The sequence below is a fragment of the Mustela lutreola genome, chromosome 9, assembly GCF_030435805.1.
Source record: "Mustela lutreola isolate mMusLut2 chromosome 9, mMusLut2.pri, whole genome shotgun sequence".
In the NCBI taxonomy this organism is placed as follows: domain Eukaryota; kingdom Metazoa; phylum Chordata; class Mammalia; order Carnivora; family Mustelidae; genus Mustela; species Mustela lutreola.
In genome coordinates, this window is record NC_081298.1 from 969956 (window position 1) to 1074741 (window position 104786).

At 60.5% G+C, this 104786-nt stretch overlaps 3 protein-coding genes across 19 annotated transcripts; 1 reads left to right on the forward strand and 2 right to left on the reverse strand.

The window, feature by feature from the left end:
- Positions 1-24856: 24856 nt before the first annotated feature.
- On the reverse strand, positions 24857-38542 carry SLC17A9 (solute carrier family 17 member 9). Of its 9 annotated transcripts, XM_059133235.1 has the most exons (14): positions 38334-38482; positions 38079-38227; positions 33408-33605; positions 32914-33053; positions 31496-31595; positions 30179-30322; positions 29664-29760; positions 29359-29455; positions 28681-28768; positions 27792-27911; positions 27350-27465; positions 26647-26702; positions 26475-26504; positions 24857-25930 (listed from the first exon to the last, which is right to left on the reverse strand). In XM_059133235.1, exons 3-14 carry the CDS (start codon positions 33561-33563, stop codon positions 25767-25769), a joined length of 1308 nt encoding a protein of 435 aa, XP_058989218.1. In that variant the 5' UTR covers positions 33564-33605; positions 38079-38227; positions 38334-38482; the 3' UTR covers positions 24857-25766. The 9 variants fall into 9 exon arrangements, 8 of the variants coding, with proteins under 8 accessions (XP_058989218.1, XP_058989215.1, XP_058989217.1 ...); XM_059133232.1 differs by lacking the exon at positions 38079-38227 and having other exon boundaries at positions 27792-27826; positions 30192-30322; positions 38334-38532; XM_059133234.1 differs by lacking the exon at positions 38079-38227 and having other exon boundaries at positions 38334-38491.
- Positions 38543-43950: 5408 nt separating this feature from the next.
- GID8 (GID complex subunit 8 homolog) lies at positions 43951-49961 on the reverse strand. 3 transcript variants are annotated; one of them, XM_059134189.1, is made up of 6 exons: positions 49761-49961; positions 49381-49519; positions 47166-47295; positions 45941-46137; positions 45291-45488; positions 43951-44789 (listed from the first exon to the last, which is right to left on the reverse strand). In XM_059134189.1, the coding sequence occupies exons 3-6, from the start codon at positions 47281-47283 to the stop codon at positions 44616-44618; spliced, it is 687 nt and encodes a 228-aa protein (XP_058990172.1). In that variant the 5' UTR covers positions 47284-47295; positions 49381-49519; positions 49761-49961; the 3' UTR covers positions 43951-44615. The 3 variants fall into 3 exon arrangements, with proteins under 3 accessions (XP_058990172.1, XP_058990174.1, XP_058990173.1); XM_059134191.1 differs by lacking the exon at positions 49381-49519 and adding an exon at positions 48239-48324 and having other exon boundaries at positions 49761-49779; XM_059134190.1 differs by lacking the exon at positions 49761-49961 and adding an exon at positions 48239-48324 and having other exon boundaries at positions 49381-49620.
- Positions 49962-50089: 128 nt separating this feature from the next.
- Positions 50090-98143, forward strand: DIDO1 (death inducer-obliterator 1). 7 transcript variants are annotated; one of them, XM_059134184.1, is made up of 17 exons: positions 50090-50216; positions 65862-66028; positions 66543-66653; positions 67409-68237; positions 68891-69212; positions 71069-71281; positions 72208-72418; positions 81025-81481; positions 81603-81762; positions 82601-82717; positions 82848-82952; positions 83166-83301; positions 83688-84213; positions 84636-84789; positions 85446-85535; positions 86345-86540; positions 93672-98143. In XM_059134184.1, exons 4-17 carry the CDS (start codon positions 67411-67413, stop codon positions 96710-96712), a joined length of 6555 nt encoding a protein of 2184 aa, XP_058990167.1. In that variant the 5' UTR covers positions 50090-50216; positions 65862-66028; positions 66543-66653; positions 67409-67410; the 3' UTR covers positions 96713-98143. The 7 variants fall into 7 exon arrangements, with proteins under 7 accessions (XP_058990167.1, XP_058990169.1, XP_058990164.1 ...); XM_059134186.1 differs by having other exon boundaries at positions 65862-65980; XM_059134181.1 differs by having other exon boundaries at positions 50107-50238.
- The last annotated feature ends 6643 nt before the right edge of the window (positions 98144-104786 follow it).

The window sequence follows — 104786 nt, forward strand, 5'->3', positions numbered from 1 at the left end:
GCAGTAAACCCGGGCCGGCCACACAGAGACCCGGCCACACATGAAATGGTAGCTTTTCTACTGGCTACGTAAGAGTAAATACATGAAATTAATTGTAATGACTTTTATTTATTCCCGTGCATGCAAAAGAGTGTTTCAAAACACAGTCAGTATCTTTTCATTATCAGGGGATATGGCACGTTCCTTTTTTTTCGTACTGAGTCTTCAAAACCTGGTTTGTCTTGCGCTTAGAGCTGCTCTCCGTTCAGACCAGCCCCGTTTTGAGGATCAGCGGCCGCACAGGTTTGTGATGCCCACAGTGGACCCTGTGGCCTGAGGCAAAGCTCTGAGGGACCTTTGTTTTCTTCACGCTCATAATAAGCAGGAAATGCCCGCTGATTCAAGGAATAAATTCTAGAGCGAGACACATAGGAAATGCTTCATCGTTGCTACTCTTCCAAGCCTGGGTCACCAAGGCCAGCTGAGGCCCGGGCAGGGGCGGGAATAGCTGTGGTCCGTTTTCTCCCACGAAGTGGCGGCCGTTTGTCTACAGTCACCCTTTCCAGCTGCCTTCCAGCAGCACGCTGGCCACCCACGCCCGGGCCCGGGGAGCCAGCAGCACGACGGCATTCCAGCCGAGGGGGTGTCAGGCAGCCAACAGTGCCTTCTTCCTCCATTAACCACGCCGTTGGGGGCCGCTGGCCGCTGCCGGAGCCCCTCGAAGATCGAGGTTCATTCAAAATCAGGCTGTGAGCCCGTGGAGCCCGGCTCATGGGGGCTTGGGGCAGGCTTCCCTGACCCAGTGGCCTCCCCAGGGGGCCCTTGCTGGGGTGAGGAGAGGCTGGCTGGTGGGCGGAGGTCCTGTACCCCTGCCTGCATTCCCTGACTGGCGCCTCCCCGGCCCGTGCGGGTGTGGACACGCCAGCTTCCCCGGCAGAGAGAGAAGCACAGGGGTTGGAAGACGGAAGTGGGGGTCCTTAGGGTCAGGCCAGTGACTGGGCGTTTCACGACAGACGCCCCTTCCTCTTTCTTTCTTTAAAATGCCGACAGCAAAGTTCTCCACCTCCTTTGGGTATTTTGGTGGGAACATTTTTAACTACTTGGTGAGATGCCACGGGCCCAGCACTTTCTGTTCCTGTGGGCTCAGGACATCTGACGCCCAAAGATCTTTGTTTCCCTCCAGGTAGGAAACTCGCTCACCGAAAACAGCATCCCTGGTTCTCAGTACTGGGTAACGGCATCCACGCTCGGGGAGCGGAACTCCGTCCTCACCTAGCTCTGCCCCAAGGGACCCGGAGCTCAGACAGGCAAGGGCCACCGGCCCCCGCGCGTCCGCTCACAGACCCTCGTGTGCCAGTGTGTTGGCTTCTTGGTTGATTTCATCCCAAACCCAGGGCTTGTCTTCATTCGTGCTGATGTTAGTCAGATATGCGGGGAGCTCTGTTCATCCTTATGAGGAAGCTCCCAAGTGTTCCGGGGCAGACACCTGCTTTGTCAAATATGCATGTCTGTTTCCCTTGCAGGTTGGGACATTACAGGAAGAGGCACCTCCTCCCAGAGGACAAATGTTGTTTCCCTAAAAGGATGCGTGAGATGCATAGAGTGTCGTTCCGAGCGGCACGGCCTGTCTTGCCTCGCCCTTGGCCGAGAGAAGTCTGATGAGAGCGACCAGGCGGGACCCCAGAGCCCCGGTTAATCCCGCAGACTGTGGTTACGGCAATTGTATCCTAGGAATTTGCCTGTGATACGTCCCGAGTCTTTAATCGCTCTCGGCATCCCGTTTTAAGGGATGGGAACAGAGGGATTTACAATGTATTAAATCATTTCCCCAACAATTAATTACCTCTTTGGATCATAACCCTGGATGTTGTGTTCTATACCCAAACAAAAGTCAGTTTCATACCATTAGAAAATTAATACACATTGGGACGCCTGGGTGGCTCAGTTGGTTAAGCGGCTGCCTTCGGCTCAGGTCATGATCCCAGCGTCCTGGGATCGAGTCCCACATCGGGCTCCTTGCTTGGCAGGGAGCCTGCTTCTCCTTCTCCCTCTGCCTCTGCCTGCCACTCTGTCTGCCTGTGCTTGCTCTCGCTTCTCTCTCTATGACAAATAAATAAATAAAATCTTAAAAAAAAAAAAAAAAAGAAAATTAATACACATAAATTCATACACATAAAAGCCAAAAGGCTCTCTCTGATCGTTAGCAAAATCTCCTTTGAGGCCAGTGTCTTCCCATGTTCTAGAATGAGTCTGAAGTGCCCCGGGCCTTTGTACGGAGAAGAGGGAGGAGAAGCTGTGATCTTGAGGCTCTCTGAGTAGGAGGCGAGCTGCATTATTTTGAAAGTGAGCGTAGGGCAGGAGCCTGTGAAATGCGGGGCTAGAAGGGGGTCTCGGAATAAGGCTGTGTCTGTGCTTCTGCGGCTGGCTGTGCGGGCTCCCCGGGCTGGTGCCGGTCAGGAGGCCGAGGGCCAAGGGCCGTCGCTCTGTGGCTCCCGTGGCCGCTGCGGTCTGCGTTCCCAGAGACACGGCTGTCAGAACGCAGAGCGGAACCGGATGCGGGCCTGGCCAGTGGCCTCTGTCCCCCATGACGCTCAGGCCACATGGGGGTGCCCAGCTGACGGGGGCCTGTGGGGCACCTGGGACAAGGTCCTAGCTCAAGGGTTTCTTAGCAACAGTGTGCCTGCATGCTGGACGGGAGAGCCTTCCCAACGTGCCCGGTTTCACCTCCAAGCCTGTTTTGTCTGAAATGGTGAGGCCACCATCAGTTGCTGTCCTGGGGCCCCTGATTCAGCCTGACAGGAGCCCAATCTCCCAGCCCCATGTGGACGGGGCTTGGGTGCTCCTGAGGCCACAGCCAGTCCAGGAAGTGGCCACAAAGCCCAGACACCAGTGGGCCCTGTAACGCTCTCCAATGGCCAGGAGGCATCTGACGGGACGCATTTCATTCCACAGCCTGGCTTGGCTGGCTCTCGGCCTGCAGCCCTGTGTCACGGAGGCACCGAGGTTACAAATCCCTGGGAACGGCCTCTAAGTCTCAAATGCCCGGGGCAGGGTCCAAGATCCGTCCCAGCCCCCCGCAGCTGCCCAGGCGGCTCCAGAGCCTGTCGGAGAGGGGGCTCGTGGGACCCCGCCCGCCAGCTCGAGGTGGTGCTGGTGGAAGTCAGGTGTGCTCTGCCAAGGAGCCCCCCACCTCCCGGGCTCTGTCCATGGAATGCAAGCTGAGGAGGGAGCAGCTCATCACTCGGGAGCAGGGACACCCATGATTTTTGGTAACAGATTCAGAAACTCTACATCTGGGAGTCGGTTGATGCCAACGGGCAGCCGGATGGCTGATGGGAAAGGGCCTCTGAACGGGAGGGTTGAGGTGTAAAGATCCCTTCTTCCGAGCGTAGCCCTTCCCAACCCGTTAGGCTGGACCAGCCCGACGGCCAGTGCCCTTCCTCGGGCTCCCACGGAGAGACTGTGTGGGCAGCACCTGCATGTCAACATCACAGACAACAGGGAAGACATTTATTTTATATTTGGGAATCTGGGATTCTAGAATAAATTGAAAGGCTTCTGGGGCGCCTGGGTGGCTCAGTGGGTTAAAGCCTCTGCCTTCGGCTCAGGTCATGATCCCAGGGTCCTGGGATCGAGCCCCACATCGGGCTCTCTGCTCAGCAGGGAGCCTGCTTCCTCCTCTCTCTCTCTCTGCCTGCCTCTCTGCCTACTTGTGATCTCTGTCTGTCAAATAAATAAATAAAATCTTTAAAAAAAAAAAAAAAAAAAAAAAAAGAAAGGCTTCTTGCTGCAAAACGCCGCTCTCTGTGTGCACTGGAGTCTCCCCTGGGGCTGTGGCGTAGGCAGAGGTGCCCAGAATGAGGGTGCCCGATGGGGTGAGAGCTTCGCCCCAGCGTCCCCACGAGCTGCTTCCAGAAATGCCTGTGTTCAGGGAACAGAGTGTGTCCCCAGGCCCCTTTCCCGGCACACATACCCTTGCTCATTTTGTCTGTCTGTCTGTCTCTGGCTCATTCTCTCCTGAAGCTGCTTTTGGGGGTGGGGGGGATGAAGAGCCTATAACTCTTTCCTTCTCTCTGGGCAGCACTGCTCCCCTAATGAGCACATGTGGTCCTTAAAATATTCCACATGTATTCCGGTGTCTCCAGACCCTGGTCACTACTCTCGGGCAGACCCGACTGCTTCGGGATTCGGGAAAGCCCAGCCGGTCGGCAAGGGAAAGGCAGATGCAAAAGAGCAGCTGGCCGGTGGCTACCAGCCCCGCCCGCGGCCTGGGGGGTGCAGGGTAAGAATGGGCTGCGGCCTCTGTCATCCTCTGCCCGGGAGTGTGTCCTGAATCTGCGCACGTGTGTGTGTGTGCACATGTGCTCCTACATGTGTCCTGCTCTGCACGGTTTCACCTCCCACACAGTCCCTGGGTCCTTGGCTGCCGCCAGGGTACCGAACAGTGGCACCGTCGCCAGCCCCCACCCTGCCCTAAGAGGTCTCAGCAACTCCCCACCTTTTCGTAGATGGTCTGGCCTTGAGTGTGCTTGACTGAGGTTAGCAGGTCGACCCTCTTGCCCACTTGTTGGGACCGGGTTTCCCCAGACACAGATGTTCCATTTTAAGCCCCGGAAAATCCTAGGCCAAAGGCCGAGTTGATCACCAGGGGTTAGGTCCTCAAACGCTTTCTGAAAACCGGAGAGAGGGTGAGCCCCATAAGTAAAACACAGGCACAGTGTCCTGCTCTCTGCTCTCACACCCCCGTGGACATCCTGTCTCCCCACGGACGCCCTTCCCTGCAGCCTAGGCCAAACCACGAATGTGAGCCTGGCCGGGAGCAAATGGGTCAGCGCAGGTGGGAGCTCACTGCCGCGCCCGTGGCCGTTCCACAAGTGAGGTGAGGCTGCTTGACGCAGACCACAGGCAGCGCCCGAGAGAGAAGTGGTTCGCTGAGGGGACCTCCTCCCAGCAGGGGCTAGAGGGGCCACGGCGCTGGGTGCCGCTGTGGTCGGGGCCACGGCAGAGAGGAGCCAAGGGCTGGACTAGGGAGGGGCCGTTCCCCGAGCCGTGGCCCCTGCCCGGAACCTGCTTCTCCCCCAAAGATGCCTCCATCCAGCCCGGCCAGCCCTGGACACCAAACCGCCCCCACCGAGGTTTTAGGAGAGACCGTTGGGCGGGGCTGAAGGCCCGGGAGCCGGCCAGGAAGGAAGGACAGACAGCGGCCACCGCCACGGAGGGAAACTGTCGGAGCAAGGGGAGCCCACGGGGATCAGCGTCTCCTAATGAGCACGTTGTCGGGCGATTTCACTCTAATTTTTGCTTAATAAGGCTGGTTTGAGACGTAATTTTGAGGATCCACGCCTCCGCTAGACCCGCTCGTCATGGTGACGGGCCTCTCTCCGGCACTGTGGGGGTGTGTCGCTTCATTAATACCGCTCTGGAAGGTGGCTGTGCTGACAGATGAGGGACGCCGATGGCCTTTCAAGGATACCGACTTCATTAAGCAGCCTCATTACGGCGGCCGAGGGCTAAATATGTCATTTTAAAGGGAATGCTCGGCTTTCAGTGGCTTCCCCTCCCCCTCCCCCCACCTAAGTGAACGAATACTGTTTCCAAAATAATCACAAATGAACGACAAGGTCAGAGGCTCCTCCGCGGGCTCCAGCCAGCGTTTACCCAGCGCCCGGGGCCGGACGGCGGAGCAGAGCGCCGCGGGCAGCAGGATGGCGGCGGGGGCGGCGCGGGGGGGGCGACCCCCTCTCCTCCTAGTGCCGACGGACCCATGGACATTGAGGGACCCACACCAGGGGCTTCGCTCTCCCCAGTCCCACGTCAGCTTTGTGGTCGGCTGCCTGGTCCCCACGGTCTGCCGGAGGCACGCTCTGCGCCAGGAGGGGGGGGCATTTCGCGAGCGGTCCCCGTCCCCGCCGCAGGGCCAGCCGCTGAAGGGGTGGCCCGCCGTCTCCCAGTGTGACTGTCTCCTGTCGGTGTTGTGGTAAGACAGACCTAACTGGCTGACGTTTCAGCGAGGTGAGGACGCCGTCCAGTGACGGTGAAGGGTGTTCTCAGCGCCGTGCGGCCGTCGCCACTGCTCCTTCCGGAAGGCCCGTCTTCCATCTGTAATTTGACTGGTTTCAAGCCGGGCTCGTTAGGGTACAACGTGCATCCAGTAAAACACGTGCTTGGACGCACCGCTCAGGAACGTGGGAACCTCGCGCAGCTGGGGAACCGCCGCCGCGGCCAAGATAGAGAAGGCTGCCATCACCCCAGGAGGCCTTCCTGCGCACGCCACCCCCGCCCGGCCGGCGGGCTTTCTGGGCCTAGAGTCTTGCTTTGTTCCAGAACATCTCCTAGGGAGGGATTGTTCACAGGTGGCCTCGGCATAGCGCATGTGAGGCTGTCCGGGGTCCCCTCTCTGTGCCTCAGTCTTACCATCTGCAAAGTGCGGTGGTAATCTCAGTAGCATATGGGGTTTTGAGGGAGCTGTACGAGGTGTTTTCATAAATCTTAGCACCATACCTGCCCTACCTCAATTTTTGCAGAAGCCTCGCATGGGCCACTATGACGTGAAGAGACTTCTTGGGTAAAGTGAGTAGGCCAACCCTAGTCTTTACAGAAAGACCTGCTTGGGGTGTATCGACATTTCCCAAGACAGTTCTAGCTGTGGCTCCTGCGGGACAGGGTCCCAGCACCATCCATGCTGACCTCTCTCGGAGGCAGCCTGCGTGTCCCCCACGCTTCCTCCCCTTCTCAGAGACAAGTCTTTTGGGTTAAGACTCACATGGCACTGGGGCACCTGGGTGGCTCAGAGGGTTGGGTGCTGCCTTCGGCTCAGATCATGATCCCTGGGTTCTAGGATTGGGCCCCGAGTCAGGCTCCCTGTTTGGCAGGGAGCCTGCTTCCCCGTCTCCACCTGCTAATGCTCTCCGTCACTATCTCTGTCTCTCTCTCTCTCTCAAATAAGTTAATTAATTAAATTTTTTTTAAAAACACACGGCACGCCTGGCTGCCAGTGGTGGTCTCTGTGACAGGTGAGAGGGGCCAAGAGGTGGCAAGGAGCCACTGAGGTGGCCCGTACTCAGGAAGGGGAGACGAAGCCAGGTACCCCTCCCCGCCCCTTGCTTGTGAAGGGCCTGGGACGGGGGTCCTGCACGGATTGAATAGGACGTGACAGTTGTGGTCGGGGAGGGGGCCCTGAGGAGTGCCCGGCCGGGATGGCCTCGTGATATCACTTTCCCTCTACTGCGTCAGCCGGCATTAGCCCAAAGCCACCCCAGACTCTCCTGGGGCGCTCAGGAAGCCGTCTGCACAACCTCGTCATGAGACAGGAAACGCCTGCGGCACATGCACAGTGACAGGAAACGTCCAGACAGCGGACACGGCCGGGCACGGTGGGAGGGACACGGCCGGGCACGGTGGGAGGGCCTTCATCCTCCTCAGACCAGGTGCCAACCGCCTCCTCCGGTCATACCAACAATGTGAGGGTCATCAGGGTGAGTCGCCAACGTCACGCGGGGCCTGGCTGCAAGTGACCCGAGCGTCCGTGGCCGCGCCTTTGCGTGAGGGCCCCAGACGTCAGTGGGGAGCTATCTTCATAAACAGGAGGCATTCATAATCCCCTGTGTGGCAGCTCAGTGATCTGCCCGGCGACGAGGGAACGTTCCAGATGAGGCTATGATGACGTTTCCGCACGGAGCGACCCGAGGTAAATCTTTGCAATTTCCATTTTGTGGAGATTTAATATAGACTGCTGCCCTGTTGCTGGCTCCCATTTAATCCGAGGTCACTCATTAAATGGAGACGGGCAGACGTCGGTGGGCCGGGCCTGTGGGCTGAGCTGCGGGTTGGCCTCCCCGGCACCCGTCCCAGATGGACGGCTGCTGCCCTCGATCTGCGACGGGCGCTAATCTGAAACCTTGACCTGCTTCTCTGCACATTCCACATATTACATGCGACCTGGACACCCATGATGGAAGGCTGTGCGGCCGCCACCAGGAACCAGAGACAGTCACGCTCACGGACCCGGAGTTTCCAAGATTTACCAAGTAAAAGCGTGACCAGAAGCACTGTCTATAACAGGCTGATTGCCGTCCTACAGGAAGAAAACTGGCGCAGCTATAGATCTTTCTGGAGGGAGCAGGGACATGGCCTGCCGCAGGGCTTCTGCAGAGGAGGCTCCGGGCCCGCAGGCCAGAAGAGAGGGAGCCCGGCCCCCAGCAGCACCTCTATACTGAGTCGTCTCCCCACACTGTGAATATCTTTTCTTAACACCAGGAAGCAGGGGCACCTGGCGGACTCTGGATTCTGGCTCAGGTCCTGACCCAAGTGTTGTGGGCTCGAGCCCTGGATCTGCTCCCGCCAGGGGAGGGTCTGCTTAAGGTTCTCTCCCTCCGCTCCTCCCCCGCTCACACACTCTCTCTCTCTAAAATAAATAAATAAATCTTAATTACAAAACAAAACAAACAAGCAAAAAAAACCCCCAAACCGGAAAGCAGCAGTTGTGGGCCAAGCGGAGGCTCTGGTCCTAACCCTGGGCCTTGCGGTATTATGCAGACGGGAAACTGTGCCATCAAGTTAAGGGCCTGGAGAAGAGGCACCTGACCTGGACGCCCCAGCTGGCTCCCAAGTGAGCGACGGTGGAGGGAGTCCGGGGAGCTGGTGTGGGGGGCAGGGGGTGGCCATGAGCCTGGGTGGACAGCCAGCCGCAGGGCAGGAGGAGGCCAGGGCGATCCTGTCCCAGAGCCTGCGGAGGTGGCCCAGCAGCACTGACCCGCTCTCTGGGGATCACAGACTTCGGCCCCACAGCAGCAGGAGAACCCTGACCCTGACTCCTGCAGGGGAGGTGGAAAGGTCTACACTCGGTGGGCACAGGCCCACCTGCGCCTCCAACGGCAGAGTCCCATTCCCCCACATGACCTGTGTCCTCCAGAGGAGGACACGTGGCCGTGGCTGCTCCAGGACCCTCGCCACAAGCGTGTCCATGAGATCCCCCCGGGATGCGTGTACGTGCGATCCCCCGCGTCGTGGCGGCTCCACGGCACAGCCCGGCCGTCCCGCTGCGTCTGCCTGGCGCCCTTGTCGGGGCTGCTGGAGGGTTGGGGCTTCGCGGTACTGACCAAGCGGAGCTTGGTGGGTGCCCTCCGTGGCGCGCGCAGCGGACATCACCTGGCAGGTGGTGTGAGGGACGGAGAGGCGGCCACGTCACTCACCGGGGCTGGAGGAGCCAGAGCGCAGTCTCCGCTTCAGCAAGCCAGGCAGGGTCCTGGGACACAGGTGATGTCCCACGGTGGGGACTTGGCAGGGGTCCTGAGCCCTCCAACGGGCAGCTGAGGTCTGCTGAGCCTCTGACCGATGGGGGTCACAGGAGTCCTCACTCCAGCCAGTGGGGAAGACGCGTCACAACAAAGGAGTCAGCTGGGGACCCCAGGCGAGAGGCCCAGAGCCCACCCCACCATTTTATTCCGGCCTGGATACCTGGCTGGGCCCCTCGCGGGCGCATCGAAGGTCTGTTGCTGCATAACAAAGCAGTCCCAGACGCCGCAGCCTAAAACAATCATGTCACGGTTCGCAAGGGTCCGCATTCAGGAGTGGCCCGCTGGGCAGTTCCGGGCAGGGACTCCCCTGAGGTTGCTGGCGGAGGCTCTGGTCACCTGAAGGGTCTGGGAATCCCCTTCCAAGGAGGCCCCCTCATGGGGCCCGTGGCCGCCTCAGGTTCTCGCCGCGTGGCCTCTCCCCGGGGCACCCGGCTGGCCCCCCGCGAGCTTTGGCTCACACCCTCATCTGGTGACTCACAGCTTCCTCTCCCCACGCGGTGCTCAGAGGACGCCTCGGTCCAGCTCACATTCAGCAAGAGGGAATTAAAGCCTCCTTCTGAGGGGACAGTTTTCCCAGAAAGCTGCGCCTTGTTAAGAGCACACACTGGGTCAGTTCACTCAGGGATTTGAAGAAAAGACCCCCTTCCTGTACATAAAATTGTCCCCCCGCGAACGAGCATAGGGCCTGGATTTCACCTTCAGACGTTTGTTTGTTTGAGTTAAGCTTGAGTTAAGCTCCGGCGTGGGGCCGGGCGTCCCCAGGGACCCCTGCTGAGGAAGCTCCTTTCTGGGTCCTTCCCCAGAGCACGTTGCTGTCCTCGGTCTAGGGGTCTTTGTTGACCATCCTTGCAGACAGTGACCTGTGTCCCCTGGGCCACCCGTGTCCCCATGGCCCCAGGTTCAGCGCCTGCGTGGTGCTCGGGTGTGAGGCACTGCATAAGTGACGAGGTTGCTTCCTGGCCTTCAGCGGGACCCCCTCCTCAGACCACACTGGGTCTCCCAGATGTCTCCCGGGGTCCCTCTGTCCCCCGGCGCGCTGCCCCAGGGGTGGCAGGCTGGGGGAAGACACGCAGATCCACTGGTTCTGTCAGTCCCCTGGTACTGCCTTTTATTGGCAGTAATAAATGCCTGTGCTAATTAATGGAATGGGTTTAACAGCCATGATGACTGTCACAGGAGTGGCCCTTCTGGGTCTTACATAAAACCCTCAAAGATAAAATTTCCTCTGCGGCGTTTTCATTAAGTTTCCATTGTTCTGAAATGAAGCAGAGCTATGCTAGAACATTCTCAAGGGGCTGCGGGAGTCCCACATCTATGCTTGGCTTGGGAATAGGGTGTGGGGCAGGGTGTGGCCCTCAGATCCCGGGATCTGGAACGTGTCCTCAGCACCCGTCCCTTCCCGGCGGTGGAGACCAGACTACAAACGGGACACTGACACCCCCAACAGAGCCAGAGGTCTAGACAAGCCTCTGGCCGCCTGCACCTCAGTGTCCCGGTCTGTGGGGGGGACATGAAGACCCTCCAGGCTGGGGAGGTGCATGCCTGTCCCCCTTGGGCTCAACAGACGGCCCCGCAGCACCCAGGCAGGCAGCCCTTGTACAAATGACCTGCTCAGGGTCCCTGGGCAGCATGTAGGGAATGGGGTCCCTGGAAACCGACTCGTGCAGCTGGTGCATTTTCTCTCCCAAGTGGATCAGCTCCCGGACTTATCCGGGACCTTTGCTTGGTCACCAGCGCCCATGCCAACTGCCCACTGACCCCTTGCAGCCGGTAGAGAGGACACAGGCAGCCACGCTTCCCAGATGTAGGGACAGGAGCCTCCAAGGTTAGGGTGCGGAAGCCCTAAAGCAGAGCCCATCCCAAGTGCAGCCTGGGCCCTCCCTCTGCAGAGGGAGGTGCTCCTGACCTGGAGGTCGACAGGGTTGGAAGCTGACCAGGGGGCCATGGACCAGGATACTAGTTTCCACCATCGCTCATCCACACACTAACAAGTTAGTGGCACAAACCAGAGTAGGACTGAGGGTACCTCGTCAGCAAACCAACTGTCTCAACTGCTGTCTCCACCTCAGTATCTCAGACCCACGCACGACCACCAGAAGGGGCTTGTTGAAAATCACGCACCTGGATTTTCGAAAACTGAGCTCAGACTTCTGCTAATTCTTCTTTTTTTATTAAGATTTTTATTTATTTATTAGAGAGAGAGGGACACCGAGAGACCGAACATATAGGCAGGGGGAGTGGGAGGATCATGACCTGAGCCGAAGGCAGACACGTAATGACTGAGCCCCCCAGGGACCCCAACTTCCTGCTAATTCTGAGAGTTGTTCTGCCTGGCTGCTCTCAGCTTGCATTTCTCTCCCCGGCCTCCCAACCCCCACCCAGGGCCACTCTCTTCCTGTCAGCGTGGGGAGAAGTCCACGTCACGTGAGGTCTGGCCCAACCTTTCCCTCCACCCAGGAGGGGACTGTGACCTCTGGGTGTCCCCACCCGTCCCTCGGATACCTCCACAGACTTGGGAGGCAGCTCGCCAGCAAGCGGTTACTCTTCGTCAACTGAAGCCAAGAGCGGAGGCTGCAGATCAGCGCCCAAGCCGCTGCTGGCCTTTCTGTAAACCGCCAGGCCAGCCCCAGCAAGGCGCTCCCCGGCCACCAGCAGGCCCAGCCACGAATCATGAATATTGATGGCACGGCCTTTGTGAGGAGCGTCCCGCTCCGGCCTCCGCAGAGCGGTGGGCTCCGAGATCTCCCCGGCTTTGTTGAGTGTCAGGACGCACGGCGGCGACAGATGGACATTCGCCTCCAAACCTCCGTGCACCCAAGCACAGCACAAAGGGGCCCGGGATGTTTTCAATATCACACACTTGCCTCGGGGCCTGTCTTCAATCCCATTTACCGAGGGCTGGGGCTTTTTTTCATCAGTCAAATGCCTTAAGCACTTTGTCAACTTGGACATCTGGCCGCACGGCAAAAATTATTTTATTTGCTAAAATATTTAATAGTGTGGCAGGGTTTTGCTGGAGACCTGGGCCTTCATGGCACCTGCGGCGCCGGCCAAGAACCACGGGCCCTCGAGGTGGACCTGGCTCTTCCCGCTGGAGGAGGGAGAATGTGCTCCCCTCAGCGCCTGGCGATGGCTTTGTGGTCCACCCTCCCTCGGCACAGTGAGGATCTGGGAAGTCCGAACACAGTTGAAAATGGGCTCCAATAAGCCCTAGACACACGCGTCCACAGCGGCACTGTCACCACACTGCTTGGTGCTGCTTGGGACCAAGATGTAGCCGAGGATGAAATCAGCCCAAACGCCCATCCGCCAGCGAACGCATAAACGGAATGTGCTCTGTCTCGACAGTGGTTCATTCTTCACCATAATGAGGATGGAGTTATGGCCCACTCTGGTGTGGATGGGCACTGAGAGCATGGCACTAAGCAGGAAGCCAGGCACGAAAGGCCACAGAGCATGTGATCCGACTTCACCAAGTGTCCACAAGAGGCAAACGGAGAGGACGGAAGGTAGAGGCACGGCTTCCAGGAGCTAGGGGAACGGGGCAGGGCCAGCGGCAGGCATGGGCTGGCATTCAGGGGAGGCAAGAAGGTTCTGGAACTAGACAGTGAGGATTGCACAACATTAAAGAGCACCCGGGCAGCTCAGTTGGTGAAGCCTCTGCCTTCGGCTCAGGTCATGATCTCAGGGTCCTGGGATGGAGCCCCGCATCGGGCTCTCTGCTCAGCGGGGAACCTGCTTCTCCCTCTCCTTCTGCCCCTCCCCCTGCCCGTGCTCTGTGTCAAATGAATAAATAAAATCTTTAAAAATAAATAAATAAAATATAAAAATGCTTAAAATCATAAATTTGTCAGAAACAGTCACAAAGTTGACACGGTGCTGGTATTGATTGTAATGGCCTTGAACCTGATCATCAGAGGTCATTCATAATCAAGGAAGTGCGCTGAGTGTCCAGCATAGCTCTCTCCCGAGGCCACAGTAATGAACAAAACAGTTGGCTTTGGTCCTGCAGAACGCACTGCTGAGAGCAGGCATGGACAGAAATCAGATAAGTCAGCCTGAGTAGAAGGAAGTCTTCCTGGAGGAGGTGGTGTTAGGCTGAGCTCAGGACGATGGTGGGGGGGGGGGCAGTCCAGGCAGGGGGACAGCAGGTGTGGGGAGGCCCTGAGAAAGCAGTGTGGCTCTTGGGGACAAGAGAAGGATGACTGGGGTGGAGAATAAAGGTACCCTGATCCTGCCCCGGGAGAAGTGGGTCACCCATGTAGAAAGAAGGTGGACCCCAGGGCAGTTTGCATGCCCCCTTGTGCCCTTCCCTGAGCCTGAGCGCCTCCCGTGTCCCAGACCTGGTGAAGCTCTTCCGTCACGGCCCCCACCCTTCCCTGCAGAGGACACTGCGGTGTAGGGAGGCTGGGTCACGGGGAACACCATGCACCTTCCAGGTGAGGCGTCAAGCCTGCCTCAGGGCTACAGGGAGTCCCTTCCAGTGCCTGCTCCAGAAAACACCCCCAGGCATAAGACTCCTGACAAGTCCCAAGAAACTGGCCAAAGTCTGTGGTGTGACAGTCAGCTCCCAGGAAGCGGAGGTCCCCGGTGTCATGCAGAGTTCTCAGCCCTGGTGAGGACCTGTCTCCATCCCACACCCTTTCCTGGGCCACCTGAAGAGGCCATCACCAGGCACACAGTGCGTCATGGCCTTGCAGGAGCAACCAAGCAACCTATGTGTGCTTCTGCCTCAGACTGGCCTCCTCTTGCCGGCCAGCAGAGAAGGGCTCCGGCCCCAGAGCCACACAGTCTGAGGACCCCATCCGCCAATGCCTGAGCCTGGGGGATGGCTCAGAGCAGTAGATGCTGCCATCTGCATCTGCCCAGAGCACCAGAAGTCCTCACCCAGGGCCAGGCTGACAGGAGACACAACAAAGGACACAGAGGAGGGCCAGATCCCGGACACCAAGGGGAAACGGAGCCCTCTCCAGTCTGGAGGGACTGCCAGGCCTCAGAGGCTGGCGTATGGGGCACAGTAGGCGGCGCCTTCTGGGGTGGTGGTCTGGGTCGCTCACGATCCTGTCCCCAGAGAGGCCAACAGCCAGTGAGCAGGGTCGCTGCACCCAGCCGGCCTCAGATGGGCCCACCCCACCCTCTTCAGGCCCATTGCCTCCCTCCAGGCCTGTCCCTGCCCCTATGCTCGCTGCCCCTCTCCCCCACCTCCTGCCTGCCCGCATGTCTGCAGGCGCTGGGTGGGAGGTCAGAGACGGACCCACTTGACTCCATGGGAGGTTGGCCAAGGCACCTCTGTCCCCCTGGATCCATCCCTAACCCTAGCGCAGGACTTTCTGGGGAGTTGGAGGAGCAAAGAAGATTCCCGAGGCTTCCACATACCCAAGAAGCACTCCTAGACCATTTCCCCCGATACCGCCCAGAGGGGCCTTGGCCTGCAGCCCCCCACACAGTCCTGGCTTCTGCACCCTGTTATCAGAGCCCAAACCTCCTACCATCTCTTCCCCATCACCGTCGGGGGGGCCTACTCCGGCTTCCCCGCCCAGGCCAGTCCGTGTCTCCATCCCACGGGGTGCTGGGCAGGGCCCCATCCTAGACGCCTGGCTTCAGCTCCTCGGACAGGCCCAAAGGCCTGGGGTGCCCAGCGAGGACTGTGGAAGGGGTTCAGGCTGGTCCACCCCACCTCCCAAAGGGCACAGCCGCCAGACAAGACTTCTCTGCAGAGGAGGATAGCGGCAGGGGCAGCGCCTGCTCCACTGGCCCCAAGGGGAGGAGGCATCGCAGCCCACACGCCCACGCCACTGCCCACTCTGGACGCTGTGTCCTCCACCAGCTTCTTCAAACAGGGACATTTGTTCTCCTCTCAAGGAGACCGGCTCCTGGGGATGAACCTTCATGTCCCCATGAAGGCACCAGCAGACGTGAACTGGGCTGCCAAGGCCACCCTCAACGTGGCTGAGTGTCTCAGGCTGACGCCGGGTCCCTTGAGTACCCCCCAGCTCTGTGGCCGCGTCCTCGTGGGTCTGGGCCCCGCAGCCCCCTCCGCCAGCAGCGCCAGGACCCCAGCCGGCTGGTTTGGGCTCTGCTGTCCTCTTACCTTTAGATGTTCAGCAGCATGAATATTCTGATTTTTTATTGAAAACTAATTTGGAGTTCTCACTCTCTAAGGGGCTTCTAATCACCAAAAACCGCCTACGGCAAGAGTTGATTGACAGGCCAACGTGGCCACTTCTGAAGAACAAATTGGCCATTGGCAGTGCCACAGACAAAGGGAAATGCCAAGGGCTTGTTATTTATGAGCTATTAGGGAGAATGCAATCAGCATCTGCTTCCCACATGGGCAAAAACACCTGTCAGACATCAGGAGACCATAAAACAACACACATTTAATAGTTACTTTGTTTAAAAAGTCATTAAAATTGAATGTCAGCTAAAACTTAGGAAAACATTTATTCTTCAAACCCCTTTGAATCTTGCCAGTGAGCACAAGACAGGGCCAATTCTGCCTGGTACAGGCACACAAGTGTGTCAACGGGGAGGGGGCTCCCCGGGGCAGCATCAGGGACAGAGCAAGGCTAGAGGAGGACCCTGTCCAGCAGGGCCTGGGATGAATCCCACCCCCGGCCTGTCGGGGCAGGGTTGTCTGTCTCCGCTGCCTCAGGCGCAGCTGGCTGGACAGGACGCACCCCTGTCGGGGCCCCCACTAGGTCTGGAGAGCAGCCCATCCCCATGGCTGGCCACCCTGGCTGTCCCCACCTGCTGTCCTCCCCCTGCAGAGTCCTCGTGCCGTGCTGACAGCTGAGGAGGTGGGCTCTCTGCCCACAGGGAGTCAGGGGCAGGGCCCTCGCTTTTACCTCCACGAGAGCTGCTGAGAAGCCACCAGTTAGGGCCAATTCTGGAGAAGGCTGCTGACGGGAACTCAAGGCCCCAAGCCCAGGACTGGGTCAGAGTGGTGGATCGGTCTGGAGTGGCAGCTAACCCGGCAGCCAGAGCAGGGTCAGGCCAGCTCTGGGGAGTCTCCGCACCAGAAGCTTGGGACAACCTGCTTCCCGAGTCCCACTGCTCGCAAACAACAGATGGTTCCTGGCACAGAAATTGGCCTAAGGGCCTTGCTGTCCAGTCCACTCCACCACGTGGGTCAAACATTGAAGGTTAGTGAGAGGTTTGCACTTGGGAAAGCAGGGGCAGAAAGCCCTGCTCCTGGCGAAGCCCACTGTCATCTCAACCCCACTGGACAGCAGGGAAGGGAGACCAGGTTGGCCAGCGGCACGTCCATGATCGTCCCCAGACGGGGCGGAAGAATGGCGCCAGGGTATCAAAGTCAGGTCAGGCCCAGGCGGCTGCACCAAGTAACCAGCCAGCACTGTGGACTTTCGTCCAGCTGCTGTGGCCCTAAGAAAGTAGCCGTCACTCCGTTCTTGGCCCTTCTTTGCCCGGGGCCTGTACGGTGCTGCTGGGCTCAGCTCAGGGCTTCAGACCTTCCCAGGACAATAGGACAGGTGGACATGGAGACCCTAAGAGAGAAGTTCTAGTTAGCCAGCTTTGACCATGTGGCCAGTGTGGCAATGGACCAAGGAGCAAAGGCTTGTACATTCTTCACCAACAGGAATCAATCCTGGTGAAAGTCACGTCCACACAGGGGACGTGGAAATGTGTGTAGCCACGGAGACTAATGACCATGGACTTCAGCTGGCTCCCTGAGGAAACCCGGAGAGCCCGTCACAGGATGGAAACATTCTGGGGTCAAGGGGTTTGGGGTCTGGGCTCTGGTGTCCTCTCACGTGGCGCCTTTAGATCTGTCTATGCTAAGATCACCCACTGGGGGAAAGTAGGGGGGACAGGACAGGAGTCTGGACAGCAGAGCAGCTCTCCTGCCTGCAAAGCCATCATCCTGGGAGAAAACAGCAGGATGGCGGCAGAGGTCAGTGGGAAAAACACCGGAACCCTGAAGCCCCACCCTGCCGAGCAGACCAGGGCCACCCAGGGGCTCGTCCCCAGGCCCCTCACCCAGCCCGGCCGTGGGGACTCGGGGACTCAGGGATCCCAAGGAACGAGGAACATGGGTTTGGGAACACAATGGGTGGTGAGCATTGGGGGGGCTGGTCTTCTTGTCTCTGTCTCTGTGCTGGAAGGGCTGGGTGAGGGGACTCCCCAGCCCCAAACTCCCAGATGACTTTCAGAAAAGCTTTTGGACATTTTACTGTTGAACAACATTCTAATCCCTGTAGGACAGGGCCGCTGACCTGCGGGGACACTGAAAGGAGCTCTGGAGTTGGACGCCAGGGCGCGGCCAGCTGGAGCCGATGGTCGATGGATACCCAGGGACCAGGGTTGGAGACGCCGGAGAGGGACGCCGCCCAACACAGTCATGGCCCCGGACGGTTGACCACATGGCCCCAGCGGGGACGAAGTGTCCTCACAGAGGGACCCAGCTGGACCGAGGCAGGCGCACACAGTGGCTTGAAGCATCGTCTGCACGTGCTGCCTGTCTTCCCCTGAGGTCTGTATCCCCACGCGCTTGGCTTCCACTTTCCCAGCCAAGGTCCATCAAGGAAACATCCTCCATCCATGAAGGAGAAAAGTATGGCTCCGGGGGGGCCGATGGTGCCCACCGCCCAGAGCCAAGTGCTGAGAGCTACGGGCACTGACGTCTCCCTCGAAGGGGCTGGGCCTGTCTCCCTACATTCCAAGGAGGTTTGGTTGTTCTCAGACACCAGGCAGGCCTCGGGACTGTCCATGGCCTCTGTCTCTCCAGACCTGAGGGGGGCTGCTTGCTTGGGGCACCTGTCTGGCCACGTGCCTGGGTGCAGGGGGTGGAGGGTGGGCACCTCACCCCTTAATCCTCCTGTGCCCCCGAAATTGCAGCTGAGGGGACATTCACAGGACGCTGAATTAACCAGTGAACGACCTGGGGCAGGGAGCCCACCTGCTGTGCCGACCAGCCACCACCCCTCACGTTCCAGAATGTGCCCCCACCCAAAAAGGAGGCCCCGTGACGCGTGACAGTCACTCCCTGCCACCCCAGTCTCTGGCACCACGGACATGTCTTCTGTGTCTGTGGACTTTCCTGAAACGGGCTCATATGCTCTGGGACCTTGTGTCTGGCGTCTCTCATGCCGTGTCGGGTTCCCGAGGCTCCTCCGACGCCCCTGCGTCTCCCCTTCCTGAGCCCGAGTGACAGCGGCTGGGCGCACGGGCCTCCGTCGGGGCGCCCTGCTTCCACAATGGGCGTTGTGGTGTTCCCAGCTTCTGGCTGCCATGCACATTCGTGGCAAGTGTCTGATCACGCTTCCGTTTGCTGTGGGCACAGACGTGGCCGTGGCGTGGCTGGGTCGTCATGGTAATGTCACATGTGCCTCTCCCAGAGGCAGCATGTGGGACGCCCCTGTGGCGCGTCAGGGCTCCCACTTCTCCACATGCCCGCTCACACCTTCCCTGGCCTGTCTGCCGCTTCCAGCCGCCGGGCAGGCGAGCAAGGAGCCCCGCGCTGGCGGGCTTGTAGCAGGAGAATGATGACGTCATGCGTCTCCCGGCAGCGGTCATGTGCGCCAGGCTTCATGGTCCCACGGCGGCTCCGCGGGGAGCAGGACCGAGCTGTCGTCTTTGCTGGACGCGGGTTGCCAGGTGTCGTCCATCGTCTCCCCCGGGGTCTCCTGCTCCGGCACTTCTGCTCATGGAGTCTCACACACGGCGGACGTGGGTCTCTCCCGACCAGGAGTGGCTGCCCTAGAGACCCCTCAGGTGGGGCCCCCGCAGACAAGGCCCGCGTGGATGCTGCAGGGGGTCACAGGCGTCTCACCACTACCCTGTGGGGAGGGACAGAGCCAGGGGGAATTTGGGGCGCCTCGTGGCCACAGAGAGTCTCCCTAACACTACAGGAAACTCTGGGACTGCGCTGGGGCTCAGATGGTCCAGCTGAGGCGGGGAGGGAGCTCTACCCCTCATGCTGCCTGGGCTGGGAGAGCACGCTGACCGTGGGGGGTCGATCCTGGGAAAGGGGCTGGGCCAACAGCTGCCAGCAGCCCCCACCCCCATTCTGAGTGGGGTCTAGATGGCCCAGGGCACCTCCTACGGCCTGCAGGGCGGCCTCACCTGGCCTCTACAGTCCTGGGTTCCGGGCAGGTGCAAACAGGGAAGCCACGCTGCTGCGGGCCGATCTGTGTGCACCGTCCACATGTGGAAGCTCTAACCCCTAGCATCTGGGAAACAGGGTCTTCACGGAGGTGTTTCAGTCGAAACAAGGAATTAGGGCACGCCCTTCTCCAGTCTGTGCGCGGAAGAAGAGATCAGGACCCAGACACAGAGGGAGGACGGAGCCTCGGGAGGAGCCCAGCGCTGACACCTTGTCCTCGGAACTCCAGCCTCCAGAGCCGTGGGAGAAGCCCCGGTCTGCTGCACTTTGTCCCCCACCATCAGATCGTCCGGCGGCCCTGGGCTGGTCCCTGTGGAGGTGCCTGGTCCTGGGAAGGGAGAGCTTGCATGCAGGCAGGAGGTGTTGGCGGGTGGAGGGGAGGGGCAAGGCCACGCAGGCAGCATCGGTTTCCACCGGCTCGAATGTGGGGGGGCCTGTCCCCCAGGCCTCCTTTCCACGGGGCGCAGGAGGACATAGCGTGAGTGCCGGCTGAAGGCCCTCCGAGCCAAAGGAAGAGGGAGATGCAAACCACTCACGGGGGTGCGGGACGGCAGTGAATGCTAATGCGTTCAGTCATTCCATCGGGCAGGCCGTATTCCATGCCGCGTGTCGCTGGCATTTTTGCTGGTGTCTCCGCTGGTCATGCCGTGCGTCGCTGGCATTTTTGCTGGTGTCTCCGTTGGTCTGTCCTTGGCACAGACGCTTTCTCAGCCCTTTCCGAAAGAGGTTCCTGGGTCTTCTGCCCACCTGCGCAAAGGCAGGCGTGGCTTCTGCGAGGGGCGGGGAGTGGGCATCGGTCAGATTCTCTCTGAGAAGACATCTTGAGTGAAGAGTGGCTGGGACCCTCCGAACGTGGCCGCTGACCAGAGTGGGGTGCCCCGCTGAGAGGCTCTCCTGCAGTCCCCCCGAGAGAACGAGCCCCCTTCTCACTCATGCCCGTCCCAGGCCCAGCTCAAACGCATCTGGACGCTCCAGTGCCCACCGGGACAGGCTCACTCTCTCCTCCCTCCCAAGGGAACCCTAAGGAACCGCCCCAAACCCAAGCTCCTTTCGTCCACTCTTGTATTCTCCTGGTGGCCTCCATGGTCAGGCACGTGCGGGGGCTCTGCTGGTCGTTTTGCGGCAGTTCCTCGGGCAGTTAGCCAGAAGGCCTCCCCTGTGTTGCCCTGGAGGCCTGACTGAACTTCTCACAGCGTGGCGGGGGCTCCAGTGACCCAGTGTCCCTGGGGAGCCTTTCCTGCCCCGATCCGGAAATCACCTTCCGGTCTTAGAGAGCACCTAGATTCAAGGTGCTCAAGGGAAGGAATTTGGGGTCTGCTCTTGAAATAGCAGACGGGCTTCTCGGGGCAGATGGGTGTCCCTGCCCTGTGCCCACTTCCCCCTGAGGTGGGCGCAAAGCTGCTGATGGTGGGAAGGCGGGCAGCCCCAGGATTTCCGCCCCAGGTGACTCAGTTCCTCTTGATGCTGAGTATTTCCGCCTGGCCAGAGAGATGGGAGGGCAGAGCGCTCTGCTCCTGGGCCAGGCCCGTGTCCCGCTTCCATGGAGCCCTCCACCAAGGAACCCCCGGGACAGACCCCAGGCAGGGAAACGAAGAAGCATCGTTCATGGGTTCTGCCCTCCGAGCCCTTGTCCAGTGGGAACCTCCACCAGTGCTGGGTGTGTGTGTCTGCGTGTACAGGTGTGCACGTGTACGTGTGTGTGTGCGAGCCCCTGTCCGCTGGATGGGGGGGTGGGGGTGATCTAGGCAGAGACAGAGGCCGGGCCAAGATCTCAAGGTGAACAACATAGGCAGGGCAAAGGGCAGGTACATCCGAGCAACCCCAGGCGCCCGGTCTGAAGGCTGGGAGGGCGTGCAGGGCCTGCAGTCTACCCTCTGCCCCACCCCCCAGGCTCAGACCCAGCTGTGTCTGTCACCTCGGCAAATGTCACTCAGGAGGTGGTCAGGGGACAGGACACTCTGGGGGACAGAGGCAGAGACAGAGAGAGCAGGACAGGGGTGTGGGTCCCAAGCTGCCCAGTTACATCTTTGTTGTCAGGAGGGGACCCGAGGTCTCTGCAGGCGACTGCTTGCTGGCAGCTCACGATCTGCCTGCTGGGCCCCGGCCAGTGTGAGGAAACACCCCACCTGGATCCAGGATGTTAGGGGCAGGCTGAGCGTCCCCCACCCTGGCCCACCCCCACCGGTTCTAGGCACAGCTGTGGGTAAGTTCTGGTCACTCAGAACAGGCAGAGATGTGGAGCCGGGGGCAAGTGCACCGTGCAGGCTCAGCACTGGCCCAGGGCGTCTCCGGCCACCACCCAGTCCCTACTCACAGCCCCAAAGGCCACCCCCGTGGGCTCAGGAAGGGCGCTAAGCAGATTCGAAGGGGGATCGGCCTGGGGCCACTGCCCAGGGAGGGTCCAACACGGAGGACACAACTCCCCGCCACCTGGACCAGCCTCCCCGATGGCTTCTTTGAAACTTGGGAGTGTCTTTTGTATTCCAGAGGCCAAAGGGCCATGCTTGCCTTTAATTAAAATGCACGTCCTTTAATTAAAGGCCCCATAACACATGAAGGGCATCCACTGAAATAGGACGTGTGACACAGTCATCTCCCTGCTGTTAATTACTAATTAATGAAGCTATTTCAATTAATAGCTTCCCCACCTCACTCCCTCTGTGACAGGTCCCGTGCTGGGGCACGTCCCAGGATCAGCCCCCGCGCCCGCAGCCGCCCTGCTGAATATTCATGCCGCCACCTCAATGCTTTTCAATTAAACATAATAAAATAAATCCCCGTGAAAGTGCCGCCCAACATGTCGCTCATCTCTCTCCTTCCTCGGACACCGGAAGAGGGTGATGGAATGACCCACTGCAGATGGTCGGGACAGAGCACAGCGTAGGGAGGCCTCCGCAAGTCTCCCTGGTTCTGAGGGAGGACCCCCCGGGAGGGAGCAGGTCCAGAAACTCCCGAGGGGGCAAGTGGGGACCCCCAGGGCACTGTAGTCCTACTGAGGAAGGACAAGCCAGAAACAGGGCCAGGGAGGGCCACGAGAGCGGTGGGGACGGTCGCATGTTACTGACGAGCTTAAGTGCCCATTAAAGACACGAGGGAGGGGCGCCGGGCTGTCCTTTGAGCATCGAACTCCGAACTCCGGATTGTGGCTCAGCGGGTGGCCTCAGGGTCCAGAGATCCAATCGTCCTCCCGGCTCTGCTCTGAGCAGAACCCTGCTTGGGGTTCTCCCTCTCCCTCTGCCCCCCCCCAACAGCTCGCACTCTCTCTCCATAAAAAAGAAAGAAGAAAGTGAGAAATGAGGGAAAAGTGTCCTTTGTGGTGACCAGGAGAGGACGGTCCTGCAGCCGGGACCAGCACTGGAGGGATCTCCCGTGGAGGCCACTGTTCCCCGAGCCTGAACTCCCACAGTCCCACTGCCTGCTTGCTCAGGTGGGAAGACAGCCCCATTCGAGGAGGCCTGTGCCCCGCCCCTGAGGACGCAGGGTCCCCAGCCCTGGGGAAGGGGGAGGGGGAGGGGGACGAGCCCTGGAGCTCCACTCCCTGGCCAGTTAAATGCCCTGTTCCAGAGCCTTCCCAGCCGCCACCCCCCCCCCCCCGCCCCTGCTGCGGTGGCCACACGACCCCTGCACCGCGTCGTCCTCTCAACAGTCCCCGCAGTGCAGCCCAGCGCTGGGAACTCCGCCTGTCGTGGGCGCTGAGCAGCCGGACCCAGAGCCGGGGGTGGACGGGGGTGGATATGGGGAGGTGGTCCTCACGTGGCCCCAAAAGGACGACAGACCAGGGTCTGGCTCTGGACCAGCCGCGGGACACAGCCCTGTCCGACGGCGCCCTCTGTTGCCCAGCTGTGGGCGGCAGCAGCCTGGGCCTCCCAAGGCGAACCCAGGTGCCCCAAGCGCAGGTGCACGCCCCGTTCCAGAACCCAGGGGGTTGGAGCCCCTCCTCTGGGCTCAGCAGTGTTTGGGAGGCTCGGTTCAGTGTGTGCTGAAGGAGGTGGCCAAAGCTCTGTGCTCTTGGCCCCTCGCCCATGTCACCACCGGATCCGTCCCCATCAGCCGGTGGGACCTGCCGGAGCAGTGACCAGGGCAGGAATGTGTCCCAACCTGCGTGTGGCATCTAGCACTCCGCCCAGGGCTGCTGCCCACCACCCTCCAACATCCCTTTGCCACCAGCACCCTCTCCGCCGGCAGCCATGTCCCCCAGACTCTGGGGAGGCCTGACCGAGGTCCACCACTGACCTTGGGCGGGGTATGGAGAGCGCACCCGGCTCCAGGATGCTCCAGACCACGGACGGCAGTGCTGGGAGGAGCTGGGCCCCTCTGCCAGGCACCAGGCCTGTGTCCCCCAAACCCCACATACCAACCCCCCTCCTCTGATGTTGAGGAAGTGACCCGAGGGGACCCCTGTGGCATTCCAGAGGCCGGGGCCTTGGCTGACACCGTGAGTCTCCGGCTCCCCTTCTGATAAGACCCACCTTCGCCTCCTGAGTCCCACATTTGCTCAAAGTCCTAGACCCTGCAAGACGGAGGAAGGGCGGGAAGGACCACCGCCTCGCTTGTGCCCTCACAGAGCTTACGGCTCGCTACAGGTTAGAGACGCCCATGTTCGCAGCAGCCAAGAGGTGGAAACAACCCGTGTCCGTCCACGGAGGCACAAAATGTGGCCTGTCCACCCAGTGGAGTATGGCTCAGCCTGAAAAGGGAGGGGAACTCTGGCGCCCGCTTCCGGGTGGACACACCTGGAGGCCATCACGCTCCGTGGAACAGGCCAGTCACTGAAGGACACTTACTGCTCAAGTTCCATGCTGTGAGGGACCCAGAGCCTCCACATCCACCAGGACAGAACGTAGACAGTAGGCACAAGTGGCTGTGAGCAGGGCAAGGGCATGTTGTTTAACGGGGACAGAGTTTCAGGTGGGGAAGGTGGAAGATTCCGGAAACCGCTGGTGGGGACGGCTGTGCTAGGACCCTACTCATTACGCACCCGGGAACAAGGAGAGCCTAGCTACAGCATCCGAGGACCCGACCAGGCCGGGTGCGGGACTCTGGCCACGGGGAGTCTCTGAGGCTGGGCTCTGCCATCGCCCGCCAGGGTGGCTCAGTAAAACCTCCAACCAAGGACCACGAAGGCTTTTGTGGAAAAGTAATATTCCTAGTGCAGCCGTGGTCAAAGCCACGGAGGCCAGAGTACAGTCTGGGAACCAAGAATCTTTCTTTCTGATCCAGCAGAGGGAAAAACAGGGAAAGATGCCTGCCATCCTGTGGAGTGCTCCCCGGCCCTGCGGTCGGGTTCTGGGGGCGCCTGCGGCAGGCAGCAGGACACTAGCCGCCCCTCCCCTCTCCCTGCTCATTCTCCTGCACCTGCCTGCAACCTCTGCAGGCTTCCTGGGCTGCGAGCCCAACAAAGCTCTCCTCCTAGTGGTTATTCTTTTAAAAAAATAAATAAGTAAGAGTAATAAAGTAACAGTCTTCCTCTTCCAGTTTAATAGCCATCATTTAAATAAATCTGGGGTGATTCTTCCACGTTCTCAGTTTCTGATTTCTACGTATACATCTTGCAGGACCTGTTACTAATCCCCCAGGCGACCAGTTCCTCTGTTAGGAGAGAAGGACCATGCGGGAAGCTCCCTGGTCTCAGGGAGCGCCCTGGGCGGGAGAGGGACCCACAGTCCCCTTAGGCTGGCGTCAGGGGCTGCCAGGGAGGCAGAGCACTTCGCCAGCGCCAAGGACCCACAGGGGAGGCGGGGCGGGTCCCCAAAGATGGGCATCTAGTCCACGGCCCGCCCCCTGAATCGGGGTCTCAGTCTGGCTTCCTAGAGAAGCACTGATGTCACAGCCACTAATGGCCTTCATGAGAACTGTGGTTCCCACCCATGGCTGGTTCCCCTGGGGACACGTGGTGATGCCAGGAGCCAATGCTGGTTGTCGTGAGTGGGGGTGGGGTCCCCTTGTAGTGGGTCCAGGTATGCAATCGCAATGCACAGGACAGTCCCCCTCCCCCCACGAAGAATGATCTGGCCTCACATGCCGGGGGTGGGGGGGTGTCTAGGCCAGCGGTGCCCCAGCCCCTGCAGTGATAGGCAACCCTCCCACCGTCATGACCTCGGGGGCACGTGGATCTACATGGAACAGACCGCGTGTGTGACGACATAGCCACTACTAAAAATACTAATTCCTCTCCCAGCTGACAGTCCACGAGCCCTGGGGGAGGGTGCGATCACCTCGCTGGAGAAACCGACGTTCCCCCCAGGGCTGCCCAGCTTGGCTCCGGCTCACCCTCCCTCTGCTTGCTCCGTCCGGAGCGGGAGGCTAGCAAACAGAGCCTGTCACCCAAGGGAGATGGCACTGAAGGAACCGTAGGGCAGGGGCAGCTAGAGGTCCTCGTGGGCAGGACTCAGGTCCACTCGCTGGGCTTCTCCAAACAGCAGGAACGTGCACAGCCCCAGGCTGCCGACGGCGGCCACCAGGTTGAACATGGACGCCCAGGAGCCTGTGGTCTCGAGGAGATAGCCCCCCAGGCACACGCCCACGACACCTGCAGCAGATGGGGGCAGAAAGGCTGAGCGCTCCAAGGCGGTCCCGAGGGCAGGGCCAAGGAGCACATCTGGTGCCGGGGCTCCAGGAGGAGAGGCCAGGGGCGGCCTGTGGGACAGAACCTGGACTCAGGGGTCCACACCACCAGGCCGAGGGAAGGCCGGCCTCTGAGGGTCTCAGAGGGCCAGAGACCTCATGGGCTGCCCAGGGTACTGCCTACCTCAACAGGTCCCTCTCCAGCCCCCATGGAGAATGAGCCCCGACATTGTCATCCAGACACTCAACCCCGCGAACCCTGGGCCTCAAGGATTTGACTCCCATCTGGGGGTCTCGTGGGGGCTGGGGTACGCCATCAGAAAAGCGAACACCGTGGAAAGTGGCTGAGTTCTCGCCCTGCCGGCTCCGGGGGCTGCGCCCTCCCCTCTCCACTGGTGTGGCACTGTGGGACCCTCAAGGGCACCGTGGCCACCCTGTAGGGCTGGGCACCCGAGGGGTGGGGAGACACGGGGGTGGGGCCACCAGGAGGCACCACACCTGCCTCTCACCTGCCAAGGCTCCAGCTGTGTTGGCCACACCTGTGAACAGGACAGAGGAGGTCTCAGGAAGCCCCCCTACCCTGGAACGGTCCCTAGGGGCCCAGGGAGGGGTGAGGTTGGGTGAGGGATGCCTGTGGGGGAACAGTCACTTCCTATTCAAACATGGGCCAGGGGTTCTCACCAAACAGAAAGCCGGCACAGGACGGAGCCAGGTCCTGGATGTTGACTGAAATGCCACTACGGGAGAGAGGAAAGCAGTGACCACGGGATGGCCACCACTCCCCTACGCCCAGGGCTGTCCTCTGAGCGCCTGGAGCCTAGAAACTGCCAAGTGGGTCTTCAGACCTGAGCCCAGCCAGGGGCGGCCTGCCACGCTGGGGCACCGGGATTCGAGACCACCCCAGGGCCACAGCCCCACGCAGGCCATCCTGCCCACCCTGCTGTCCCATTCCCACCGCGCCACAGTGCAGGAGTCCATTCCCAGGGTGAAACGAACAATGGGAAGACAAGCTTGTTCGAATGCACAGTCACTTGCTATCTACTAATTTGAAAACCATTAAGCGGCTGATTGCTGAAACAATTTCCAGTGACATCTTCCTTGTCAAATGCTGGGCCTGCTGAGCACCTCAGGAGGGCCGCTGAACCAGAGGAAAGGGGCCAGAGGGCGCTCCTCCCCAGCCCCTCCCCATCTGCAAATCTAGTTTTTCCCAATATCCCGGGTCCGCGCAAGTGTGATACGGGAGAAACGTGGCCCCGTGGTTCGCTCTCGGGTGAGCCTGAGCCACGTGTCTTCTCCCACACACCCGGATGCCGGTGGCCCGGGATGCTGCCAGGTGCCCGTGGTCAGCCTGGGACAGCTCTGGTGGGGGGTGCCCGGCACTTACCTGTGGTTAAAGGTCTGCAGGCCAATGGAAGCAGATGCAAAGACCACAGACGTACAGAAGCTGGAGGTGTGACCCAAACACAGGGCAAACACGCTGGACAGCCCGAGGCCCATCACCTGCGGGAGAAGGGGGGTGGCAGGGCACAGGCCGTGGCGGACACTGGAAAGCCCCCCGCTCCTGGGGATGTGTGACGCGAGGCTCCGTGATAAGCCAGTCCCGCTGGTCAGACTGAGAGGGAAGCAGCCCGGCCCGCGTGCCAGGCTCGGCGGCACAGAGAACCCACCAACGCAGCTGGGAGAAGCGCTCAAGGCAGCCAAGCCAGCCCCCAGCACTGACCGAGGGCACCCTCCAAATGCCTTCTGGGTCGGGCCACTGGAGGTCAAACCCCTCGGGTCCCAGGAACAAACGGGTGTCCAAAGAGGCTCATCCCGCCCCTCTCTACCTGCATGAACTTCCGCACGGTGATGGTCCTGTAACCTGAGCGGGGGAGACGGGGAGACGGTCCCGTCGGCCCATTTGTGCTGAGCCCCTGACGGCCCCTGCTGGGTCCCAGCCGGCGCGGCTGCAGAGAAGGGGCAGGGCGGGGAGGGACAGGCCCTGGGCCCGAGGTAGGGTGTCCCTTGTTGTGCAGGAGGCGTGCGTACACACGTGAGCACGTACCTGCTCCCGGTGTCCCGTGTGCACCGTGCGTGCACGTGTGCGTGAGTGTGTGTCTGCACGTGCGGGTGCCGTGTGTGAGCGCGTGTGTTGGCCGTGTGTGACCACAGGTGCGGTGGGAGTGCGTGAGCCCGCGTGTCAGTGCGTCCGCGTATGTGTGTCCGTGTGCGAGCCCTGCACTGGGCGTGCCCCCGAGGACCCTCCAGGTCGCGGTGCAGCAGACGCACGGAGGGAAGGCGCGCTTTCTGCACGGGTCTGCGCAGCGCCTCCTCCTACCGTGCGCCGACCGCACTTCAGCGACCAGGGAGGACTGACGTCCAAGCGCGGCTGAGCTCTTCACCCTCAGGGGGTGCTCACTGGGGCTCCGGGCTCTCACACACACACGGCCCACCCGACCGATGACCTCTGACCCCATCAGATGACCTCTCCTCCTCTGAAGAAGCTCGGGGCCACACCCAGCCCCTGGGGAGAAACGCCACGGCCACAGGACTCAGGTCCTCGCATGGCGCCCCACTCCCCCAGGGAAACTGAGGCTGGGGTCTCATGCTGACAGGAAGTCCTCAGGGGCAAGGCCCCTTCCCTTCCCTCTAGAACTCCCCAGGAGGGGTGCCTCCCGCCCCCCAAGTGTGGCAAAGCCCAGGCTGGTTCCCAGGGGCCCCTCCCCCATGGCTCACCCTGATTGATAAGATGATCAGACAGAAACCCGCTGAACAGACTGGCGGGAATCGCCACCAGCCAAGGCACCACGTTGAAGACCCAGCCCTGCGGGAAGGAGGAAGCCTCAGAGGGGAGAGTCGCACGGGCTGGGCGGCTGCCCAAGGCCACGGATGCCCAGGAAGTCTCTCCCCCACAGAGACTGGGCTCCCGGGTGTGGGGGCCTCTTTGGCCCTGATGGTCCCCGCACTGGCCAAGCTCTAGGCCCGCCAGCGCTGTCTCCCTGCAGGTCAAGCCTCCCCTATGGCTCCCCACACCGTGAGCCGGCTGAGCTGCAGGTGCGGGCCCACCTTGGGGGGTCCTGGTCACCAGATGAGGAGGGTGGCCGGACAGCTGGGCTGGTGTGTACCAGGCTGCCCGGCAGGGGACAGCCCTGCCCACGTCCCGACCCCCGCTGGCCCACCCTCAGAAACGACCATCCACAGAATGGCTGCCAAGCTGTAGGGGCAGCGTTCGGGGTCCATCCCGGGAGCGAGGGCTGTGGCGGCAGGAAGCCACCCCGCCAGGCCCAGGTGCTGACCATAAGCCTGGGGGTGGACATCCCAGGGCCATGAGCCCGCATGCCGGAGCCGACACCGAGTCCCGGCACCGGTCTGCGGCGCTCCCTGTCCCTGAGAACGCCGCCGCGGCTCGCCCACCTTGGAGCTGGGGAACGTCTCCTGAAAGAAGGAGGGAAGCCAGGACAGGAGGATGAAGAAGGAGCCGGCCGACGACAGCTGGGAGGAGATGGCTGCCCTGTGGACAGGCGCCGGGCTCAGCGTCTGTCTGGACCCCAGCCCTGCCCAACGGGGGCTCTTGTGAGCATGGCCCCCCACGCGCCACACAGGGCCCGGGCGTGGAGGTCAGGAGCCAGGGCTGGACCCACACCAGGGAACACCCAAGACCCACCATGCTCGACCCTATCCTGCCACACCCCCGCATGCACTGTGGTCCCGAGGCTCACCAGACTGAAGGCTTCCGGAAAAGCTGTCTCCAGGGAACTTTGGTGTGCCTGGACATCGGCAGGCCTTGCGCCAAGATGCCCAAGGCCAGGATGAGGTCTGAGGGGAGCAGGGCATTTGCACATGAAAGATCCTCACCGTCAGGGCACAGCACCGCTTGCTGCCGACCGGCTCCTGCTGGAGGGGGCAGCTCCCGCGGGCCCGGCCTGTGTGTGACCCCACCACACTGTCTTCCCTGCACGCATCCTGGGTTGTCCCCACACTTGTGTGGACCCTCAGTCCTTCCCCTGCCCGCCGATCTCCCAAGCCCTGCTTCCTGCCACCCTCAGCCCAGCTGCCCCCCAGCTGTCCCTGCGCGCCTGCATGGGCCTGAGAGTGGGCACTTTCCTCAAGCTCCAGGTGGGGCAAAGCCACAGCTCAGGGTCCTGCGTCAGCGGACGGTGAGCGGCTCCGGGAGGGGATGGGCACCGGGCCCTCGCCCCTCCCTGGGCAGCTGTGTTTGCTGGCGCTCGCCCACCTGGCCACGGTACCTTTTCCATTCAGTAGGCACCTGTACACGTAACACACCCACAGCAGCGTGAGGCCACCCGAGAAGTAGAAGACACTTGGCCAGCCGTACCGGTCCAGGAGGAGGGAGCCCACGGCCCCTGTCACCAGCATCCTGGAGGACAGACAGTGGTGTGGCTGTGACCCCAGGCTTCCCTCAGGCCAGGTGATGCCTCTGAGAAACCCCCGCCCCCACCCTGTGGACCTTGCCACCAGGGAAGCAGGCTCAGGAGGTCCCATCTGATCATGTTTTGTGAGGGGTTTGGAGAATTTGGGGAGACTTCTGGATGCCTTGGACCCGGAGTCCCGGCACTGCTTTAATTCCTTGCTTCCCGCCCTTCAAGCCGGTCCCCTATGGAGGTGTGACTTCTAAACTAAAAAGGCGGCAGAGAAGAAGGGACGGGTTCGGGAACTCACAGGAAACCCCCCGTTGTCCATCTCACAGGCACACAGGCGGACATCCTGCAATTTCTAAACCCAGAAGCAGCACAGCCGAGCACAACAGCCGGACGCCTGGCGGCTCCGGGGTTCCAGGCACCCCCGTGGGGCGAGCCCTCCCGCATGCCAGGCGTCCGCAGAGCCGCAGCCAGGACAGCTAACGAGGGACAGAGGAGGGCGAGCGGGGCCGGCAGGCACGGGGGTGCCTTCCCCTCAGCCCCACCGTGGGCAGAGTCTCTCCGGGTGCCTCCCAGCCCGGGACACAGGCCCAGGCCCCCGCTGAGGCGGGGTTTCAGGAAAACGGCACATCCTGCGTGGTACGTTTGCCCCAGGCAGCTTATCCAGAATTCCCACGGCCCGGGTGCCCTGGGTTTTATTTGGGTGGCTCCTGGCCCACCCGCAGCATCCCCTGGCCCTCTGATTTCCTGTCTCCATCCTGGGGGCAACGGCACCGGGGGCCTGAGCCCTGGGGCAGCGAGGCCCTGTCAGCACCATGATGTGGCCCTTCTCCCTGAGTGAGGCCTACATGCGGGAGCACAGGCATGACGTCAGGACCACGCCCTGTGCCCCCAGCGGACTGCACCCTCTCTCGCCACCCCCCCAGCACAGATGGAAGGAGCCTCAGTGGACTGGCCACTGCCCCGGCCCACGGGCCTCAAAGCCGCGCCACTGGCCCAGGCGTCAGGGACCAGGTGCCTGGCACCGAGAAGCACAAGGACGGCCGGTCTCCTGCAGCCCAGAACCAGCTTCCCACGTCACCCTGAGCTGCATATGTGCCCACGTGGCCTGTCCCTGCCCGGACCCCACAGGCACACCCTGGGTCGCCCGGGCTCCCTGGGTCAGGACTCACCCAAACTGGGAGCCGGCCCCCACGGTGCTGTAGGTGAACGCTCGCTCGCTCTCTCGCACCTTCTGGGACAGCAGGCTGGTCAGCGCCGGAAAGTACACGCCTGAAACGAGCGGAGAGCTGTGAGCCCAAGAGTCACCCGGGTCCTGCGAGCGAAGCCAGCCAGGGTGGGAGCCAGGCCGGGACGAGTCGAGTTTGGGGTGTCCTTCTTGCTGACCTCACCCCCAAGGACCAGCAGGACTCAGCGAGCCTCCCCGCATCCCGCATGGGAAACAGCCGCACCCACAGTCGGGCCAGCCGCACACTCGCAGCGTGGGCCGTGGAAGCGATGTTGGGTCCCAGCTGGGGCTCCTGTTGCCATCACCCTGACGCTGACCCCAGGCCGCACCAGCCTGTGTCCTGGCATGGACACCCACTCATGCCCACGCACGCCCACACTGGCGTCCACACTCACGTGCATACTCGTGCCCACTCCCGTCCAAGGTGCACGCCCAGCCCTGTGCAGCCGCAGCACCCCGTGTGACCCTGCCTGCACACCCCAGGGCCATCGCCGTCGGGGGGTTAGGAAGGGAGCAGCTGAAGTTTCCTTACAACTTCCTGTGAGTCTACAATGATTTCAATCTGATTTTTATTTTGATTTTCAAAATCTGATTTTGTGGTTCCCTTTTCCACGCTTTTCTCTAAAAGTACCAGGAAGAGCTAAGAGGCCAGTGGGTGAGACAGGATTCGCCTTCCCATCAGGGCCCCTCCCCCCAGCCCCCGCCAAGTGCCAGTCGCCCAGAGCGACGGCTGCCCCTCAAGCCCCCTGTACTGGGCCACAGACTGGCCTCTGGGGAAGATGGGGACATGGCCTGAGCTGAGGGCCACCTGGCTGGGCACCCCGAGAGCCAGCTCCCGCAGGGGCCAATGGCCAGTAAGCCAGACTGCTGGTGCTGGTTAGCACACTGGGAGAGGCGTCGGTCCTGGGGGGGTTGGCCCCGGGGGCAGCCTGTACACTCAGCAAATCCCCACTGCGCCACGGGCCATGGTGGCAACAGATACCGCACACCAGGCTGGCTGCCGCCATGTCTCTGGAGCAGAGGAGGGCGTCTGACGTTAGAATGTGCCAGGCTGGGAAGTGTCTCCAGGGCAGGCAAACCAGCCGGTGAGAGTCGCTGAGAGCAGGCGTCGGCCAGCATGGTCTGCACTCCCGCTGCCCTGTCCAGGGCCCCGCAGCCAGGCCCGAAGCTCCGGCCACCCTATCAGCGGCCACACAGGGCCGTGGACATGCCTCCTCTGATCTAGGGCCCATCCCACGTGGGAGCACTCGTGAGGACAGGCATGTGCACGCATGTGCACTCACACACGCGTGTGGACAACACGTGTACCCGCTTTGCTCTCCCACGGCTGAGACCAGGAGGGACGCTACGGGGCAGCCCTACCTTGGAGCAAGCCCGTGAGGATGCGTGAGAAGGTCATGAAGACCAGGTGCGCGCCACTGAGGTGGGCGAGCAGCGGGGTGGCGGCGGTGAGGAAGCCCCAGGCGCAGGCGGACAGCAGGATGACCTTCTCCCCGCCGATCCTGAGGAAGGACAGGGGGACAGTGACGGGAGTGTGGCGGCCAGACGGCCGGGCAGGCTGAGAAGATCCCACTCGCAGAAAGCACGGCCAGAGCCTCCTCCTCTGCAGGAGAGGCCGACGGTAGGAGCGCAGGTCCAGCCTGTCCATCTGTCCCGACAAGCACCGCACTGGGCTGCCGGGGGCTCCTCAGGGTGCTGTGCACCTGCCCGCACCACCCTCCCGGCCTCCCCCGTGGAGCCCGGCTCTCCCAGCTCGTGTGTTGCTTGGTGGGGAGGGCGGGCAGGTGCACATTCTTTCTGCAGGAGCCCCGGCCCCAGGGCAGCCCCAAGCCCGCGTGGGGAGCAGCGCTGCTCACCGGTCTCCAAGGTGGCCGCCCACCACCTGCGTCAGGCAGTAGCCCCAAAAGAAGCTGCTGAGCACAAGGCCGGCCTCCTTCTTGTTCCAGCCGAAGTCTTGGCTCATGGACACGGTGCACACGGGCACGCTGACGCGGGCGCAGTACAGCAGGCATGTGCCCAGCAGCAGCGTTGCCGTCCACGTCTGGCACTCGGGCCTGCGGGATAGAAGGGGCTGCGTCAGGCCTGGAGGAGCAGCACGGCCTCCTCCAAACACCCCCGCCCCCAGGTCTGTGGCTGAGCCTGCGATGAGCCTCTCACAGCCGCAGGGCCGGGAACGACCAGCCGGCCGGCAGAAACGCAGGTCAGACGGGCGGCAGCTCAGTAAGCCGCCCGGGGGGTGCCACAGGGTGGGAGCAGGATAGTGGGTCCCCGGAGGGTGCCCAGGAAAGCAGTGTCTGCCCGGCAGAGGACCTCGGGCAGGGGACACGGTGCCTTCAGGACAGTCGGCTCTTGGAGAACCTGGGCAGGGCTGAAGCAGCCCTGCCAGCCAGGGAAGGTGTCCACACAGCGATCATCCTTCAGACTCCTGGCCCACGCTCCGTGACTGGCCCTGACGCCAGGCAAGTTAGAAACTGTCCCAGCCGGGAGGCGGTAAGACCCCAAATGGGGTCCCAGGGCGTCAAAACAAACAGCAGGATCTCCACAAACGATGGGCTTTGGCTCCTAGTGCCGTGTTGACATTTGCTGATGGGACAAAGGCAGGACATGGACAGATGTGGCAGGAGGTGCCCTGGGCATAGGGGACCCTGGACCCTTCAGAGAGACTCTGGAAATCAAGAACCGTTCTCAGAGACAAAGCTGACTTTCCTACGGTGAGAGAGGGGGGTGCCGTTCACATGGGTGGGAGACGGGCAGGGGTGCTGCGGCGGCAGGGGGTCCTGGGGTGTGGCTGGCAATGCCTCAGGCAGTGGGCGTGGCGCCAGGGGGCAGGCAGTGAGGGCAACAGACTGGCGGGGAGCTTAGGGGTCCCACCCGCACCCGACGTCCCCAGTAGGGCACGGGGGCAGGCGGCCGGCCTCTCCCCCAGGAAGAACGACCTCCTACGTCTGAGGGCACCTTCTTGCCGGCAGGTGGTGCCCAAGCCAGGAACCAGATCGATGCGCCTAATGAGATGTGTCTGTCACCCCACAGGCAGGCCCCAACCTGGCACAGGGCCCACCTCTCCGGGGGAAGAGCTGGCCAGGGGCACGTCAAGGTTGCCCCGCCCAGCAGGGTGGACGGCTGACCGTGGGAGTCATTCTGGGGACTCAACAGGGAGTGCGAATCTGCGCCTGCCATCCGTGGAACGCACAGCTAGCCCGTGGGCACCACTGGTTGGGGTAGTGGACAGGCCTCTTGGAGCCTGTGTCCTCAAAGAAGAAGGGCTCATGCCCGTGACTTCTGCCCCTTGACAGGTCAGTAAACAGCAGAGTGACCAGCACATTCCCGATGTCCCAATAAGGAGCCCCTGCAACTGCCTGGGAGGGAGGTAAAGCCACCATGTCCACGTCCTCCGGCCGGCACAGTCCGTGGGCGAGCAACCCCCTTGCAAACCACCATGCACTTTTCCACAGTCAGGAGGAGGAGGCATCCACCTGGCCAGGCCTGCGGCGGGACCATCCCTTCACGGCCGCTGCCCTAGAAGAGGCCACAGTCCCACCAGCAGACACAGCTGATGAGAGGTTCGCCAGGACCACGAGGGGGTTTGGGGTGAATGAGTCCGGTTCCAACAACCCGGCCTTCCGTCCCCCAGCAGCCCCGTATCTGTAGGCCAGGCCCCGTCTGGGGCTGGTTTGGGAATCTCCAAGGGGCGTGCAGCGCAGTAGAGAACTCTGTAGGCAGAGCGGCTGGGGTGCCGCCTGAGCCCACCGTTGGACTGCCACCCCTCCACGTACACGGGGAAGAGGTGCGACCACAGATTTCAAGCTCGGTCTCAGCGTCCAAGGGGTGCTACGGGTGGGACTCTGGGGCACCCCTCTGCTGCCCTCTGCACTCACATAGGAGTCCAGTGGGAAATAGGATCCTGTGCTAAAAATACACCCAGTTCTGTCGATCCGGAAGCCAGACACCAGACCCTGCTTTGGCTAGGCTGGGGGAGGGCGCTCCTTCTCCAGGCTGACCACAGGAGAAATGGGCCAGTGACCCCTCAACACCATGCCCCCCCCCACTTCCTGATTCTTAAGACCAAACCCGCCCTGTGAACACTCATCCCGGTGTCCGTCCCCATGTGCCCCTCCTGAGGGCAGCAGGCCTGTCGGGGACTTCTGAGCAAACAGCCCTGCTGGCCTACTAGGGAGGCCCAGAGGAACACAGTCCAAATGGCCCATTCGAGCCGGGCCAGCTGCTGGCCTGCGCCTAGCCGGCTGCCGCCCGGGGAGCCCCTGGGGGTGTGCCTGCCCCGCGGCATTGCTGTGGCCTCCAGATGCCTCATCCCGGGTGACCCACGTGGGCCCACAGTATCCCTGTGCCTCTGCGCTCGGGCTCGCTGCCAGCATCCATGTGCCTGCCCGAGGGCACTAGGACTGCCGGACGTGGGAGCAAAGCTTTCAACATCCCCTGACAGCCACCGTCCGCAGGGGCCCTTCTGTAGTCAAAGCCATGGAGGGTCACCTGCCCACCTGGCCATCGGGAGCCTCTTCCCGGTGAGCCCAAGAGCTCGCATGGGAAGCCCGGCTGGAAAACGGGGGGCGCCTGGGGTCTCAGAGGGTTAAAGCCGCTACCTTCAGCTCAGGTCAAGACCCCAGGGTCCTGGGATGAGCCCCGCATCAGGCTCTCTGCTCGGTGGGGAGCCTGCTTCCCCCTGTCTCTCTGCCTGCCTCTCTGCCTACTTGTGATCTCTCTCTGTCAAATAAATAAATAACATCTTTTAAAAAAAGAAAGAAAGAAACACCGGAAGGCCAGCTGAGGCTGACCCGCTCAGGAAGGGTGGCGCGTACCTAGAACACAATGAAGCCCCCTGGCCTCCTCCTGACCACAGCATGCCAAGAAAGGCCCCTCAGCGTGCAGACCACCAGTCTGCTGTGAGCCTGCGTGGGGCCAGGTGCTGCGGGTTCCTCCCTGGGCCCTGGAGGCCCCCCGGCACTGCCAGTGAGGCGGGTGAAGTGACTTCCTCTACAGCTGGTGGGGACACAGAACGAGCAAGTCTGGCTAGAGGCGGCGACCCGACAAGGACAGCTGCCTGAGGGCTGGTGAGCACGCCAGGCCCAGACTCCTTGATCTTGCGGAGGGCTGTCTGGGAACCCAGAGGCTACAGCAGGATGAGCCAGGAAAGCTCCATCCTGCTCACTCTGCCCCGTCCTGGGCCTCAGGTCCGTGCCCCGAACTCAGCAGAATGCTTCCTATGAACCTTCTAGAACCTTGTGCTTTCTGCCAACGGCCCCTATGCATAAGAAGCTCCATGGCTGAGCAAATGCGTGGCCACGTGGCTCCTTGATTCAGAAAAGGGAACTGTGCCCGCACTGCAGGCCTGGAGAGCACACACAGGTCCAGGGCCACTGGCTGCCCCCACCCCAGCGACGCGGCTGATGAGTGGCAGCCTGGCTTCCCAGGGCCACAAGAGCAGATGCACGGTTGTCAAGGCGGAGAGCACGCCACGTCGGCTGCAATAAACTGCCACACTTCCTGTGACTGACAGAACTGGCCACTCAGGGGTGGGGGTGGGGATGACTTCGTCCCAGCAGAGCCCAGGTCCATCCAGGACCCCCCAGACCCCTCCGGAACTGCTGCCTCACCTGCCAAGGGCCGGGGGAGCTGCAGGTGCTCCCTCCTGAGCCACAGAGGGAAGAAGTTAAGGGAAGGCCAGGCAGAGCCACGGAAACCGAACCCAAGAGGGAAGTTTGCAGGATATGCTGTAGCCACAGCCACAACACTCTGCCCACACGGCCGTGAAGCCTGGATCAGCCCCTCAATAACCAGACAGCGGGGAGGGAAGACAGGAGCAAGGCAGGCCGCAGGGCACTCCTGGCCCCGGCCGTACCCCTGAGCGCAGCGCCCTGTCCTGGGGGTGCTTGGCACGGAGACCCAGCCCTTCTCCACACCTCGTCCTGCAGGAAACTTCCAGCCTCTGTGGGCCACTTCGCGATGTCGGCCTCTCTCCAACTTCCCCACTAACCTCTCTCCAACTTCCCCACTAACTTTGCCCTCATCCTTCCCCAGCCTCGGGGGGTTGGGGGGGGGGGGGCTTCCCCTTAGAGGCCTCCTGCAAGCCTGTGCCTGGGCGCAGGGGCAGGAACCAGCCGTCGCCCTGCAGGGAGCAGGCTCCCCGGGCACTCAGAGCTGGAGGTGGACTGGCCTTGGGATCCCAGGGCCCAATTTTGGATCCAGCGTCCAGCTGGCTGGCCTGAGGGACCGTGGTCCACAGAACTAGAGCAAGGGCTGAGGCATGTGGTCTGGGGGTCTGGGGTCTCCTCAGAGGGGCCCTTGTGTGTCTTCCTGCCCTGGGGACTTCTGCACGTGGCAGTGGACGTGGACACAGAATATGAAAACGAGTGGGCAGTCGGCCTGGGCCCCGTCCATGGAGACCACAGCACACAGCTGGCAGGTGGAGGCAGGACTCCCCCACCCCCCACCCACAGGCTCCCCAGCTGCCCTGCCGCGTGACCCTCTACCACTCCCCTGGCCCTCAGGCCTGGATATCCGTGTGGTCCTACCTGGCAGGGTCAGTCCTAGGACTCCCAGCTGTGCCTGTGAGCTGGCTCTCCACCATCTAGGGTCTGCAGGCCTGGAGGCCTGCAGAGGGCTCAAGGGGCACTCGCTGGCCCTGGGACTGGATGGAAGGGCGGAGGACCCTGGATTGGGTCTGGGTAGTGCACGACCTCAGGGCTTGGAGTGGTGGCCTCGGCCCCTCCCCAAGCCACCACGCTCCCCCCCACGCCCCCCCACCCCACCCCACACCTTGGCCCCACCTGGACCACTGGGTGTTCTCGGCCCCGTCCCCGCGGGCCTCCTCCAGCGGCAGCGGCTGCGGCTGCATCGGGGGCGGCCGTCCGCGGGCACAGGGCTTAGCGCGTCCAGGTTGGGCTCCCGCCGGCCGACCCACACGGGCAGCACCGCCCAAGGCCACGTGTCAGTCCAGCGGCGCTTCCGTCTGGCGCTCTTAGGACGCGTCGCCCCCGACGGCCACCGCGAAGGGCGGGCCGGCGGGCGGGGCGGAGCACACGCCTTGTCCCCGCCCGATCCCTCCCGCCCCGCGCTCCGCGGTTGGCTGTCAGGACACACCTCCCTGCTGCTCCTGGGGGCACCCGCACAGGCAGACGGGGAGGGCGCCGGGTTCCCTGCCGCAGGCTGGACAGATCAGGCTACAGTGGGGCTGTGCAGGGCCAGGCCGGGTGGTCCTGGCACAGGGCATTTTGACTTTGACCTTGGACGCCTGTGGAGAATTGGGGGATGGTGGTGGTCCTCCACCCTCACCCTGCCTGTCACAGGGCTGTGCGCATCGGGACCGTCTTCATGCAGCGCAAGGACAGTTCAGTCAGGAGTAGCCAACTGTCGACGTGGACCTCTGGAGGTGGGCTCCAGCCTTGTCACCCTGGGCCAGTCTGTGCTGGGCGGCCGAGGGCCAGCGCCCACACAACAGGCGCTGCAGAAGGGTTGGAGCTCCCCGCAGAGGTGTGTGGAGCACGCAGGCTCTGCCAGGCCCCAAGCAGGCCCCTTGGACCTCCCTCACAGGGGGCTTCACGTGTCCACAGGAAGGACCCAGCCAGCATCGCGCACACCGCGACCCAAGGGCAAGGAGCGGACTCTGGGCGCACAGCGCCGCCCTGTGCAGCTGCCTCCCTCCCCCCGCCCCCAAGTCCACCCACCTCGCAGCAGCCTGGCCAATCTTGCCAAGGCTTCTCGCTGCCCTGAGAACCAAACCTGGGAGAGCCCCACAGCACAGGGCCCCCCTTCCCCCACCCTCCAGCCCCAGGGGCTGATTCCCACCCGGCCCAGCCCGCAGAACCAGCCCCACTGGGATGGAGGGGACCGGCCAGGCCTCCGCTGTGCTCCTCCTCCATGTGCGCAGGAACCAAAGGAGGCCGAAGCTATCTTCTGAGCAGAACCAACAGCGGCAGAGGGAAAGGAGAGCGACAGGCTGTGTGTGATTTCCCTGGACACCAGAAAGACGAACTTTATGACAATAAATGAATTTATTATTATTCTACTTGTGGAATTCTTGAAGGTTCTGGAACAGATCATTCTCTTCAAAGTGCTGGTGAGTTCAGTACGTGAGTCTTGAAAACAGCGCTGTGCAACACGTTTCACGCTAAAAATACGCCTGGACACCCAGAGACTACAGACTCGCTGGGCCCATGAGTCTGGAGCTGTGCAGGGACCAGCACTGCCCCCTCCCCCTGGGTCTGGGTGCTTCTGCTGTCTGCCCCTCCCAGCCCCCCGGGGCCCCTGTGGCCTAGCCGGGGAGTCCTCCATGGTCCTCCGGCTTGCTTCCCTTCCAAAAGCCAGTTGGGAGGAGGCCAGCCGCGTGATGCCTCGGTCTGGGCGAGCAGTCTGTCGCAGCGTGGCAGGGAGAGATGTCACAGCCAGGCAGCGCTCCGACACCGGAGTCCAGCAGTCCCAGGAGCAGGGGCCAGCGGCAGCCTTGTCTCCTCACCCCCAGCTCCAGATGGGAGGCACAGCCCCACAGCACGCAGCACACGGCACGCACGCTAGCCTGGGCTGCGTCCACAGCTGGGCAGGGGGCCGGCGGTGCGACCTGCTTCAGGATGTGCGGATAAAGCCACTGCCCCCGGTTCTCACTCCTGCCAAAGGTTGTGGTTGGAGCGGAGTGCAGAGGAGTCCAAAAGACATTCTGTGCCACGGTCAAAGTGAGCCCGTCCACCTGGCCTTCTAGCTGGGGCCTTCCCGCCCACACAGAGGTGTCTCCGCCCCACCACATCCACGTTGCAACGAGAAAGACCTCTGGCCCACAGCATCAGGGATGCGACGACCTGCTCACCCAGACCGCCCCTCCCCGGCCGCCAAGGCCCTCGGGCCGCTGGAGCTGGGGCCTAATGTCCTGCGGTGGCCGAGCGGCTCAGGACCCCCCCCAGGGCACAGAGTCCGCATAGCCGCAGATGCCCAAGGCCCACGCCAACCCCGTCTCTACATCCACGGACGTCAATCACGACGAGGACGGGAAGAGAGCCTCGATGGCATCTGGGAATTAAGGCACAACATCCACGACAGACGGGCTTCATACGCCAGGGACTATGGTGCCAGCCAAACACCGCAGACGGTGTCGAGTGCAACCCATGCGCTCAGCGCTCCACGTGGGGACGCCCTCAGAACTGCGGCACGGCCTCCTGCGAGGAGGGGCAGGCTGGCATGAAGAAGGCCTCAGACACCATCGCCACCTGGGGAAGAGGGATGGGGAGGCTTGTTCTCCCCGCTCCGAGGTCCATGCACCCGTGGGGGCCGCAGTCCATGATGCCGCTGCTCTGGCACGAGGCACCTCACTTCTGCACTCACTAGAAGGCACTGGAAAGCGGCCACTCCGCGTCTCTGCCAAGTGTCCCACAACTGCCTTCACACAAGGCGCGGACAACCCCGCGGCCCGTGGCACAGGCTCTACGGGGAGAAGTGCCCGGGTGCTCACCGTGTAGCTCCTCTACTCTGAGTGTCTGGAAAGATCCAGGAGTATTAAAAAAAATAACTTCTCAGGTTAAAATCATGTGGTAGGTGGCCCCAATCTATTTCCTTCACAAAAATGAAAGTTCAGGACCACCCTCTGAAGAACAGACGGCACACGGCACACGCACAGCCATGCACACGCACCCCCGGATGGTGCTGGTCGGAGGGGACGGAACAACAGAGCCTCAAGGTGAGCGAGGCTGAAGCTTCCTCCTGCCGGCTCTCGCGGATGGGCTCCCGGAGGACCGTGTGTCGCACTGAGTTCCTTATTCTTATTAGAGTATCCCCAAAACCCGGAAAACCCCAAAAGACCTTCCAGGCAACCACTCTGAGCAAAACATAAGCAGTTGACCACGAATTTAAGAAGAGGCACCAAAAGCAACCTACTCTGCGTTTCTCAGAAGACGCTGTGACGGGCACACGTGCCCTCAGGGGCAACGCGGACTCGGAACCAGGGGCGCGCGGAGGCTTGCGGCTGGCGATGGAGGGACACCAAAGTCACATGACTGATGCAGACAATATACTCTTAAATCCGAAAAAGCAACACATTTCTGAAACAGAAACATACCCGCTACAGAAACGAAGTGCATGGTCTCCAAATAACACATCAAAATGCCACACCACGGGGCTTCTGAGGCCAGACAGCCTGGTCCCCGACGACCCACTGTGCTCGCATCTCGGGGGGCAGGCACGCCGGCCTGGCGGTCCCGGTCTGGCCTCCCGCTCATGCTGGGACGGCACAGTAAGTCCCAGAAGCGGGTCCTGCCCTGCTCCCCCAAAGACACCACGGACTTGAACGTAAAACGTGCACAGTTCTTTCTGAGCCCCCGGCTCCGCCTGTCCCCCAAACCGACACTGTCCCAGGACACAGACCTCACGCTGCCTGACGAAGACTGTCCCCAGGAAGCACCCTGACTGCACGAAGAGCCGCCTCCTTGCTCCCGACGCTGCGCACACAGCGTCTTCAGTCAATCCTGAAGACCAGTCCCGAGACACATTTGCCTTTTCTAGAACCTGGAAACCTTAATCCAAACGTCCAAGTACATTAGCTCTCACTGGGTTTGCAATAATCCCAACGCCTCGTAAAGACTCCAAAAGGGGGCTGGTTCCTCACGCAACTTCACGATGTCGGAAACGCAGAGTCCCAGGGTATTCTCCAATTTTATTTATTTCAAGGCACTTTCCACAAGAAAATGTAAAAAGAATAAACTATGTAAAACATCACATTTTAATAAACACAACAGCAAGATCCAAAGGAGATAAAGAAAAATTAAATTACACTTAAAGTTCATTATCGCAAAATGGCTTAACGTCGTCTGCCGGAAGACAGACCGCAAACAGCGGCCAACAGGAAAAGCCCGCAAAGCCGCTCCCGCCAAAGCGGGTTCCCAGCCAGGGACGGCACAGGAGGCAGGAAGCGCAGGCCCGCGGGGGCACAGCCAGGGCTCCCGGCCGCGCACCCGGACCGCACTGGCGGCAGTGCCTGCTCGCGACGCCACACACGGCCCCGACAGGTGACCGCGCGCCAGCACACTGTCCCACGCCGCTCACTCGCGCTTCCTGCACGTGACAAAGCCCGCCCGGGCCCTGCTGGCTCCTGGGTGGCTCCCGCATACAGGACATCCCGTCACCACGCACCTCACACCCTCTGATGAAGAACGGGTCAGGGTGATCACATGGAAACCAAGCTCGTAAATGACCTCACATACACGACTAGAAACACGCGGGGTCCTCCGGTGCTTTTCGAACGCGGGCTCACGCACACCTCTCTGCTGCTGTGTCTTCCAGCTTCTGCTCTACGTGATGATTTGTCGCCCGAAGATCCAAACCTCAGCTCTAACTTACCATGCTCAAGCCTCAGAGGAAACGGGCCCCAAGAAAGGTCCCATTTGGAGAGGACTGCTGAGGCGGTCAGAGCAGAAGCACGTCTGCTCCCGGCGTCGAGAAGACCACCCTCCAGCCTCACAAAATCACAAGGGCAGAAGGGCAGTCAGAGGCCAGGACAGGCCCCTGAGCCCGCACCATCTTGCCTCTGTGTCACTGACCCCCCAGGGCAGCCGACCCTGTCCAAGGCTCCTGCCCACTGGAGGAAACCACTGCTCCCTGAGCCGGCAGGAGAGGAGCCGACAGACATCACTTCACGCCACCACCCAGGGTTGCAGGCATGCAGGGGACAGGGCCCAGCCACCACCTGACCTACAGGAGCACCCACAAGCCTGCCCAACCTCGCCAGACACAAGAACATGTGCCCGGCAATTCAGCTGCCATGGGCATCTCCCTCCGTGAAGCCACAGGTGCTGGACCCCATCCCAGCACAAGGATCCACCCAGTGAGGACAGAGTCCCAGCCGCCACGGCAGCTGGGAGCCCCCACCAGGGGACGGGCACTCCTGGGCACTGTCACCACCACCTCCACGAGACACAGCTCTGTAACGATCGCCCCACAGAATCCGTGGCCAGTGACACCTGCAGTGAGGCCACACACATGTTCGCATCCAAGTCACAAGGGCCCCAGCACCTGCCCCAGAGGTGGGACCGGGGAGAGCGCAGAATCAGGACACCTGGGAACTCACAAACACCGCGAGACCGAAGCGCACACCGAGCTGCTGTGGTGCCAGCCTCCTGAGGTGAGCACGCGCTCCCGCCAGGGACGTCTGCGGCCGAGGCTCAGCCGTCAGCGCGGGTGCTCCCTCCCAAGCACACGGACCACACCGGGCAGAGGGGCCCTCCAGCCACAGGGACGAGCTGATGCCACTGCCATCACCACCGGGACCTAAGCCCCGAAAGCAAAAGGTTTGAGATGATTAAAACTTTTTAGAGGCCGTTTGGTCATTCTTGAGATCAAAGAGAAACCTTTATTTTCAACAAAACTGCCTAGAAGAGAAGGTTCATTGATCCACCAGGAAAGAATCTCTCACCACAACCAGCACCAAAATATATATTTAAAAAATTAAAAAACACACAGCCCCACCCCTCAGGCACACATCTCCCCAAAAGCCACATAACCCAGACCGAAAGGGAAAACAAATCAAACTCAATGCCCTCACACAAGAAAAAAGTCTGTGAATTAGGATTTACAAATTTATATAGTCTTTCCTATGAAAAACAAAAACGCAAAACCAAGGGGTAAGAAACAACTTCTGCACCGAGGCCTGGAGAGTCTTAGGAGATCTGAGAAAACGTACGCTCTGCCTACAAGCTAACAGAAAGCAAAATAACAATCAGTGCTTTTCGCAGATTTGAGCGGGAGGCCTCGGCTTCACAATATTCCCTCCTGACCGAGCACTCGGCCGGTGCAATCCCCCGGGAGCCGGAGGCAGGAGCGCCCCGTCGCCCGTCTGCACACGCCCTGCCAGCAGAGTCTGCATCACACTTCCAAAGAGACAGTGCCATTCACGGTAAGTTTTCCAGCGCTTAAAAGGGCCACTTTTCCCTTTAAAAAAGATGCCAGGTCAAAAAAAAAAGAACGAACAAAAGGGAGGGAAGGGGAAGAGTTCTCTACTGCAGTAAAAACGTCTCCGTCACAGACGGCCGCTGCGAGGAGTCCAGGCTGGGGGAGCGCGGGGCCACTGGCGCACTCTACTTGGGCTCCTCGATCACACCTTTGCTGAGGTCTGTCATTTTGGGATATTTGACTTTCTTCTGGTCCAGCTCATTCTGAGCCCAAAGGAGGAGTTTCAGTAATTTGGCCAGCTTGGGTGTTGACTCCCGATTTTCATAATCTAGGACAGCTTGGTTAACCTCGCTCCACACCTAGAAAATAAACACATCCCTTAAAACCACCACACGCACAGAGCACCAGCGAGAGGCTGCTACCACGTGCTCTTCGGACTTCCTGGAAGCCGCTCTTACAGGCCGAGCTCGCACGCGACGCCGGTCACCAGGAGGCCTGCCGGCAGATGGGCCCCACACACCCCTCGCCCAGAAGGCGTGCGCGGTGCGGTCGGCACCGATCACATCTGGCCTGGGAGACGCTTAAACTGATTGAGTCCCCCAGGTGGCCCGAGGACACCTATTTCTAAGTCTCTGAACAAAGAGAAAGATTATGACAAAGGAGAAGCTAAGAAAGACATCGGAAAATTGTACGATCAGTCACAAGGCTCTGCTTCGGGCCTCGCACAGTAAAAGACCCCACGTCAGGGAAGGAGAGCTGCCGCCACGACCGTGCGGCACCGGCCCAAAGGCGGCCGCTGTGGTCTCTGAGCCCTACCCCAAAGGCCGGCAGGGGGAGAGAGGACCCCTCGGCGGGCTTACCTTCTGCCTCTGCATCATATGAAGCAGGTCTCCAAACGGCGACTCCTCGGGGTTATCGAAGGCCAGCAGGGCCAGCGTGCGCTCCATCTCCGTCAAGCACTCCCTGCTCTCCTCGCCCTGCTCCGCCAGCTGCGTCTGCGCGAACTCCAGCGCCGCCTCGGTCTCCCGCTGGCGGATCAGCTCTATGAGGTGCTGTTGCTGGTCACCGGCAAAGGCACATGGGCTTACACACCGCGTCCGGCAGTGCGGCACGAGTTTCTAGTCAAAGGTCACCTTAGAGGACAACCTCCCAGCATCCCTGAGTTACTAGAGTAACGTTTTTTAAAATTTTATGTATTTGAGAGAGAGACTGAAAACCCCCACGCGGGGTGTGGGAGGGGCAGAGGGAGAGGACGAGAGAAGCACCTTACAACCTGGGGATCATGACCTGAGCCTTAACCAAGGGTTGGGTGCCTCAGCGACGGAAGCACCCAGGTGCCCCTAAATTAGCATTCTTAAAGCAAGAAACATCTTCTGAAATGCAAAAAACCACAGCTACCTGAAACCCCTTCCCCACGCAAACGAACACATACTGTGGGAGTGCAACTTAGCCCCGCGACTCTGAAGCGCCGCACGCAGCCTGCGGACCCCGCACGCAGCCGGCCGCTCACCTGCAGGTGGAAGTAGAGGTACCGGTTCGTGTCGAGCAGCTCGGGGTGGAGGCTGTTGATCAGCGCGATGGCCTCCTGGATCTGGCCTTTCAGGATCATCTCACGGATCTTGATCCGCTCGTCAAGTGTTTCTAAGTCCACACTAGGTTCAATCCCAGATTCCATTCGAAACTTCTCTGCTGCTTCCTTAAAGCCCTCTGAAAATGACAACCATCTCCTGTGCTCAGAAAGCTACCGAGACGCGCTGCAAAGCGTTTTTAACCCCCAAAAGCCCACTCACCTCCAGTAACCTTCAACATGACCCACACTTTCTTAGAGTCTGGTATTAACATCTCTGTCACCTACCAGTTGCGCCCCATAGAGAAAATGCAAAGAATGAATTTCACTCCTTCGCACCCATCCAAAACACCTCTCCCCCACCAGCTGGGGCGAAAACGAAGGCCACGAAGCCCGTACGTCATGGGCTCCTGAACGAGGGCTGCGGCCCAGGCCCAGAGGCAAGGAAGGTGCAGGTCTGTCCTGGGCATGTGTCCCCCAGGCACATCTGGACACAATGGCCTGCCTTCACAGATGACAGAGACCTGGTCACCCCTGCCTCTCAGGAGACCATACTTCTCCTCAACACCCAAGCAGAGCGTGTGCTGTCCCCCAACCCCACCCGGCCAGCAACAGGCAGACACTTCCCCGTCGCCTTTCAAATGACGGTCGACGAATTTGGGGAGGGGAGTGCTGTGAATCACAGGAAGGAGACTCCTACCGGGTTCAGTCAACCAGATTTCCTGATCGGGCACAGAATCACCTCTTCCTTCCCAGTAGCGAGGAGGACTGTTAGTTAGAGACCCCGTCTGTTGGTTTCGTAAGCTTCTACCTTCCCCCCCCCTCTTTGGAGTTAGGCGCACCTTCTAGAGACAGGAATTTATCAGACTGGCGCGAAGAGATCGGCCACCTGGGACTTTCAACGGACTTTAGAACATTCTTACGCATCGTGATTAACTGTAAACACGTCACCGGTCAAGAAACAGGTTTTCACCTTAGAGCTCAGACACCCAGAGTAACACCCTCCTCTCCAGAAGACCTCGTCTTTACTACACTGATCTGCGAATTTGCTAAATCAGCCTGGTGTTTTTTCACAACATGCAAACTAGCTAACTTCACCAAAGATCGTCGGCGGTACAGCTCTGACCACGGGCACGTCCCCCGGGCAGCGTCTGGCTCAGGACGTTACCTGTCACCAGGTAGTTCATGATGAGACGGTTCATGTCCGCGCGCTGCACGTGCAAGTTATTGAGTTTCTCCAGCCACTCGTCTTTTGAGATTTCGTCAGGCTTCTCTGCGTAACTCATGCCGACGTGTTTCTACAAGAAAAAGTATTTTCAAGACCAGTGAAGATGCCGGGAACGAGAGACACAGGACAGGAAACACTCCGCGGCACGGCCATCGGGCAGGACGGGGACAGAGGGTGGCTGTACTTGTGAGCACGGCACAACCCAGACAGCGGTCAAGTCCCGACTTGGCGCGCAGGAAACAAACCTAACACTGGTCTCTGCTAAACTTCGATTAAAAAAAAAACCCTTTAAGAATTCTATGACAACTGTGATCGTTTCAGAGATGAAGAGAGCTACGCGGTGTGAAGTGACAGAGTGGGCGGAGTTAAATCTGGAGGACGGCAAGTGCAAAGAGCCTGATGCCCAGAGGCAGTGCGGGGACCAGAAAAAAGGCTGGGATGTCAGGAGACAGGTTGTGTGCTAGGGAGAGCCAGGAGCCTCTGAACTGCCAGGTCAAGAGGTGGGGCGCGTCATACTAAGGCCGTAGAGACTCAGGAATCTAGATCAATTCCCTTCTAGGCAGAGGGCAGCCACGTGAGAGCCGGGAGTGAGGAAGCGTGCACTCTGACACAGAGCCCACGAGAAGTCCGCTGCCAGACACTCGCCGGACCGACCAACACTGAGGACCGTGACAGAGACACAGAGCTCTCTCGCAGTCTCGATGCTGCCGTCAGGGCAGACGGGAACTGCAAACGTATCTGGCCCTTCTGCAGAGCTGCTCCCAGGCCAACAATCCCGCCGCAAGACTGAGACCCTCAAGGCTCCCCACTGAGAACCAGACACGCACGAACCCACTCAAAGGACCACTGCTCAAAAAGGCAGAAACACGGGAGCCCAGCTGTTCATTCGGTAGCGGCACGGACAGACAGACTGTGGTTCACAGAACCACAGCCCCAGGCCCCGAACCCTTAGGCAGTTATGTTTCAGAATTAAAAATCTTGCGGACCTTATAAAGCCTGTTGGCACAACTCACCTACGTCACAGGACACTCGCACTGCAGTCTGGGGCGGCACCCCACGCTAAGTACTCCTTCTTCGGGGACAGGTCTGAACACCCACACTGAGTGAAACACAAGTTATTAAAAGCTTTCACCAACTCAGATTTTTTGCCACCCAATAGTTCAAACAAATAAGCACACAAAACTTCTGGTTTTCAGAGCTATGTGGATGTCAGGATTGCCGAGCAAGGATCAGGATCGTGGGTCCCCCAAGAACACTGACTGCAACAGCCACAGGGGCGACTCCCGCCAGCCAGCGGGGAGAGCCGGGCCGCGGCACAGCTTGCAAACAGCCCCCGCTGCGGTAAGCGCGGTGCTGGCCTGCTTCAGGGCGGCTTCCGCGGGAGGGCAGGGCGGACAGCGGCCGGGAGCCAGCGGGGCTCTCTAGACGGCAGTCCGCCGTCCGGTCCTCCGTAAGCAGTGGGTGCCGCGGAGCCGCGGAGTCCACGCTGAATCAAGACCTTCAGCGCGGGACGCCGGGTGGCCAGCGCCGAGCCACCAGCGAGAGCCGGGCCAGGAACGTCAGAGTCAGAGCAGGCCACAGCGTGGCGGCCCGCGAGCCCGGGACGGGCACACACTCGCACACTCACACTCGCACACTCACACACTCACACTCGCACACTCACACTCGCACACTCGCACACGGCAGCCCCGAGCCGGGCCTGAGGCCTGGGCGGCCGGGAAGGGCCACAGCCGCGGAGGGAGGCCGAGGAGGAACAGGTTCGAGCGGTGGGGCAGGTCTGGGCCGGTCTCCGACGCGCAGCCCGACGCCCCGCAGCCGCCCCGCAGCCGCCCCGCAGCCGCCCCGCAGGCCCGGCTCGGCGCCGGGAGCGCGCATCAGGCAGGCCCCCGCCGCACGAGGACGCTGAGGGCCAGGAGCCGGCCGAGGAGCGCGCGGCGGAGCGCCCGGGCCAGGACCGAGCCGCGCGGCGCCCGGAGCAAGGCCGCGGACGGCACGGACCGCGCTCGGGCCGCGCCGCCTCCCCGAGAGCCCCGGCCTCCCACCCCCGCACCGGGCGCCGCCGGCAGCGCCAGCCGCTCGGGGAGCCGCGACCCGCCCGACGTGGCGCCCCGAGAGCGCCGCGGGCGCGCAGCCGACGGGCCCCGCCGCTCCTCACCCGGCCGGCGGGCTCCGCCGCGCGAGTCCCCGACGCCGCTGTCTGCCCGGGCGCGCCGGCGCGGCGTTTCGCGGCAGGACCGGCGTTCCAGCGCGCGGCCAGCCCGGCCCGTCGGAGCCCTCGCCCGGCGCGCTCTGCCCTGCGGAGCAAACACCGGATTACGCGGCGGCCCCGGGGGTCAGCGACTCCGCCGCCGGGACACCGGGGGCGGCTGGACGTGCGGCCCGCTCGGACCTCGCAGCCGGCACAGCCCCGGCGCCCGCCCGTCCGCCGCCCCCGGCCCGCGCTCCGCCCCGGCCCCCGCCCCGACGCGCCCCGGCCCGCCGCGCTCCCGCGGGGAAGCCCGGCCCGGCCGCCTGCGTCCGCCGCAGCCATCTTACCGCGCGGATCCCGCCTCCCGCGCTGCGCGGTCTCCGCGGCCGCTCGGGGGGCCGGGCCGAGCCGGGGTGGGGGCGGCGGCGAGGCGCCGAAGACCGGAGCGGAGGCGGGAGCCGCGGCGGAGGCGGGGGCGAGGGCGGGGAACGCGAGGGCAGACGCTCCGACGGCCGCCCCTCCGGGCACCTCCCGCGAGATCGCCAGAGCGCAGGCGCACGATCCCGCAGCCAATCAGGAGCTCCCGCGGGCCGGGGCGGGGCGGGACGCGGCCGCCGCCCGGAAGCGCGGGACTCCGGCTTCCGTCCTTGCGCAGAACGCCGCTCGCGGCGCCCTCGCTGTACGGGTTGGCGCGAGAGTCAAAAGGCGTCGGCCGACCCTGGACAAGATGGCCGCCGTCGAAGTGTCGTTGTGGGGGAACTTCGCGCCGCGACGGCGACATCTAGACTGAGTCGGAGGCCAAGGTCCCAGCTTCCTTTCCGTCATGTGTGTGAGCTCGGAGGGCAGGGAGCGGGGGGCGGGCGCCGGTGCCGCGCGCCGCCCCGAGGTGGGGGGCCCTCCCCGCCGGGCGCCCGCCTTCGCGCGGGCCCGGGAGGAGGCGGCCGAGCGCGCCCGGCGGGGGTCTCGGCGCTGTCGGTTGGGGCGGGCCGCGGGGGTCGCCCGCCCGGGGAGGCAGCGCCCGGCGCTTCACGAGTGGGCAGAGACGGGCCTGCCCTCGGGGAGCGGCGCGGGGGTCCGCGGCCGCGCGAGGTCGGGCCGGGGCTGCGGGCGCGCGTGCGGCGGGGCCGGGCCGGGCCGGGGGCAGGCGTGCGGCGGGGCCTGAGCTCCGGGGCTGCGGGGCCCGGCGCCGGGGGGAGGGGCCGACGTCGTCCTCGGCCGGGAGCCGGGGCTCGCGGGGGTCGTGACCGCGGCCTGACCGCGGCGCCTGCTGCGGCTGCTGCCGCCGACGGCCGACCCGCGGGCCCGAAGTTCCGCCGCGCGGCGCTGCGTGTCGGTGGCGGGGCCGTCCGTCGCGACGCGGCCGTCTGTGCCGCGCGGCTGTCCGGCGGAGGGCGCGGGCGGCCGAGGGCTTCGAGGCCCCGGCAGAGGCGCACACGCCTAAGCCCGAGCGCCGCGCCCTCCGGAGACCGACGGCTCCGCCCGAGGAAGCTTCCCGCGCCGACTCCCGGGGTCGCGGCCGCACGGCCCGTCCCGCCGCGGCCACCGGGTCCCCAGCCGCGCAGACCCCACCTCCCCCGTCCTAGGTGGACGCCCGCAGCGCCACCGTGGGCAGCGCTGCCCCGACAGGGAGGCCGCCCTCTGCTCTGGGAGTGCGTCTGCCGGGGTCCCGCGCCCTGCTCTCCCGCAGCCCACCCAGCGGCAGGGGGACCTCGCCTTCGGGGACCCCCTGGCGGCCCGGTCCGGGCGAGCACGGCCGGAAAGCTCCCCACGCCAGCCCCTTCCCCGCCGGCCCCTGCGGTCCTGGCGAGCGGAGGGCCTTCCCGGTCGCCCTGGGGTCGCCCTGGGGTCGGCAGCTCGGCAGGGTGCGGAGGCGTTCCCGAGCGGAGCGAACGAGCGCCCCGGGTCCGGCCGCCTGGAGCGTCTCGCGCCGCGGTGGTGCTCACCGAGGCCTGATAACGGGTCAGCGTTCGGCCCAGACGCGGGAGCTTCCCGAGCGCCGGAAGCTTGGGCCGGTGGTTGAGGACGGAAGGAGCCAGCGAGCGATGCTGACGCCGGCCTTCCCGACCAGCGCTGCCCGCACGGCGGGACCTTCCCTGGAGAGAACAGAGGCGGTCCTCCGGGACCGACCTGGGCCTGGCGGACCCCTTGACGGTGGTGACCCCCGCGGAGGAAGAGCCATCGGCCGGGCAGTGGGCCGGAAGGGGGAGGAGAGGCCGGCATCGGTGGTGCCTCTGGGGTCGCAGTGAGCGCCGAAGGGGGAGAGGCGGCCTGCAGGTGAAGCTTCTGCGGGGGCAGCCGGGGACCGCTGAGAGGTGTGTTTAGAGAAGGCCCTAGAGAGGAGGAGCCGCGAAGTCCAGGGTCCACACGGACCGCAGCAGATGGCCGTTACCCAGAGAGCCTGTCCGCTAAGGCGGCAGAGAGGCTTGACGGAGACCGGGCTGAGGTGGGCTCCGGGGACGCCCCCGGGTGGGCAGTTTGAGACGAAGCCGACAGCCGCGGAGCACCCGCTGAGAGCGGCAAGGCCGTCCGCTGGGCCTCCGGGACAGGCGTGGTCACAGAGCAAGCAGCTCAGGGACACGGCGGGAAGGCACGTCAGATGGCTGCGGTCCGGAGGTGAATAGGGTGAGGGGGACACAGACGTGCGTTGAACACGTTCGGAAGCAGCAGGTGAGGAGAGGAGGCCGCGGGTGACATCGATCCCATGAAACGAATTAAATTAATTTAAGCTAAATTAACTTTCGCTAAAGCAGAAGGATTTGGTCGCTGAAGGGAGGGAGGATCTCTGAGCTTCCGGCGGGTGTGTTGGGGTTGACCGGGTGGGACCAGCACTGAACAGGGGACACCGGGGAGGGTCCCGATGGGAGGAGAGGCTCAGAAGTCAGGAGCTCATTTTGCACACGTTAGGTTTTGAGGTGCATTTGAGGCGTCGGGTGGAGTTAGGGGCACATGTGAGTGCAGGGACCCAGGTCTGGGCACAGGTAAATGTAAGCACGGCCAGGAGGGAGCTCCCGGGTGGAGAGTGTGCGGAAGGCGGACAGAGGCCAGCCTGGGCCAGGGCCCGGAACCCTCCGTGCCGCTGGGAGTCTGGGGGTGTGGGGTACCACGAAGGACGCTGGGCCACTCTGGTTGCCACCTCGGGCAGCCACCGGGTGGATAGGAAAGAGGCAGGGCTGTGGAAGGGGAGCTGCCGGGTGGCCGAGCCTCCACTGTTCTCCAAGTCTGGGCAGAGAGTTTTGTTTTAATAGATGAGCAGTCCTGCACAGGGTAGTGTTAAAAGTTTGCTAGTCTTAAAAGAGCTTTAAAGCATTTTTTAAAAGGGGAAAGTATTTGAGGAATGAAACACACAGTGCTGCGTGTACTCAAATCCTAGACTGCTCGGGAAGCTGGCCGCGGCCGTGTCTGCCAGAACAACGGCATTCCGACGGCCGCTTTTATCTTGTTCTCAAAACCTAAAAGCATGAAATCAAGCCCATATGTACTGGAGACCCTGCTTCCAAAGAGATTTGGCTAAAACAGACCTAATTCTTCTGGATAACGCATAAACTGATCCGTTAGTGGTGCCCAGGGTCATTGCCACACAAGGCAGTTGGCACCAAGCGGTCACCAGCCTTAGCTGCCGCTTCTCACAGTGTGCTGCGTCTCCTCGTGCAGGTGTCGAGAGTCAGGAGGAACTGTGTGACTGTTCTGCTGCACACATTCAGCTGCTGGGTGGCTCAGCTGAATTCTAAGACCCGGGAAAGCACGTTTAATGGGGTTTTTGATGTGCCCCCCCTGCCCCCTGCCTGATTGTATTTCTGAGACTGTACCATCGAATCAGAAAGCACCGGCTCAAAGTTTCCTGGCGTGCGTAAAAGCCAGAGCAGGTACCTCCTGGGGTAACCGGACCTGTGTACTGCGTGGTGTTTCCGTGGGGCGTGGGGGCCGCATAGCTCGCCGCTGCCCACTGCTGAGCCCCGTTGAGGTGCTGGTCCTGCACCCTTCAGACCTGGTGAGTCAGAAGTTGATGTACACGTGAGTTAGCCTTTCTCTTCTCAGTTAGAATGAAAGCACGGAGCTAGCACACACACACACGTGCACACACACGTACTATTTCCCGCGCACACTTCTGTCTGTACATGTTCTGAGGATTCCTGCCCCTCCTCCACAAACCCAGCCATGTGATCGTGATCAGGTGCCGGATGGCGTGGTGCAAGTCTTGATGAGATTTTCCCAATTCATATGCACATTTGCTCTTTTTAGAAACACGTGTGAAATACTGGTTTTTGGTTTTTTGACTTTAAAATTCTCTTATTTTCTCCAAATGCCTGCTTTCTGTTGGAATAAGAGGAACTTTCGTACGTCTGACAGATTCCCAAGAGTTTTCACTTCTCTGTACCCCCGTAGAAGGCAGCATCCTGGCCTCCCGCCTCCCTGGACAGATTGGGGGGATGTCACTTCTCCCTGTGTCTCTTACAATTTAGCAGCCGTTTGTTTGATTTGGAACTCAGAGTCGTGGTGTCGAAAGGGTAATTTGTGTGTACTGATGTTGTCAAAGTCCAGAATAAAGCTCGCTGGGTGCGCTCTTGAAACTCCAGGGCTGAGTCTCCGATCCTCTTGTCGGCACTTCCTGCACACGTCCGCGCTAACCTTCAGCACTCGGGCCCCACGCACATCTGTAGGCAGAGCCCTGCTCCCGAGGGCCCCCCAGGCAGCAGACTGGCGCCCTGAGACTTACTGGTGGTGACGAGCAGCCTCTCACCTCAGGGAGGCCCCTCCTCCTCTGTCACGCACCGTGTGTGATTAGCCCTATCAGCCTACGTGGGCACAACCGCTTTGCTCTCACTGCTTTTCTGTCGAACTCTGGCGACAGGCACGGCCTTGTCTGGCGTTTGTCCTGGATGACGCTTTAGAGACTTGGGAGGAGAAAGCAACCAGAAAGAAAACACATTTCTCATGCTTCGCACTCATTAAAACACTGGTTTCTTCCGAAGTCGACTTTTCCCCTGAACTCACAGCGCGATGCCGTTGTGAATGGAGTAAGTGGGCGCTGTGGAGTGTGAGCCCAACACTACTCGCAGCCGTTTCTCCGCGTGAGCACCTGTGGACACGGGCAGGACGACAGGAGAGCATGTCTGCATCGCTTGGTCTCATATACACTTCTTCGTACCTTGATTTAAGATAGTGCCCCCAGCCCCTGTCCTGGTCCCCTCATCCCACAAGCACCCACGTGATGCTGCCCCTGCCTCCCCGGAGTTCCGCCTCACCTTGCACGGCCATTGATGCTGGGTTTGCTTCCTTTAAAGACCCTGTGCAGGGTTCCCGTTCATACTTCTGACCTGGGAGGCCTCCTGTGATCCTCCCCTCCCCCTGCAAATGAGTCCCGTTTTACAGTGGGCCGCCCTGGGTCACGCTGCTTGTTGCAGCTGCTGTCCCCTTACGCCTGCCTGGCCTCTACAGCCCCCGCTCCCCGTATCCGGGGGCAGACTTGAAGACCTGGTCAGGATGGAAGAGTGGACACCCCAGCCCTGCCAGATTCCAGGTCGGTGGTCCTAACGGAGCCACCGCAGCAGAAACGAGCTGCGTTGTAGTCCTCGGGAGGAAGCCCACCGGCTCTGCCGGAAACGAGCGGGGCTGGGGAGCCCCGGAGGTGCTCGTTAGAGCATCGGGAGGCCCTGTGGCCTCTCTGACAAGAGCCCGGGGCTTCCTGCGTGTGTGGGCCGCGCTGGGGGGGCCGCGGAGTTGCCTATGTCATGGGGGCTACTGCAGCCGAGGAGCTCCTGCCCTCGGGGCAGAGGCGTGCGGTGCGCACAGTGCCCCGCGGTCCATCTGTGGCGTGTCTGGGGACTGGCCGGGGCCGAGTGAAGAACATCCAGGTGGAGGGCTGTGACCCTTGGCCGGACCCCCTTTCCCTTTCTGGGCAGTGACCGTCCCCCCTTTCCTCGCAGGCCCTGCGGGGCGGTCGTGCGTGCGGGGACGAGCGGCGGGGGGCCGGCGTGCTGCGCTCCGAGTCCCGCAGAAACTCGAGAGCGCGGCTGGTGGCCGTGGAGCGGCGCCCCTGCCCCGTCGCCACGACGCCGGCCCAGGCCTCGGGGCGCTCCCGGGGGAGGGCGGGTCGGCCTGCGGCGCACCGCGGCCTGGGGTCCGCAGAGCGCAGGCGCGCGGGCGGGGCGCCGGGCCTCCTCCCTCCGCGCGGGGGCGCTGCTCAGGGCGCGGCCGGCCCTTCTAGCCCCGAGTCTCGGTGGCCGGCGCCGACCCCGCCCGCCCGCCCACTCCGCGGCGCTCCGAGGAAATGGCTGCGGGACCCCAGAGGCCTGCGACCCGCGGTGAGTGGCGGCGTCCCGTCCGCCGGGCAGGGGAGGGGGCGGCCGCCGCGGGGCCGCCCTCGGGGGCGGGCGGGGGCGGCGGCGGCGGCGGCGGGGCGGTGCGGGAGCCCGGCGGCCGCGCGAGTCCGCGCTGCGCTGCGCCGAGAGAGAAGATGGCGGCGGCCGCGGGGCGGGCGGAGGGCGCGGAGGAGAGGCCGGGGGCGCGCGGCTCCCGGCTCCCGGCTCCCGGCTCCCGGCGGCGCGAGGAGGGCGCGGGGGCCGCGCGGCGGGAGCGGGGGGCGCGCGGCGGCGGGGCCGCGGGGGGAAACGGCTCCTCCCGCCGAGTCGGGGTGCGGGCGGCGTAGACGGTGTAGACGCGGGTGCTCCGCTTCCCGGGTCGCGGGCGTGGCCGGAGAGGCCCCCGAGCTCCGGTTCCGCCGCGGTCGGCGCCCGCGGGCGTCGGGAGGCCGCGGGGGTCGGTCCGGAAGCGGATGCGGGTGCGCGGCCGCCGGCGGGGCAGGTCGCGGGGCGCCGCTGCTGGGGCGGGGCGGCCGTGGGAGGTCGGCTCGGCCTCGCGGCGCGGCGCCGGGCTTCGGGGGGGGCGCGGGGCGCACGCCGGCCCCATTGTGTCGCGGCCGGTCGTCTCGGGGCAGCCGGCCCGGCGGGCAGCGTCCCGGGCAGGCCGCGCCCCGCGGCCCCTCTGCGTCCCGGGCGGTGGGCGCCGGACCCCGCCGGTGCTTGCGTCCGCTGCCCCCGGCCTCGCAGCCGCGTCCCCCTGCGCCGCGCTCCCGGCCAGCCGCCTCCTGGGCCTCGGCGGCCCCACGCGCGTCCCCGCGGACGGATCGAGGCCTTCGGGCCCCTCGTCGCCGCCGCGCGGGGCCAGGTGTCGGGCTGCGAGTCTGGCTCCTCGGCGAGGAGCTTGAGGTGGGCCCCGGGGTCAGGGTCGCCCGCGAGTTCCGCTGAAGACGGCGCCGGAGTCCGTCGGCCGCGGGCGCCGCCACCCGCGTCCTCTGCCGCGGAAGGAAGGAGACGCGAGCCTGGTGCGCCCGACGGGACTTGCTGCTGGGGGTGCTTCGGGGCCCGGCCCGGACGCACGTGCCGCCGCCTGCAGAGCCGCGGGCCCGGCTGAGACCCGCTGCCGGGGGGTGCCGTGGCCGTGCGACCTTCGCAGGGCTCCGCGGTGCTCCGGGCAGACGCTCGCCGCACCCCCGCCCGCCGCGTGTGCTGAGCCCCTGAAACGACCTGAAACGGCTGGGCGGTCCCGGGGACAGGTGCAGCGGGGGCTTGCCGGGACGTCCCGGCTCCTTCCATGGAATCCGGGGCCGGAGTAGGTGCGGGCATCCGCGTAAGACCAGCCCACGGTGCCGCTGCCTCCAACAGCAGCGCGGGTCTCTCGGGAGCTTCCCCCATGCGCCGCCCGAGGCCGCTGCCAGCCGCGGGGCCAGCTGTGTTCTAGGCACCTCCTTGGTCCTGGTCTTGCCAGCGCGACCAGCGAATTCAGGTGTGGTTGGCGCTTTACTGCCGGTGTCCCCCCAGAGCTGCCCCTCGGCATTCCGCTAAACTCGCCTTACTTCCCGCAGCCGAGTTCTGTCCCGTAGGAGGAAAGTGTAGTCGCTCTGCTCCCTCCGGTGCGGGCTCCCAGGGTACCGGGCTCTCCTGCCCTCTGCTGCCGCGGGCGGGCCTGCGTGGGCATCACCGTGGCTCCCCGAGGAGACGCTTCATGCCGCTGGGCTCGTTGGGGCTCGGAGGTGCGTGCATTCAGGGCTTTGGGCTGGAGTCGGGACTCGCCTCTGCTTGGCGCTGGAGCTTCCAGCTGTTGCTGCGCACGCCAAGTCCTTCTCCCACAGGGGAGCGGCTCAGGGACCGGCTCGCTCTGCGGCTTGGCGTCGTCTGCTCGCGCCCCCTGTTCTGGTTCTGTTTCTGCTGAGGCGGTCCGTTTCCCTTTCTGCACTCCTCCGGCCATCTGGGTGGCGAGTGGAGGTGGGACGTGTGTGCAGGATCCGCCGGAGATCACTGGTGTCCTTGGGTCCCTGCAGTGCGAGCTGTCTGTCGTCCAGCCTTGGTTCTTACGTGCCCGGTGGACTCCGGCAGCCCGTTACGGAGGGCGTTTTCTTAAGTGGAGTTTCTCGCCGGGGTGTCTGGTTGCTTACGTGGCAGGGCCCCTGAGAGTGGCCGTCTGGTCCTCGCGTCACAGGATGGGCCCTAACTCCGTTAGGAGGACCGTGCTTTACGGTGGATGGAAAGGGTCTGAATCGGGCTCACTTGCTCTAGGCGCTCACAGCGCTGCTTACAGCCGGCGCTGTTCCGGAGTGCTGGTCCGCAGGGCCCCTTGTTGCACGGAGTTGAACCAGTAGCTGCCGGTGTCTCGTCAGGATTTTTGTAGCCGTGGCTGTACAGCGTGCTCCGTCGGGGGGCAGTTACTGTGTGTGTGACTCGTGAACAGGTGTGTCTTTGGGGATCCGACTGCGATGCTGTGGCTTTGTCTTCCATATGCTGATGCGGACTTGTAAGTGGTGTTTAACACACCTTTATAAGAACTGGAATGAGCCCACCCCCCAGTGTAAAGATAGCTTTACCGTGTGTCGGGTCACAAACACAGAAAACTAAAGTAACAGAAGAAAAGCAGCAGAAACACCAGAAATGGCCCCATTCCGAAGCCCACGCTACAGCTGCTCCCCCATTCGTGAACGTGGGTGGGTGGGTGTGGCAGGATGTATTTAGGGAGTGTGGCCACTGTACAGAGCTGCCTTGTCACCAGTGCTCTTCACTCGCACAAGACTCTTCCATGGCCGTGGCTCTGTGGTTCGTCACCTTTTACTTGTGGCCTTAAAGAATTCCATTATGTGGACGTTTCTCGAGTTTGTTCCCCCAGCGCTGTCCTGGTGATGGACATCGGTTTGTGTCCCTTTGTTTAAAAAAATACACGTATGTGCATGGCTGGGAACTCCCTTACAAACACGCCTGCCCGTCCCCAGTTCTCCGAGGCCGGTCATGCTTGGTCCATGCAAACAGGAATGTTGCCTGCTCTGCCCCTTGCCAAGTACACAAGGGGACCTTGGTAAATACCTGTAAAATGACCCTCGTAAGAGGGCCTGTCTCTCCAGACGCCCACCCACACGGATGTTGTCGTGTCCAGAGATGACACCTTCTGCTTACCGCTTGCCCACCCTGTGTGCGCGCTGGCGGCCGCTCGGCACGGGGCAGCCTCCCGTGGCCTTGGCAGAAGTTGTGTGCTCACGGCAGTGCACATCTCCCAGGCAGGAAGGCGCGGCCCAGAGGGAAGCCCGCCTGTTCAGCGCGTCCACCCGTTAGGTTTGCAGCTGGGTGGGAGCTTCCTGCCGTGAAGCCCGTGCTCTGGGCATCTTCTGCCCCGCTGCCCCCCGAGCCTCCCGACGCTGGTCCGCTCAGGAGAGCTTCCCCACTTGCGCCTGGGGTGGGGGCACTGCCGGCTGCTGCGGGCAGGACCGGGACGGCCCGTCAGGGGCCCCGGCACCTCAGGGAGGTTAGCAGGGCTAAGTGGACCCTGATTGTGGACTCCTCAGCTTTGTTAGATTGTGGCCAGGCAGGCTTCCTTTTCACAGCGTGGGTTCTTTAGCATTAAGAGACCCTCTCTGCCCTTCTCGCCCGTGCGGCAGAGAGGGTCGAAGTGCGGTCCCGCTGTCAGATTGGGAGTCTGGAAACTGGTACAGAATGTCCTCTGATTCTGTCACTTCTCCGTTTCACCTGGGACCTTGTCCACGCCCCCCCCCCCCCCCCCAGAACAAAACTAGGCATTGAGCTCTGCTAGTCTCAGGGAGAGAGTGGAAGACCCCACGTGAATCGCAGTGGCTTCCTGACTTGAGGTCCTCAGTCGCGATTCTCGTCTTCTGGCCTGCGGCCTGCATTTCTGACAGCGCCACTTGGGAGGCAGGTGCTTGGGACGCAAGGCCTCTGCGTCTTCTCCAGAGCACGCGGTCTGCGAATCCAGGCGGCGGCCATTTCATCGTTGGAAACGAGCGCCTTCTCCATGATCTCTGGAAGCTGCTTGAGGCGGGGCAAGGGCAGGGTGTGGAGGTGCTGCGGTCATCTTGGGCCTACTGACTGGGAGGGCCAGGAACGGCTTTGGCCTTCAGAGAGCAGCCCTGTGAGGTCACCCACCGGCGGTCCCCGGGGACACCGCGGGACCTTCTGTTTCTGTCCTCGCGTCTGTTGGTGTTTACTGGGCTTGGCGTGGAAAGAGGCATGCAAGCTTCCTCGTTTTTAAGTAATAAAACTTCATGCGTTAGCACGAATAATGCTGTATATAGAGACTGTCTTCTAAGACAAAACCAGTAAGAGCCGGAGCATTGTTTTGCTTGAAGGTGTTTTTTTAACCTCGGACTTCTGGCTTAGTTGACAACAGCTGGATTCTCCGATCTGCACCCAGAGGCAGACAGTGGTAACGTCACTGTCCTCCAGCTTCTGGAAAGCTCTGCCGTGCACTCCTGTAAGTGCCGGTGAGAGAGGCATCCGTCTTTTGTGTTTGTGCAGATAATTTGACCTCAGGGACCTCCCCAGAGGCCTGTGGACCTCATTTTGGGAACTTCAACTCAAATTGTGACTCGAGTTGCTTCTGCTAAGAAAAGAGAACTTCGCGAGAGTTGACTCTCAACTTGAACACCTGCGGAACTGGGTTACTAGTAGGAAGATAGCCCCGTCTTTGGTTTGTTGTTGTTTTTTAATCGACTCAGCTGTGTGTTGGCTTTCTGCAAAGAGCCTGACATAAGGACGGTTTGTGATTCCGGTGCGCACCTCGTTCCAGTAGACCACCTGCAAGGGAGCAGGAGACCCAGGGTGCTGGCTGGGTGGTAGGGCCCTGAGACCTCTTTTGGCCTTAGGTCATGTGGCCTGACTGCAGTCTGAGCATGTGAGCGGCCCTTGCGTTGGTTGTAGGATGTCCTTTCGCGGGGGCCTGCCCTCCTGCTGCAGGGAAGCTGGGGGTGAGGATGGACTGTATGGACTGGGGACTGATCCGGCCTCCCGTGGTGTGAACCCAGGAAACCACAACAGGGTGTGTGGTCCAGCAGTGCCCACATTGGTGCTGGGAGTGCCAGCCAGCTACCCGTGGGTATAAAAGCAGTAGGGCGGCCAGTTGGGCAGGAGTCTTCCCTGGAAGATCAGGGTTCTGAACAGCTGCAGGACCTGGAAACTCATTCTGAGGGGAAACGGCCCCCAAAGTGCTGAGCAGGGACGACTGGCACTTGAATGTCATACTGTCCTGGGAAACGACTGGCAGCGCACTCATCCCATCTGTGAGCACACACACCCCTGTCCCTCCTCCTCTCTGTTGGGGAAGGAGCAGAGGAGCCTCTGTCTGGGAACCTATCCCGCTGTCATTCTTCGGTACTTAGCAGTAGCTGGACTTGTCCCATAGGGCAGATTTTTAAGCAAGCCTAAGAACCTGTGCAGTTGAGGGGATCACAAGAACAAGGCGGTGGCCTTGTCTCTGGAGCCCCAGTCCCCCAAGATGTAGGATTCCTGTAGTCCCTTGCAGTATTTAAGACCATGTTTTTATCCAGAGGCAAAAGGGGAGCTGGCTCTGTATGCTTGGGCTGCTTTAACAAAGACCGTGGGCTGGGGAGCTGATAGAAAACCCACGTACCGGGGCGCCTGGGGGGCTCAGTGGGTTAAAGCCTCTGCCTTTGGCTCGGGTTATGATCCCAGGGTCCTGGGATCGAGTCCCGCATTGGCCTCTCTGCTCAGCGGGAGCCTGCTTCTATGTGTGCATGCACTCTCTGATAAGTAAATAAAATCTTCCCCAGAAAGATCTCATCAGGAAATTAAAAAAGAAGGAAAGAAGGAAAACCCATGTATTTCTTACAGTTCTGGGGGCCCACAGTCAGGGTGCTGGCGTGGTCAGGTCCTGGCGAGGTGTCTTCAGGGTTGCAGGGGAGGAGAGCTCTCAGGGCTCTTTTCAAGGGCACTGACCCCATTCGTGAGCTCTGACATGACGACCTAAGCGCCTCCTCAAAGGCCCCATCTCCCGGTAGTGCCATCACCTTGGCAATGGGTTTCAGCGTGAATTTCAGGGGCTGGGGCACTCAGCGCAGACCACGGCCAAAGCCTGTCCGAGGTAGGAGACTGCACCATGAAACCGAGAACAGTGAAAGCCGCCTTTCCTGCTCCCTGACCTTGGTAGATGTAACGGGGCTGTTCTGCTACCTGACGCCCACGTAGAGCTGCCCACCGAGCTCACGAGCCTGTGTCCTGCAGTGGAAACTGCCCAGAGAGAGGCGGGGGGCCCCTTGCTCACCCCGTGCCAAGCCAGTGTCCCAGCCTCACAGCGGGGCCTGGCTGGACACTAGTCCCTGAGAGGCTCTCAGGTAGCACCTTTGGCTTTTTGTCCGCATACGTGTGAGCGCAAGGTACTAAAATTTTAAACCAGGTTGTTTCTGGGTTTCTCTCTATATTCGTCTCCTGAGAAGCTTACTGTGCTGGGGAGACCGTCACCTCATGGGAAGATTTGTAATAATGACCCTGTTTCTCGGGAGCAGCAAAACTTTGAATTAGCTGTAAAAGCTCTAAATGTAACACAGGCAAGTCCAGTTCTGGGTAGCTGTTCAGATAAATGAAAACTGGATTTCTTAGTTTACTTTGTGGGCCCAAACCTCTCCTGTGCGGGGTCAGAGTGCAGGCGCGTGTTTGCGGCTGCAGACCTCCAGGGCGCAGGGGGAGAGGGAGAGCCTCGGGCCGGTCCTTGAGTCCCGACGGCCGCACGTTGATAGCGCCGGGGCTGCCGTGTCGGGCGGAGCCGTGGGCGGGCTCTGGTTAGCGGCGGTTCTAGTGATGGGGACTGAGGAGGGTCTTCAGTGGGGCAGGCTGCCTTCTTCAGTAGTTTGAAGAATTTCGCCTCTTGGCAGCCTTCATCCCCCGCAGGGAAGGGTTAGTTGGGGGGCACGCGACCTGCAGTGCGGCCTGCAGTGCGAACTGTGAGCTTGGGCGTGGTCGGTCCTTTCAGAGTCTCCCTTCACAGAGGCAGGAAGGAGGAGGCTGCGCTGCGACACGCGCGGCGCGGGGGACGGGTTAGAATGTTCTGGAACGTCGGAGGGTGGGGAGGGGGTTCCGAGAGACCATGTGGGGCCCCGGTGGGACCGCCACGCACTTGCGTGTTTCCTTGGGAGGGGGCCGCGGCTGCGTTCTCCTGGTTGTCCTGCTGTGGAGACGGGAGCTTCCTTGTGGTTGCGCGGCCCAGCGTCTTGGGGGAGCTGCGCTTGGGTCCGCAGAGCCGGAGCGCTCACGGTGGGCCCTCGCCGGCGCTTCTGGAACTGCGCCTTCAGCTTTACAAGAAGGGTTTCAAGTCCCGCATCACTGACGCCTAACAACTGTGGAGCTTTTGTTTTTAAGAAACCACATCTGGCGGCTTAACAGTTTGAAAAGTTGGAGACTCTGAAGGGAGGATTTAGTGCTTTTAGAGCAATTCTGTGGAAGGAGATGGCTTGGTCCCTTCTGATACTGAAGCACAGAGATGGGCTGTTGCTTTGCACGTCTCCGGGGTGTGCTTAACTAGTAGGGGTGTGATGAGCGCGTCTCAGTGTGTCCCCGGGACGCCGGGGCTGGCACGGCGGGCACGGTAGCAGCGCGACCCGCGGAAGCCGGTCCGGACAGCGGCGCTCCCCTGTGCGGCGTGCTGTGTGCCGCTGAGCCCCAGTTGGTCGTGGAAGATGTGCCGTTTGTCCGAGCGAGTCCTTGCAGAGGCGGCAAGGGCTGTTAGCTCAGTCGCGCCCATCACTCAGGGTCCTGTCCCGTCGCTTCAGGGTCCCTGTACCCAACGGGCAAGGATGTGCAAAGCCCTCCTGTACCCAGAGCAGGCGAGCCCGCCGGAGGAGCCCTGCGCCGGCCCGGCCCGCCCCCCCACGGGCCAGCCCTCGTGCTGCGGAGCGTGGACACGTGCTGGGCTTCAGACCCAGGACTGGGTATTTTCTCAGAGACGATGACCTGGGTCTCCAGGAAGCAGCGGACGATACTTGTTGCTCGTGATAAAATTCGAGCTTTCAAGTGAAAATTACAGTTTTGAAAAGCTCCTGTCCGCCCTTCATGAGCTTGATGGCTTCCCGGTCACTAACAACGTTAGAGGGACGCTCCGGTCGCTCTGGTTCAGGTCATGATCCTGCTTCTTGGCTCCCTCTGCCCCCCCCCCCCCGGTCTCTGTCTCAAATAAAATCTTGGGAAAAGGAAAAAGAAAAGGACATTTGAGGAGGTGGTGGGGCATTAACAGCATGTGTCTTTGTTGCAGTGCCGTGTGCCGTGCGACCATGTCACTCAGTGATGTGCCTGCCACGCGGGTCACAGGGTTGCGAGTGTGTGCGGTCCCGGCGGGCAGCGCGGAGGCGTGGGCCGCTTGCAGCCAGGGTCAGGTCTCGGGCCCCTGCGTGGCGGCTCTCCTCGTGAAGGTGGTTGAATTTCAGCTCCATGTTCAAGAACACCCACAGTTACCTAAAAACTTTCTCAGCCATAATTTTGGAAAGACCCCCTGGTCCTACAGGAACAGAAGCATTTTGGAACCCCCGCTTCTAAGGGTGTAGCGGAGGCCAGAGAGCAGAAGCTGTGAAAAGCCGCACATTGCAGATGGTTTCCCGGCCGCGGCCGCCACTGCTCGGGCTGGGAGCGGCCCGGCGAGTGTGGTGGCCGGAGGTGGGAGCTTCCTCAGCGGGCCGGCTCCGGCTCCGGCTCCGGCCGGCTGGGCCCAGACGCCGCCCTGACCGAGTGCAGGACAGCTCCGTGTTCTTCTGGTGCGTTCCGTGTGCGCCGCCTGTTCTCTTCCCAGTGTCAGGGACGGCCCGGGTCGGCGCTGCTTACCCCGGTGTGACGTGGGTCCCTGAAACACGCTCCCTGCCCCGCCGAGGGGCTCGGCGTGGGCTTCTGTTGTTTGGTCTTGATATACACGCTTTTGTTGCAATTGCTGCAATTTTTATTAGAATTTCTACTTTGAAGAAATTAGCAAAATGTTGATTTTTCAAAGATCAAGTTAAGTGAATCAGATGATCTGAAGTGATTTGATCTGTTCTGAAGTCCCACTCACAGAAATAACTAGACTTCCCGTTTTCCTTTTTTAATTCATGATTCGGAACTCAAACCCAGGAATATGTTTATTTCTCAGATAAATGTGTATTTAAATTTTTCATTCCTAAGTTCTTTGTTTTATAAACACTCAGTGTTAGGAAATACAGAAGTAAAGTTTATTTTTCGTTTTAACTAGGAGGGAAAGGCATCTGAACATTAAAGCCTTGATTTGAAATGCATTTACCACGTTTGAGAGATTTGAGGGTCGTGGTCGTGGATTTGGTTAGTGGAATGGGCACCGTCTCTTTAAGAGGAGATGCCTTGGAATGTTTGTCTTTGTTCTGGGGTCCCTAAGGAGACCACAGCTGTTCCCCACCCGGAGTGCCCACCTGGAGGCAGGAAGGCAAGAGCGGTGGAGGGGGGGCTCGCCAGGGAGGGGTTGGGAGGGACCCTGGGGGCCAGAGGGTGACGTGTGACGTGTGAAAAGAGCAATATTGAGGACCTGTCCAGGAGCAGAGGCCTGTTCGGTGCACATTCCAACTAGGTAGGAGTTTTTTGCAGGACTATAATTTAGGAGAACTTTTTTAAATGCACGTAGATGAAATGTAGCACATCAACATCAAGTAATTACGAGTCTCCTAAAGTCTTTCTTGGGCTTTTAACTAAATGATGGCGCATCTCCAGTGGTACGGGTTTGTGAGGACTGCTCTCCGCGGATGATTTTTTTGTTCAGCCTTTTCGTGTTTCTGCGTTTGGCTTTATCAAGCTGAGCCCACCTCAAACGTAGGATCATACTTGGAAAGCCGCTGATAATCCGCGCCTGGTTTTGAAGCCGCCGTGCTGCTGGGGCAGCTTCCCCCCCCCCCCCCCCCCCCCGGACCGACCAGCGCCTGGCGCCCCTCCGTGCCCGGCCTAGCCACGTTCCGTCCCAGTGCAGTTGCGTGTCTTTTTCTGCACAAGTCCTTAAAGAAGAGGACTGTGTTCTTGCCTTTCCTGTTTCTTTTTCTCCCCCACCCCAACTCCCTGAGTGGGTCACAGTTGATGACATATGTTCAGATAATAGATTACTTGCGAAGTTTGGTGCTTTTTTTTTTTTTTTTAATGTTACGGTTACTTGAATCTATAAATAATTTTCTTATTTTCTTTCAGGCACGTTCTCCGTGGGAACAGTCTTGAGATGATCTTTACTGTTCCCTGTGGCCAGTGACGGACAGCAGCAGTGTCGGAGGCCGGGCTGTGCCTGTGGAGCAGGCGATCCTGTCCGACAGGTGCTCAGACCTTTGGAGAAGGCGTCGGAGCGTCCGGGGCCGGGGCAGGTAACACCGCCCTGGTGGCAGCATCAGTGACACAGTTTTCTCTTAATGGGGTTGAAGTCGTGTGTCCTGTTTCTGAAGTGCCATTTTACGTGAAGAAACAAGCGGTCTGACGTTCGTACGTGGTATGACGTAGCATGTTTAGCCCCGAGGTGGAGGCGAATGTTCAGCCACGTGCTGAGAATTTTTACTCGGCGCACTCCCGTTTTTCCACTGGCTTTTTGTTGGTGCAAGTACTGGACGTTTTAGGCTCTCCTCGGTGACAGGTGTGTTTGTTGAGGAGAGTTTTTCCCACGCAGAATCTCAGGACCAGAAAAGTGGTGTGGTCCTTGCTGGCACGTGTGCTGGTGTCACAGCCACCCCCGGCAGCTTCCGAGCGGCCTAGGAGCCACTCAGTGCGGCCGGACTCAGAGTGGACGGTGGGTAGAGCCAGCAGGAAACGGGAAGTAAAAGAAAGAACAAAAAACAAATCTGGTTGCGTGTGGTTTTGACTTCTGTGTATTTTGTGTTTTTGAAGGTTTTCATCCCAGCACAGTCCTTCCCTGTGACGGAATGCGGCGTAAAGGCTGAGTCCGCCTTAGCGTGTGGTGCGCGTGAAGCCTGGCTAGCCTAGAAAGGAGTTTTCAAGGTATATACGGTCTTTTTCAGGGTTCCTCAAGAATGCAGTGCTTTAGTAGTCTGTCAGCGAGCAAGGTTGTTTGCACGGAAAGCTCTTCTCCGTGTCATTTTCTAAAGTGGCCAAGTTACTGTTGCTGCGCGACAGCCAACCCGGAGTCAGGGCTTGGGAGTCTGGTCAGGCCTTCGCCTCTTGACCCTTACCTCCACCGGGGTGGGCGGGGGGTGCGGTGGGCACTGGCACTCGGGCCGCAGCAGGCCTGGGGTGCCCTTCTCTCTAGCAGGGTGGTTGGACCACTTACACAGCAGCTCAGGCCACACAGCCCAGGACGGAAGCGGCCAGTCCTCTCGCGCACTGGGCCTGGCTCTCCATCCTCTGTGCCAGGGTGTTGGGGGGAGGGGACGGGTGCGAGGCGCCTCCCAGCACTGCAGCCCTGCTCCGCCCACGCCCTCATAGCGCCCAGCTGAGTGCCGGGGGGACGGGCTTGAGTCGCTGGCTGCGGTTGTGTACCGAGCGCTAGATGCGTGACTGTTGACTTCTGTCCGGGGTCCCCCCGGATCTTCTCTGATGCTACCTCTCAGGAAAGCCTGATCGAGAGGACTCCTTTGAATCGACACCTTCGCTTTGTGTCGGCAGAAGGTGGTGGTTTGATGCGCAGCCGCGCTCCCTCCACGTGAATCTGGAGCCTTTGTGTTCGTGGCTCCGGGGCTTGCTCTTGCCAAGAAATGTTGCCCCGTTAACGTGGCTCGGTTCCCTTTCACCGCTAGGTATGGATGAGAAGGGGGATCCGAGCAATGAGGAGGTGCCCAAGGCCATCAAACCCACCAGCAAAGAGTTCAGGAAAACATGGGGCTTTCGAAGGACCACCATTGCCAAGCGCGAGGGCGCTGGGGATGCCGACTTAGACGCCCCGGAGCCGCAGCCCCAGCAGCAGCAGAGCCTCTCCTTGCGACGGAGCGGGAGGCAGCCGAAGCGCACGGAGCGGGTGGAAGAGTTTCTCACGACGGTCCGGCGAAGGGGAAGGAAGAATGCGCCCGTCTCCCTCGAGGATTCCGGTGAAGCCGCGTCTTGTGCCGTCACAGATGTGGAGACGGCGTCGGAAGGGAGCGTGGAGAGCACCTCTGAGGGGAAGGGCGGGCCCCCGTCGGGCTCTGTGGGTGATAAGGAGCGCCCGGCCGCCTCCGTGAAGGCCAAAGGGGCTGAGGACGAGGACGACCCCTCCGACAGCGACAGCGACGGGCTGACTTTGAAGGAGCTTCAGAACCGCCTGCGGAGACAGCGGGAGCAAGAAGCGGCCGATAGGCCCCCCAGGAGCCGCCTGAGGAAGAAGCGCCGGGAGCAGGATCCCACACGGACCGTGGACGTGGGGGCGGGCAGCGCCGCGGACAGCGTGCTGCCCCACCAGCAAGAGCCCGAGGCTGAGCCGGGCGCGGCGGCCCAGGCTGAGCGGGACGGCGGAGACAGGGAGCCGGAGGGGAAGGCCGCTCGGGGACTCGAAGGCGGAGACCCCAGGGATGTGGGCAGGCAGAAGCCCGAGTGTGAGGCCTATGAGCCCAATGCTCTGTACTGCATCTGTCGTCAGCCACACAACAACAGGTAGGCCACAGTATGGGGGTGCGCTGGCGGCCCCAGTGTCCAGAGAGATCCAGGGCGTGAAAACAGCAGGGGAGGGTTCTGTGCATTTTGAGGGGACACCTTCCAGAGCTGGGCTGCATGAGTGACTCACTCAGTTGGGAAGGATGAACGAGGCATTGGCGGGGGGGTGGGGCACAGAAGGGGAGGGACTTTCTGCAGCCACACAAGGCCCCCCACTGCCGCCGTGGGGTGGGGGGAGGACGCATGAGGCCGTATGGACTCCAGCGCTCCTGTCGTAGATGGGTTGGACACACCGCCCTAGACCGTCCTGGGGGGCACGTGTGAGCAGGCTGTGGTTGGCTGCAGCTTCAGCACCCAGAGCCCGTCTGCGTGCTGGACCGTGTCAGGGAGCCACCGCCTGCTATGTTCGGTGGGACAGAGCGACGTGCTGGTCCGTGGGGATGAGGGCCAGGTCTCCGGGCGGCAGTGCCGTGAAGCCTGCAGCTCTCGCTCAGAAGGCTTCCGTCAGGAAAAAGTCAAGGGAAGGGCATATGAATCGTTCTTTGTGTTTTGCTTTTTTTCATTACGTGTTAAAACCTGAATTCGGTCTTTTAATAAGTCTGAAACCGTTTATCGAGCTTCGCGTTCCTGATGCCAGTGTTTTACAATTTGAGGTTCATGATTTGCTGCGACCGGTGTGAAGAATGGTTTCATGGCGACTGTGTGGGCATCTCCGAGGCCCGGGGACGGCTCCTCGAAAGGAATGGCGAAGACTACATCTGCCCCAACTGCACCATCCTGCAGGTGCAGGACGAGACGAACTCGGAGAGCGCGGAGCAGCAGGAGGCCAAGTGCGCGCCCGCGGACGTGGACGGCACGGACTGCATGAGCATGGGGACGGTGGAGCAGAAGTCCGGCGAAGACCAGGGGATAAAGGGTAGAATTGAGAAAGCTGCGAACCCAAGTGGCAAGAAAAAGCTCAAGATATTCCAGCCTGTAAGTACTTGTCCGCGAGGCCAGTGATAGATGGGGACAAGGTAGGCCTCGGGGCCCTGGCGGCAGAAACGCCAGGACTCCCGACAGTTGGTCTTTCTTTCGGAGCAGGTTGGGTTTTCCCTTCCAGACGGTGTTGTGTCTGCCGCGGGCTGGGCTCCGGAAGCAGCAGTCTCCCCTGCACGTGGCTTCGTGGGCCACCTGCGCTCTGTGCTCCCGCAGGACAGCTCAATGGGCCTTTCTTTAAGTCTTAATCGGCCTCCTGTACTGTTCGTATCGAGTTAATGTTTTCCTTAAACAGACTCATTTTTTAAAGTTAGTTTTTCCTTGAATATGTTTTTTGGAATGTCAATTCAGGTACACACACAACAGAATTATTATGAGTTCCTGAAGTAAACGTGCATCTGTTTGACCTGACCCCATTGTCCTCAGAGAGCTGGTGGTCTTGCACCTGTCTTGCTGTGAGACACTGAGAGCAGTGCTGGTAACCTGAGCCTCCTGGGGCGGCGGGGGTTGGGGGGCACACCACTTGATCCTTGGCATCCAAGGCACCTCCCTCAGCTGCCACTGGCGTCCCCTCTGGAACACTCAGGCACTCGCTAGTAGGGCTGTGGCTTTTCCGTGTCACCAGCTTCTGATGTCGAGGAGCACAGTCACGGGCTCACAAGAGCACATTCCCCCAAGTCCTCGGAGGCCCCACACAGCCTTGAATCGGAGGCCTGTGCTCGGCCTTGGGCGTGCAGAAGCTTTGAGAGCTGTGAGACCCTCGAGGCGGAAGTGCTGTGAGGTCTGGACCATTTAAGCAGTAGCGTGAAGATGTCCAGACACCCCGAGTGGGGATATGATGGTTATTCTTACCTTGTTTGGTCATTAAGAAAAATTCGTGGAAATGGAACAGTGGGAAAAGTCACCCCAATATCGTGTCTTTGTTTTTGATGTTTGAGGCTGCATTCGCTTAGATTTATTCTTGGTCAGACTTGGATTCTGTGGAAGAAAAACCGTGTCAGAACACCAAGGTGCAGACACTAGATTCAGCTCAAGTACGTTGAGGGCTGGGTTCGGTCTCGCTAGAGCCTCCGCGCTGCGCGACCAGGGAGCCGGCCTTAGCGGCCTTCCGCAGTGTACACTTACTAGCTTCCACGGGACAGAAGCCTGGGCCTGGCCTAGCCGGTCTCTGCCCAGGGTCTCCAGGGAGGGCACCCCCGTGCCAGTGGAGGCTGAGGTTTTCTCAGAGGCTTGGTGGGGCAAGGATCCACCCCTGCAAGGTTCCGGTGATTTTGTGTGTGTGAGTGCCCTGCGCCCTGTGCGGGACTCAGCAGTGCTCAGTTGCCCGTCGTCTGCCTGAGACTCCCGCTGAAGGGGTGTTCCTGGGTTTGGTCCGGTAGCTTCACCCTCAGAGCCTTGCTACGAGGGCCTCCCCCACAGCCCTCTGCTCCTTCAAACCAGTGGTGGAGTCTTCTTTCTGCTGCAGGGTCCAGTCCCTCCTCGGACATGTTATGTTGATGAAACAGACCCTTTCCTTCACTGAGAACCCTCTCGTTAGCGTCCTCAGTTGCACCCGCAGAGCTCCCCGTCGGCCCTGCAACGGGTCCGAGCTCTGGGGGTGAAACCCCGTGGTGTCCAAAAGTCCCAGGAGCCTGCAGGCCAGGGCAGAGCCCAGGGGCCGCCTCCCAGCCCTACAGCTACCTTGAGGGCCCTGCAGCGGGGCAGAGTGGGGCAGGTGCTCTGAAGAAGCAGGGACACGTTCTTAACCGGCATGGAAGGTGCCGCTAGTGTGTCCGTTAGAAATAGCCCCGAGGCATGACCAGGAAGTTGGGGAGCACGGATGCCTGCTGGAGCCCACGCCTTCTGTCCCATAGGTAGCCGAGGCGCCTGGGGCCGCGAAATGTATCGGGCCCGGGTGCTCCAGCGCGGCGCAGCCGGACTCGGTTTACTGCAGCAGCGACTGCATTCTCAAGCACGCCGCGGCGACGATGAAGTTCCTCAGTTCAGGTAAAGAACAAAAGCCAAAGCCTAAAGAAAAGACCAAGACGAAGCCAGAGAAGCTCATTCTCCCAAAATGTAGTGTCCAGGTAAGCTGTTCCAGTCCAGCCTTTGGAGTTGTCGGGGTGGGACGTGTCCACGCGCCGCGGGCAGCCATGGCGGGTCGGCTTGCGGCGGGCGGGGCACAGCAGGTACGCACCGAGCGCCACTGGCGCCCCCGCACTCCGCCTCCAGCCTCGCACACTTGCCCTGTCGTTACTCGGGTGTTGTCTCCCTGCGCCCGTGGTGGGCGTCATCGGCACAGACCGCAGTGAGGCAGTGCGGGACCCCAGCCCTCCATCTGGGAGCCGGCACTTTTCGGGGTCCCGGGGGGTTTGCCAGGGCCTGTGTGGCACTGAGATTCGCAGGCGGTCCAGGGCGAGGAGTGGGTCTTGGGGAGCCAGACTGTGTGCCTCGCCTTGAGTCCTGACTTGCGGATCTGTCTCTCATGCCGTCTGTGACTCAGGCATAGTCACAGCTGCTTCGGGAGTCGCCCAGAGTTCTAGCCCAGGTCCGGGGGCCGCATTGCAGTCCTGTTAACACCGGTGATGAGTGAGGCCTAAGTAGTGCCGTGCCGTCTGGGGAGCCCAGCCCACTGTTTGAGTGCTTGCTTGGCCTGTAGATGGTGTGGTGTGTGTGGCTGCCGGTTCTGAGTCCCTGGACGCCAGAGCAGGTTGCTGCGCGGTGTGCCGAGTGCCTGGCACAGGAGGCGGGACATTGCCGGCCTCCAGTCTCCCAGTGTCCCCAAGCCTTGCCTGGCACCCAGGTCCTTGTTCGTGACCATCCCTCCACGTCGCTTGGACGTGCAAGGGTAGCCCAGCCCTGCTGCTGAGCAGATGCAGAGCCCAAGGTCAGGGTGGTGAGGGGCCTCATGTGACCCTGACCGTAGAGCATATCATGACCTTTGTTGTGGAGCGCGAGGAGCGGAGGCTCTGTTCTGACCTCCTTAATGATCGGGGTTTTGCCGGTTATCCAGGCAGGCATTCGAGTCTCTGCTGTGCACAAGAGACCGGCTCCAGACAAGAAAGAGAACACCGTGAAGAAGGCGCTGGTGGCCCCGTCGAGGAGTGAGGTCCTCGTGAAGGAAGCAGCCAGTGAAGGCACGCCGTCCTGGGCGAGTGACCACAATTACAATGCAGTAAAGCCGGAACAGACTGCTGCTCTCTGGCCGCCACTGTTGTATAAATGTATGTATCACTTAGGGGTAGCACCTGGACCCTTCCTGGTCTTTCTGGACAGCTGTCACTCAGGCCTGTCCAGGACCAGGAGCTTTAGCCGTGTTTAATGCTGCACCTGCAAACATGGAAGCAGGTGCCCGAGCCCCAGGTGCTCCGAGCCCCGAGCACCCCCTCAGTCTGTCGGCCCTCCCTATGAGTACAAACCTCACAAAGATGTACAAACCTCGTGGCTAAACATCTCACCCGGCAACCAATGTCTTTAATCTCTTTCACTTTCACTGTCAGGCTCTGGTAAGTATTGGTGTGGTCTTCGGCGCGGTCACGCTGGGTCAACGCGCTCCCGGCATCCAGACCCTTGCCGGCTCGTCACAGCCCCACTGGCTTAGGAGTCTGTCCCACTCATCTAGTCTCTGCGCACGGCTGCCTCTTGCGGGGATCCAGTCTGCAGATAGGGAGCACCTGACACTCAAGTGCGGTCTCCAGGAGTTACATTATTTTTGATCCAACAGGAATTTGTGTGTGTGCAACTCACTAAACACACACACACACACACACACACACACACACACTCACGTATGTATGTACGTTCAAGTTTTGAAGGCTGTTTGCTGCTACATGTGCTCCAAGGTAAGTGAGTGTGACGTGCTGGCCGTTGGAGCTGTGCCCCCCTGAGGGAGCTCGCAGTAACCGGGACCTGACTGTCCCGGAGGCTTGCGCTGACAGGTCGGAGCCTCCTCCCCTCCAGACGGGTCCCAAAGCTGCGTAGGACCCTGCTCGAGATCGTGCAGTTGGCCCCTCTCCATTCTGTTTTCAGCCAAGCACCCAAACTTAAATTTTGAAAATTTAAACTGGTCCATAGGACCCATCTTGTGCTATTACTAAGATTATTTTCACTCGGTTTTAATTTATGTCGTCTTACGTTTTGTGCCTTTTAGAAAAGTACCAAAAGGCACATAGCTTTAAGTTCAAGACCATGGGCGTGAGCCACACTGTCCCACGGCCGGCACTCCCGCAGGGCCACGCTAGAGCCGACGGGGTTGGGGAGCTGTGAGAGTGACCCCAGACCTGCGGGGGTGGGTGGGTTGGGGGGAGTCGGAGGGAGCTGTTCCATTACAGGGTGAGCTGGGTACTGGATTAACAAGAGTCCCTGACACACCGCAGGCGGTTGGAGCTACCCATGCTAACCGCACATCTCAGACCTTCAGCAGAGCACCCTGACGAGTCCCGCATGCACCTCAGTCAGCACCGCGGACCAGCGAGCACCGGGAGCACTCGCTTTGGAGTCTCGTGCGTCAGTGCTCGGAGTCGGTCACAGGCACATAACAGAACGAAACAGCGGTGGGGGCTTGGGAACCGCGGAAGCCCTGGGTGGCGGGCTTCAGTACGGCTCCGTCTCTACCAGCCAGGCCCGGAAAGCTGCTGCGAGGCTCCCGGTGTGCACGGGGAGGGGGAAACGGGATGGCTCCTGTCTTTGAGGGGAGCAGAGGCCAGGAGGAGGCCCGCTTCTCGGCCCCCTGCCTCCTGCCTCCTGCCTGCCCTTCCTGCTGCTCCACCCCTCGCCGAAGCGCCAGCTGCTTCAGTAGACAAAGCTGGGCCCGGGGAGCGCCGGCCCTTTCAGCACACTCACATCTCACAGTTCAAGTCGGCGGATACCCAAGGTGGATAGCACGCATAAGGGACATATCTTTTAGCTAGTTGCTTCTGATCCTTTTCTGTTACCCCAGAATTGTCACCTTCCAGTCATGGGTAAAATACGCAACTTCAGCCTCGGTGAGTAGCGGTCGTGTCTCCGCCTCTCCCCCAGACCATCCCCTCACAGTTGTGGGGCATCAGGCAGCGTGCACACACACAGCAGAACCCTGTGTCCCCACAAGGACCCCCCAGCTGCCTTTCTAGCTGGCTGCAGAGCATGTTCTGGGTTGGGGTGGCTAGATTTGGGGTACAGCTGGCACTGGACCTTTGTTAGAAGGAAGCATTCCTACATTGACCTGGGTACATGTTAAGTCTGTGGGTATGTCCCCCATTCCACAGGGCCCACGGGAGGTCCCCTAGACATCCCCCTCACCCCCCAGGCCACTGCTGCTGACCTTGGGTTGTGGGGAGTGACAGCTGTCCGTGAACAGGGTGTGAGGAGGCCTCCCATGGAACAGACGGGGACTGGGAAGCTCACTCTTCCTCTCCCACGAGAGGACCCGCAGATGCTCTGTGTCCCCGGTGACGCGGTTCACGGTCACTGCTCTCGCTGGTCTCTGCGTGGCTGCTCCCATGTAGCACCCACTGCCGCTTGATTGACCGCTTCCCTCAGCCACCACATGTCTGTTTTGTGACCTTATTTTTTTCTGCTCTTTTTCAATGTTGGGTCAACTTCTGGTGTCAAGGCATGAAGAGAAAAAGGCTAACAATTTTTTTCTGAAATGTCCCTGACGTGTTAGCATTTGGAAGTGGAGTTCTGATGCGTGTAGGCACAATTCCTGGTATCTGGGATCCCCTACGTGGCTCATTAGGGGACTTAAAACACTGGGATTCTGAACAGATCTTGACTGGAAAGTGAGATTTCTACAGTTTTGTCTAGCTTTGAGAGAAAGCAAAACCTTAACAGCCGGGACTCCCAGACTCCCGAGATCTGGTAAAGCAGTCTGCCACAGATAGAAGCATTAGAAGCATTTCCCCTGTAAGTTCGGGGGCACGCCGCTCAGACGAGGAGAAGGGGGCTTGCCACGGGGACGAGGAGCGGCTGCAGAGGCGCGCTCCCGAAGCTCTGAGTGGAAACGTTTCCTAATAAAGACGCAGGGGGCGCTGGGACCTGGGAGTGCCTCGTAGAAGCGTACATCCTTACCTGTGAGCGGTTAGGGTTGTATCAGTTACGTGAGCCGTTTTCAACCTATTCCAGAATCGTCCTTGGCAATAAAATATGGTCGGGGACGAACAGACCTGGTACACCTGAACCAAGGTCATCATCCGCCCCCCCAGTTAGAGAGAAATCCAGAACTCTACTGAGAAAGGTGCAGCTCGACCACCCTTCCTACTGGGTGTACACCTGGGATTTCCTCAGCGCTCAGTGATGTTGAGGTATTTCGGACTCCCCACGTCTTGTGAGCTCAGAACCAAAACCCAACAAACTGGGTAACTTTAGACAATCAGGTCAGGGAAAGGTTTCCCACATACATGGACTTGAACACTGGAGATGAAACTGCCAGGAGCGCCCAGTGCTGTTTCCGTAGTTGTGCAGCAGCCGCTGGAAGTTTCCAGGATTGGCTCCTTCCACCTGCCCTCCAGTGAACTTCACGTGGCCTTGGGGAGCTGTGGCTCTACTGTGATGTCTAAAGACACTATAGGGAAGTCCCTTTGGTGGCATGTGTGTCGATGCCCCCGTAACCCCTCCAGTGCGGCACACAAGTTTTACGGGGCACTTGCATTAAGCTGTAGCGTTCTTAAAGTGAAGTCGCGTTCCCTTGCACATAGCTCTATTATTTGCTTCTGCAAACCAAAGAAGTTTTCCTGAAATGAAGGCTGGGTCCTCTTCTAGTGCCAAGAACCTGGAGAAATTCAGCCAGAAGCACGCAAAGGTAACTGCTGCAGGGCCCCGATTCTGGTCTGCACAGGGCCAGCAGCCTTGGGGTTTTCTGTGGAATGGGACCCTTTGGGACAAGGGGCGGGTGGAAGGGTCAGTGAGCTCTTCTAACAAGCCCTCAGCCCCCTAGGTACGTGTTGGATGAACTAGTAGGCAGTTTGGTACAGTGGTAAATGGTTAAAATTTCACCTTAAAAATATGGTCATGCCTGTCAGCCAGCCAGTCAGAGCTGTTGGGAAAGCAGCAGCTCCACGCCCGAGTCAGTCTCGGGCCCCACATCCACTTCCGCTCCGACAGCGGGCTGCTCACCGGATCCCAGTCATGTAGTCGAGAAGAGGGAAGGACCACCTGTTTCCCCCCATGGCCTCGGTCCCATTGTGTCTGCGTGGTTCGTGGGGAAGGACAGTTTGACTGGTTCTTCTGTAGGTTATCCCTCCAGCCTGGCTCGGGCTCCAGGCTCGTTTTCAGAACGCACGGAGTGGAGCTGTTATACAGTGAGGAAGGGGTCTCGCTTCCAGGTCTAGACTTGGGTTTTTTTTGTTTTACAAGTGGAGAGTTCTGTTCCTCTCTCCACTAAGGTGCAAGTCACTCATACACTGAACATCAGGAAGAAAAAAGCCTCAAAAAGCTTTTGTGGAGCCCAAGCCAAGACCGTGTGCCTGGGGGTCTGCATAACGATGAGGCCTGGTCTGAAGAGTGTCAGGGCACAGCTTAGGCATTCTAGTGTGTTAATTGGGGGATTATACATGGTTTTTGATGCAGAAGCAAATTGGTACTTGATTTTGCTGCCAGGAAAAAACTCACTTTAAAAATTTTAAGCAAAGGCACAAAAAGGATGGTTTTCTCTTACTACTGTTGATTTGACTTTAACACCAGGAGAAATCTTGCCGGTCAGAATTGAAGTGGGAAACTTCGTTGTGCACGTGTCACCCTGAACTGAGCGTAGAGCTGCTGTCCCAGCCAGCAGAAAGCACAGCCCAGTGCACTGGGGACCCAGCGGGAATGACGGGGGCACATGGAGGTGGCTGGCGGTGGGAAGCAGGGGCTGAATTTCGGAGCCAGTGGGGAGGGAACACATGGCGTCTCAGTTGGGGTCTTTGGGGCCTCACCTGCCCCGTGGAACGCAGCCATGCTTGAATCCTTGTCACACCAGAAGCTCACTCTTCTTTTTCTGGCTTCTACAGCCAGTTACTCGGCAGTGAGCCCACCTGAGACCAGTGGGACTCTAATCTGGGGATTTTTAGGGTAGACTAGTAATAGTTGGGGCAGGACCAGAGCGCAAACGGTTTAAAGCAACTTGCCGCTACCCTGAGGGTTTCCCACCGGCCCCTGTGAAGGGTCGTCCCTAGAGGTGGGTGTCTGGGGCTGCAGGCCTGTGCCAGCCGGAGCCTCACCTGGGCAGCTGCGATGGCCTCTGGTGGAGACCTGTGCTCCCGGCTCCGCGGAGGCCCACCAGTGCCACCCAGTGGCCAGCGATGCCGCCGCGTCACTGCCGCCTGGCACTGGGACAGGGCCCCAGTCTTGGGCTCGTTGGGAAGTTGGCTGGTTAGAGTGTCTGCAGGCAAACCCGCTGTGCTCAGCTAGGCTGCACCCAGAAGAGTTCGTCTCCGTTACAGACGAGTGGCCAGAACCAGCACAGTCTGCTCCATCGGGGGCAATGCCCGACCCATAGGGGCCGCTCTCCTGTAGCTGCTGAGGTCCTGCCTGTCCCAGTGCTGTGGCAAACTGCCCTTCCCCACAAGCAGGCCCAGAGTGTGGGGCTCCTGGAAGCTCTGCTGCCAGGGTGACCAGCTTGGACACTCCCTGCGGGCTGCCTTCCACACACACAGCAGCTTCCGGGGGGATTGGGGCCCCTCCTCTCTGCTGACCCAAGAGTCCCACACCGCTTGGGCGCATCAACTGTCCCCTGGAGACACTCTTGTCTGCTTTTTTTAGACAAGACTTTTCTAGTTGGTTACACGATTATTCCTTGTCCTATAAATTAATATGTGGTCTAATACGTTAAGTGAATTAAGGTGAAGAATTTTGCGAACTCGATTTCAGCTCTGTGCAAAGATACTAGTGTGTCCTCACTGTGCGGACACTGCAGCGCCATCCGGGGCCGGTCACTGGCCATAGCCAGTGCAATGCCGGCTCGCAAGGGGACCGAGTGCAGCTGCGTCCATGGCACTTGCCGGATTGGGCTTTCGGCACGTTTGAAATGTTTCCGGGTAGGAGAGGTCACGTCCAGCTTGCTGGCGGAGCCCCTCAGGGTCAGGATGTTGCACTAATAATTTGCTTACTTGCCTAATTGTACCTGTTGATACACTTCCCAGAGCACAGGTAGGGGATAGCAGAAGTTGGCTGTGACGAGTAACAGCTAGTCTGTAAAACAGCGACGTGATGACTAAGGAGAGCCGTCATGTGCTTTGAAAGATTGGGCTTATTTACCGTTGAACCGTTTGTGGACAAGAGGTCACTTTAATCTCATATGGGGACTGTCCCAAAAGTAGTCTTGAGCTGGCTTTTTGCAGAGTATGTAGGGAAATGCTGGTTAGACCACTGGCAGTTCTGGCCAGGACACCTTGCAGTATGTTTTTAAAAGTTAACTTTTCCGGCTGAAGCACCTTAAGCTGTCATGGACGCAGGTGTTCTGGATGTGACCACCTCTGCTGGGGTTTCTGGACGTGCCCTAGGCCGGCTTTTGAAGTGTGCTCTTAAAGCACCCTTGGCAGAGATGGGCTTTGGGAAGGGCGGGAACCGAACGGTTCTGGGCCTTGCTTTTCCCGGTGGCTGCTCCTTCGTTCACAGCTGCTGGCAGGCGGCTGCCTCCCTCTGCTCGAGGTCTGTGTGCTGTGGGCCTTGCCACCTGGGCCCCTTGTCCGGGCTGTGCCACCCTTCCCTTCCCCTGGCTTCCAGCAAGAAAAGGGATCTCCATCCATTTGATTTAACCCCCAAACCAGCAGTCCCCTGGGCAAAGTGACCTTGTAGTCAATCTGAGCTGGTGAAAGTTGGCTTCTAGGTGTTGGGTACAGTACTGTCCACAGCCTATACACTGGGTGTGATGAGGTGCTCCAGGGGAAACCTGCTGACCGCCGTCCCTGCCGAGTGCCTGTTGTCTGTTTTGTGAGACGATTCTTGGTCTGTTGTGTGCTTTCTTGCAAGCTCCCGTCCCCAGGGGCACGAGGCCTTTAGAGGTGTGGCCACTGAAGACCGTGGGCATGCGTGGTGGCAAGCAGCGTGATGTGGCGGTGGGGGGCAGCGCAGACCTGCTGACCAGCCCCGGGTTCTGGCAGACAGGCCAGGCCACGCTGAGCAGTCAGGCATGAGGCCTGAAACTGAGGGCATTGTGAGCGGAAGGTGTAGGATTTAAAAGAAGTGATGCCTGGTAGCAGAGGACTTGGAACACTGCCCCAGGTGTGGATGGACCCTGTAGTGGTGCTGCTGTTGGCAATGGGCAAACGAGATGCTGTTTCTCCTGTAAAGTGGGGGAACTTGAGGTGCCGGGGCTCTTAGCTCCCACTGCAGCACTGGCCTCGCCGGCTGCTCGGGGAAGGAGGACCTTGAGAGCAGGGGCTCTGGCCCTCTGCCAAGATGGCCAGGGTCCCTTGGCAGCCTCAGGAGCGCCGTTTGTTGGGTCAGGCTTCTCTGTGAGTAGGACCCCCTCTTTTCCCTTAGATTGGATAACTTTCTCCCTTGTTCATTAGAACAGTGACTGGTGATTGAATGACTTTTTTCCCGGGGTAAAACCGAGGCTGGAATGTGGGACGAAGCCCCTGGTTTGGTGCCAGGAGGCCCCCTGCTGCGCATGAAGTTCAGGAGAAGCCTGTGCCTGGGGGCGGGGAGTGGTTTGTCCCTGGGTCCCTTTGGGGACTTGACTGCTGCCCTAGAGCGCATCCCCATGTGGCTTCCTAGCCTGCTTGCTGGACCCACTTCTCTGGCCATTCGGCTCCTCCAGATCCGTCCCTCGGGTGTGCGGAGCAGCGGCCATATCTGTGGCCTTGCTGCACGCCCTGTGGCCCTGGCTCCCTGACCCGCTGTGTCCCTGGAGGCCTGGCCGGCCCCAAGACCCAGCAGCCGCAGCACTGGCCCAGAACTGTGTTGGTGCTCACCGGGGACCTTGCTTGTGATGGTCTGGTACGGTGTGGGTGTGATCAGTCCTCCGTGTCTTTTCGCTCTCAGTGGAGAGAAAGTGCCAGCCGCGTAGGCTTTTGTGCGGCTTGAGGGGTTTGGCTTTGTAGCTTTCAACTGCAAGCTTGCTTAGACCAGAAGCACTAATTTACTGTCTTGCCCAAAATGAGGTCCGAGCAGAGGGCTTGGGGACGCCAGTCACACAGCCTTCTCTGTTTGCGTGTCAAGTGGCTGACCGTCCCCGTGCCGCAAACCCCCGTCCGCTTTCCCTCTCTATCCATGTCATTTCCACTTGACTTTGATCCGGAGTGGTAAGCACCTGCGTGCGGTCCCCCTCCCCAGGCCCCGAGAGTGGGCAGAGGGACAGGTGGACGTGTGTTAAAGGGGAATGTGTCTGACCTGTCCTGAGATTTCCTAAATTCACGTTTACAAAAACTTGACACTTGAACTCTTTTTTTTTTTTTAAGATTTTATTTATTTATTTGACAGACAGAGATCACAAGCAGGCAGAGAGGCAGGCAGAGAGAGAGGAGGAAGCAGGCTCCCCACCGAGCAGAGAGCCCGATGCGGGGCTCGATCCCAGGTCAAAGGCAGAGGCTTAACCCACTGAGCCACCCAGGCACCCCGACACTTGAACTCTTAATGCAAGTGATCTTCTGCGTCTTTTTATTAACGCACAGTTTGCCTTTCAGCTTTTATGCTGTGTTCATGATTTAAATTAAGCCTGTGGTAACTAGGGTTTGTTGCTGAAGTGCAAGGTTTAACGTCCTAACACGCAACAAAGCATATTTTTCTGAAATCAGGTGCGGTCACGGTCATGCGTATTGTTGGCAGCCCTTCCCTGGAGCACTCTTTCCTGGATTTAAGATTTCGTGGTCTGAGTTGGTTTCCCGTGGCAGCGTGGCCTCGCTAAGTGTGTGTGCGTCTCTTGCAGCCGCGAAGGAAGACAGGCGGGCAGAGGAGAGGACCGTGGCACCCAAGAGAGTGGCTCCTGCGGGCCCCTCAGCAGGCGGCAGACAACCTGCACCCCGAAATCTCCTTCCAAAGAAGTCTCCGCCCTTCGCAAACACAGCAGCAGCCAAAGTGGCCATCAAAAAGTCACCCTCGGGTTTCAAGGGCCCTGGACCCAAGCGGCCCTGGCTCTCAACCACGCCCTCCAGCGGCGCTCCCCCTGCCAAGCAGGCAGCCCTGGCACCTGGGGCTGCTGCTTCCAAAAAGCTCCCCAGCTCGGCCACGTTGGTGGGGGCCGTCAGGAAGCCGGGGACCGCTTCTTTGCCTTTGGCATCTCAAGCCCCAGGACGCCTGGGAACCTCGAACCCTGCCCTGTCGCAGCCAAATTCGCAAATCCGGCAAAATATCAGACGCTCCTTGAAGGAGATTTTATGGAAAAGGTGGGTGCTTCTCCTTGATTTCTCCCTGTTAGAGCAGCGCAGTGCGGTCACATCGTGACTGCCACACTTCGGGGACTGTGGGGGCACAGTGGCCCATGCGGGCTGTTCTTGTTCCTTCTAGAGTCAACGACAGTGACGACTTAATCATGACAGAAAGTGAAGTTGGGAAGATTGCCCTGCACATTGAGAAGGAGATGTTTAACCTGTTCCAGGTTACCGACAACCGTTACAAGAGCAGATACCGCAGCATCATGTTCAACCTCAAGGACCCCAAAAACCAGGTGTGTGCAGGCAGCCCAGCGCGGGGCCCGCCCGCCAGTGGGTTCTCCGGCCGCAGCTCGCAGTGTCCTCTGGACACGGCATCTGGAAGCTCTTGTCCTGCCACACGAGCCACAAGGCCGCCGCCATGCCTTTCCTGGGCTAGGGGTGCGGGTTCACACGTGCGCTCGGGCCATGCCTGGTCTCACCAGCCGCAGGAGTGTCTCGGGACTTGGGCTTCAGACCGCCTTTTCCATCTTAATGCCATCCCCTCAGCTGAGTGAGCCGGCCGGTCTGCTGCTCCTGAACGCACCCTGCGGTGCTCCCACGTGGGCAGGGGCTGTGCTCACATGGGGTGGGAGCCGAGTCTTCCTAGCAGCTGTGGGTGGGCAGTGCTCTCCTGCTGCGGTTGAAACGGGAGTTCCTGGGAAAGCATTAGCCACGTGCCCGGTGGGTTCCTCCTGCCGCCCGGGGCTCGCATCTTCAGGTCTCCAACGGCCGCTCGACCTGCCCACGTGCTCAGGGGTAGAATCTGACTTCCCGGCCCCCACAGTAACCTTGCAGCAGAAGTGATTTCTTGCTGCCTTTATCCCTAACTACCTTTTTTGAGTGGGTTTTGTTCTTTGGGGTCTTTTTAGCAGGGGCGGTGGTGTGTGGTACACAAGTGCAACTAGCCAACTCGCGCTGGTGTTGTCTGGCCCCTGCGGGGCTCAGTCCTGCGCTTCAGGCCTCTGTCCTGCTGCCATCAGGCCTCCGGCAGAGGCTGCTTTTGCTGCTGTGTCTTTCTTGCGGTCTCTCTGGTGTTTTCGAAACCGACACCGAAATATTTTGAACGCGTGAACGAGACGTGTTCATTTACAGGGGCTCTTCCATCGCGTTCTGCGGGAGGAGATCTCTTCGGCCAAACTGGTGAGAATGAAGCCGGAGGAGCTGGCGTCTAAGGAGCTTTCCACGTGGAGGGAGCGGCCGGCCAAGCCCGTGAGTGCTGGGAGGGGCCCGGGGTGCTCGGTGCCAGGCCTCCCTGGGTCCCCAGGGCCTCGGTTGATGGGTGAGGCACGAGTGAGGCCTCCTGAGCGAGCTTTCAGGCTCCGTGTCCTCCTCATGTCAGGTGCTGGAGTCCAGAAATAAGCTGCCCAGCGAGAGTAAGAAGACCGCCACGAAGCAGGAGTCTGTGCCCGACATGGAGGACTCTCCACCCGTGTCCGACTCAGATGTAAGCCTTGGGGACTCGGGATGGACCAAGAACGGAGTCAGAGTGACCTGCTCCCAGTGTGCTCAGGTCTCCCAGGTTACCGGGCAGGACCCTGAGCTCCTAACGAGCACCGTGTGCAGTGGCCCTCCCCTCGCTTTCGGGCCGTTTCTCTGCTGCTGCCCTGGAGACAGAGGGAAGTGTGACCTGCTCAGCTGTCCCCCTCTTCCCCTGCAGGAGCAGCAGGAGTCCGTGAGGGCCGTGCCGGACCAGAGCGCTGCTCCCCTGCTGGATGTCTTCAGCAGCATGCTGAAGGACACCACGGGCCAGCACCGGGCTCATCTGTTCGATCTCAACTGTAAGATCTGCACAGGTGCGTGCCGCCGGGCCTCGCCTCCTTTTGCTCCTGTCGGCGATCCTGACTGGCTCGTATTCCCGAAGTGTAGGGAGTTCGCCTCTGCGGTGTTGCTCTCAGGGGCGCCTGGGGGGCTCCGCCAGCGAGGCGTCTGTCTGCAGCTCGGGTCATGATCCGGGGACTTGCCGTCGTGCCCCGCGTTGGGCTCCCTGTGCAGCAGAGGGTCTGCTGCTCTCTGCCGCTGCGGCTCTCCCTTCTTGTGCTCTTCTCTCACTCGTGCTCACGCTCTCGAGTGACACCTCACGATGTTGGGCTTTTTTATTCGCACAAGGAGTCATCTGCTCGGGGGCGGCTGTGCTGTTGAATGCGGGATCTCTCAGGAGGGTCTTCCTCACGTTCTCCAGGTCAGGTTCCCTCGTCGGAAGACGAGCCGGCTCCAAAGAAACAGAAGTTGTCAGCTTCCAAGAAGGAGGAGCCGAAGCCCCAGTACGAGCCTCCGCCCTCTGAGCCGGTCCTTGGCTCTGCTAATGAAGCGATGCCAGAAACTCTGCCCGAAAGTGCCTCTGAGCCAGACCTGGATGGCGCCGCTCACGCGCACTTGGAGAGGAAGTACTTCCCCGTGCCACCAGGAGACAGCCGCCCGGTGCCCTCCGCCCTGGAAGGTCCCTCCTGCCCGGCCACCTGTGGGGGCTCAGTGCTCACCACGGTCACGGTGTCTGGCCGAGACCCCAGGACTGCATCCAGCGGATCGTGTACAGTCACGGCCCCTGCGGCAGCCCGCCCCGATGGTGCCCACCCAGCAGAACCCCGACAAGACGTCCTGAAGCCTGCTGTGACCTCAGTGACGGTGCCCAAGTCCATACTAGCGAAGCCGTCCCCGTCCCCTGAGCCCAGATACCTCCTGCCGGTGCCACCGGCCCCACGTGTCAGGTGCGTCCCATATGCGGAGTGGGAGCAAGCTATGAGTTTCATTTCCCGTGGATTAACAGAAGAGGGGCGTGGGGGTGAGCCCATAGTTGAGCTCCCACCCCTTCGGGACACACTTCACTCTGGCAGTTTGCACGGGCATGAGAAGGCCTGGTTTTAGCACGCCTGGCCCTTCCTTTAAGCACATAGGTCTTGAAAACCGAGGTGTGACCCCACGGCCGTTCAGGTCTGTGGCGCGTTCTGTCTACCCTGTCGAGACCAGCACATCTGTGGCGCTGTGCTGAAAGTAGCCAGTTTGGAAAAGCCCAAGCTCAAGCTCGAGGGGGTTCACTGTTGCCCTTACAATTCCGTAAAGTCTCCATATTTTGCAGATGGTTTGAGCCCAGAAGAAAGATTGATCTGTTTTCTGTGGTTTTGTTTTACAGTCTCTCCGAGTCCAGGTCCCCTCCAGAAGGAGATACAACCCTCTTCTTGTCTCGACTCAGCACCATTTGGAAAGGATTTATTAACATGCAGAGTGTAGCAAAATTTGTCACTAAGGCCTATCCCGTGTCGGGGTGCTGTGACTATCTCAGTGAGGTCAGAACCGAGCGTGAGCGCGCACTCGCTGTCCCACCCCAGGCCGGGGTCAGGTGGGGGCTGCCCTCCCCGCAGAGGGCCCGCAGCGTGAGCCCTGGGGAGGCGCGGCAGAGCCTGCTGTCCTGAGTCAGCAGGGTCAGTCGTTTGCACAGGGGTAGACATTTGCATGAAAACTGTCGCACCGTTTATGACAAAGCTGGGGTCGCTCTCCTCCCCCTTCGGTTCAGCCAGGGCGTGGCGCCCGAGTGTGCGTGTTCCCAGCTGACAGCGTGGCGAGGCGCGTGGGGTTGTCGGGGTCTGGGTGTGTGCAGGCTCTTTGCTTTCCCCGAATCCGTGTGCACAGCACTGGCGTTTACGACCTTAGCGAGCAGAAGCCATGCACTTCTGGATCATGTCTGAGTCCTTGCTGTGCGTCCACGTTCACAACCGATAAACTAGAAATGTTCTGCAGGACGGTCTCCCATTCAGCAGAAGGCCGTCGGGCTGCACTCCTGCTGGGGAGGCCCGAATTCCGGGTACTGACCGGGCGCCGTGTAGCGCTAGTGTTAGCCGTGTTCAGTGGAGGAGTTGCGGTCTGCTAGAATCTTAGGTAGTTTGGTGCCTTGAAATGACTCCATCCTTTTACTGGCCACTTACCCAAAGTCCGTTTTGTCTAGGACCTGCCGGACACAATTCACATTGGTGGAAGGATCACACCCAGAACAGTTTGGGATTATGTCGGCAAACTCAAATCTTCTGTATCTAAGGTACTTGCCGTAGTCTAGTCTCTGCACCGTGGAGGAAGGCGTCTGTGTAAATGCAGCTCCTTCTTCCGCTTTGATCTTGATGGGTTGGTGCCTGCCACGTCTGCTTATAAGTTGTTAAATATTGCCAGGTAAATGTTTCAAATTCCATCTATAACGGGATGGTTGTGTGGGTGATCCGGTGGTAGCAGTTGTGTTACAATTTATGTTAATGGGTGAGTGGGTGACACAGGCACTGTGTCTTCCCATTGTCCCTGTGACTGAGGGAGCCGGCAGGTGCTGGAAGGGCTGGTCCCAGGAGGCCCTGGCCCTGGGCGAGCTGGGGGCCATGAGCCCCTGAGACGCAGCCACAGCGGAGCATGCATGCGTGGGCAAGGGCTGCGGTTTTCCTCAGGCACACGAGGGGCTTGGACCCTTTAGTCTCGTTCAGCTTTCCTGTTGTGGAGCCGCTCTGGGCTCCTGTGTAGATCCCACAGCCGGGCAATCAGGACCGGCGTCCTCACACTCCGTGCCAGAGGCTGCTCTGGGCTAGCACCGCAGCCGGTGACGGGGCTGTCTGGGGAACAGTGGGGCTAGGAGTAGAGGCAGTCTTCCAGAGATTCCCACCAAAACCAAGGTCTGAGTCCAGCAGCCTGATGCCAGAGTCTCCGTCATCTCGGCATGCTGGACAGCAGGACTGGGGGGGGGGGGGGTGCCGAGAAGTGCTCGTCTCTCATTTCCGGCAGCCTTTGAGGTTCCGATGAAAGAGGGGAGCAGTGCCTTTCTCATGAAGCCACAGGCCAACGTGCGCTCGTCCTGTGTTTGTGCTGCAGGAGCTGTGTCTCATCCGCTTCCACCCGGCGACTGAGGAGGAGGAGGTGGCCTATATCTCTCTCTACTCCTATTTTAGCAGCCGTGGCCGCTTCGGCGTTGTAGCTAATAACAGCAGGCACGTCAAGGACCTCTACCTGATCCCACTGAGTGCCAAGGACCCTGTTCCGTCCAAGCTCTTGCCCTTCGAGGGCCCAGGTAAGCGCCAACTCTCTGAGGGGTGACTCGGCACACCTGACCCCCCACGACCCTTTCTTCCAACACCATGTCCTGCCAGACTTGTCATGCGCAGATCTGCCACCTCGCCCAAGCCGGGGCTTTTTAGCCGCAGGAGCAAGGCATGTGGATGGAGTTGCATCTAGCTGTAGAACTCAGCTTCTGGGACACCAGAGAGTGGCCCTAGAAATACCCTTACCGTTGGCATGAATTGTCTTAGAAGAGGGGACAGGAAGAGGGGAAAACCCACAGCGTCCAGTCAGCCAGTCACGGCCTTGGGTCAGTGGAGGCCGGAAAAGGGCCAGAGAGGAAGGTCATCCTCACAGTGGGCTTGGGGGGTCACCTGTGCTTGCCATGGAGCTCGGGGCTGAGCCTTCACCAGGCCGGAGAGACAGGAAAGCTAGCCCGTGTGTTTTCATTCTTTAGAACGTGGTGGTTTCAGAAGATCACTTACAGATTAGCTCTTTAACAAAAACAAAGCCCTCAGGCTTGTTGAGGGGTTGAGGGTGACTCCGGGGGAACATGGTCTGTGGGAGGCCAACTCCTATTGAGCCCGGAGAGGTCCACATGTTGCGCAGTGGGTCGAAGATGCCGCGTTGAAGTGCCTCCTCGGCCACGAAGTCCCCAGAGGATGGAGCCCACAGGAGAGACGCCGCGTCTGACACATGGTGAACACTCTCGGAGAGCTTGGGTCTAGAGCCGCGGCTGGACCCTAGGCCCTTGGTGGCACTGCGTAGACCTGGCACCTCTGGGTCCCTGTCACCGGTCCCGGCAAGCATTCCTGCCGCAGCCACATGCCGTACTTCCTGCGCCTGAGCTGTAGCTTGGCCCAGGAGGGCTGTGGGGCAGGAGCGCGCCCCCCCGCAGGCACGTCCCAGGTCCTGACCGGGGCACATTCACGCTTGAGCTGTGCTCGGCTGGTACCTGTGCACCACAGGTGGGCCCACCGTGGTAAGGGCTGGGGCCTGCAGTCGGGGTCAGCTGCTGGCATGCTGTGCGTTGAGTTACCTTCGTGCCGGATACACTTTAAAAGCCAAGGACTCGAGGGGGTCTCTCGCCAGCCCTTGCGGTGAAGAGGCGCCCCTAGTGGGTGGCGGAAGGCCCTCCTTGGAGGTTCTCAGTGAGCAGCCCTGGGAAGTGTGCGGGCCACTCCCTGGATGACCGTCCTGAGGCCTGAGGTTGAAGATGAAGAAGCTGGCCTCTTGGGCCCTGGAGGAGCCTCCAGTCGGTCACCAGCATAGAAGCTCATGTGCACGATGTAGCGTAAGCATGTGCACGATGTAGCGTAAGCGTAAGCATAGGGTCCCCTGGTGACAGTTGCGGGTGACTCTCGCAGCCTCCCTAGAGCCGGGCTAGGGCTTGTCCTGCTGTCTCAGCAGCAGGGTCCGCAGCGGGTGAGCTGCCTGGGGAGCAGGGTGGAGGCTGGCGTGGAGGCCCCGCCTGGACAGGGCTGCCAGGAGCTGGGCTTGGTGCGGAGGCAGGTGTGGGCTCCCCGCAGTGGACAGGTGAGGAGCCCCTCCAGCGGAGCCACGGTGGGGGCAGCCCCGCCAGCAGAGGGTCGGGGGTTGCATGGGACGCCTCCAGGGTGACACGGGGCGGGGAGGCACCTGCCTGGTCTGTGGAGCATGATGGGCCCTGGGCACCCGGACGCGCTCGGTGACGGCCACCTGCACTCCTGAAGCTCCCACGCCACCTGAAGGGGCACCCGGACGACCACAGACTTCTGTCCGCAGTAAATACAAGACCGGGCGGGGGGGCCTGCGAAACAGTCATGAGTGAGATTCTGCGCATAAGCTTTTAAAGACTTTTTCTAGTCTAAGGGGTTTCTAAATCTAACCCCATTTAGCATATATTTTTTTTGTTTTCCTGATACCGTTATTACCATTAGTCCCTGTGTGTATCTTACAGTTCCCCAGCCAAACAGCCTGGAGCCCCGGCCAGGTTCTCGGCCTGACCTGCTTCACATACCCACAGCGTGACTTGGTGCTCTCTAGGTCCAAGTGTTCGTGTGTCCTGGTTTTGTGGTGTGTGTGTGTGTGCGCGTGTAGGAAGGCTGGGCATGGGCATGATTCTCCCGTCACGGAGGTCCCTGTCCTCACGGAGCTGGTCTCTGCCTGGCACCCCTTGAAAGCACAGGCCTGGTCCGGGATGGGGGTGGCGTCCCTCAGCAGAGCGGCCAGTGGACTGGAGCAGGCGCCGACCAGCGAGCACCGCCCACAGCCTGGCGGGGGCACCTCTGACTCCCCCCCACAGCCCCTTCTCCCAGGGGTGGCCCGTGCTACCCACAGCTGGCTCACCCAGTAATCGGTTGTGCCCAGGTCCGCACCTCCCCTGTCTGTCCCGCTCCATATTTGTGCACACGCACGGAGCACAGGCCTCAGTGGACACGGGGCTCTGGCTCCGGCGAGCGTCCCAACTGGGTGGGCGGCCTGCTGTGTAGGCAGGTCGAGGTTAGGGTGGAGGTGGCGAGCGTGTTGCAACAGGGCACGCCCGGCCCTCCCTGACCCTCCGCTGGCGGAGGGTCCCTCCATCCCTAGAGACAAACTGCAGGGACCCTCACCTCCTGGACTCGGGTCTCGTAGATGTTCACGTGGGATTCTCCCCCAAACTCCTGCTTTCCATGCTTGAGAAGCAGGACACAGAAGGGGCCTAACCTGGGGACTCCATGTGCACCTGCCCCTCGGCCAGTGCCGCGTCCTTCCCCAACGTCACGCTTCCGACAGTAAACACAGAGCGTGTGTCCACACATGGCCACTCCTCGGCCAACACACCAGGTGTCCACACAGCGTGTCAGAACAACCCAGAGCATGCTCTGCCTCTCTAAGGACATTTCTGTCCATGCGTATACATAGCATCTGTCCACTAGAAATACCAGGCTGTCTTGTTCTGTCACACAAGTCATTCTTAATAACTGGACGGCCCAGTTTCAGAAGACACCTGGAAAGCCCTGACGGTGGACGTTCATCTTACCGTCCCGTCACCCGACAGGCCTGAACCACGGGACTCGGGAGTGCACAGGCCCCGGCCCCGAGCGCCTGTTGATGGCGTTGGGCTTCTAGGAGTGTGTGCCAGGGGGCTGGGGGCCAGGAGCTTAGTGCAGAGGGCGGGTTTCCTGGAAGCCTGGAAACCCACGGTGCCGTCTTCATTCCCGTCTACCTGCTTTCTAAACTAGCTGGAAACTTCTGTGAGGTGCATTGTCCTCAGGTAAGCGCCCCTCAGTCTTGCGCGCGTGTGAAAGAATCCGGGGCTGTGCACACGTCCTCATGGTCGAGCACGGCATTGAATTCAATGTACAGCTCTTTCTCCTTCAAAGTCAATAAAAGTATTTCCTGGAAACCGGTCACTGTTTGTTTGAATTTGAACTGGTAGCTTCAGTACCTGTCCCAGGCCCACAGGGGTGGAGGGCGGAGGTCTCCATCTTCCTGTTGTGAGCCGGCACCACCCGCTCGGGGCGCGCGGCCCGGACGAAGACGCACAGCCTTCCCCTTTGACCCGAAACGTGTGCTGAGCCCAGTGGCTCTTTCCGGGTCTTAGGGATTCAAAATTGGAAAGAGAAGGGGGCGTGCGTGTGTGTGCGTGTGTGTGTCGTCGTGGTGGAGGGCCGGGGAGGTGTATGGTGTCTCCCGTGTATTTGCCACGTCTCTTCCTAGGCAAGTTCTGCAGAATTAGGGTCTAACTCCCACACACTCTCTATTGAGTAGGAGTGAGAAGTTTGTTCTGATGGATTCAGACTAGAAGAGTTTTCATTTTTAAAAAAGTAGAGTACCTGATAGCTTTGGGGGTAAGGAGTCCGCTTGCGGGTGGTTTCAAGCAGTTTTGTCCCGTGCTGTGTCGGGCTGGAGGTATGTGGGGGCAGTCCGTGGACACATGACTGCAGATGACCCCATCCCCAGTCCCTGGGTCTGCCCACTTTTTCTGTACGGGTCTGATTCTAGCCGTGGCCACTGAGGCTAAAGAATACCTCTACCACAGAGGAAATTCAGGAATGCCTCCGTGCAGCTAAGGAGGCCTGTGTGACACGGGCAGTGCCCCCTGAAGACATTCTTGCTCTGGCATTTTGGAGCAGGTGGGTGCAGACACCCTTGTTCCCAGTGACCGCTCCTCTGGAAATGGAGGACGGCCCGCTCCGCTCAGCCCGTGTGGCAACCTCCCACCTAGTAGCTTGTTTCCGTCTAGGAATCACAAACCTAACCACCCTCAAAAGGGCAGTGGGTAAGTAAGCATCTCTGCTTCTAGTAATGGACAAAGGGAGGAATTTTGCAAAAGCAGAGAAGCAGCTCCGTGCCCTGGGCTGGAGCCTTGGTCTCCACACTGCAGCCAGTGTGGTCGCCGCCGCCGCCACTGCAGCTTCTCGGACACCCTCTCCTCTCCAGGGGAGCACTGGGTAGTGGGCAGGCCTGCAGATGGCTCTGGCTGCGAGGGGGACGTTCTGGAGGAGAGCCAGATCTCTACTGCCTCCCCAGGGGCAGGCACCCAATTGTCCTTGCCGGTCCCCCTCCCTGCCGCCTGCCCTGTGGCAGTAGAGGGCATGGTCAAGTCTGGGGGACACCCTCAGCTCAGTAAGGCCCAAGACAGATGAGTGAATTCTGTGTGTTTCACAGATGTCCGTTACTGCCAACGTGCTAGTTACTCTCCCGATAGTCGCGCGCTCAAGTCCGTTGATAAGATCGACTGCTTCAAAACACACGTGCATTTTGTGACCACCTAGTCCGAATTTTAAATACTTGGCAAAATTCAGAGCTAACACCGATAGGAGTCGGAGCTTCTCACAGATTGCTTACGGGTCACTTAGAGATTTGTGCAGAGGAGGTAGTCCAGGGTTGAAAGCTACTTAGTTAGCTGCCTGTGTCGGGAGAGCTCACTGTTCTCAAAACAAATGTAAATGCTGAGTAATTTAAGCACCATCTTGGCTGTGATGAATAGGACAGCCAAGGTTGGAATCTACAGAGCGTGGCCGAGGTTCTGGTGTAGCGGTGGTTTTCTCCAGCCAGCAGTGAGACCGTCGGGGGTTTGGGATGGGAGGGCACACTGCACCAGAACCGCACACCAGGTCTTCCTGGGTTTAACACAATGACTTCCCTGTCACGCACAGCTCACTGACCTGAGACCTGATCCTAAGCCATGAACCCTGACGGTGTGTCTGGAGGTGGCATGGCCCTCTGCCCTGAATGTGGACTTGGGGACTTCCTCCCCCACCGCCCCGCTCCCACCCACCCACCCACGTGGCTGAGCACATTCCTTCACTTTGGCTCAGACGTCAGGTTCTTTCGGGAGAGCCAGGCTTCCGGAGCTGCCGCCGTCTAGTGCGGCTGGCAGGTCCAGAAGGGCCGTGAGAGCCATTTTAGCAACTGATGATACCCAAAACGACCTGAGTAAGCAACGCAGCGCTCCGTCAATGGCTGTTACAGTAAAGGAGATGCCGTTCTGAGTTCAACTATCGCTGACTCGTGTTAATTAGGAAACAAACATGATAGATGACCCCTCAAGTCTGCTGGGCAGAAACGTTTGGGTAGGACACTCGGGGTGGGCTGCCTGGCCTTCCTGTGTCTACTCCCTCCTGTGCTAGCCTCTTCCTCTCCTGGATACACGGCTTTTTACTGGGGCCGGGGGGCAGGGACAGGACGTTCTGGAAGCGGGGTCTCTAATGAAGGTGGTGTTCAGGTCCTGGTGTTAGGAGTGGGTCTTCCACAGGCATGTCCACGCTGACAGCCGTGAAGCAGGAGGCCCTTCCCACGTGGGAGGGAGGGTAGCACCGTGCTCTGTGCACAGAGGCTGTCTCCCCAGCTCAGACCTGACTTGGCTTCTCAGGGGCTGGGTGGGCTGTCTACCACCCTGTGTGCTCTGTGTGTCAACCCAGCTCTATTGAAATTTGGGAAGATTAGTAGACATTTTAGAATTACATAATGGTGTCCAAAAACAACTATTTGAAGTCACCTGTGATCATCTTTAAAACCAGAAAGAACGGGAAGACAGTACTGATTCTCCGTACGTGAAAGTTGGCACATGCAGCAAAGACAGGTGTGTGCGCCAGAGCCTTGACTTATCAGTGAGTGATACAATTTGACTTTAAGTATCTTTCACTATTGACAAATTTTTGTGTATCCTTTCTCCCTAAAATTACTCTTTTGTGACTTGGGTGGTTTTGTTCCTCTTTTTGTATTCTGGATTTATGAGTGTGGGGTAGAGAATCATTAGTGAAACACTGACATTCCTGGAAAGATGTGCAATTCAGAGTGGAATAATGTTTTTTTACTTAAGAAATGAGTATGTTTAAGAGCTGTCCTGTGCCCAGAAACCGCAGTGTCTTCCGCGTGGCCTCTTGTCCCCTGCTGGTTTTCTGAACACACTGGGCTGCTGGTCTCAGTGCCGGCCTGTGCTTGCAAAGACCGTGAGCATCTGGTTAAGTTCATGTTAATGGAGCGTCTTTCTAAACCCAGAAGAACGTTTACTTTAGCCGTTTCAGTCAGCCCGGTCCTTCCCGTTCACCGGAACCTGGACACTAGCAGCTGCCGAACTTCCCTAATGGCGTGTGCAGAGGTTAGCGTTGTAACCATGCTGGAGGCCTGGCCCTCTGCTTCGAACCTACAGCTTCATTTACGTGGCGCAAATCCCCAGTTAAAACGGGCTGTTCGTTGCCTTTCTGATGTGTTAGCAAGAGGCAGATAAAAGAATACAGCTACGATTTTGTGGCAAGTCCTCCCTGTACGTCTGTGCCTTACGCCCGTGCCTTACGCCCTGGGGCTTAGCAGATGTTGACGGACGGTTGCATGATGGCCTTCCCCATGCCCTCCGTCACGCTGTCCTTCGGCTTTGTATCTGAGGTTTGAATCTGTAGCATAAGTTCTGACAGTCGGGGGGAGTTTACCCCGGGAGCTAGGCCCTGGGCTCTGTGTTTGTGCTGCGGGGGTCGGGCCGCCGGGTCAGTGTGGGCCTGGACTCACGATCTTTGGCAGTAAGCACTTCCGCTCTTCCAGCCCTTGATTTTACTTTGCCAGTGAGCCCCTTCCTCCTGCCTGTTGAGACACGCCCACTACCGCTGCCCGTGGGGTTTGCCCCTGAAGAGCGAAGGCTGAAGTCAGATTCTAAAATGTGCACGACCGTTCTGTTTTTCAGGTCTTGAGTCGCCGCGTCCCAACATAATCCTTGGGTTAGTGATCTGCCAGAGAATAAAGCGTCCTTCAGGTGCAGGAGAATTAGATAAAGTGGAGGAGAAGCGGACCCGCCCTCAGACCCAGGAAGAGACGGAGGTTTCGGTGTATCCCAAAGTGTCCGTGGCCCCACAGTCCGAGAGGAAGCCCCCCAGGTTCCAGGTGGGCTCCGGGGACATGGCTGTCAGCACCACACCCCCGGGGACTCCTCCACCGCCGCCCCCGCCGCCAGAGCCTCCTGCCGCGTCTGCTTCGTCATCCGTGTTGAAAATACTGTCCTCGCTCAAACCGGGAGCCCCGAGCACCGTGCCCACAGCGCCCGCCGCGGCGGCTCTTCCGACGTCCGCTCCTTCCGCCAATTCCTCCACCTCCAAAACAGCCTCACCCCTGGAGCACATCCTGCAGACGCTGTTTGGGAAGAAGAAGTCTTTCGACCCCCCTGCCAGAGAGCCTGCAGAGTCGGCCCCGGCCTCCCACCCAGACCCCAAAGCCAAAGCCGACGGCGGGCTGCCCGCGGCGCCTCTGCTGGATCCGATCGTGCAGCAGTTCGGCCAGCTCTCCAAAGACAGAGCCCTGGAGGACGAGGAAGATGACCGACCCTACGACCCCGAAGAGGAGTACGGTCCTGAGAGAGCCTTCGGCGCTCAGCTCGAGCGAGGGAGACGCCCCGACGCAGAGAAGGCCCCCGAGACCGCCGAGCGGGAGGAGGTGGCCTACGACCCGGAGGACGAGACCATTTTAGAAGAAGCCACAGTGGCCATCGACGACCTGCCCAACCGGATGTGTGCGGACGGGAAGGGCGGCGCGGCGGACCGGCCCGCTGAGCCCGCGGCCCCCGGGGCGGCCCCCTCCCTGGTAGAGCAGCAGCAGATGATCGAGGAGCTGAACAAGCAGATCGAGGAGCAGAAGCGGCAGGTGGCTGAGCAGGAGGCGGCGCTGCGGCAGCAGAGGGCTGCCGTGGGCGCCTCCATGGCGCACTTCTCCGTGGCCGACGCACTCATGTCGCCGCCCCCAAAGGCCTCCCTGCCTCAGGCCGAGCTGTTCCTGCAGGAGCAGCAGACCACGGGCCGCCCGGCCGCGCTCCCCGGCGCCCCTCCCGCGGCAGGCCCCGGCTGCGACCCGCGGCCAAGTCGGGACCCGCGGCAGGCCCGGCGGCTGGCCGCGGAGCACTGCGAGAGCGAAGCCGGCTCCAGGCCCCCCGCAGCCCGGGAGGACGGTGCGGAGGCCGCCTTGCCCGCCAAGCCAGATGGCCCCAAGAACGAGCCCTCCGCGAGCCCGGTCGTGCTGCCTGCAGAGGGCGGCCCTCCCTCAGCGGGCTCGGGCAGCGGCTCGGGCAGCGCGCCCAGACCTGCCCGCAGGGTGCTGCTGCCCACGCCCCCCAGCTCCGCCTTCCAGCCTGGCTTCCCTCTGCAGAGCGCGCAGAGCTTTCCCTCTCCGGGAGCGAGGGACCCTTTCTCAGCTCCAGTGTGTACCGCTCAGGAAAAGTGTGAGGATCCGAGAAATGCTCAGTTTGCTGAAAAAGGTGACCCCCCTGCGGTTGAAGCCGAAGGAGACGGAGAGCCACCGTGCAGACCCGGTGAGGGGGCCGCCACGTTCCCCTCAGCTGGACAGAGAGCAGGGGCCCCTCTGCCCCCATCCCAGGGCCAGCGTGAGCCAGCACCACGCACGTTTGGGACATCGGGGCTTCATGGCCCCAGTTTCCCAGGACCAAGGGGGCCAGCCCCTCCATTTTCTGAAGAGAATATTGTTTCTAATAGCGATGGGCCGCGAGGGCCTCCCCCGGCCAGATTCGGGGCCCAAAAGGGGCCCATCCCTTCCTTGTTCTCAGGGCCACATGGGCCCCCTCCCTATGGGGACAGTAGGGGTCCCTCCCCTTCCCACCTTGGGGGGCCCAGAGGATCAGCACCACCCCAATTTGAGGAGCGAAAGGATCCGCACGGGGAGAAAAGAGAATTCCAGGACGGCCCGTACGACGAGCCGGCCGGCCCTGTCCCTCAGTTCGAAGGAGCAGAACAATCCCAGTTTGTGGGAGGTCGAGGCGCGGCGCCGTTCCAGTTTGGAGGCCAGAGAAGGCCTCTGCTGTCACAGTTTAAAGGACCCAGAGGGGGTGGTCCTCCCCCTCAGTTTGGCGGTCAGAGAGGGCCTCCCCCCGGCCACTTTGTGGGCCCGAGGGGGCCGCATCCCAATCAGTTTGAAGGACCCAGAGGCCAAGCGCCAAATTTCATGCCAGGACCCAGGGGGGTTCAGCCTCAGCCATTCGAGGAGCAGAGGGTGAGCTCACCCCCGAGGTTTGCCAACCCCCGCGCGCCCGCACCCCTCCCGTTTGGCGGACCGAGAGGGTCTGTGCCCTTTCCCGAGAAGAGCGAGCCCACGCCCCCCCGCTTCCACTTCCAGGGCCCGCCGGCGCCTGGGCTGAAGGCAGCCCCCCGGCCGCTGCTGGAGCTGCCCAGTCACCCGCCGCCACACAGGCCCGAGCAGGGCCCTGAGCCCGAGTTCCGAGAGGCCAAGGGCCACGACTACAGGAGCGCGGCCTTCGAAGGGCGGTCGAGGGAGCGGTTCGAAGCGGGGCCCAAAGAAAAGCCCCTGGATGAGCCCGAAGCCGCGCCCGAGAGCCGGCCGGGCAGGGCCCTGGACGAGCGCCGGCGAGAGCGAGGGCGGCGCTGGAGCCGGGAGCGGGACTGGGAGCGGGGCCACGAGCGGGCCCGGCACCGCGACAAGGACGCCGGCCGCGAGTGGGACCGGAGTCGGGAGCGCGGCGCAGACAGGGACCGGGGGCGGGACCCGGAGCGGGCGTCCGAGTGGGGCCGGAGCCGCGAGCGCAGCCGCAACCGGGAGCGGGAGCGGCGGCGGGAGCGGGAGCGGGAGCGGTCTCGCAGCAGGGAGCGCGGCCGGGACCGGACCCGCGAGCACGGCCGGGAGCGCAAGGACCGCAGCAAGAGCAAGGAGGGCTCCCGGGACCTCAAAGCGGACGCCCCGCGGGCCGCCACCCCCGCGGGGCAGAACTAGCGGCCGGCGGCCGCTGCTCTGCCGGGGCTCCCCGCAAACGCCCTGCAGGAGAGCCGGCGCGGGCGCTGCGGTGAGCTGCGGACTGAGACGCAGAAGAGAGTCTCCTGGACTTGGGAAGTGACTGTGATTTTGTGTACAGTGGTTTCTTACAAGATTTCACATCTTTACAACTCAGATGCTTTTTAAGAACTCGGTATTTCCATTTAAAATTACTGGAATGGGAATGTGTCTACAGAAGCATATTGCTTTTTCAGATTATAAAGTTATCTTTTCCAATAACTTAATTATAGTAAATTTTAAGGGAATTTCCGTGGACCTTAGAGCCATACCCGTACTGAGATCTGCTCTGTATCTGTTTCTAAAAGCTGCTGTCACAGGCCGGCTCGCACCGAAGCCCAGCGAGGCCTTCTGCTCCTCCCTGGGGTGTGCGGGACAGAGCTCTACAAATGCGTTTTTCTTTTGTCACAAGGAAATTTGAATTACAAATTTCAACCAGGAAACAAACCATTTCTTAGTTTTGCTGGTTTTGTAGATCACCTTATACATTTTTTTTCTCAAAGACAGGATTAAAAGCAACATCTGTCCAAGTAGAAACTGTTGCATTTTTTAAATAGCAATTTATTGAAAAAGGTGTAACCTTTACCAGCCTAAAAAAAGTGAGAAAAGAAGCCAATTAAGTGTTCTTTAAAACGGGGGGGTGGGGGGGTGGGGGTTGACTTTGATTTGCATAATCAGGAGCAGTTTTGTTTGTGAGGCGACATCCCCACAGTCCTTCCTGTGGCCCAGGGAGAGTGCGCCCGCCCCAGGCTGCTACCCTGTCCGTGACGCATTGCAAAGTCTGTCGTTGAAAGTGGGACGGTATTTGTGTGAAGTCTGAGGCGGAGGACGGTGACGTGATGACGGCAGCAGAGAAGCCGCTCCTTGTCGTACATCGTCCGGTCCTTCCAAAGGGGGAAGCAGAGAAACCCTCGCTAATTTATTGGACTGTACAAATAAATACACTTTGATAATTTTTTTATATTTTCATAAACTTACTTTTGCAAGTGTAAAATTACATTCTTTGGAGTCTCCTCCATCGTACATCACTACGGATTTTTCACTTTCTAGCACAAACGTTCAAACGATAAGAGCGAACACGGAGAACTTGGTGACTCGTGGGACCGGTTCCGGACCCCGTGTCAGTACGTTAGATTGCATTGAAGCGGCGTCAAGCTTCAACATCTATACGATGTGAAGGGTTTTTTACATGTAAAACAAATTTTTCTAATTTAAATACACAAATGTAAAAATCAAGTGTGTTTCTTTAGGTTTACTTGATAGAAATTTCTGTAAATTGTATTTTATATTGCAAAGTATGATATCACTGTACAGTAAAACATGCAGCTCCATAGGTTTTGTTACTCGAGGTAGAATAAACGTCTGCAGAAGGTTTTCTGTCCCTTGTGTGCACTCACTCTTCCCCGCCGGGACTTTGGGGCTAGACCGGTGCGTGGGACACGACCATGTGTCCTCAGGCAGCAGACCACCTCTGGCCTTGAGCTGGGTGACCCTGCAGCTCTGTCTGCTCAGCGTGTGGCTGGACATGCCCAGTGCTGCTCAGGGAGCACGCGGCGAGGTGGCGTGCGTGGCGGTGGCGGGGCCAGCAGGCTGACGAGGACCCTTCAGGGCTCCGGGAACCTGCCCGCAGCCAGGGCTGGAGCAGAGGGGAAGGCAGCAAGTCACGCTTCCCGTAGCTGCCCTCGGTCCGGCGGCGCCTTGCCCGGACTTCCCTTTCTCACCCTGAGCCCCTACTCTGCTGTGGGCAGAAGCGGGACATCCTTTCCGGCAGGACAGGCTCCCGTCCTAGCGGAGCTCACAACCAACTCCGGGGGCAGAGGGGCAGCCCACGAAAGTCCCTGGAACCTGCTGGGGAGCCTGAGGGGCCAGCCCTGACCATGTGGAGGGCAGCTCTCCAGAGAGCTGCTGGCCACCCAGACCCTACAGGTCGGAAGACCCAGCTCTGCAGGACAGACGCTGAGGAGTGCCGAGCTCGGCGCCCTGGAGCCATGAGCCATCAGGCCGGCGGGCTGCCGCCAGAGGGGTCTCCCCAAAATGTCAGAAAACTGGATCCCATTCTAAAATCCTCGGTCCATCGTCTCCTCAGACGCTTGGTCTCGTGTGTGTTCACCCCAAAGCCCGTCTTCCAGAGGCTCCGCGTAGCCCCCCTGCAGCACCAGGCGGCGCCGTCCTCACCTTGCCATCATCTGTCGCCCCATCAGCCCTCCCACCTGCGACCCCGTGCAGCCAGGGTCGCCCACAGTCCGGGACCCATGAGCCGTGTGTGACTCTCCAGGAGCCCAACTAGCGAGGGGTCCTGCTTGAGGATGTGGCCAGGCAGGGCAGTCCCTGGGACCCGAAAGCCACAGTGTCACCTTGGGGGGGGGGGGTGCCACCAGGCTGTGGCCTGTAGTCCTGGTGCTTTGCCGGCTGCGCTGCAATGTGCAGAGGCAGCTGTAAGGGGGTATGAAAGGAGCACGTTCACAGAGCGCTGGGAGGGGCTGGGCCTCCACGGGGACAACACTGAAGAGGCTGGGCACCCTCCCCAGCTCCACCCCCCACCCCACTAGTCCAAGGACCTGCCTAGAGGCAGTGCCGAGTAGGGGGTGAGGCCCACAGGGACTGCTCTTGAAGGGGCCCTGAGCGAGGGGCCAGACAAGCACAGGCCCCTGTGGACAAACCCAACTGAGGGCCTCGGAGGGGAAGGAGGGAGGGGGGACCTCCGCCCCGGGCTGCTGGGTCTCCCTGTGAGGCCTGTGGCTTGCACTTACCATTGGACCCTGGGGGGAGAAAGGGAGCACTGAGAGGCCCTGTGACTCGAAACCCACAGGGACTGTTGGTAACATTTGTCGGTTTCCTGGAATCTTCTTCCCCGGTTTTTCTTTCACGAAATTGGGATTCTGTAATTTTTTTTTTTTTAAGATTCTATTTATTTGGCAGTCAGAGATCACAAGTAGGCAGAGAGGCAGGCAGAGAGAGAGAGAGAGAGGGGGAAGCAGGCTCCCCGCCAAGCAGAGAGCCCGACGTGGGGCTCGATCCCAGGACCCTGGGATCATCACCGGAGCCGAAGGCAGAGACTCAACCCACTGAGCCACCCAGGCACCCCTGGGATTCTACACATTCTTATATGTTTTTTTATTTGTCTTATCCTGGACGATTCCCAAAGGCATCAAGTATTCATCAAAAGCATTATTTGTGTTTTTCTGCATTGTTCAAAATGTTCAAGTCCTTGTAGTTTGCGGAGAATGAATGCTCCCTGTAGGTCTCTGGGGTGGTAAGTGTCCACTCAGGAGAAGAGGAAATGAAAGTAGGGTTTTTGTTTTGTTTTTTAAGAGTCCCTTGTCTTTTTTTTTTTTTTTTAAATATTTTATTTACTTATTTGACAGACAGAGATCACAAGCAGAGAGACAGGCAGAGAGGGGGAAGCAGGCTCCCCGCTGAGCAGAGAGCGTGATGCGGGGCTCGATCCCAGGACCCTGAGATCATGACAGGAGCCGAAGGCAGCGGCTTTAACCCACTGAGCCACCCAGGCGCCCCTGAAAGTAGGGTATTAAGTAAACCAAGATACAGGCCGCGGTGGGGGGATGCGGCCACCCAGAAACAAGCCCTCCTGGTGGACTCTCTGGCCCCTTTCTCTGCGCGATGCTGACAGCTGCACCGCCAGGGAAAACACTTGGGAAACGCCCAACCAACCGAGATTGCAAACAGAGCTTTGTCCGCGTGCCTCACGCAAACCCAGGGGCAGGCAGTCGCAAGGGGCAGAGTGGCCTCGGTGTCCCGGACAGCCGTCGTCGTCGCCGCAAGAAGGCCGCTCGGCCGGCATCGCCTCCTCCCCGCAGCGCCTCGCAGGGCCTCACCCGCCTGCGCTTCTGGTCCCGCGCTGTCGGCCGCGCGCACTGCCACGCGGCCGGCCCTAGGGCAACGCCACAGGTCGCACATAGCCGGTGAGCACGGAGGGGCTGAGCCACCACGGACACAGCGTGGGTCACCGCGGCGGGCCGGGCCCCGGCACAAGCGCGCGCCGCCGCAGGAAGCGCATCCCGAGCCACCAGGCCACCCGCGCTACGACTCGCCGGTTTCCGACCGGGACGTCTCCAGCTAAACGCCAGCCCCGGCGCGGCCCCCAGCGCGGCCCCAGCAAGAACCCCAACCCGAGCACTGACCTCAGCACCGCCCCCAGCTCGGCCCGGAGCACCGCAGCTCCCCTACCACCGCCCCAGCACCGCCCCCAACCCCAACTCTAGCTCGCCCCCAGCACCGCCCCCAGGACGACCCCAGCACCGCCCCCAGCACCGCCCCCAACCCCGACTCTCGCTCGCCCCCAGCACCGCCCTCAGGACGACCCCAGCACGCCCCCAGCACGCCCCCAGCACCGCCCCCAACCCCGCCCCCAACCCCAACTCTAGCTCGCCCCAGCCCCGCCCTCAGGACGACCCCAGCACGGACCCCAGCACCGCCCCCAACCCCGACTCTAGCTCGCCCCAGCCCCGCCCCCAAGACGACCCCAGCACGGACCCCAGCACAGCCCCCAACCCCGACTCTAGCTCGCCCAGCCCCGCCCCCAAGACGACCCCAGCACGGACCCCAGCACCGCCCCCAGCACCGCCCCCAACCCCGACTCTAGCTCGCCCCCAGCCCCGCTCTCAGGACGACCCCAGCACGGACCCCAGGACGACCCCAGCACCCCTGAAGGCTCTCAGACACTCCTTAAACCACGTTTCCAGGGCTCCTGGGTGGCTCAGTGGGTTAAGCCTTTGCCTTTGGCTTAGGTCCTGATCTCCGGGTCCTAGAATGAGCCCCGCATCGGGCTCTCTGCTCAGCGGGGAACGTGCTTCCCCCTGCGCCTCCCTGCCTGCTTGTGATCTCTCTCTCTCTGTCAAATAGATAAACAAGATTTTTTTAAATTAATAAATAAATAAATAAACCATATTTTCTAAACTAGGACAACGGCAAAATCACGCCTCCACCTAACCAGATGCAGCCATCCTGAAAACGGGCCAATCCCAGAAGAGAGTCTCTCCCAAAACGAGCAGGGACAAGGTCAGCCACAGCTGCCGTGGTCCTCCTCTCCACAGCGGACCACAAGGCCTTCTTCACCACCCAGTCTGTGCTCCCGGGCCGGCCTCTCTGCCTGGCGGGAGCCCCGAAGACTTGCAAAGCCCGCCTGAATTGCGTCCTTGTACTTCTGCACCGACTTCAATCACAGGACTTGGGGGTACCGGGAGGTGCCCTGGGAATCCTCCTGCATTCTGGGCATGTCCTGCAGACCCTCTGCCCCTTCACAGGCAGGCCCAATCAGCCTGGCCCATACAGTGTCCCTTCTTTGCCCCTTGACTCACTGGCACAAAGGGTCCCACGGGGCCAGGTGGCCGCCCCAGCCGACAGCCCAGTGAGACCGTCCCTGCGTCCTCTGGACGAGGCTCTCTTCCGCTGGAACTGAGCCTTCTAGAACCAGACGTTGCAGGAACTGGCAGCAGAGATCCAGCTCGTGGATCAGGAGAGGGAACAGTGAGAGGAGCCGCCCCATTTCCAGCTCTTGGTTCCCAGATCCGTGAGTCCCGGCTGTGCAGGAGCGAGACAAGCTGGTTGCTGACCTCTAGCATGCACTGTGCCCCAGAAGCGCCACCCAGCCCTGCAGATGCGGCCACCAAGCCGGCACGGTGATGGAGTCTGCAAAAGGCCAAATGACCAAAATCCAGATCGCGGACTCCGAAGGCTGGTGAGGGTGTGTGGCCTCAGGCGCCCTTATCCACGACCGGTGGGAGCACGACCCGGGGCAGCCAGCTTGGAAGGCGGTTTGCTGGTTCCTTACAAAGGGCTTAGAATGCGATCTGCAGCCAAACCGTTGGTGTGTATCCAAGGAAGGAGAAAACTCTTCTCCACACAAACACCTGCACGTGGACGTTTGGCAGCTTTATTCGTAACTGCCAAAACTCAGAAGCAACCAAGACGTCCTTCAGTAGGTGACAGACAGACACTCTGTGGGCCATCCAGACCACGGAATACTATTCAGGGCTAAAAAGAAAGGAGCCGTCAGAGCCCGAGAAGACATCTAACTGCATCTAACAAAGTGAAAGAAGCCAATCAGAAAAGGGCTCCACACGGGGTGATATCGGCGACACGGCGGAAAACAACGATCAGGGGCTTCCGCGGGAAAAGTAGCGAGGGTGAGCAGGCAGAACACAGAGGAGTTTTAAGGAAAATACTCAGTCTGACACTCAACATACATGTTCAAAACATGTGTTTTGTTGGAATTTATACCTAAGCATATTTTTGAGTGATGGTTAGTGGTATTGCGTTTTAACCAATGGGCACATGTTCATTGCTAGAGTGTAAGATACAGTGATTTAAGGTTTTATTTATTTATTTGAGAGAGAATGAAAGTGAGAACAATCACAGAAGGAGAGGGAGAAGCAGACTCTTCGCTAAGGGGAAAGCCTGAGGCGGGGCTCGATCCCAGGATCCTGGGACCATGCCGGCATCGGAAGGCAGACGCCCAACCGACTGAGCCGCCCAGGCGCCCGGGAGACATTGATATCTGAATGCTCTTCTTCTATTCCGTGACCATGGTGAGGTCAAGGTTTTTTGACATAGAGCGTCAGGTTTACTGCAAGGAAAGACAGCTGTACTTCTCTCTCAACCTGGTGCTGTCTCTTCCGCGTGCTTTCTCGGACAGAGTGGAGCTTCCTGTACAATAGTGAGCAGCACAGGTGACTTCCTGTACAATAGTGAGCAGCACAGGTGACGGGCGACGTCCTGGCCTTCTTCTGATCCTCAGGGAACGCAGTCAGTGTCGTACTGGAAAGTGTGATGCTGGCTCCAGGTAATTCATAGATACCCTGTGTCAGGTTGAGGACATTCCCTTCTACTCACGGCTTGCGGAGTTGGAGTTTTTATAGGGATCTTAGATTCGTCAAACACCCCCCCCCCCCTGCCTTGGTCTGTTAATAGAATAAATGATGTTGGGCTGATTTTCAAATGTAAACAACACTCGTGTCACTGGAGTAAGTTCGATCTGGTCAGGATGTTTTATCCTTTTTCAAAAATGTCATTGGATTCCATTCGCAGAGACTCTACTGAGAGTTTTTACATGTTTGTTCACGTCAGATGGTGCCCTGCGGTCTTCTAGTCCCGTAGTATCTTGGTGGTTTTGACATCAAGTCACGCTGGTTTCACAAAAGGCGCGTTTGTGTAACAGTTTCACGTTCAACACTTGCCCTCCTGACACACGGCTCCCACGGATGGTGAGCTGTGGGCCCCGGTACCTCAACGGACTGTAGGGCCCACCATGGGTCTTCGTAGCCAACGACCATGTGAGCCGCGCTGCCCTCCCGTCCTTGTCTTCAGAGTCCCTCTGGAGTTGGGTCGTCTGGCCTGCGTGGGACAGGGCCCTGCGGCGTGCGCCAGCAGCGGGGGCGGGAGACTCCCTCTCGCGCTGCGCACTAGGCCTGGCCTGACCCCTCATCGGGGCTCTGGGCTCCTCGGGGCTGCCTCTGAGGGCCGGGCAGACCCCGAGCTGCGCGGGTCGGTCTGCTCCGCGGTACCGGGGGCGCGCCCCGCAGCGAAGCCAGGGGGTCGCCGCTCCGTGTTCGCGCCGCGCACGCCCGCGGTCTGCAGGACGCCGAGCGCGGACCGGGCACGCTCCGCCGGGCCGGCTCTGCGCCTCCGGGGCGCGGACACCGCGGCGGACACGCCTGCGACATTCACGGGGCTCCGTGCGCTCGCCCTTCGCGTCGGGGTCCTCGGACCCGCTGCGCCCGCACCGGACTCGGCTCCGGGCTCGATCCCGGCGATTCGGTGCGCGCCACGGCCCGGCCCGGGGGCTCCTCCGTCGGGGCGGCTCCGCCGTCCGTCCCCGCGCGGCTCCGCCCGCCCGGCCCCGCGCGGCTCCGCCCGCCCGGCCCGCCGCCCTCCGCAGAGCGTCGGGGCTTGCGACACGGGGGAGGCGAGTGAAAACCGCGGCGGGCCCGACCTCGGCCCTGCTCCGAGAACCGACGCGGCGGACGAGCGCCGCACGCGCGGGCACACGGTCGCGGTC

Excerpts from the sequence above, each read along its gene's own strand:
- GID8 (XM_059134189.1), bottom strand. The coding sequence starts at position 47,283 with ATGAGTTACGCAGAGAAGCCTGACGAAATCTCAAAAGACGAGTGGCTG. Across the intron at positions 46,138-47,165 it reads CATGAACTACCTGGTGACAG|AGGGCTTTAAGGAAGCAGCA; the intron begins GTAACGTCCTGA and ends TGTCATTTTCAG. Across the intron at positions 44,790-45,290 it reads ATATGATGCAGAGGCAGAAG|GTGTGGAGCGAGGTTAACCA; the intron begins GTAAGCCCGCCG and ends TTTATTTTCTAG.
- DIDO1 (XM_059134184.1), top strand. The coding sequence starts at position 67,411 with ATGGATGAGAAGGGGGATCCGAGCAATGAGGAGGTGCCCAAGGCCATC. Across the intron at positions 68,238-68,890 it reads CGTCAGCCACACAACAACAG|GTTCATGATTTGCTGCGACC; the intron begins GTAGGCCACAGT and ends TTACAATTTGAG. Across the intron at positions 69,213-71,068 it reads AGCTCAAGATATTCCAGCCT|GTAGCCGAGGCGCCTGGGGC; the intron begins GTAAGTACTTGT and ends TCTGTCCCATAG.
- SLC17A9 (XM_059133230.1), bottom strand. The coding sequence starts at position 38,401 with ATGCAGCCGCAGCCGCTGCCGCTGGAGGAGGCCCGCGGGGACGGGGCC. Across the intron at positions 28,769-29,358 it reads AGACGTTCCCCAGCTCCAAG|GGCTGGGTCTTCAACGTGGT; the intron begins GTGGGCGAGCCG and ends TCCTTCCCGCAG. Across the intron at positions 25,931-26,474 it reads CACAGCTGGAGCCTTGGCAG|GTGTCGTGGGCGTGTGCCTG; the intron begins GTGAGAGGCAGG and ends CATCTGCTGCAG.